Source organism: Natator depressus, chromosome 10, assembly GCF_965152275.1.
Source record: "Natator depressus isolate rNatDep1 chromosome 10, rNatDep2.hap1, whole genome shotgun sequence".
NCBI classification, from domain to species: Eukaryota; Metazoa; Chordata; order Testudines; family Cheloniidae; genus Natator; species Natator depressus.
The window spans coordinates 7,760,445-7,903,087 of NC_134243.1; the positions used below are offsets into that span (position 1 = coordinate 7,760,445).

At 47.9% G+C, this 142,643-nt stretch overlaps 3 protein-coding genes across 7 annotated transcripts; 2 read left to right on the plus strand and 1 right to left on the minus strand.

The window, feature by feature from the left end:
• The first annotated feature begins 2,419 nt into the window (after nucleotides 1-2,419).
• Nucleotides 2,420-94,872, plus strand: PEMT (phosphatidylethanolamine N-methyltransferase). 4 transcript variants are annotated; one of them, XM_074965105.1, is made up of 9 exons: nucleotides 2,420-2,667; nucleotides 4,840-5,000; nucleotides 5,793-5,856; nucleotides 9,411-9,518; nucleotides 43,408-43,523; nucleotides 63,336-63,481; nucleotides 74,211-74,322; nucleotides 89,127-89,201; nucleotides 90,946-94,872. In XM_074965105.1, exons 4-9 carry the CDS (start codon nucleotides 9,426-9,428, stop codon nucleotides 90,998-91,000), a joined length of 597 nt encoding a protein of 198 aa, XP_074821206.1. In that variant the 5' UTR covers nucleotides 2,420-2,667; nucleotides 4,840-5,000; nucleotides 5,793-5,856; nucleotides 9,411-9,425; the 3' UTR covers nucleotides 91,001-94,872. The 4 variants fall into 4 exon arrangements, with proteins under 4 accessions (XP_074821206.1, XP_074821204.1, XP_074821203.1 ...); XM_074965103.1 differs by lacking the exon at nucleotides 5,793-5,856; XM_074965102.1 differs by lacking the exons at nucleotides 4,840-5,000; nucleotides 5,793-5,856.
• A 19,717-nt stretch (nucleotides 94,873-114,589) lies between these two features.
• Nucleotides 114,590-117,266, plus strand: RASD1 (ras related dexamethasone induced 1). 2 transcript variants are annotated; one of them, XM_074964562.1, is made up of 2 exons: nucleotides 114,590-114,947; nucleotides 116,023-117,266. In XM_074964562.1, exons 1-2 carry the CDS (start codon nucleotides 114,662-114,664, stop codon nucleotides 116,574-116,576), a joined length of 840 nt encoding a protein of 279 aa, XP_074820663.1. In that variant the 5' UTR covers nucleotides 114,590-114,661; the 3' UTR covers nucleotides 116,577-117,266. The 2 variants fall into 2 exon arrangements, with proteins under 2 accessions (XP_074820663.1, XP_074820664.1); XM_074964563.1 differs by having other exon boundaries at nucleotides 116,097-116,526.
• A 3,653-nt stretch (nucleotides 117,267-120,919) lies between these two features.
• On the minus strand, nucleotides 120,920-126,737 carry MED9 (mediator complex subunit 9). The gene is made up of 2 exons (XM_074964564.1): nucleotides 126,477-126,737; nucleotides 120,920-121,376 (listed from the first exon to the last, which is right to left on the minus strand). Exons 1-2 carry the CDS (start codon nucleotides 126,683-126,685, stop codon nucleotides 121,160-121,162), a joined length of 426 nt encoding a protein of 141 aa, XP_074820665.1. The 5' UTR covers nucleotides 126,686-126,737; the 3' UTR covers nucleotides 120,920-121,159.
• Nucleotides 126,738-142,643: the final 15,906 nt, after the last annotated feature.

Genomic DNA, 142,643 nt, shown 5'->3' on the forward strand with positions numbered 1-142,643 from the left:
GGTCGTCTTTACATAATGCCCACTGTTGTATATGCCTTTAGAATGCCAAACACGACTTCCTTTTGGCTGGCTATGGATGGGGCACTGATTCATAAACCTCCATTTTTCCTCCTGGTAGAGGATTCCCAGCCTTCCCTAGACTGTTAAGAGCACTGATGCTGCCAGTTCATGTGGTGGTGTGTCCTTCATGGTTTTGGGGGCTTCTTTTCCTACAGTCTTTCCTAACGCTTCCCCGCTTGTGTGCGGGGAGAGGCGCTTCCTTTGTAGCAACCAGTGGAGGGGGATATATTGGTGGGTCTCTACTCAAGCTGCGACCACAACCCTAAATTTCGCTTACAATTCAGAGTAGCTGAATGTTTCTGTTGAAAGAATTCACAGTGAAACAGCTAACAATGTTGACATTCCAATGATCACCATTAGGCTTCAGAGTGAACATCCAATTTAGAGTATATCTATATACGTGTGTATGGTTTCAGCCTGTCACTCTGCAGACTCAGGCAGACAGCAATGATTCTAGTCAAATTCAGGTTTCTTTTTTAACTATAAGGGCTAAACTTTTTATTAAGTAAAAACTTAAATTCTTTAGAAATTGAAGGGGCAACCAGAGACTTTGAGTGCATGAGTCCCACCCGATCTGATCACTGTTGGCGATGTGACTTCTTCAGAAGCAGAACTGGTGGGCTCAGGGAACTATACCCAGCTGTCTTTAGCCAAAATGCCATAGATAGTAGCGGGAATATACAAAAAATGAATGAATCTTCCTTAAAATAGCTGAGACTTGGTGGATCTGAATTTTATCCGTAATAAAATAGGTTTTTGTCACTAGCTCGCATTGTGCCAGATGGAACGCTGTATGTGTTTGCTGATGCTTCTGATTCCGAAGCGAATGCTAAATATAGCTTGTAGGCATTGCCATAAATTAAAGAAAAGGCATCTCTGACTGGCTTGAGCCTGCCTAATGGACACGCAGACTCTGTCTGGAAGTGCAGGGATTATGCTATGGCTGTATATATTGCAGGTCTGAATAGGGCTATTAGTTTGGGGTGGGTCTCCTTGCTTCTGTGTTCAGTGTCGTTAGGAACAGATTGTCTTTATTTTCAGGGAGGAATGTTACATAGCCCAGAGGGGATGAGCTGTAGGACTCTGAGGTAGTGGGGGGGCTGGGCGAGGCTGCCCTCTGTCCCTAGGGGCCCTGGATGTATGAGGTTGGAGCATGGAGTCCCTGGGTATAGAAGGCAGCTCCAGGAGCCGAGCCCAGCCCCCCACTGTCTCAGCTGGGCTCTGCACAGTGCAAGGATCCACTTGCAGGTGTCCAGCTCTGTGCTGTGCCATTTAGCTATGTCTGCAAATTTGGAATTTTGGAGGGCTTCCCCCCGCTGCTCTACAGCCCTGGATGTTTGTCTGGCTTCCCTTGCACGCGAGCTCCAGCCCTTTTGTGGTGGCTTCCCACTCCTGCAGCCTTGGCTCCCTTCAACCCTAGCTTTTCTGCCCTGACTTTCCCCAGCCCATGCAGGAACGTCATGTATAAATACAACTCTTACACAAATCAAAGCTCTTCGGTGTCTTGTTAGGTGCAAGGAAACTGGCATGGCACCACCTATAACAGGTTCCCCCCACCTCAGCCTAAGGATAGTGCGGGGGCTTGGAGGGAGGTTTGTGCTGCTCTGTTGGGAGATGGATAGGACCCTGCTCTTCTCACTGTGCATGGGGTCTTGCAAAACATAACTCTGGCCCTGCCTATAAAACCACCAGATCAGGCCCCGGCCGCAGCCTGGGAGGGGCTGAGAACCAACCACAGCAACCCTTGAAATCAATACCAGAGGAGAGGGGTGGTCCCCTCACAGGATCAACCGTCTTGTGTTGCGGAAGGGCACCAATCAGGATCGGCCCCGTTGGACTAGGGGCCACGCAGGCACGTTCGGAGGCACGGTCCCTGTCCTGAGCTGACACTGATAAAGAGGGATGAAAGGCCCGGCTTGGCTGCAGACTTTGGGAAGGACCTATCGATCTGCCCCCTCCTCCCTGGCACTGGTCGTGACCGCCACGCCACTGGACAACTGCCTAACCACAGGGCGAAGTCCAGCGCAGCCTTGCCTTGCCAGAGCCCCACCGAGTCGGCCCCACCAAACCCCTCCGGCCGGCAGAAGGTGGCACCCCACTAAAAAAGGTCAGTGATTCCCAACTTAATTTCCATCCCGCCCTGGCCTGACTCCCTGGGGCCAGTGGCTCCAACCCAGGGGAGAACTGGCTCGAGCTCAGCTCACTGCAACATGCTGCTCTGAGCCTGGAGGCTTTTGCGAAGCACTCAGCCACCCTGCGTCCTCTGGGCCTTGTAGTTCTCTGCAGAGAAGCCGCTGGGAAGCCTGGGTGGAGGAAACTACACTTCCCAGAATGCCCTGGCAGGGTTTAAAGCGATAACCAGGAAGCAGGGCTGGGTGCTTGCTGGGGGGAAGGGCTGTCACAGCTGATCAGGGGGTGAGGGCGTCCAGAGGTTCCACTGAATGCCCCTCACCCCCAGCCTGGGGATGGCTTGTGTCCACACAGGTTATAAAAGGCTCAGGGGCTGGTCAGTTTAGGAGATAAGCTGAACTTTGAATGCTGGCAGGTGGTGCTTTGCCATCCCACTTGGACTGCTGTGGAGGACTGAGTAATTTGGATTATAGCAAGGTATTGGTTGCAAATTTTGCTGTTCATTTGTGCAGTGGTTTTGTGTGTGTGGTGGGGGAAGCATGAGGCGTGCTTTCATTCGCTAGGATTTAAATCTAGGGCTTAGAGAGCAGCTAATCGTGTGCATTAACTAGCTTCCCTGGTCTGTAACATTGACACACACACCCAGGGGTGGGGTCAGGCAGTTAGTTTGTCAGTGGATTTCAGTTTGTACTTCCTGATTTAGGGATAAATAGGTAAAATCAGGGGCAGTTCTGTGTGAGGCAGCAGTGTTAACCAGACTGTTTTGCACAACAGAATCTGACCGTAGGAATCATAGTTATGACCTGACACTAACATACAAAAATATTGTCATCCATCAGCATTCTTATGTTCTGTGCAGAGCTGCACTGATAAATATCTTCTCCTCCCCCTCTTCCCCCTGCCTGTTATTCCTTTGAAATTGGTGCAGGGCTAGGGACCAGCTCGGGACCAGCTTGGCTTTAGTGGGAGGCGGTGGAGGGAAAGGGCCTTTATCTGTCATTAGCTGCTGCTTTGGGGTTATGTTGACCTCACATCATTTGCTTTTGCTATCAGTGTACTGGCAGTTACAACTAAGCCATTAATAGCCAAGGTATTTTTTGTCTCTTTCAGAAGTCCTTCTGCAGAGTTTAATAACAATTTGTATGGAAGCACTGCTCTTAGTCCCTCACCTCACCCCACTCCTGTGTTATTGCAAATGTCAGTGATTTAGGAGGAGTGAACATTCCTAAAATGATCTGACCACAAGTTGGCAGAGTGTTGTGTCTTGTGTTTACATTGTAATTCTTGCAGCTGCTTTGCTCCGTATTGAGAATCAAAGCAGGGAGGAGGGGGAGGTTGTTTTCTCAGCTGTTATAGGCCATCCTCCTGCTTGTGAGCTGCTGAGCACTCTCCAGTCCTGCTGACTTCGGTGAGTGTTATTTGGGGCTCTCGGTAGTCGGAACCCCGTATTGCTGCAGACGGGCATGCTGTAACGTGGATTGTTGTAAAGATGAGCAAAAATGTGAAAGCAGGAGCGCTGTGTCACACAAACCATATGTTACTTCGTCAAACTATGCTGAAAACAAACCAATGTGCGTCTGGTGAATGCTACACTCCGGCTTTAGAAAACTGTGTGTCTGCTTTCATATTTATTTGCGTTGGAAGAAATCTCCAGGGTATATTTAGTTCTTCCCTGTGCATAGATATATCTGTGAGTAGTTGTGGTATTTTCATTGCCTACAAAGCTAGTGACATACTATTTCACCCTTTATTTCAGTGACCTTTTAGGGTGCTAGTTTCAATATTTACCTGGATATATTCGGTCAGACGAAGCCCTCGTGTAAAGCAGGTGGAACTCCCTTAACTTCAGTGGAGGTACATCCATCTATTCCAGGGCTCAGTGTGGTCCACTGTGTATATTTTAGGTACTATTGTCTTAGACGGTCGAGCCCAATGGGAGTAGAATCAGAGTCTGAGCAAGCCGCTTTAGATGGGCACTGAGAATCCACTCCACTTAGCGTACCTGGTTTTTCCAGCACTCCTATAACTGAAGTGTGACTCCCAGCATAATGTTTACAAAAAATTATCCAGTGGCTTGGCTGAGGAGCAACTGGGGAAAGCTGTTACTTATCTGTGTAATTACTAAACGAAATAAAGAATAGCGCGTGTGCAAAAATGTGATCCTCTTCCCCTATCCTCTCTATGATATTTGCCTTTTTAAATTGTAAATTCATCAAGGCAGGGACCATGTCTACCTCTAGGGCCATGATCCTACAATGGATGGACTACTGAGTCTTCGGGCAGCCTCACTGACATCTATGCAGTGACCCATTGCAAGAGTGCTCCCTCTCTTTGTACAATGCACGGCCTGATGCTGGATCAGGGCCTGTGTCTGTACAGCACCTAACACAACAGGGCCGTGGTCTTGATCCAGGCCTTTGGGCAGAGCCATAGTATAATCTAGGCCCTGTTTCATCTCTTCTATCCCCCGTTTTTAGAGCGCCCCTTTGCAAATCCCGCAGTGACTATGATTTCTGTTGCTATCTTTAGGAGGAAAGTGAACAGCCCTTTTGCTGACATGAGTCTTTCTTGTCTTACCCATACAGTTACTTAGTGACTGATGTGGTGCCGAGTTCAGATTGTGCTGCGTTTGTTTTAATTTCATAACAGTACAACCCCTTGGAGAGACACCGTCCTAATGACTTGAAATTAGACGAAGGTTTCTAACCATCAGAGGAGTGAAGTTCTGGAACAGCCTTCCAAGGGAAGCAGTGGGGGCAAAAGACCTATCTGGCTTCAAGATTAAGCTCAATAAGTTTATGGAGGAGAAGGTATGATGGGGTAACACATGATTTTGGCAATTAATTGATCTTTAACTATTCATGGTAAATAGGCCCAATGGCCTGTGATGGAATGTTAGAAGGGGAGGGATCTGAGTTATGACAGAGAATTCTTTCCTGAGTATCTGGCTCGTGAATCTTGCCCACATGCTCAGGGTTCAGCTGATTGCCATATTTGGGGTCGAGAAGGAATTTTCCTCCAGGGCAGATTGGAAGAGGCCCTGGGGTTTTTTTGCCTTCCTCTGCAGCATGGGGCATGGGTCACTTGCTGGAGGATTCTCTGCTATTTGAAGTCTTTAAACCATGATTTGAGGACTTTAATAGCTCAGACATAGGTGAGAGGTTTATTGCAGGAGTGGGTGGTGAGATTCTGTGGCCTGCATTGTGCAGGAAGTCAGACTAGATGATCATAATGATCCCTTCTGACCTTAATATCTATGAGTCTATGAATGAGTTTCCCCCCTTGGCCTGCAAAAGCACAGCCAAATCTGTTTCATGCTGGCGGCAGTGAATTTGATGGGTTCTGGAGGAGAAAAGAAATTCAGCCTCCTATTAATGATGTTACTGACAATGAGTTAATAGGTCAACAAGCCCGGATGTTGCTTGTCAGGTACTGACGGGGTGCTCAGTGCTGTATGAAATGGGGGGGAGAGGAAGTCCCTGTCCTTGCCCCTCAGGGCTTAGAATTTAAATTAGGTACAGACCATACAGTCCGGACATGTTGTGCACTGGATTATTAGAAGACGGACCATTGGTTAATGCTGAGAATCCTTGTCTTTTAAGGAGACACTTGACTGAAAGGAGGACTGGTCTAGCCTCGTGTCCACAAGTCAAGGACCGCCACAAGGTCAGCCAGCAGGGATCACAGTAATCTAGGGTTGCCAACTTGGTAATATTTAAAAACCGGACACTCCAGCAGGAGTGCTAGAACCTTCCCTGCCCTGCCTTTTCCCCCCGAGGACCCACCCCTTCCCCGCCTCAGGGCCCTACCCCTCTCTGCCCCCATCACTCCCTGCTTTTCCCTTTCCTCCTGCTCTGCCCGGGTCAGGAGGGACTTGCCTGTGGAACCAGGGCTGGGAGCTGCAGCCACCTGATGAAGTGGCCCTGGCTGAGTAGGGGCTGGTGAAGGTGATGACCTGGCGCCTCCCCCCACTCGCAGTAACCGGGCTTTGGGTGTCCGATCAGTAGATCTGACTGGACACTGTCAGGTCCCCTTTTTGACTGGACTTTCAGGTGGAAAACTGGGCACCTGGCCACCGTACAGTAATCCGTAGAGCTAGGATTGATAGGAAAGGGTCTGGGTCCGAGTCAGGCTCGGGTTGGAGATCGGAGGTGTGGAATCCTAGCAAGCTAGACCTCTTCATGGTTACCCAGACAACTTCCTGGGGCTGGCCTCCAGAGTTAAATAGAGAACATGGGCCAATCAGAAGGCCAGAGGGTGCTGTTGCTCTGATCCTTTGGGCAGCACTGCCTGGGGTGCCTAACTTCCACAGTGCTCCTTGGGTGTGGCTCTGCATGGCCTCCGGCGGTGATGCGGGAACGCCAGTTGTCCCAGGCTCTGCAGGTTCTGGTCCTATGGATCCGACCTTTTTGGGGGCAGCAGGGAGGCTTGGAGAGGAGTAGCAGATGGTGGTTGACATGGAGTGCAGCTTGCTGGTAGGAGTTAGGAGGAAGGAAGACGTGTCGGCAGTAATGGAGCAGGCCTGGTGCCTGGAATGTGACCATGAGATGTTGGAACATGGCGTGAAAGGCGAGGCCTAGCTGATATAGGGGAGAGGAATATGGCTGTGCGACCAGAGAGAGGAAGATGGGTTTACTCGCAGCATTTTGTAGAGGCTGGGGGTGTGGAGGGAGACATTAGAGGCACAGAAGCCTGGCGGATGGTGTGAGTCAAGGCACGATAGAAGGGTTGCAGTGGGAATGGAGAATAGGGGATGGATATTAGGTAGGTCTTGGTATCCAGTATAGGCCTGAGCCTCCGTTGGGAGTTCTGTCTGGGCAAGGAAGGGCAGGATCAGGCCTTGTGTGAGCTATTCCTGTAGCTTTGGGTGACCAGATGTCCTGATTTTATAGGGACAGTCCTGATATTCGGGGCTTTGTCTTATATAGGCACTTGTTACCCCCACCCCATGTCGATTTTTCACATTTGATATCTGGTCACCCTACTGTAGCTCTTTCCAAGCACTGTAATTTTCAGAAACACTCTGTAAGTGAACCCTTGCGGCCTCCTTCTGGATTCAGTAATTCCCCATTTGTCTGTGATTGTAAAGCATCTGAAAGACGCCCTGTGAAATAGCTTGTGTAATTCTCGCTTTAAAGCGAAAAGCACGGACAGGTTGCTGCTGAAAGAGCACAATGCGGGAATGGATTCCCGAGGTTTGAGAGAATTCAGTTCTCTGCGGCCCTTTTGCCTTGCAAAAACAGGGTTGAGCTGTAAATAAATTGCATCTGATCTAATGGCCCAGCTCTTCCCGAATCGCACTGCAATTCCAGATAATTCAGAGGACCCACGAGATGGTCGGGAGTGTAAGTGAGCTCCTTTCTCTGTGTGTGCAAGATGAAGCTATTTCATGCTTAGTGCACTGGGTACCCTTCAGGGAAGAGGCCTCTTGCAGTCAGTCATTGCTCTCTTTTAAATATTGGTATTACTTGCACGGTGGGATCTGAGATGTGGGCTCTGAGAATCAGACTGCAGTTGGAGCTCCCATTTAGTCTTTGTGTGGCCCCCTCCTTCACCATAGTATCTGAATGCCTCACCAACAGAGTGGTTCAAAAAGTGAAAACCTTTGACGGCTTGAAGTGGTCTTAGCTTCAGAACTGTTTGAAACTGACCCATTTTGTGGGTTTTTTTTTTTTGTTCTGAACTGTTTTTCAAAGTGGTTTGCAGAATGTTTTGGTTTTGCTAACCCCCAAATTGAGCTGTTTTCAATTAAAAAAAATTGGGAAGGGGGAATAAAGGTAGGAAGAGGTTTTTACAGAAAAATTGACAATATTGACAATTTTCTTTTTCAAAAAAGGCCTCCCCCCCTCCTTTTTTTTTTTTTTTTTTTTTTTTTGATGAAAAATGTCTTGCTCAAAAGATCCTGATCCGCTTCACTCGCAAACATGGATGAATTTATTCTCCAGACACCCGAAGAGGCAGGTAGCCCACTTCACAGAAGGAAAACCTGAGGGCTGGAGTTGGGGTAGTAACTACCAGGTCACACAGGAAGTCTGTGGCAGAACTGGGAACTGAGCCCAAATCTCTGGAGTCTCAGTCCAGCTTTAACCACAAGACCACCTTTCCTCCCTGGTAGTGAGCTGAGGCACTAGGAAATACCATCCCCTTTTATTTAGCTCAGAAACATATATTTGGATTTCCCGCACGACACACCCTTGTGGTGCATAACCAAATACCACCCCTCCCCCTTAAACACGTTTAGTTGTGTCTGAATCACAGATGAGAAATCTACAGTGGGGAGGGATAGCTCAGTGGTTTGAGTATTGGCCTACTAAACCCAGGGTTGTGAGTTCAATCCTTGAGGGGGCCATTTAGGGATCTGGGGCAAAAATTGGAGATTGGCCCTGCTTTGAGCCTGAGCCTCCTGAGGTCCCTTCCAACCCTGATATTCTATGATGCTATGACAGGATGGAAGTGGTTGATGCCCTTGTCTCTGAGCGCTTGCAACTTCTGCTGGTCTGGCTCTCAGAAGCACTCAGTAATCCAGTCAGGGGCAGGAGGCTCGGTATTAGGGTCACACGCGGTCCATATTTAGTACCTAGCATCCTAACACCACAAAGCACTTTGCATACCTTTTCAACATCCCTTGGGGGCAGCAAAAGGATTCGTCCACCAATGCCACTGAAGCCAGTTCTGGGGTTACACATGGCACAGTAATGCTTCGCCACAGTTTAGGACAGGAAGTGAAGAAGAATACGATATCCAGCTGACGCTCGGGAGGGAATCTAGAATGCGACGTCAGAGTCCCGATTTCAGCAGGACACTGGCGATAATGGGCCCCTTTTACCTAAATAAATCAAGCTGTGGGTTCTTCATGATTTCAACTTTATCTCTTTTGTTGGTGCTTCTAACAGCACAGCATCCTTTAGTGCCCCCAGCCTCCCGGAGGTGCCTTCTACTGATCTGTACATTTCCTTCAATGTCCATTGGAGGTCTCCAGTCCAAGTACTGACCCACTGCAACCCTGCTTAGCTTGTGGGAGCTCATGGGACCAGAATGCACAGCGATAGGACTACAGACATTTATATGGCAGGAATATATTGCAGTAGACTCAGTTGCTGGAAGAATCTGATTTACCCTTCCCATGGGCCTGTATTCAGCCTTCTAAAAGACGCAATCTAGAAGATAGCTCGTGACCATGCGAGACGGATGCCCCTGCTGACTTTGTTCCTTTCCCGCAGGTTGATTCCTCAGCCATGACACTGCTGCTCGGCTATGTCAAAATGACCGATTCCACCTTTGCTGCTGCTGTCCTTTGCATTGCTTTTAACCCGCTTTTCTGGAACGTGGTAAGTGTGCTGTCCAATGTTCCCTCTAACTTTTCTCAGGCATGTGTGGGATGAATTTTGTGATGTGCACCAATATGGAGGTCATGTGTGGAGGGGGTGAAGCCGAGGGGTTCGGAATATGGGAGGGGGCTCCAGGCTGGGGCAGAGGGTTGGGGTGTGAGTGGGGGGTGAGGACTCCGGCTGGGGGTGTGGGCTCTGGTGGGGGGGGAGGATGAGGAGTTTGGGGTGTAGGGTGCCCTGGGGCTGCAGCGAGGAGAGAGGACTCCCCCCAGCCCTCTCTCGCCGCAGCAGCACCCGGGGACAGGTGCCTCTCCCTGCCTTGGCAGCTCCACGCCTGGGGAAGAGGTGCTTCTCATTGCCGTGGCCCTTGATAGGCTGCTGCACAGCTTAGAGGGAACTTAGGTGCTATCCATTCCCAAGCCGATAGATATTAACTTGGTTGTTCATTTTGGATGCCATCTGGGGCAGTGACCGTGTTTGGCCTGGTTTCCTGACTGGTCGTATAGTCTCTGATTCCACCTGGCAGTTGGCGTCTTTTTCCCCCTTAGTAGAAGCCTGGAGGATTTTCAGCCCCCGACTCTCTTTTTCTCCCTTAAGGGTGTGAATAAGGGAGAGTGGCTTGAAACTCACTACCTGTCAGACTGGAGGTTGCTGTCCTTACATGGGCCTGTGTGTTGCTTCTGCTTGCACTTGTGCTACAGCCTTACACCCCCTGTAGCAAGTGGCAGGATCTAGGTCTCGCTGTCTGCCCACCTGGCTCTGCTGCAGGCTGCTTAGGCCATGGCGTACACTTCTTCTCCACAGGAGGCCAAACAGAAGAGGAAATGCAGGAAGGATTTATCTTCACTGTGTTCTTGTTACTTCAAAAATGCTTCCTCTCCTAAGCCTGCCGGAGCTAGATTGTGTCTGTTACATTGGTGTGCAACTGGAGAATAACTCCCTGACTTTGGCACAGCCACTCCAGATTGATTGTCTGCAAAACAGAGAACAGAATGTGGCGCCTTTTGACTAAGTGAAATTAACGTCATTGAATGCCATGGAATTTGGAAGCCCAGGGACCGTGTTCTGTTTGCAGCTGCTATGATCCTTTAGCAATTGCGTTTCCTGCTGAATTACTGCGAAAAGGGCTACTTAGGAAGTTGGCACGATCCCTCTTTAGAAAAAGATTAGCACCACTTCTAATACCTTGAGATGCAGATTTGCCATAATGCCTTACAACTCGGAAGTATCTGGCATCTCCTTTTGTCCCTGTTTATTGTACACTGGCTCTATACAAAGAAGACACAGTCCCTGTCTTGAGTTCCTTAAATCAAAGGCCCTGTTCCGTTATTCCTTAAAACTCCTGAATTAACTTCAATGGGATGGCTCACATTAGTAAGGGCTGCAGGATTGGGCCCTGGATCAGATGCAGACCGTTCAGTAGAGGTAGGTATAAGACACGCTGGCCGGAGGATCAGTTGGGAGGTGGTGAAGATCAAGGCTTTTGCAGCAGAGCATTTTCCGAGGGAAATGAAGGGAAGGAAGGCTGCTCACTGCTGAGGAGTGGGAGGCAGTGCCAAGTGTAAAGACAACCCAGAAGGTGTGAAGAGAAGGATGGAGAGGGGAGTTAGGAGTGGGACTTGTGAGGTGCATAGCAGGAGGTGAGCAAGAAGAAATGATAAACATTATTCAGTCCTTTATACAGCACCTATCACCATGGCAGCCAGGCACTAATAGTTACAAATATAAAAACATAAACTGCATTAGCCACCCAGGATGATTTGTTAGATAAGTCACCTGCTGCTGCTGCCAAAAATATGCTGACAATCAAGTCATGGGGCATTAAAGAAACAAAAACAATCAATGAAAGGCTAAACCAAGTAAACACGCTTTCTGTCATCTCCTGAAGTCCAGCAAATCGGTTTTTGCATAGGCCACAACTCAGTGCTTATGGATCCCGGGCATGGCTGAATGCATGAAACCAACATTGGTAGCTGCTGTCGTGTTATGCCCGGTGGCACCCGCGGTGTGATAAGCACTGTCCATCCCAGGATCACAAAGCTCTTAATAGGCATTAATCAATTTTAATTTCACAACACCCTTATCAGATAGGGAGGTATTATTAATATCCCTCATTTAGAAGGTCACAGGGCAAGTCTGTGCAGAGTAGGGACTAGAACCCATGTCTGACTATAAGCCATGTGCCTTGACTACTCTTTCTCCCTGGGTACATCTAGGGGCAAATCCTCAGCTAATACAAATTATTGTAGCTCCATCGAAGTCAGTGGAGGATGCTTCTGTCTTGGAAGCATTAATGGAAATCGGACTCAAAGTGGAATTTTGGCCCAAGGTTTTCAAACGTGACCAGTGATTTTTAGGTGCCCTGATTTTTGGATGCCCAACTTGAGCTGCCCTAAAGGAGCCTTATTTTCAGCATGAAGTTCCCTAATTTTTCAGGTCATTCATTAAAGAGTCTAGTTGTGTCTGTACCTCTAAAATGAAGATGCCAGGTGAATTCCTTATTGGAATCATTATTTAGCATAACTCCCCCCCAAATTCAGACGCTGGTCTGTTCTGAAAACATGAACTCTAGGGGAAAACCTCATTTAAAAAGGAGGGAAAAATACTCCATGCTCTTGTTTTGTTTCTGAGTTTGCGGGCTAGGGTTCCTGAGGGTTTGGATTTCTGACTCTTGGAATGTTTGTGAATGCCTTGAGGGATGGCTAAAGAACTAACCCAGTTTTGTGTCACCAGCTTGTCTGCTCTTAAAGAAAAGAGAGAGGAGATGTACCAGCAGAAACTTCAAAGTGCTTTTTCTGGGTCCGTTCTAACAATTGAAGCACTTTGTCTTCACCAGTAGGTGGTACTGCAGGCAAAATGTGGAGAGTCTCTTTCTGGTGGCAGGGGGAGGGCTGAGGATGGAGCCATAAAAAGGAGCCAGACATAGGTTTGTGTTTATCATTTTTAAAGTGGCATTGGGTATTTCTTCGGGTGCAGAGGATCTGATGGGACTGTTACTATCTACCGCGCTGCTGCAGATGGCCAGCTGATTTACACTTCTCTGCTCGCTGCTAATGCTGCTCTGGAATGTATCATGAGGGATTGCAGGTCTCGAATCCAGCTCTGGGGGGTCCCCAAGTGGTACCCAGACTATCACCGCTAACTGACAGCTCTCTGGCACCAGCAGGGAAGGGGGCTAGCAGAACTCTGGCCCATCAGAGGCTCCAGCCCCACCAATTGGCCCAGAGGCACTAATTAAGCCAGATAGCTGCTCAGACAACTTCCTGTGCCTCTGAGTGGACTCTGGATCTGCTGCTATACTGGCCCCTGACTCCTGGCTCCTGGCTCTGGTTTGACCCTGCTACTGTTCCCTGACTCCTGTTTGACCTCTGGCATTGCTGTCTGACCCAGCACTGCCCTCTGGTTCCTGATTCTGGCTCAACCTTTGGCATGACTCCTGACCCTGACCGCAGCCCTGACTCTTGGCATCAGCCTGACCCTAGCTCAGGTTCTGACTCTGACTTTGTTTCCTGGGTTCCAACCCTGTTCCGTCCGCTAGGCCTGACTGCCCACGCTCCAGTCTCTACATATATCCATGTACTTTCACCTCGCCAGGCACTACATACTCAGTGTTGCCATGAGATGGGGTTTAAGTATTGTGCTTGCTTATTTCTGGGCAATAATATCCAGTAACTAATGCTCCTGTGAGTTATCACAGTGTATTCTGTCTGGGAACGTGACCTGTCTGAGGGTTTTCTGTAGTAGTTGTTGCTATGATAACTGAATGCTTAGGCTGAGATTTTCAATGGAGGCCTAAGGCACCCAACTCCTACTGACTTCCAGGGGGAGTTGGGCCACTAGCTTCCTTAGGCTGCTTTGAAAATCCTAGCCTGGGACGATAGTGCTCAAAAGACTTGCCTGGCAAGTTTAGGAGCACTTTGGACTCAGTTCAGGCCTGCTATAAGTGGGCGCAGTGCTATTGGCTTCAATGGAGTTGCAACTAATGGCTCCACTTCTGGATTCGCCTTTGTGTCGTCTTAGATTAGTAAAACAAATAGGCTTAGCAATGGAACCTGATTCCCATTTGTTTGTCTTGCTGTAGTACCCAGGTGCCCTAGTAATGCACCAGGCCCTCATTGTGCTTGGCTCTATAAAAATACAGAATAAGAAGAGGGTCCCTGCCCCAAAGAGCTTCCAATCTAAGTGTTTGACAAGGGCCAACAGCTGGATACTGTCTCTGCCTTTGCCCTTCCCAGCCCCCTTTCTTTGTATCCTCCCCTGCCAGACTTGTCTTTGTCTTCTTCCATGCTGCCAGTCTCCCCTTCATGCACCAAACCACCTGCCTTTCTTCCTCATTCCTTCCCGAAGGCCACTTCTGCAAAGCCTGTCAATAATGATCTCTTTGATTTCTTTACCAGCACCCAGTGTACTATGTGTCTGAATTGTTTTGTCTGTGTCTGCACTAGATTGCAAGATCCTTGGTGCAAGGCCTGTTTTTCTGTACAGTGCCAAGTACGCAGTCTGCGCTCCGTAAATGACGGGATGCTGGCCAAAGGGCTGCTTGCGTGTTAAAATACGGACTGTGTGGTTAGAAGGTGATTTAGCAATTGGGTGCTCCAATTTATTTTGAGTGACTCACTTTGCCTGTCTCACTGAACTTCTTCCTGTGCAATTTCTTGCAGTGGTTGACCTGGGTTTTCCATCTTTGCTTTGCACTGTGTTAGAATAAAGACTTAGGATGCCATCCTGGCCCCACTGCGATGAATGGCAAAACTCCCACTGACTTTAGTGGGCACAGGATTTCATCCTTGCGCTTGATACTTAGTCCTTCTGTATTTGGGCTTTCATGACAGCAACCAGACGGCAGCTGGCCACCTTCTTTCTGTTCTAAAACCAGGTGTGTTTGATATGCATTTGTTCCTATAAGCACAAGTCTGTGTAAATACAAGGGTTATTTCTTCAGATCGAGATCGATGTGGAAACGAAACAAGAATTTGTGTGTGTGAAAGAGAGAACACACCTCTAACACAGAATCCCCTAAAACTCATAGGGACAAATCTGCTCCTGGCGTATCTCCACTGGAAGTCAAAGGAGATACACTTAAGGATGCATTTGGCCCATATTGTCTAGCCTTTCAGCATCCACAGCTGCTTCTCCCTCTTCTGGTAGCCAGATGGATGAAAACTTAAAAAGCCATCCCAATTAAAAGCCAACTCTGCCCAACAGGTGGCCACAGAGTTATGTTGCTCTTGGACATGTTCTTGCAGTGATTTCCCCCCCCCCCCCCATCCATCACCTCCGGTTTACCCCCTGCTGTTGACCATTATGAAATAAGCTGTTATGTGCTGTGATTCTCTGAGTCAGAATCCAAGAGAAGAATGGGAAGGAAATACGGGACACGCTGGAGCTTCTGCTTCATAAAACTGACTTCCTTGTGCATTTTTATTGGGGGGCCAGCAATGGTATCCAATGGTTAGTACATGGGACTGGGAATTAGTACATGGGACATGGGAGGTGATACGACCTAGGTTTTGTAAAGTGACTAGTCATTTTGGGTGCCTGACTTGAGACACCTTAAAAGGACCCTACTGTCAGAGGGGTGGTTGCTCACTGTTTTGTGAAAATCAGGCCCCTTTAATGTGTCTTGAGTTGGGCACCCAGAACCAATAGTCAACTTGGAAAATTGTGGCCATGGGTTCTAGTCCCACCTTGAGCAAGTCTCTCAAAAGTCACAGACTGGGATTTTCAAAGGGGCCAAAGGAAGTTAGATGCCCAAATCCCATTGAAATGCACTGGAACTCAAGTACCTAACCCTCTTGGGCTACTTTGAAAATCCCCACTTCCTCTGTTTTGTAAAATTCAGGATAATAATGTTCACCCACCTTTAGGAAAGTGCTTTGAGATCCTCTTATGAAAGCTGCTACGCAACTGTGATTATTATGTGCTTGGGCATGTAGAGATTGTCAAATCTAATAAGGGTATGAAAGATACATTTGTGGGCCAATAGAGTGGTGAGGAATTTCTTTATTGGGGGAAATTCGATGATGGAGTCTCAAATGCATGCTGACATCTGCTTTTACGTGACCCAGCGCAAGGTCTGATACATTTTGTCATTCTTTGTGCTGGGAGAGAATTGCATAATCATCGTCCTCAGCCTTTCAAAGCAGGCAGTGATAACTGTCTTCATCTCCTACAACTCATGGCAGGACCAAAGATGTTCAAAGAAAAGTTACTGGTGATTTTTATCTGTGTGGCTAGTCAAACCATAGTGGATTTGTGGTACTTTCTACCCGGTCGGGCAATGTAGGTTCAGACAATGCTGCGTAATGCTTGTTGCAAGTATGTGACAACTATCATCTTGGCTAACTCATAACAAAACACCCCAGGATCTCGATTGTCAGGACTGTAACATTCTTTGTCTGTGCCAGCGCACCTGTTTAGCAGCTAAATTTAGAGTTTCAGCATCTATGCGCTGGCTCTGATACGTACAACAGGCACTAAAATCTGGGTCAGATATCCTACTATATTCAGTGTCACAGCTGGGAGACTTTGTCCTCTTGAGACAAAGCAGTGCCTGTTGTCTGAATACAATTGGCGGAGGGGGAGAGTGTTTCTCTTTGGTATTATTTTCTTTCCTCTGTACATTAAGTATCTTTGTTTTTGTTTTAATCCTCTAGAAACCATGCAGCGTCCGTTAGGGTGACCAGATGTCCTGATTTTATAGGGACAGTCCCGATTTTTGGGTCTTTTTCTTATATAGGCTCCTATTACCTCCCACCCCCGTCCTGATTTTTCACATTTGCTGTCTGGTCACCTTAGCATCCGTTGTTAAATACATCGAATGGCTCGGATTTTTACAGTTGTGTATGAGAGGAGGGATGGCTGGGTGGTCAAGGTGCTAGCTGGGACTTAGGAGACCAGGATTCAGTTTTCTGTACTGCCGCAGGTTCTGTCTACACTCCAAGTGCTTCGGCTGCAACTAGGCTGCTGTAGTGTGGACATTCACAACAGTGACCGAAGGGGGTTTTCTGTCACCATCCCCTCAAAAACTAGCATCAGTACTGGGCCTTAGCTTGGCTTAACTACTCTCTTTCACACCCCTGAGCAAAGTAGCTAGGTCGACCTACGTTTTAGGCGTAGGCAAATGTGACCTTGGGCAAATGTTCCTGTAGCTGTGTTGGTCTCGGGTTATTAAAGAGTCAAGGTGGGCAAGGTACACTAGTATCTTTTACTGGACCAACTTCTGTTGGTGAGAGAGAGACGCTTTCAAGCTACACGGAATTCATTTACCTCACCCACCTTGTGTCTCTAGTGACCTTGGGCGAGTCAGTTAGAGTATGTCTACACTGCAGCTGGGAGCGTGTTTCCTAGCACAGGTAGGTAGACCTGCATGCTATTTTTAGCATGCAGGTCTATGTGGCCTGGGCAGCAGCTCATGCTAGCCACCCATGTACATAACCAGGGAGTACGTGTGATTGCACTCAGGCACCTAGCCCCATCTGCCGCTGCTGCCCTTTTGAGTATGCTGGGGCCTATCTGTCTCCCTGCCCTGGGAAGCATGTTCCCAGCTGCAAAGTAGATGAACCCTAATTAACTCATCTGCTGTCTGGTAGGGCAGTGAGCTGAATCCTGGTTTTCTAGGTCCCAGATTAGCACCCTAACCACGAGTACCATCCTGTCTATCCTACTATTATAAAAATCTGGGCCATTAGAAGCAGTTAACAAAAGATGCTGCAAGTTTTTCTACAGGATTCTATTATTATTATTATTTATTATTATTATTTTTTAAAGAAAATGCTAAGATAATTAGAAGCATGCCCAGAAGAAAGGAAACCATGAAAGGAAGGAGAAACCCCTTTCATTTTGCAATGGAAACGTGTATCGTTTTATGGTCTAGAATCCTGTGGCACCAGCTGAAAGTCTGATTTTGTCCATTTACATGTTTAAGATTTAGAAGCCTGTGGGGGAACATTTACAAAGCAAGTCTGAGAGGTCCACTTTCATTGGCACCCAGGGAAGAGATGCACACTGTACTTTGGGGGTCTCCGGAGGTGTCTAAGGGTCTGAGACGTCCCTGTCCTTACAACAACTCTACAGTGTATTTAAAGAGCAGCATACTGTATCATCCCCCTGACTGTTAATGATGGCGCATATTTTGAATGGACCGGTTGCGTAAGAGCTACTTTGGTACAGGATAAAAGATGGCTTGAAGTACAATAAGTGCTCTTTCCCGTCCAGTCGCCACAAGCTGCTGGTTTTTCAGATTTCATCTTCCGATTTGTAGGCATTTTGTATTCGGCTGTGAGCCTTATGTGCTGCCAGTCACTGGCTCCGTCATTTGCTTAGCAGAAGTTCTAGAATCTCTGATCCCACTTGGTTGGGAAGCGGGCGGTTTCCTTGTTGGAAGAGAAATGCGTGGACCCAAACTCAGGCTATTCTCGTTTAATCTGCTTTTGATTTACAAATGGACGTACACACCACTTATGCTGATTTGCAGAGCCACTGTTCGGCTGCAGCTCCCGTTGGAGTCTTGACAATTCTGCTGTGCTTCAGATCTGGCTGGCAGTTCCATTTCCGCTTTGAGGGAGGGGGCTAACGCAGCAAAAGTAGCCACCACGATTACACCATTGTAGCCTTACAGGTAGAACTGGGGCAAAAGCACTCTGTGATTATGTCTCCAGCCAGACTATAGCTTTTCTGTGCCTTAATTCTGAGACTCCTGAATGCTTTGGCTCATTGGTTTGAGATACTGGCCACCTGGCAGCCTTTACTCCTGTCTTTTGCTATTTTAATGCAGACTCCTACTATTGGACCAGATTCAGACTGGGTTTGAGAGGCAGCAGGTCCGCTGAAGTCAATGGAATTGAACCTGCCTACACCAAGAGGCAGAATTTGGCTCAGTGGGCTCTTCTTAATAAATTGGGAGGCAGGGTGGTCTAGTTTGTTAGCGTAGGGGACTGACCCCATTGAAATCAATGCAGGCTAAAGTCAGTGGCGCAATGGGGCCAGCATTTCACCCCAGGAATCTTGATTTTTATTCCTAGTCTGTGCAAGCGACTTGCTGTGTGACCTTCGGCAACCACTTTGCCACTCTGTGCTGCTTGTGTAAAATGTGAGTAATGACACTGAATGATACAGTGCTTTGAGAGCTGTGTAAGTGTGGAGTGTGCTGACGATGCATTTACTTCTTAAACTTCTGTTGCTAAGGCATAAATTACTTTGACAACACGAGCACTAGACAGTTGCCCAGTAGTCTTTCTCATGCTTCCCTTTAGCTGGTGGGCCTCCTGCCGTTCCTGAGGCATCTCCCTGATTTTACCCTTTCCCCGATTAGGTCTTTCATAGCAGGAGGAATGGACTGGCCTTGTTTTGGAGCCAGCCTGTCATTTCTAAAATTGGTCAGCAGGGGGCGCCGAAGCAACAAGATTCCCCCCCTCCCATTTTGATCTCATAACAGGGTCTGGGTAGAAAAAAATCCTATGTACTGAAATTTATCCCCATTGATGACCCCTGAAGGATGTTTATTACCAAGTTCTTGAGCTCAGTGGAAAAGAGATAACAAAATATACTTGTCTCTACCTTTCTCCGTCTCCTTTTTAGTAATCATTGTTTCACTTACGAAATAGTTAGTTTTAAGATGACACTCGACACAAGTATAGTGTATTCATGTTATATTGTGTGTGAAATAGCTATTTAGTGCTTAGATGCCAATATGGCTCCTGGACATCTGCCATTTGGCTTATGGCTACTTATAAGTCACTTTCTGAGAGTGCCATGCAGTCGGATACTGTGGTGATCGGGACCATGTAAGTACTAGAGAGAGGATGGGGAAAAAAACTTTTAAATTGACGTCTCCAGGTTTCTTTAGACTTACGATACAACACTCATTCCTTTCCAGAACAAGTTTGTTTGTTAGGTCGGTTATGTCATATGCCTGCTTCCCAAGGATGAGCTTCTGATCTGACTGGTATTTTGTGGGCATGGGTTTGCCTATGAGCTGAAGGAGGGGAAGGGACTGGCAAGCAGGGCCAGAAATACCTCTAGAGAGGTTGGACTAGATACTCTTTCCATTCCCTGCAAAGCCAATGTAGTACTGCTTCTCACAACCCATTACTCTTGCTTTGCGCACGGGGTTGTGAATTTCACTCACAATGCATTGCCAGCCCGGTGGCATGTGAAGTATCAGGAATTCAGACTGATCAGTAAAAATATTAAAGACCCCATCAGCAAATGTATGATATAAGCTTTCTCACTTTCCAAGTGTGGTGTCCCTTCCCCCAGAATGGGGCACAGCTCCCATATGCGGGTGGGGTCTCTTTTCCCATCTAGTCATGAAGCCTAAGATCAGATCCACCATGTAACTGTGCTGACTCTGTGCCATAAAAGTACAGAAGTGTTTTTAGAAACAGGAAAGTTCCTCTGGCCCAAGTGCTACTCCTCTTCAAATGATCCTTTAGTGCTACCTTCCTGGTCTTTCCCTGCCCTTTTTCAGAAGTAAATGTATGCATCCCTTGAACTAATCTGTGCTCTTTGCTTTGGTCACCTTCTCCAGCAACTGTGAGGTGAATTCTGCCTTTGATGCACAAACATTAAAGGGTTGGAAAAGATGCCTTGTAGTGAAAGACTCAAGGAACTCAATCGATTTAGGTTATCAAAGAGAAGGGGAAGGTCATGGTCTCCTAGCACCTGCGTGAGGAATGGAAATTTGTTAATTGGCTCTTCAGTCTAGCAGAGCCAGGTATAACAATATCCACTGGCCGGGAGTTGAAGTTAAAGAAATTCAGACAGGAAATCAGGTGCAGCCTTTTAGTGGTGAGAGTAATTCACCATTGGACCAACTTACCAAGGACTGGGTGGTGAATTCTCTCCATCCTGTTCTAACTGGTTTTAATTCAGGGAAGTCCTATGGCCTGTATTATACAGAAGGGCCGAGAAGTTGATCACAATGATCCCTTCTGGCTTTATAATCTATGAATACATGGCTCCTATTCCAAAAAGGATGTGACTGCTGTTTGGAAGGCAAGTTCTTTGCCTTCATAGGTTAAATTAGGAGATATGTGGAGGAACATCAAAGAAAGCTAGAGAAGCAGAAGAGATGGGTAAATGCTTCACCCTACATTTGGGTATAAATACACCTAAGGTTTGTCCTGTTTTTTGCATTGATCACCCTGTGTTCAAGTTGTGCCTGCATTTGCTACTTACTCTTGGCTTCCTATGGCCTGATTCTTATCTATGCTGGGGAAACTATTTAGGGGCCAGGAAACTGAGTTTCTTCCCACTTATTCTGGTGGGCTGAAGACTCCTTGTCCTTGCAGAAAAGGACCCCATGGAGTCTTGATGCCTGCCAGGGCAACGCCGCATCTAGAAGCCAAATTACCATGTGGTCTTCAGCAGCAGACAATAAATCTACAAAATTCAGAACCGGATTCTGAACAGACAAAGTCTTTGGGAGGATGGGAAGTGGGGGGGGGGGGGGGTTGATTTCAGATCTGCAGTTCCCAATGTATCTGTTAAATTCAGGTCTGGCTTTGGATTTCAAATAGCCCTAGAGTTGGGATCGAGGGTTTGGGTTCAGACCCATCTTTGATAATAAAGATGCTCTATCTTAATGTCCAACTATAATGGGGAGAAAATTGCAACATACTCAGAATATATCCAACATAGGAAGAGTACTTTTCTCTCCCATTTCCATTATGAATGTCACACAATAGATGTCCCTGAAAGGGGGCAGAAGTAGGTTAATGCTTGTTCAGATTGCTTTGGGGCTAACATGGCCACTTGTGTTCAAAATGGGCTTACTGCACCTTCCCCAAATTAGATTTCACTCTGAACTGTGAGCTGTTCCTAGTAAGTGACCTTTCTGAGGTGAGTTTTTTGTTGGTTTTTGGTTGCTGTTTTTTGGAATGACTGTATGGCCAGTCATTTAACTCTCAAGGCTGGCAAATTAAATGGAACTAATATTGTTCCAAAACTTTCTCAGGCGTTTCCCTGAGGTGGAATTGCTCAGAAGGTAAAGCGAGCAAATCGCATGTGCCGCAGTAGGCGACAGCATAGACAGGAAGCTTGGACACTGGCATGGATGCTGTGATCTCGTTGAAGGATCCAGGAATTCCTAATCATTAGCAAGCAAGGGTTTGTGCCATGAATTGCTGACTTGATAAATAGTGTGCGCTCCAGAAAAATGTACCAGGTGGCTCTTTAATATTCACTGAACCAATAGCCCATAACAACTCGGGGTGAGCCACTAAAGGTTTTCATGCCAGGAGCTGGTTGGGAACACTTGGTTTCACAAAAAGTTGACTTCTTCGTGTGTTCATTTCCCCTTAAATAGCTTGTCTTTTGGAGTCGTTGTGGTCTTGTATGTCAAGGTCTAGCTACGTAGGCAGCCCTTTATGTGAACTTCTACAGACACACCAGCAACAAACAGTATGTCAGAAGTGCACTAATACTGCTAAAACTCCAGGTTCTGCTTAATGACATCGGTTTACCGGACCCACTACAGAAATACAGTAGCTTTTCATTTGAAATCCTGGATACAGCCAATGACATTTTAGACCGTACCACACTCTGCGATGAGATAAGTTTGGAGGTACACAGACAATGAAATCAGAGTATTGAGTGAGAGGGTCTGATTCTTCTTTCATTTACATTAACATAAATCTATGGACTTCACTGGGGGCTCTGTGAAATCAGCGGTGTTACGCCAGGTTTATACTAGTGTAACCAAAAGCAGAATCTACTTGAATCTTGTCCTCCAAGTTTGACGCTTCTAGCCACAATAGTTTTCTGTGCATAGTGAGTCAACTACATATGTTTGTCAGCTCAGCATTTCTTTATAATGTGCCCACCCTGAGTTTGTCCATTGACTGTGCTCTATCGGCTTTGTGTAGGGTAGTAAATTATGATGTAAATCCTTGCGAAAATCGTTCCACATGTAAAGCTCTCCTATCCATTTGCCAAACATGTTTCTCAGATAAAAATGTGTGAAGACAAAGGCCGTTTCCTGTATAACACTCTTACAAGGGATTTATGTACACTGCTTCCCTTAGCGTGAAACACCCATGCTGTAAAATGAGAATAAACTCCTATGCAAGAAGATCATTATTTCTATTAAAGACTCTAATAGTTTTTTATTTTTGGTTATATCTTTTGCATTGAGCATACACATATAAGTGCGTGCAGGCTAAAACTGGTGTCTGCTATAAATATTCCAGTGATCAAAATATACCTGTTTCTTTATCCCAGTCACTGCTTTTCCAATCTACTTTATGTATTTAGCTCTCTGGATTCTTTCTTGCAGTTGTCTAAAAAGCAACTCTACCCCCCAATATCACTCACATTGCACTGTCTCCATTGGAGTACAGTACTGATTCCATTACTATGAACCATTATGAAAAAAGTAAGGCAAGTCCAATTATTTCTGCAGTCTCTTTGAAAAAGAAGCTTTTAAAAAAAAAAGACCTTTTTCTGAGCTAGTCTCCTGCTTGTTATGTTGTGGAGTTTGAACATCTCATCCCCAAGGACAGAAGAACAGAATGCTGCAGTCCCTGTATTAGATAAAGATCAAATTGTCCTTATCTATTGTTGGCCTTTCAGATGACAGCAAAATCATAAACATTTTTGTCCTCAAAGATCCATGGGAAATGTTCCAAAGTGTAAGTTACCATGGAACATGGAACATGATATTTTGAACGGTGGTTGTACATAGAGAGAATCAGAAGCCCTCTAGCCGAATTTTGTGCTCAGTCGAGTGAAGCCAATGCAATAAGTACTCCTTTCAAATTAACTCTCACTGCTTTGTGAAGGGGTATTGGATTTCTCTCTGGTTTTGTACTCTGAGGGTTTTTTCCCCTTTTCCCCTTAACACCCTTTGGGAGAGCTTACGCTAAGTACAAAGTGTCCATAAGGGTGGACTTATGAGCTCTCATTTCCAATGCAGAGTAGTAGTCTGCAGACTGAAACGAACGGTGGCATAAAATAATTCATTGTTTCCCTTTGAATTTGTTTTTAATCTGATTATTTTGCCCTATTGAAATGTATGCACAGGATTCTAAACATTGTTTTTCCCCTCGTTCTTTCTGCTAGACGTATGCTGCAAATTAAGGCTGTAGTCAGCAAAGGGCTGCACTTCCATAGCTACTGATTGCAGCGGCTCCTGAGGATAGCACCCAAGGAGATGAATGCTGATTTAGCTCCCTGCCTCAAGGAGACTTGATGGCAAGTGTGGTTCTCCCCCCGACCCTTCTTCAGCAGAACGGTGTGACTTGCCGCACATGGGGCCACACTTTGCATATGCTCACAGGCCGATAAGGTACCCCATTCGTCGCTGGGTATGTCCCTTTTATTGTCCTGACCAGGACTTCGGAACAGTCAAAGAAAAGACTGCTCCCTGATCATCCATACCATGTTTTACACTGAGTCCACTGCATGCTGGGGCAGGAGTTTAGTGCTGTGTGGATACACTAAGCCCTTCACAGCCCTTGCGCTTTCTCTAACTGTGTCACTGCAGGCACCTCCACTCTACCAGTGATGTCCGTCCGGATGCCCCATTCGTCTGTTTCTCTGACAGCTGCCTGCATGCTGCCTTCAGTTACTCTCCAGGGTGTTAAATTCCTTTCCCTATCCTCGTTCTCCAGGCCACATTCTGATTCCTCCTAAAGACCCAAGTTCCACTCCTTCCCCCCCCCCCAATGCCCCATAGAAATGAGTCAAAGACTTAATAATATAAGCTTTACAAACACAAAAATCTGAGTTATTCTCTGGGCTTTCCAGTGCATCTAGTCTCCCTTGTGCCTGATTTACTCAGCTTGTGCTTGGGTGCAGGGCAAGTCTGAAATTCATGTCCGCAGCACACTCATCGAGAAGACCATTCTCCTTGTTGCGATCTCATTTCTAGAGACCTGTGCAAAGTGCGCTTTAACACAGTGCAGTTCTTTGTCCCCCTCTAGCAGTTAGGCCGTGTATAGAGATTAATGAGTGGTGCTCTTGCCTCTAAATCAGTGGTTCCCAAACTGAGGTTTGTGAACCCCTGGGGGTTCGCAGAATGTTACAGGGGGTTTGCCAGAAAAATTTCACTAAGGGCAGCCAGAGGACCCTGGGCATTGGAGGCAGCAGGTGGGACTGGTTGCAGGGCAGACAACCCAAGCCCCAGGGAGAGTGAGGCCAGGCAGTTGGGGCTGGCAGCCCAAGCCCTGCCCCCATCAGCAAGGGAGCCGGCCGCCCGAACCCCAGCGCTCCGCACGGGGCTGGCAGCCCGAGCCCCAGGGAGAGCGGGGCCGGGCAGTTGGGGCTGGCAGCCCAAACCCTGCCCCCGTCAGCAGGGGAGCCGGCCGCCCGAACCCCAGCACTCCGCGTGGGGCTGGCAGCCCGAGCCCCAGGGAGAGCGGGGCCAGGCAGTTGGGGCTGGCAGCCCGAGCCCCGGCAGTCAGCGGGACCTGCAGCCTGAGCTCAGTGGAGCTCAGGTGACTGGGGTGGTCAACGGGGTCCAGCAGCAGGAGCCCCGCGGAGTGCAGAGGAAATTTACATTTAAATTCCTGGAAATATTCATTTTTAGGAGGGGGTTCATGAGATTTCAGTTTAGTGAAAGGGGTTCACGGGCTGTTAAAGTTTGGGAACCACTGCTCTAAATTAAGTCTTTATCCTTTGGCACAAGCAGTAGAAATTAACCCTTTTTGATCCAGAGGTCCCAGCTTCAGTCCCAACAAATGATCAAACCAGGGGTGTCATTACATTTAATGAAGATCTGTGATTTGCATAGCATTGAATATACATTGGTGTGTCCTTTTGAGAATGGGACATTTGAAATAAACAATAAAGAGACTGCAAAAGTAATTACAGGCTAATCGTCAATCATTTCCTTTCCGTTGTAGGTTTTTTGTTGTTGTTTTTGGTTTCTATTATGGGGGTGTATTGTGTTTTTATTTTACATGTCAACATTTGACACCACTAGCTTTCTAACTGCTCCATGTATATAACACCTTTAATTGTTTCCTGTCGAATTAACTGTTGTGCCTAATTACAAACTGCTGCAGGACATTCTCTGCATTGAAAAGAGAGATGCTAATGGAGAACATTAGGTACCATATTAAGGGTGAGCAAGGCTCAGGCTTGTTGAGATGTGTACTTGGCATACTAATCATGCCATCCGGGCTGTTTAGGGATAGCAACACAGTTCCTAATGTAATCAGCCACTGGCTGATTATTGTAATTTTTACTTGCTGAGGAGATGATGGACTTCATTAAAGGCCACATGAAACGTTATCAGGACTACACTAACGCGCGCGAGAGAAGAAAACAACCTCTGTCTGCACGGTAGGTAGCAATAGGAATGATCTCGATTTAGTATTGAATTCGACTGTGTGGCTAATGAGGTGGGCAGAGCTGGAATCTAAGCAGAGCAGTTAGGGTAGACAAATTGTAAAGCCCTGTTTAGGTTTGAAAACCAACATGTCAAATTTACAAAGGATGAATATAAACAAATAACACAAATATGTAGGGACAAAATTAGAAAGGCCAAGGCACAAAATGAGATCAAACTAGCTAGAGACATAAAGGGTAACAAGAAAACATTCTACAAATACATTAGAAACAAGAGGAAGACCAAGGATTGGGTAGGACCATTACTTAATGAAGGGGGGAAAACAATAACTGGAAATGTGGAAATGACAGAGGTGCTTAATGACTTCTTTGTTTCAGTTTTCACCAAGAAGGTTGGCAGTGATTGGACGGCTAACGTAGTGAATACCAGTGAAAATGAGGTAGGATCAGAAGCGGCTAAAATAGGGAAAGAACAAGTTAAAAATTACTTGAAGACACTAATTTGTTTAAGTTACCAGGCATGAAATGCATCCTAGAATACTCAAGGAGCTGACTGAGGAGATATCTGAGCCATTAGCAATTATTTCTGAAAAGTCATGGAAGATGGGAGAGATTCCAGACGACTGGAAAAGGGCAAATATAGGGCCCATCTATAAAAAGGGAAATAAGGACAACCCAGGGAATTGCAGACCAGTCAGCTTAACTTCTGTACCCGGAAAGATAATGGAGCAAATAATTAAGCAATTTTCAAACATCTAGAAGATAATAAGGTGATAAGTAACAGCATGGATTTGTCAAGAAAAAATCATGTCAAACCAACCTGATCACCTTCTTTGACAGGGTAACAAGCCTTGTGGCTAGGGGGGAAGCGGTAGATGGGATATATCTTGACTTTAGTAAAGCTTTTGATACTGTCTCACATGACAGTTTCATAAACAAACTAGGGAAATGCAACCTAGATGGAGCTACTGTAAGGTGGGTGCAAAACTGGTTGGAAAACCATTCCCAGAGAGTAGTTATCAGTGGTTCACAGTCATGCTGGAAGGGCATAAGGAGTGGGGTTCTGGGTCCGGTTCTGTTCAATATCTTCATCAATGATTTAGATAATGGCATAGAGAGTACACTTATAAAGTTTGCGGACTATACCAAGCTGGGAGGGGTTGCAAGTGCTTCGGAGGATAGGATTAAAATTCAAAATGATCTGGACAAACTGGAGAAATGGTCTGAAGTCAATAGGATGAAATTCAATAAGGGCAAATGCAAAGTTCTCCACTTAGGAAGGAACAATCAGTTGCACACACACAAAATGGGAAATGACTGCCTAGGAAGGAGTACTGCGGAAAGGGATCTGGGGGTCATAGTGGATCATAAGCTAAATATGAGTCAACAGTGTAACGTGGTTGCAAAAAAAGCTAACATCATTCTGAGATGTATTAGCAGGAGTGTTGTAAGCAAGACACGAGAAGTAATACTTCCGCTCTACTCTGTGCTGATTAGGCCTCAACTGGAGTATTGTGTCCAGTTCGCCACATTTCAGGAAAGATGTAGACAATTGGAGAGAGTCCAGAGAAGAGCAACAAAAATGATTAAAGGTCTAGAAAACATGACCTATGAGGGAAGATTGATTAAGAATTGGGTGTGGTTGGGCTGGAGAAGAGAAGACTGAGAGGGGACATAAGTTTTCAAGTACCTAAAAGGTTGTTACAAGGAGGAGGGAGAGAAATTGTTTTTCTTAACCTCTGAGGATAGGACAAAAAGCAATGGGCTTAAATTGCAGCAAGGAAGGTTTAGGTTGGACATTAGGAAAAACTTTCTAACTGTCGGGGTGGTTAAGCACTGGAATAAATTGCCTAGGGAGGTTATGGAGTCTCCATCATTGGAAGTTTTTAAGAGCAGGTTAGACAAACACCTGTCAGGAATGGTCTAGATCAGAGGTTCTCAAACTTTTGTGCTGGTGATCCCTTTTACATAGCAAGCGTCTGAGTGTGGAAACCCCCCCCCCCCCCTCGCCCCCTGCCATTTAATTTAAAAACTCATTTTTATATTTAACACTATTATAAATGCTGGAGGCAAAGTGGGGTTTGGGGTGGAGGCTGGCAGTTCATGACCCCCCATGTAATAATCTTGTGACCCCCTGAGGGGTGCCAACCCCCAGTTTGAAAACCCCTGGTCTAGATAATACTTAGTCCCATCCCCTGCACTCATGGCAGGACTAGATGACCTCTCAAGGTTCCTTCAGTTCTGTGATTCTATGTCCAGCTGAAGATTTGGTGTGGTTTGGTTTGGTTTTTTTTGTTTGGTCATAATGGGCTGATTGTATGTTGATGTGTTTGCAGTTTGAGAAGCTTATGTTCTAGTTTCTCCCAAACATCCAGATTGTCCCTCCCCTTCACCCCCAACCCATTAGTGGAGCATGTTGGAAGGGCTGTCATCTTCGTCTGAATCTCTAACGATTGTTCTACTTGACGTCTTGGCTGGTCCATCTCCCCACCCTAAATTTTCAGGTGAATGAAGAGAGAAGTCAGAAATTAACCTGATTCCAAGCTACTTGCACAGTGAGGGTACAACTCAGCATGAGCAAAGGTGGCAAGATTGGACCCTTTTACAACCCCTAATGTCATGAAGCGTTAGAGAAACCACTGTGGTATGTTGCAATGTCCTATGGGAGAACAAGAAGCAACTCAAGTTAGCTCTCATACCTTACTAGAGCAATGATCAGAAGATTTAATAAATGTCAGATTCCTCAGATTGCGTCGTTTCTATTACATCTGGAACCACTTGACCTTTCAAAACTGGCTAGGAGTGATTTCAGAGCTCTGTCACTAAAACACTATGACATCTATTGATGATGCGACTTTTGAAAGATTGGCAGATTTGTTAAAATACTTACTGGTTCTGCGGATGCCTCAATGGAGATTTGGCCAGTCAGATAGGTTTGTTAGGTGGGTGCATTTGCCAAGTGCTGTTGACCATTTTTCGTCTAGCCAAATCCCCTAATTATATTTGACCAATATTAATTGTTACTGCAGTGGTGAGTGTGGCCACAGATTTGCATTTATTATTTGACAGCATCCAAAAGTGTGATAGGTGCCTCACAATATAAAAAGACATGAACAAACCCCCAAAAATCTAGGGCCCCATTCCTGCAATCAATTCCACCTGGGCCACACCATTGCCTTCAGAGGGATTCCATCCTGGTGCTCGATTCTGCCCAAGTGGCCCAGATGTCAGGATTAGGGTCTGATTTCAGAAATGTCACAATGGAGATTGGGGGACAGGATAGGAGGGGTGGTCTCTAGAGGAGAGATGTCGTCATAAGTGAATTAACGTGGTTCCTTGGTGACTGCTAATACACAGCATGGTGTAGCAAAGAAACTTGGTTTAGTTTCTATATAGGATCTGTAAATATCATTGTTAAATAACTTTTGTAGATGTCACAGTAGAAGCGGATCTTCAGAATAGAGATAAGGCCTGTTTCAGCAAAGCATGTAGGCATCTCATTAAATCCCATTGAATTCAATAAGACTTAGGCACTTCCTTCGATGAATCATGGCCTAAACCAGGAGAGGGATGTGACTTTGTGCACTGGCTCAGGAAAGATGCTCCGTGCAGAGAAGATGGCATGAAAGCAAACACAGTTAAGCTTAAGAAAGAGGTGGTCAAATAAGCTGCCGAGGGTGATCTCCTTGGTAAACAGGATGAGGTGGGAGGGCAACGTGATGCAATAAGATCTCTGATAACCCGTGTGAAAGTGATTCTAAACATTGTTCTGCAATGTAAACTCTGTGGGCTAGAATGATAGCGTTCACCAACATGGGGAAGGGTGAATTTATATTAAAACAAATAGTTCTGCTGACTTTTGTAATCTAGCCCGAAGCCAGGGGCTTTCAGAGGCTTGGCGAAAGGTGTTCTGCCCTGGTTCCTTGATATTAACATTTGTCAGCAGCACTCAAATGGAAATAGTGATTTTGATATTTTTTTCTCCCCAAAATGTATTCTTCGATTCTAAGTCTGGAAGGGACCATTACTATCATCTAATCTAACCTCTTGTCTAACACAGGCCATAGGACTTCCCCGAATTAATTCCTGTTTGAACTAGAGCATCTCTTTTGGAAAACCATCCAATCTTGATTTAAAAATTGCCATCACGACCCTTGGTAAGTCATTCCAATTCTTTGGAAGGTAAAATGGCTTGTATGAAAGCAAATGCAGGCTGAGACCTCTAAACCACTTGAAAATCCCCTCCCCTCCTTTGACCTTTTGTTATGAATTTGAGCCTGTTCTGTGAATTTCACAAGTTAAAACGGGCCTATATTTGTGGGTGAAAATGGCTTTTGCATCAAAAATGGGAAAATACAGGGTTGGGGGAGTTAGTATGCAGAAGTAACCATTTAATTAGAATTGTAAGTAAAGTGAAGTTCATTTGTGCACACAGTCGCTGAAACTGAAGGCCCCCCCCCCCCCCCCAAAAAAAAAAAAAGTTAAGCAAAATTCCATTAAACAAACATCTGTGACTTTCTGTTCTAGGAATAACTAAAATAAGTAACATCCAGCTAGCCCTTGAGCGAGTATTCTTCCAGGTGGCCTCTGGTACAAACCCCAAATATTGATACGTTCCCTGAACCCCTTCCACCTGCTCCATCTGGGCTCATTCTTTTGCTCTCTCATACTTGTTGAGGAAGGTAACAGTTTCTGCAGCTGGCTTTGTTTTTACACCAAGAGACTCTGCTTGTGGTTGTAGAGGGAGTGAAGTGGGTATTCAGTGTATTTTAGCAATGTGGTCTGGTGACTTAAACACAGGACTGGGAGCCCGGAACTCCTCCATTATATCCTGTACTCTGTCTCCGCCGCATAATATGATCTTGGCCAAGGAACTTTGCCTGTCTGTGCCACACCTTAAAGTGGGAGTTCAAATCGCTTTCCACCTCCCCTGGGGTGTTGTGGATAAATTAGTATTTTTGTAGCATTTTTTTGTGTGTAAATTCCAAAGCCAGAAGGGACCATTGCAATCATCTAGTCTGACCGCCTGCCTGGCACAGGCCAGAGACCCTCACCCAGTACTTCTTCCATTGAGTCCAACAACATCTAGCTAGACTATATCTGTGTGTAGAAAGACACACAGTCTGGATTTAAAGACTCCACCACCTCTGTTGGGAAGCTGTTCCAATGGTTAATTACCTGCAATGTTGGTTTTTTAAATTATGCCTTATTTACAATTTGAATTTGTCTATCTTCAGCTTGGATCCTGTTATGCAAACAATGGGCTCTCTGCTCCGAAGAGCCACTGTTCAGATTTTTGTGATGGAAATTGCTAGTGAGTGTGAGATTATATTCTGCGTCATTTGTTTTTGCTAAAGCGGAAGAGGATTCATCTCATGGAACATTTACAAACTTACGCTGCTTTAGAGAACATTGAGCGGGGCTTGTTTTTATTGCAACGGGCTGATGAGATGGGACTTCCATCACCAGAAATCACATAAGCACTATTAGATAAATGAAATTATTATCAGGCTATTTATCATGGATGGATTTAAGGTAAAAGGCGTGTGTGGAAGTAATCTCAAAAGACTACTCCGAGGTAAACTGCACTCTAGTCCTTATGAAACCCTTCTCTGTTTACCTGAGGAACTGTTTTGTTTCCCCAGCTCAAGGCCATTAAACCGAGGTGACCTATGTCGTTTCAGTCCAATTACATTAGCTGGAGATAGTTTCTTTAGGTTACACTCCTGCATTGTTTAATTAACCCAGCTTTCTTTAGTATTGATTTTACCCCTTTTAAATAACGAGAGTAGTCTTACTCTTGTCTCTGTTGTTGAAGATCTGACACCAGCCCCAAATGACCTCTCTAGTATCTAACATGCACCGAGCTCTTTGCAGAAGAGACACCAGAGAAAACCATTTAATTTCTGGTGCTTAAATTGCTGTTTTCAGCATGGGATATTGTATTAACAGTAGCTGGTGCTTATGTTGTCATACTAAACCCTTTCAACACCGAGAGATGTGCTAGTATCTTCAACTGGAAAAATGAGACCCAAAACCCTGCTCAAAGTTCCACCAGAGTTAGGGCCAGAGCTGCTCCGGCTGCTAGGCCAAGCATCTCTCCCAACAAGACACATACACAATCTTGATTTTGTATAAAAAAACCCTTGATCAGTCTGCTGTTTACTGGTGTTTCTCTTCTTCAGTTTTCTCAAGTGCTAGTGTCTCTCATGTCCTTCCTTGAATTTCTCGCCTTCTGCTCTCACAGGAATTCTGCAGATCCTTATTTTCTCTGTGAAACTCATGCTCAAATAAATTGGTTAGTCTCTAAGGTGCCACAAGTCCTCCTTTTCTTTCTGTGAAACTGTTTCTTCACCTGCTGGTATAATTCTAGTGGAGACAAGAGTTGGCACATGAACGATCAGTTTACTATTTTACCAGGCTAGGAAATGCTACCTCATGTGTGAACTGTCCACTGCTGTTTCTTTTGGCTGAAAAAAAATAACAAAAACTCAAGGCCTGATCCAAAGACCAATAAAGCCAGTGGAATAACCTCCCTTGACTTCAGTGGCAATTGGACCAGCACCTTCCACCTGAGGATCTCAAAACCGTTTACAAATATTAATGAGTTAAGCCTCTCATCATTCATACAAGGGGAATCTGAAAAACAGAGGGGTTGATTGGGTTAGCCTTCTTGTGTAACCTTGGACATGGCGGAGTCAGGAACAAAGCCCAGATCGTCCATGATCTAGTCTGAAGCTGTAATGAGAAGGCCAACCACCTTCCTGAACAGAATCGTATATATGTTTGCATTACTGTTAGGACCTAGAAGTAAAAACAAACAAAAACAGTAGACTAATTCCATAATGAAAGTTGATTACTCCAATTTGTTGCTGGATAATGTCATGAATGGAAAATAAGAAGGGATGGTCCTATGTCCTATCAAGCTACTGGGAATTACACTTTTCACTGTGAAACATGACCTCGTGGATTTTGCTATGGTACATTTTATATCTAATTATTAGTATTATTGGCATAGCACTGTAAACGGACTTGGCTCTTTACAGTATGTGTAGAAAGACGAGCTCTCCAGTCTAGAGGTCCTGACACTCTCTAAATCAGACCATTCATTTAATACCTTGGGAAATGTTTTAATTTGCTTTTTTAAGTTGTATGGATTGGAAGCTGGTGGTCCACTAGCTGATAGTGGAAGATTCTTGACTAAAATTGCTGCATAGGTTGGTTTGTTCTTTTATTTTTAAAAAGCTCTTTTAGAAATCCATTGCCAGCTCATTGCTGTCTGTAATTGACCACCTTCCTGCTACAGAAACAACTTGCAGTACAGAGCTGCTGTTTCCCTCCGTGCAGGAGGGAAGCAATCAAATAGCTTTTAGCAGCTGAAGACAGGAGCAGAACCTATTAGTCTGAGATCAGCTGGTGGTGGCTTCCTCAAGAGTGCTGGAAAACAGGATGGATCATCCTGTGTTTATCTGATCGATACTGGGAGTGGAGAAGCACTTTGTCTGAGTGGCCTCTGTGAGCTGGCATTTCTGGGAATGGCCTTGGCATGGCAGCACTCAGAGCCAATGCAGCAGTAAAACACCAGCTCTCCAGAGTTAGGTTGTCAAAGGGTGATGCCCGGAGTATTGGGAATGGCCAGTGGAAACAAAACACCTAACCCTTTCCATGGCCCCCCGTTTATGGAGAGTGCATTTTCTAGATTTGGTTTGGCTCTTCCACTTCCCTGGCCCACCCACACCTGGACTTCGCAGTGTCCTCATTGTGATGACGACTCCCAGGGTTCACTTCGTTTACCATGTGTACATTTCCCCTCAACAAACTCTTGTTTGCTTGGGGCCAGATTCTGATCCCCTTAATTGCATGGAGTAGTACCTGACTCCTCAGGCCCCTTGATTGCAAGAAGGGTAAGGTTCTACTCAGCGGAGGCCTCTGCCCACGCAGTTCAAGGCATGGACATATTTGGCAGCCAGTGAAACTGAGTAAATTCAGGTTTACTGCTGTACCGCTACCCATTTGCAGCAGGAGCCATTACGGGACTGGGGTCATAGTTTGCCCATTTCCCCTGTGCTTTGTGTGGCAAAAATAGTTGAAAACTTTTGTGCCTTTGCAACTACATTTTCTTTATCTGGGGTGGGCAGAACTGAGGGGCAGTTGCGTCACCTGAAAGTACTTTTAATTCTTAATTTTTCAATAGCATTATTAGTCATGATTTGCATTAGCAGCCCCAGTCACGGAGGAGAGTCCCATTGAGCTAGGCACGGTACACGCACAATGAAATGACCCCAGGATCTTAGAATCTAAGGCTAATACAAGAGACAACAGGTGCGTTCAACGAACCTGTGAGGCCCACAAGGTAACCGTGAGATGACTGTGATCAATGTCATAACCAGCATTACAGAACACCTGCTGCCTAGCTGTCATTCAGTGTTTATGTAGGCATCACAGCAGAGGTGAGCTCTAATAAGAGACTTGGAGGGTGATACTGTAGTGGCGTTGCAGATGTTTATGGGGAGCACTGCTGTGGATAAGGGGTAGCACGGGAGAAAGGATGCAGGCGGTGGAGGAAGCATGGGACTGCTGAATGGTAAAGACTAGCATTGTGGGTGGGGAGTTGATGCTCAGCAGTGCACAAGGGTCGATGGGGGCCAAGGAAGAGGTGAAGACTGGTCATTTGTATCTGATGTGCTGGAAAAGCTGATGTCCCTTTAGAAAGTCAGAGGGACATGAACGCACTCCTTCATTCAAGGCAATCCTGCTCTCTTTTCCTCTTGCGTCTGTTCTTTCAATGGCACCGGGGGAGGCAGACGTGCACCTCAAGGGGAATGGTCTTAATCTGAAAGATTAATTCAGAAAACCAGACCCTCAGATGGATTCTTGATATCTATTCTTCTACTATACTATGGAATACTATCAAGGTGAGATGATGGCTAATTGTAACAGCAAGTCAATTACTGTTTAAGCAGCTAATTAATGTCTCCTAATCAGCACTTGGTCTGTCGAAGACTGCATGGCAATATCTCATCTGCAGAAATACCTTGATAATTCCTGTATGATCTGCACGGAGAACATATTTAAATAAACTCATTAGAGATTTCATACAGATAGCAGCTACAATTACCAGCTTGTACAAATTAATTTGCGGTTTCTGTTCTGTTCTTTTTTTTTTTTTTTTTTCTTGCCTCTACTGCCAGAGCTTCTGCTGATCACGTTCTGGCTGACAGTGGAACATGAGTCCTGATGGCAGTGTAGTAAATGCCTTCAGAACTCTTGCTGATGGATGAGAACACCCCCTGTTGTGAGGGTGCAGGTGATGGTCGTAGGTACAAACTGTGATGAATGTAGATAGAGACTTAGAAGAGCTCCTGCTGGTTGAGTCTCCCGCTGCCAAGGATGTCTAGTTGAAGCGTTGCTAATACTTTCATTCCCTCACGGCAGACGGCTGTCGCTTTGACAACACACAAGGAGTAGTAATGTCCAATCCTGGCTGAGCATCCGTTTCATTCTCAAGTCCTTCTTCAGTTATGTGGAAGTGTGCCTGCTGGGCCTTGTCAGTAGCTGAACTGACAAGTCAGAGGGGAGGGAATTGGTGTCAGGTCAGTTAAGTGATACAACTTGGGGTGATTTATTAATGCAGTCCCCAGTGACAGCCACAGCTAAATATAATCCGACCAACTGCGGACATCTGCTTACCACTGTTTGTTGCTGGGTGCTTATGGGTTATACACCCCGTCTCCAATCTTAGTCCAGCAGCCATTTGAGAAAAGCATATGCTGGTTCATTGGATCCTCTAGTCTTAGGGGGAAAATGAATGATTCAAGGAAACCATCCAGCAGCAATCAGTGTTTGTTGTCATAGCACATATGCAATTCGGGGGTTCAGAACGGCCAGATGTAGGCATCCTCTAGGCCACAAAAAGCAGAAGCACAGACAGGTGGCTTGAAAGGTGATTCCTTTCCCCAGATTTGCACTGAAGTCTTGTGTTCGACTTATGAGCAAGATAATGCCAGATACTCAAGAGCTTTGTGCAGGTGATGTACAGGTGAGCAAACCGTGCATTGCTAGGGGTCTTCTGGTAGAGTGGCAAGGATTTTATTAATTTACAAGGATCAACTCAGATGCTATACTGCCCTTTACTCCCGCGAGGTGTAGGTAGCAGGGCCCAGCAGATTGAGTCCATAAAGAGATGTTTCTGCCTTCCCCTCTAACCATATGGAAGTCAGTGTGGACTTAGTCTGCCTTGACTCTTTTGTGGGCTCCCTTGCCTCAGACTAAATCCATCCATGAATGGCATCTGCCAGCGGACAGCATGATTTCTGGGATTGTGCTCCCCTACAGCTTGGGGACTTGGAGGTAGGGTGGCTCTGATCTTTGGCAGATCCCCTAGGATCCATGAGATCAGCAGGACACTCTGCTCCGCCCCAGACTTCCTCCTTTGCCTCCCTTTGGGGCTAACCCAACTAGGAGCAGCTAGCCCTCAGTAGCTTTCATTATATTTTTAACTCAGTTGCACTGACTACAGCTTAGGAACCTAGGAGTTGCCAAACTGGATCAGAACCAAGGTCCATCTATCCCAATGTCCTGTCTCCAACAATGGCAGCACCAGATGCTTCGAAGGAAGGTGTAAGAACCCTGTAGCTGGCAGATGTGGGGTGATTTGCTCCCCTGCCCCTCTAGGTCTCATCCTGGTGTCTACTAGTTAGAGAATGGCCTGAAACATGAAGTTTAATAACCCTTCACAAGCTTTTGTTATCATGAATTATGTTAATGACACATCACGCTAATTATGCTTGTTTTACCTGCCTGTCAGCTGGATGGCCCCTCTGCCAGTGTGAAGAGTTCACGGTGTATCGTTTCCTAAACACTGCATAGGTAGAATTCCTTGTGCGGTGAATGAGGCAATATACGCTAGGTCTAGGCACAAATCCTCCCCCCTTCACTCTTCCTCCCTAAACCCAGGGAAAGGGGCAGAATGAATTGGAGACCAGCTCAAGAGCACCCACAGATCCCGGTACCCCTTTCCTTACATGTGCCGTGTGCTGGAGCACACCTCTGCAAGCGGGAGACGGTGCTTGCTAGACACCAAGGGCGAACACGTTAAAACACACAGGCCATCCTGTCTGTCCCTTATGGGCATCAGGGTGGCTTGGTAGTGAAAGCACCAAACTTCGGTCTCGGGAGATCTGGGTTTATTTTCCAGCTCTGGCATGTGCTCCCTGTGCGGCTTTGGACAAGTCACTTGGGCCTCGTCTACAAGTCACCGCAGTCCAGACTATGGGGATGTGAACTGTAGAGCGCTGTACTGTGTTGCATTCTGGTTGCCCCGTGTAAACCCTCCTGGTGTGAACTTAAAGGTAGTTTACATTGATGTTGTCCTGTTTCTACACAATGCTAATCCTTCCTTACCTCATTGCAAGGGTGAAAGTAAGTTGAGTAACTTACTGATACGTTGGGGCCAGCTCTGGCCCCCAGAAGGGGTGGGGCCTAGGGCAAAAGGGGCGGGGCTGAGGGGGTCAGAGCCATCCCCAGCCCACCCTGTAAGGTAAGTGCCGCCCCTCCTTCTCCCTCCCCCCCCCCACCAGGGTAGCCGCAGCAGCCTGGAGCTCCGGGGGCTATTTAAAGGGCCCAGGGCTCCCCTGCTTCTACTGTCCCGTCCTTTAATTAGTCGCTGGAGCCATGGAGTAGCGGGGCTCTGGAAGCAATTTAAAGGGCCTGGGGCTCCAGCCACTGCTGGGAGCCCCAGGCCCTTTAAATTGCCCCTGGGGACAGGGCCGGCTTTAGGATGTTTGCCACCCCAAGCAAAAAAATTTTTGGCTGCCCCTGTTTTTTTTTCGTGCCCCCAGCTCTGCCCCAATTTTTGCCCTTCCCCAAATCCCTGGCCCCGCCTCCTCCCCCAGGCGTGCAGCATTTCTGCCCCCGCCATTGCTTCCTGCGGCTCCCCCCCCCCCCCCCCAGCTCACCTCCGCCCCGCCTGCTCCCCTGAACACGCCGCCGCTCCACTTCTCCCCCCTCCCTCTCAGGCAAGCAGGGGAGCAGGCAGAGCAGAGGGGAGCAAGGGTGGGGGGAGAGTGCAGGAAGTAACGGGGGGGGTAGACGAACTGCTGCCCGCCCCAGCTCACCTCCGCTCCACCACCGCCGCCTCCCCTGAGCATGCCGCCGCTCGGCTTCTCCCTCCCTCCCTCCCAGGTTTGCCGTGCCAAACAGAAGTGGAGTGGCGGCAGCGTGCTCCGGGGAGCGGGCGGAGGCGGAGCGGAGGCAAGCTGGGGCAGCGGGGGCACATTTCTAGGGGCGGCATGGCCGGCGCTGGAATGCTGCCCCTAGAAATGTACCGCCCCGAGCACCTGCTTGTGTTGCTGGTGCCTAGAGCTGGCCCTGCCTGGGGAAGGCGGGCTGCCCCAGTATGGGCTCTTGCCGGTACGCCGTACCGGGTGTACCGGCTTACTTTCACCTCTGCCTCATTGGTGCATTGTAAGGCGACATTCACTAATGATTGTGAGGGGCTCCGATACTGTGGAAATGGGGGTCAGATAAGGACCTAGACGGTTGGATTAGCATAGCGATGGCAAAGATATCTCGGGCTCAGAGGCATCTGGTTTCATGCTGTACATCTGTGGTAAACCGAATATAAAAATGGAGTCCCATGAAATAGAACCAAGCCTCTATTTCAAAGCCGGAGCAAATTAAAATGTAACACATTTAAAAGTCACCTCGCTTGGATGATGGAATAAAATCCATTTCCCTGGAACAAACACTACATATTAATGAAAGGCTATTGTCAGTGCCTTAACAGAGCAATAAATAGCATTTCCAGTTGATTAAATGTTTAAGCAAATTTGAGAGCCAAAGCTGCTTTTGAAGTGGATGTCACGTTTGTAATCTGATTTTTACAGTCCTGCTCAAATTAAATGATTTAGTTGGGGATTGGTCCTGTTTTGAGCAGGGGGTTGGACTAGATGACCTCCTGAGGTCCCTTCCAACCCTGATATTCTGTGATTCTATGATTCTATGAAATAAATGCTATAAGATTTTTGCACCTATAAAAGACCAGGCAATCCAAATCAATTTCTTGTTTGCTTCAGTGGCAGCCATTTGAGGTGTGTTTTGTTTTTTTTCCTTTACTTGTGTTCTGAGCATTTGTACAAATCGCTGGGAAAGGGCTCAAATCGAGTATGAATCATGGTTTGTGGGGAAACATTGGATCACTTGGAATGTTGCCAGGCTGTTCGAGTCAATGTAAAAAAGTTTAACAAGAAATGAGACCGAGTACATTGGACCCTAGAGCATGTTTTCAAGAGGCTCCTACTGCATTACTTCTATTCTGAGTGTTGGAAAATGTTACACACTACTGCATTACTTCTATTCTGAGTGTTGGAAAATGTTACACAGATAACTTTCAGTCATCACTGGACTTATCAAGAGTGGGGGAAGCACGACCAGGTAGTGAAAGTCTTGGGCTATGTCCCCACTAGAAGCTCTGCAGTTGTGCTGCTATAGGTTAGATCGGGAGCAGTGGAAATGCCCTAAAACTGGGGGGACAGATGCCCAAACCGTGCCACTGCCACGCTGCCCTGAGGCCCCGCCTCCACTGCACCACCCGTTGCCTCCCAGGCCCCGCCCCCACTGTGCTGCCCCCAAGGCCCTGCCCTCACACCACCTCTTCTCCCCGAGCCCCCGCTCTCGCATGGCTCCTCTCCCCAAGGCCCTGCCCTCGTGCCACCTATTCCCCCAAGACCCCACACTCCACTCACTCTTCTTCACCCTCTCCCCGCGTCGCTTGCCCTTATGGCTGGTAAAAAGTGGGTTGGCCCTGGCCCCCTGACCTCCCCTGTTCTGGCGCCCCTGGTTTAGATACATCACTGTGATGGAAGAGGTTCTTCCATTGCGGTAATAAATCCACCTCTTTGAGAGGCAGTAGCTAAATTCTTCCATTGACCTAGTACTGTCTACAGTGGGGCTTAGGTTGGCTTAAATATGGCTCTCAGGGGTGTGAATTTTTTTCTCACACCCCCATTGTGACGTAGCAAGGTCAACCTAAATTTTAGGAGACCTGGATTTTACTGTTGTCTACACCCAGACTTTTGTTGTGTGACCTTTGGGCAAGTCACAAAACCCCTTATTCAATCTGCAAGACTTAGCTACCTCCCTCACACGGGCACTGTGATACTATAGATGTAGGGTCAGATTCTCTGTGGTTGTGACTGCAGCTAAGTAAAAGAGGACATGGTAGCAGAGAATTTGTGTGACTATTGCACTTTTGAGATCCTTCTAGCCACTCCGTACTCATGTATCGCTGAGGTATCTGGACAGCAGGAGGAGGTGCTGTAGAAGTAATAGTCATCTAGTATACCCCAAATCACTTAACGTTCATTTTTGTGGTTTGTATCATTTATTATTTGGAGTGGGGTAGCACCTAGAGACCCCCAACACACTGGGGTGGGGCCCCGTTGTGCTACGTGCTGTGCAAACACATAGCAAGAGACAATCTCTACCTTGAAGCATTTGAAATCTACCTGTCAGGTGTTCGTTCTCAGCTGAAATTAATTGAAAATTTATCAGAGATGCAGAGGGTTTTTTGTTTTGTTTTGTAAAGGCCAGAAGGGACCACCATGGTCGTCTAGGTAGACCTACAAAGATTTGTGTTTCAGGAGAGACTAACTGATGCACTCCACTCTGATCCAGCAGGGGCAGCCTTGCCAATCTAGGCGCCGTAGGAAGTGTGTGTGTGTCCTGATTTGCATTTGACGTACTCCCCGAGCGAAGTACTCTCTGGATGTGTTAAAAGCTTCCAAAATAAGCCTCAAGTCACAATCCAACTGAGTGCAGCCGGAATAATTCCCATTGAAAGCATCAGTATTAGGAAGTTTGCATAAATTACCAGCATATGGCTACATTCCCCCCCATGACTCAATCACCTGTTGTGGTCCCTTTTTTAAAAAAAATTCAAAAGGCGGTAACTCATCCGACCTGGTTTCTTCCTTTGACTGATTCAAATAGCAGGTCCCTTTTTAGCAGCAGCGTGACGCACTGAGCTTTAAATTCAATTTAAAATACAAACTATTTATACCAGCAAGCAAGAGACTATAAATCTGATTTCTCTGTCCTGAAATTACAGATCCACTAATGACTATCGTTGTATAACTAATTAAATCAACTCTTGGCATGCAAAACCGGTGCCCTGCTTATCTGAGTGTTGCATCTCTTCACCTGGCGAAGCCTGCCTCGCTCGCAAGAGGTCGCACTTTGTGCTTTTGGACCAGCATTGCCTTTCAAATTCCCTCCTCTCTGCTTCAATGAATTGATCATTTATCAAATACACCTAGAATATATACATAGATGGAGTTGCAAGACGCATGCAAGGCGGGCCATGTTCAGTCCTGGTGTAAATAGGTGAAACTTCGTTGAAATCAAAGGCGCGGCATTCACTTCTTACAGGTGAATTTGGTCCTAAATATGCCACTGACATAGCTGCAGCCACTTCCCAAACATGTTACATGTTATCTGTATGTTAGTGAACTTGGGCTGGTGCCAGTCCTGTGTGTGGGCCTGATCCAAATTCTGTTGAAGTCACTGGAAAAAATTCCCATTGGTGATCCGTTGATGAATTCCCAGATGATTGAGGGGCAATGCTCTTTAGATCATAAGATCTTTGGGGTAGGGGTTCTGCTGTTTGTTTGTCTATACAGCCTCATTGCATCTGTGCTGCCTCAGAAATCAATGGAAATTGAAAACAGCATTGCTATACTGCGTGTTAATTCATTGTCCAGGGATACACTATGCATGTGTGGGTGCGCGTGAATGAATACAGAACCATTACTAACAAAAAACATATAATAGAATCTTAGACCTGTAGGGCTGCAAGGGTCATCTAGGGTCAAGAGGTCCTTTACTCCATCCCTGTGTGCGGAGTCAAGATTAAGGGCTGATCTATGCTGAAAACTTACATCGGCATAATTACGTCTCTCAGCACTGTGAAAAATTCATACCCCGAGAGATGTAGCTGTGCCAACCTAACCCCAGCTGTAGACAGTGCCAGGTCAATGGAAGAATTCTTCTGCCGACCCAGGAGGTGGATTGTGACGGGAGAACCCCTCCCGTCGCTGTAGTGTCTACACTGAAGCACTACAGTGAAGCAGCAGTCCTGCTGTATCGTTTTAAGTGTAGACAGACACTAAATATGTCTAATTTATCCCTGACAAATGTTTGTCTAACCTGTTCTTAAAAGCTTCCAGTGACGGGGATTCCACAACCTCCCACGTAACATATTCTATTGCTTAACTATCCTTATAGTCAGAGAGTTTTTCCTAATATCCAACCTAAATCTCCCTGGCTGTAAGCTAAGCTGTTTCCTTCTTGTCTTACCCTTGGAGGACATGGAGAACACTTGATCACCATCCTCTTCACAACAATCTTTTACCTATTCGGAGACTGTTATCATGTCCCCCCTCAGCCTTCTCTGGCCTAAACGTGCCCAAGTCTTTCAGCCTTTTCCCATAGATCATGTTTTCTAAACCTCTTCTCTTATATGTAATGGTTCTAGATAGCAATGGACAAAGATGACACAGGAGAATAGAGAGGACCCCAGTGATTAAAACTGGGAATCACTAACAAGCAAAGGCACAATGGACATGCAGAGATAAACCAGTGGGTTTATCTGAAGTGTGTATCTGTCATTTAAGGAATATATTGGTTCACAGGAGTTTGAGATAAAATGTACATCTGGCATCAGATCCCTGAACTCCGCCTCAAATTACCCTGCAGAGGATCAGCCTGGGGGAGCAATACCTCAGCGGGGTTGGGGCCCAATCCAAAGCCTTTGAAGTCAGAGGAAAAATTCCCATTGACTTCAGTGGGCTTTAGAACAGGGTCTTAGTGAGGTGCCAGAACTGGGAGGGGAAACTGTACAACCTGAATTTCCCCCTCTTGGCCACTTGTGTTTGCCTTTGCACAGCCCAAGCCCAGACGTACAAGCTCATTTAGTGTGACCTAACTCAGTCACTCAGCACCACTTCTCTCCTCTAGTGACAAGAGTTTTAGCTTGTGAGGCCTGGAGTTTATATTTTTGAATGGCTTCAAAAGCCAAAATAAAGTATGGGAGCAGGCAAGGAATTGCCGTAAATTGGGCCATGGCTTATCTGATCCAGGGCAATAGAATTGGGAAAGTATGGAAGGATTGGCATGAACAAGGAGAATAAATTGAGCGGCAGAAAAAGAAAATACCACCTTAATATTTTCCCCTCTCTACACAGTAGCAACAGTCCTGGCTAGTGTGTTTTTAGACTCTCCAGGCTTCCCTGTGAACAAGTCATTGAGGTTCTAACCTGATGGAAAAATGTATGCACTACTGGGGTTTAACGGAGGCTTCCAAGAGGGTTACAGAATTTAGAAAGGGGTGTTCTCTAATGTGTTCTTTTTAAGCCAAGTCAGTTCAATATCTTCTGCTCCTTTCTAATCAAGTATTAAATGATCATTTGGCTCCTGGTACTTTTTAGTTCTTATAAAAAGCCTGTGTCTAGTACGGGGATAGCATCGTCAGCACTAAAATAAAAGCAACATGTGTCTCACTGCCTCAAACGCCCTTTGTTTTTTGTCCGTTTAGGTAGCAAGATGGGAACACAAAACCCGAGTTCTCAGTAGAGTCTGTGGCTCTCCATATACTGCATGTTACTGCCTGGGCGCTGTCATCCTGCTGCTTAACTTTATACGGAGCCATTGGTAAGGACCCTATTCTATCACTTCAAGTTAAAGCAGGGATCAGGGATAGTGACTATGGAAACTGGGCTGGCAATATCATGCTCCACTTCTCTTTGAAAAGCCATCTTCCTATTATGCCAAACCCAGACCCCCCCCCTTTTTTTGCCCCCCGCAACTGAGGAAAAAATAAAATCAAAGAAGGAAACAAAAATATTTCTATTTCCAAGGCAGGAAGGGTGGGGAGTAAACAGGAAAATCAGAAATATTTCAAGGTGGCCTCATTTAACTGTATTAGTCACTGAGGTTCAAACTTTCTTGCTTTGTATCCCTGTTCTACAGAGAAAAAGGGTGGCTCAGTAGTTTGGGTGCAAACCTGGGATCTGGGCCTTTGGATCTCAGTTCCCCATTTGTACACGTGGGCCAGTAGTCCTGCCCTGCCTCCCAGAGGGCATGTGAGGGTAAATACTTTGAAGATTGTGTTCAGATACTACGATAAGGGGACCCTAACCCTATACAAATGTAAGAGCAATAGATTTCTTATGTCTTTCCACTGACCTGATCATGATTGATAACTAGCAGATTTTTTTAAAAAGAGCATTATACAATTCCTTGTAAGTTTTATTTTCTATATTACTATTTCATGAACTGGATGCTGGCCAAAGGTGCTGGACTGTTGGTGTTTGGAGAGTAAAGTCTCACAGGGGCAGAACAGGTGTGGCATAGGCATTGCCTGGACAAGGCTTTCCCATGCTGCCCCGGCAAGACCTTCATTCTCCCTGCTCCAAACAAACGTGGGTCTTTCTGTGGAGACTCCCAACAAAGGTGCTTCTGGCTCTGTGATCTGGATGCCTGTCGGCTAGGCGCTGCTGGCTGAGATTGCCAACTTGTTTCACATGAGTCACCACATATAGCCCTTAGGTTGTATCAGCTTTGGGGGACCAGCAGCCTGGGCTAGATTTGAAATGGCAGAATTGGGGATATGACACCAGCTGGGTCCTAGTGTCCCCAGAGTGTGCGTGTGTGGGGAGGAGTTTCTCCCCTGCACAGTGTTGGGTCCAAGGGGATGTTGCGGGGAGAGGTGGCCCAATTTTATCCCCTCCCCTCCCGGTGGAGCGGCATAAAAAGGCAATGCAACGGAAAATTGAGCCCACAAAGTTTACATCACGGTCCTAGTGGCTCTGTGTGTATTTAAATCTGAAGTTGCTTCTTATAGTACATCTGCTACTGCAGCTGACTGAACAGCCCCAGATACATGGAGTATGTGCCGGTGCAATGCTTCCTTTCCTACTAGGATTGTTGAGGCATTTTTAGCTCCCTCTATTTCTCAGCTGCCTCCAATTAAAAGATTTCATGATCTAATCACATAGAGTCTGAATGCTGAAATATTTCAACAAATGTGCCTATGATTGAAATGCTTAACTGGAGAAACATAAGGATTTTGTGAGAGCTTAGATGCCTAATGGGAAACAATAACTCACCCATGCTAGGCCAAAAGGAATAATTTCATACCATGTTAGATGATGATAATTTGGGAGGTGTGTCCATGGACCAGGCATTTAGCAATATGGAGCTTTTTGCCTTTCGCTCACTGGTTGGAATAGAGCCCAAGTTACGAACAAGTGCTTACGTGAAGTGGTGTTGAGACGGAGCAGTGGATTGGGTGGCAGGAGAGCTGTGCGCTTTCCCAAACCCTGCCACTGACACGCTGTTTCATCCTTGACAGGTTGCTTAACTTCTCAATGTATCCATCTGTTTTTAAAAAAAAAAAAAAAAAAAAAAAAAAACAATCCCAAAAATAAAACACCAGCTCTCCGGGGCGGGGGCTTCCTTGATGTTCGAAAAACACATGGTGCACTTTGCATGTTTCAGCGGTGTAAAGAATAATTCACCCTTGGGTCCTTTGCAGGTTATGCACAGAGCCGTCCCTGGGGTATGGCGAATCTGGGCGACCGCCCCAGGCCCCACACTTGGGAGGGGGCTGCGCTTTGAAAAAATCATGAGGAAGCAGGTGGGGAGGTGAGGTGGGAGGGGAGTGAAAGGGTGGGCGGGGCAGGTGAGGAAGAGCCCCCCCCCAGCACCTCCTGCCCGCTGTTGGGCCCTGCCGATCAGCGCCTCCCTCTCAGCGCCTACCACCTGCTGCAAATCAAATATTTCGTGGCATCAGAAGGCAGTGCCGGGGAGGGAAGAGGAACGGGGGCACAGCGTGCTTTGGGGAGGGGAAGGAACTGGGCAGGGGCAGGAAGAGGCGGGAAGAAGCAGGGTAGGGAGGGGCCTCGGGGGAAGGGGTGGAGTGGGGGGGAGCCCCCAGGCAGATTAAAAACTCTGCGCCTATGTCCCGGGCCCCGCCACCACCCAGGGACACCCCTGGGTATGCAGCACCTTTCATCCAACTGCAGAGCGTTAAGTGAGTTGACGGCCTCTCTCTCAGTGGACAAGAGTCCTTGTGGCAAAGATCCCTGGTGCAATGGACATTAAGGCTGGGACGTTTGAAGGAACCTATGGGAGTGAAGTGCCTAAATCCCACTGCCGCTTCAGCCTTTGAAAACCTCCCCTCAGCTATTTAAGTACTTATGTGGTCTCTGTTACCACAGTATTTGAGCACTTCACAACACCCCTGTGAGGTAGGGTGGTGCTGTTATCCCCCTTGCAGCACTGGAACCCGGGTCTGAGGCGCCTAGGGCAGCTGATGTTCCCATGTTGCCACCAGGAGGCCGTGTAGAGCCACATCCAAGGAACACCATGGAGATTGGGCGCTGCAGGAAGTACCACCCAAAGGGGCCAGAGCAACAACAGCCTGCGGCCCTCTGAGGGTATGTCTACGCTACAGTTAAACACCTGTGGCTGGCCCGTGTCAGCTGACTCGGGCTCGTGGAGCTCGGGCTATGGGGCGGTGTAGATGTTCAGGCTTGGGCTGAAGTCTGGGCTCTGGGACCTTCGCCCCTTATGGGGTCCCAGAGCCTGGGAACCAGCCTGAGTCGGAATGTCTACCCTGCAGTTAAACAGCCCCTTCGCCTGAGCCCCATGAGCTTGAGTCGGCTGACGTGGGCCAGTTGCAGGTGTTTAATTGCAGTGTGACCCAGGGTTACTATTTAACCCTGGAGGGTTCCCCAGGAAGTTGTCTGGGCAACCACGCAGACATTCTGGCTTGCTGCAGCTCTCGACTTTGCGTTGTCTTTGCTTTCTGATTTCCAGTCTCTGACCCCGACTTTTGCCTCCTCACTTCAGCCTGATATAGTCCTGATCTCTGGTCTCTGACCCTGGTCTTTTGATCCTGGCGTTAGCGGTTACTATGATCCCTGTTCACCTACTGCCTCATGGCCATTCTTGATTCAGTGACACCAGCCCAGCAGTGACCGCTAGGCCAGACTGCCTCTGCCCCAGTCCTATACACCCATTTTACTGATGGGAAACTGAGGCACAGCGAGACTAAGCAAATTGCCCAAGGGCACAGCAGGGAACTGAACCCATGTCTCCTAAATCTGCAGCTAGCCCTTTAACCATTGGGTCATCCTTCCTCTCTGGTAATGTCACCTGAAAAGTCAAAGAGTGGCATGGGAAATGAGAGACGATCTCGCTCTGAGAGACGATCCCTCTAAGTTAAGACTGAGGTGCACTGGAAAGGCAGGATGATTAGGGAAGCTCACACTGTTGTGGTCTGTCTTGTCCCTGTTGCATGTCTAGAGGATATCCATCTAGCTCTAGCATCTTTCACCAGTGGGTTGGGGTGCGTATGTGGAGGGTAAGTTTTGAATTCTGTATTGAAACAAACGGGGGAAAGCAGAATCGCTTTGTGTTTAGTTACTAGAATCAAATGATCTCTGTTAGCAGCCTTTAAGCATCATGTTTTCTTGTTCTGCTCTCTCTTAAGGTTATTTACCCTAACTGATTTCGTACTGGAATAATTGGAGGGTCTTCATAATAATCTGTTTGCAAAGTACAGTGCATGTACAGCTGCTGCTGTAGGCATTTTTTAATCTTCAGGACCAGAAGAAACAAATCTATGCATACTCATTAAAAGTTAGAGTATTTCCTGTGTAGAAGAGCAGGGATTACCTGTGCATTTAGCAAGCAGGCTGTTTAAACTTTTATCTGAGATCTGCCTTGATAATACCTATGTTAGCTAATGATATAGAATAGATGAGACACTGTACATTATGGTAATATGTCCTTAACTGTTAGTTCAGTGAAGGTAACACACAGATTCTTACAGACTTCCCCCTTGCCACATTTTGTCTAGGAGTTGATAGGCTAGAGTGACTCTAGCTGCACTGCAGTAATTAAAGATGGGTCTGAACTAAATTCCCAGATCCAATTATGCCAGGGTCAGAGCTAATGGATTGTTAGTACTTCAGATAATTTCCATGGCATAAAAATATGAGTGGAATTCGTATATGGATTCGACAGATTTTGCTTCTTAGAAATGACACTGCCCGCTGCCCCCCACTCTCCTGTATTCCTCAAGGCCACCGCATGTTGCTGAAACTCATGTAGGGAAGCTCGTAATTAGTTTAGACCATAATTGAATTTAAGGCAATAAAAAGTGTCTTGTGTGTATTCAGCTTATGTATTCCGGAGAGAAGTCTGTTTGGATTGCACAGGGGAACGGTCTCACCAACCAGTTTCACAGCTGAGCTGGTTGCTAGCTTTCTGGGATACAGCACAAAGCCTTCTATCTGGTTTTTGACACATACAACAGCCAGTTCACAGGTGGAGTACCCACATTTTCAGAGGCTGTGCCAGCTACTACTAAACTTGTTGGCATGGCTTGACCGTTGGCATGCACAGCCCTGGTAGAGCTCCCTTTGTGGACACTCCCCAGGCTGTTGTTCGGGTCCCCTATGCTAGAACAGCATGGTCCTAACCTTCCCTTAGACTGCAGCACTGTCTTTCCCCTGGCTTCTCTGGCACAGGCTTTCAGTCTGTTACCCCTTCAAGGAAATTGGGTTCCACAGCCCAGCTGCTCTAGGCCCCCAGGCAGGCCCATTGTACCTCATGTTCACAGGGCCTCCCTTCCCATTTCGCTGTATTTACACAGACATTACAGACCTGGTTGGGAACCTGAACTCGGGGGTTTTAACCTCTGCCTTTAGTTGGTACCAGAGTAGGTTCAAAAGGTGCTCTAGTCCAAACATATGTCTCTGCCAGGTAATCTTGAGTGGAGAGAGCTATGGTGTCAGAATGGTGGTGATACGTGCGGATGAGTTTTGTTAAGAGCCATCACCTCTCCAAAATGAGCCTGCTTTCAGTATTGCAAGGCCCCTAGTGTAAATGCTGACCTTTGTTTGTTTGCTCAAGATTTGATAAGTTATGATGGCTTTCAATCCTCATTCCTGGACCCTGCACTTCCATAAAGACATCAGCAGGCTCAAAAGACTACAGAGCACAGATGGCAAAAGAGCAACCAACATGTAACGTGAAAACATAAGCAGTGCCCCGTTGCCTAATGGAGATGCTGTAATCTCAACGGCTGATTATGTCAGGAAAGTGAGTGCAAAACACTGTCTTGCTGTTCCATTCTCTGTTCCTTTCTTTTCTTTTTCTGAGTCATGTCTGCTTCAGTGTGGCAGAGCCAATCTAACTAGTAAAGAGCAAGCTGTGCTTCATGCATTAAATAAGTTACCGGGCAGGTTCCTAGTCCAGAATCTTTGGGGATGCACGGTGGTTAGTGAAGCAAAAAAGAGAACATCTTGTGGTTTGGGTTTTTTTGGTGGTTGTTTCAGATGCCAGCTTGAGACTGTAATGCTGGCCATTTAAAAAACAAATCCATCGAATGTCTTATGTGGGCAAGTGGTGTCTGTGAGCAAGAACGAACTGTGGACTCCACCAGATGTTAGTTTTTTCAATAGCTGCATTTTTTTATTTTAACTGCAATTGTAAAAGACTCAAAGTCATGGGGAGGGAACAGAGCATCCCTGGAGAAAGCACAAGAGGTTAAAATAAAGCTTTGCAGCGTGTTAGCTTTTCCTCCAGTCGTGGAAATAAATCTTGCTGCACTGGACAGAGAGGACAGTGAAAAGCAACGACAGCCTTGTGTGTCTTCAGTGTAGTTGGAAATGAATATCTTGGGTCTAACTATATTGTGCACCTTAGACAGTAGGTGCTTCCTATTTGGAACCTTCTTTATCAAACTCAGCTAATTTCTTGGAAATGGCTCCAGGATGGCCTCTGACCAAGGGAACTGTTCAGCAAACTGCGTAAGAGAATTAATTGCTTTTGTGCAATTGTTACTGCCGTTAGATTAAAATTCTCCATGATCAAAGTTCTTTGTTCTCGCAGGGCCTCTCTTATCTGTAAAAACCTTTTCTGATCTTCTGTTGTTTGGCCGCCCCAGAGGTTTGCGACTTTTATCCTAAGAGTGCCTGACTTGACGAGCCTTTATTCTCCCCTTAATTTATGTCCAAAATGACTCTCCAATGCATTAGCCTAATTGTTGGTATCTTTCCCCTGTGTGGACTCAATACAGTCTCCCTCCAGTGCTGTCACCTGATCCCTCTAGTTTCTCTTTTTGCAGTGCTTTCTGAATATGTATGCTAAAGTCCCAGTTACTTTCCCCTCTCTCTTGGTTTCTATGTCTTGCCCCTCACCATGGTATCTGAACACCTCCCAAAGTTATGAAGTGAACATTCACACCTAAAGAGAGAGACTTCTTCGGCTATCAGAGGCTGGATTTTGGTTGGTTTTGTTATGATTTTATTTTTAGATGGAGTGTTATGGTGTGTGGGCTGGGCAAAGTAAGTGGGGTTTACATTTTGCTCTGCTGGCACTAAGGTTCCTGGCCATCCTGGTGTCTTCTGGGAAGGAGTTCCAGATCTGTGAGCCAATCGCTGAGCTCTGTCTCCTGCACGCTCCTGAAGTTTCTCACCTAAACTTGACAATTCCAGGAGAATGAAGCCATCCCAATGGGATCTTGCCAACCCCTGCCATGTCTTTCAGGCAGGACAGCGGGATTGCATAACTGACCATCTCAAATGCTGCTGAGAGGTCTAGCAATGAGCATTGGATGCCCATGGCCAGAGGAGAAATCCCGTGCCAGCTCAGCTCCATGCCCTGGGCTGATCAGGAGAAGTCCAGGATATTGGCCGTGTCCAGATGGAGCTGGAGGTGAGCCTTGGTGAGCTGCTCAATTAGCTCGCTCAGGAATGGGAGGTTAGACACTAGGAGAGGATGGTTGCAGTGGGTGATCGTTTCTTAAGCACGGGTTGGATTGTAAGGGGGATGGTATATCTCCCTCCTCAAAGGGGACACTGACAGTCTCGGTAGGCAGGTGCCCCAGCTGCTCTCTGCTCTCTCATTGCCCAAGAAGGGCATGGAAGGGAGGCCTCTCTTTTCCTGAGCTGCTTTTAGGACTTCCTGTTGTGAGCGGGCTGAATTCAAAGAGATGTGTTATTGGGCCGACGTCTCATACGCGGTTCCTGCTTTCCTGAGATGCCGTCTCCAATGCAGGTGATTTTCTCTGAGAAGTAGGATGATAATTTGTCATCGCTGGAAGTGCTGATGATTCATGATCCACACTGGGTGTGAATGAATAACCTGGGGGTGAATCAGATGATCTAACATAGGGCCCTGTGGTATCATTTAAACGGACACTGTCAACTTGAATTTCTTTTAAATGGGCTACTTTTTGAAAATGCATGTCCCTTTAAAGAGTGTTGGGCAGGAGAATTTAAAATTCCTCTTACAAACACATTTGATAAGGCTTTCTCTCCTCCCCTGCTGCCGTTGCTGGTAAAATACAGTCCTGCAGGGTTTGGGGGAACCGTATCCATGAGCACTGCATGTACCTCCTAGAGTAGGACATGAGAGAGTGATGTCTGCCACAGTTCAGGGTATCTGCACCTGTATTCCCTCTTCGTGGTCCCTCAAAGGCACCCACTTAAGGTTTCTATCTCCCAGCCATAGGCGCCGACTCCGTGTCGGAGAAAAATTAGCAGGTGCTTAGCACCCACTGGCAGCCATGCTCCCCTCACCAGCGCCTCCCATCCGCTGGCAGCCCGTGCCGATCAACTCCTCCCCCTCCCTCCCCGCACCTCCTGCACGCTGTGGAACAGCTGTTCAGTGGCGTGCAGGAGGTGCTGGGAGGGAGGGGGAGGAGCAGGGATAAAGTGAGCTCAGGGGAGGGGTGGGAAGAGGCAGGGCGGGGGTGGGGCCTTGGGGGAAGGAGTGGAGTGGAGGTGGGACCTGGGGCTGAGTGGGGGTTGAGTCCCGTCCCATCCCCACCCGGGGGAAAATTTAGAAGTTGGCGCCTCTGCTTCCAGCCATCACCTCTCTTGGGTGGAGACTCTCATCTCTCTCCTTTCTGACTGTGGGGGTTTAAGGCTGCCTGGCTCCCTGGATTACACTGCGGGATTCCCAGCAAGCCAGACTACCTAACAACCAGCGTCTGTGCTTTGCTTTCTCTCTGAGTGCTATGAACAGTGTATCGCCAGCAGTTACAAGTTACCCCACAGCCCATTCTAAGCCAGCATCTTTGTTCTTAAGGTAAACGCATCACAGAGAAAACATTTTTTTTTTTTTTTTTTAAGTTCCTAGATGCATGGTACATGCTTACCAGAGGTGTCTTATGGAACTCGAGGAAGCCAGAATGTTTCCAGTCCTTTGGCATGGGTTGGGACAACTCTTTAACTGGAGGTCCTGTCCGTTGGCTGGATCAGGAAAAAGGCCCTGGGTCAATTTAAATACAGTCCTTTTATGCTGAAAGCCCTCTCTTTGGCCGCTGGTCTCCGGAAAGCCCAGTTTGAACCAGCCTATGCAAGTCTTCCCAGGGTGAGGTACCTCCTGGGAGGCATTTACAACCTGCATGATTCACCTTAATCACCCCCCACTGTTTTGAGTTCCTGGAGGAGCTAAACGCAACCCTTTTCCCCGCTGTCGCTGTGTACAATCCCTGGCCCACAGTGATACATAAACCATTCATAACCTTAATACAATATCTTTGGGGAATATATTGTATGCGGGTTGCAATATCTGTCCCAAATTTGTTGTGCTAGGGCAAGAGATAGGAAGTGCACCTGACCATCAGCAAAACAGAGAAGCTGTCCATATACACAGTGCTGTCAAACAAACAAGGGGAGCAAACCTAACGAAAAGATTTCAGAGTAGCAGCCGTGTTAGTCTGTATCCGCAAAAAGAACAGGAGTACTTGTGGCACCTTAGAAACTAACAAATTTATTAGAGCATAAGCTTTCGTGGGCTACAGCCCACTTCATCGGATGCATAGAATGGAACATATAGTAAGAAGATCTATATATATACACATACATACAGATAAGTTGGAAGTTACCATACAAACTGTGAGAGGCTAATTAGTTAATTGTAGTGATGATCAAGATGGCCCATTTAGACAGTGGACAAGAAGGTGTGAGGATACTTAGCTTAAGGAAATAGATTCAATCTGTGTAATGACCCAGCCTCTCCCAGTCTCTATTCAAACCCAAGTTAATGGTATCTAGTTTGCATATTAATTCAAGCTCAGCAGTTTCTCGTTGGAGTCTGTTTTTGAAGCTTTTCTGTTGCAGAATTGCTACCCTTAAATCTTTTACTGAGAGGCCCGAGAGGCTGAAGTGTTCTCCTACCGGTTTTTGAATGTTATGATTCCTGATGTCAGATTTGTGTCCATTTATTCTTTTGCGTAGAGACTGTCCGGTTTAGCCAATGTACATGGCAGAGGGGCATTGCTGGCACATGAAGGCACATATCACATTGGTAGATGTGCAGTTGAACGAGCCCCTGATGGCGTGGCTTGATTATCACTAGAAAAGTTTTTTTTCTCCTGCTGATAATAGCTCATCTTAACTAATTAGCCTCTCACAGTTCGTATGGTAACTTCCAACTTATCTGTATGTGTGTGTGTATATAATAGATATCTATCTATCTGTCTGTCTTACTATATGTTCCATTCTATGCATCCGATGAAGTGAGCTGTAGCTCACGAAAGCTTATGCTCAAATAAATTTGTGAGTCTCTAAGGAGCCACAAGTCCTCCTGTTCTTTTTCTAACGAAAAGAGATGCCTTCTTCTTTTTTTTTTTTTTTGAGGGTTCCTTGTAGATATGAATGGGATTGTGGGCTGTGATTGTCAACATACTGACCTAAATGACATGCAGGCAGGTGCAGTTAGAAAGGTTAAGTGGTTATCAGGGAGAAGAAGCTGTGAAGAAAATGATGGGGAAAAGGAGTTGTTGATGGTAAAGGCAGGAAGAAACCATCTGCTATTGTGACGCTGCTGGTTGCAGCATTCGCTGCTAGTGAATTATTGGATCTTCTACCACAATCAGCCCCCGTTGATTGAGAGGTGCGCTCGCTGCCAGTCTAATTATTCCTCTGTAGTAGGACTGCTCTGTGAATAGCAGACTCGCTGCCAGCATCATTACAGCCGCTTCCATATTTGCTGCACCTGAAATCTCTGCCAGGGAAGAGAGACGCTTGCATAATTCTCACTGTGATCTCCGTAAATAACCTCCCACCTCTGCCTCGACTTTCCAGTTATTAAAAATCTTGCTCGGTCGTGCAGAGACATCCTCTGGCGATGCTCTCTGCCTTCCTATTTCCAGGTCTTTCATGACCATTATTAGCTCTCTGTTTTGAGAGGGTGGCTAAAATTTGTGGGGCAGATAGCAGGGAGCGCTCATTCTCACAGCAGCAACCCAACCTTCTTGACCAGGCCCTGGAGATCTTCCGAAGGAAGGTGCTTGCACAGGGCTATTACTGCAGCTCCACGGGGTCAGACCTGAAGCCAGCGTGGGAGATTCAACTAATGCAGATTTCAGTGCCCAGTTAGCTGGTGGAGATTCACACACCCGGAGCATCAGGTTGCAGTTCTGCTCTGGAGACCTGACAGGCTTCCAGATTGTTTCTGAGTGCAGTTCAAGGTGCTGGCCTGATCAACCAGGAGTGCTGAGCCCTTTTGAAAATCAGCTCACTGATTTCACTAGCCTAAATATGGATTTAGGAGCTTAGCTTCAGGCTTCTATTCTTGATAACCTTGTTGTTTGTTCCCTCTGTACCTGGTTGGATTCCCTTCTGCAACCTGTAGGAGAGACCTTCCTTTCTCATAAGCCCAAACAAGCTTTATTCTTGCTTTCTGTGTCTTTATACCCCTGTTAGGGCACAAGTTTGAAAATCATTCCCATCTTTATGGGCTTTATTCTCTGCAATTGCACACCTCATTCGTTAGTTTTTCTAGTCCAAAGTTAGCGTTGCATGCATAGCAACAGAGCTGTAGCTCACGAAAGCTTATGCGCAAATAAATTTATTAGTCTCTAAGGTGCCACAAGTCCTCCTGTTCTTTTTGCGGATACAGACTAACACGGCTGCTACTCTGAAACCTGTCAAAGAGCTTCTCTCTCTTACGGGAACAGGTGGGGAGAACAGGGCCTGTTACTTTGGGTTCTTAATTTAAAACCCCCTATCCATCACAACCTACAGAAATGTGTTGTGCAACACTATTTCTTTGGACTCTGTGCGGCCTCTCCAGACTGAAGCTTATTGGAGAGTGCCTTAAGGTTTATAGACTCACAGACTTTAAGGTCAGAAGGGACCATCATGACCATCTGGTCTGACCACCTGCACATTGCAACCACAGAACCTCGCCCGCCCACTCCTGTACTAGACCCTCTAACCTATGGCTGAGTTACTGAAGCCCTCAAATCATGGTTTAAGGAGGTAAAGTTACAGAGTATCCACCATTTAAACTAGTTTAAAACTGCAACTGATCCGTGCCCCATGCTGCAGAGGAAGGTATAAAACGCCCAGGGTCTCTGCCAATCTACCCCAGGGGGGAAATTCCTTCCCGACCCCAAATTCTTTTTTCTGTTTATTGAAACAGTCAAATAATCCTTCTCTAGCATATCTGCTTATGTGACAGCCACCAGCTTGGCTGACACATCAGGGATTGAACTAGAACTAAAAGGAGGAGCTGCTGTAGCCTGAGCTGATGAGCCAATGCTCGTTAGCTGTGGCTATCACCGACTCCTATCCTGTGCTGATCAGGTGCGGGGGGGCGGGGCTGTAACACACACTCATCAGTTGGTTGCACATGTTGCTTTCATTTGTAAGGACATCTGTGGGCTAGGGAAGGGGTTCCTGAAACCTTTCCCACCACGGTGACCACATCTTCTGCGACTGACTCATGGACACCTCGCCTCCCACTTGCAATTGTGCAACCTGACAACGATCGAGCCGTGGGCAGTCTTGCCTAATGGTTGGAGCAAGCGTCGGGCCTCTGAGTTAGAGCTGAATTCAAGGGTCAGTCCTGAAGTGGAGCCAAGGGTCGGAGCTGGGAATCAGAAGCCAGGACAGAGGTGGGGGCTGGTGCTGGGATGGGACTTATAAACCAGGCTGCTAACCTTGCAGCCAGTCAGGTGCTGCGATTAATCAGGCAGTTCCAGATCAGTGCTGCTGTGCCTATTAGTTGCCTAGCAGCAGAGTTAGCAGGGAAGTAGGCCAATAGCTGGTCCTAGTTGGCCAGACCCCTGATACAATCCATCTCCCCTCCTCACCTGCAGCAATTCTTTGTATGGAAAAATTAATATTGGGGAAGTATTTAATGTCTCAGTCTTGGCTTTTGGAAATGCAGTCTGACAGGTGTAAACAGGAAGAAGCCGGAACCAGGAGACCTGCCAGCACTTTTTACGCCCCCAGTGAGTGCATCACTGCTCCACGAACTACTAGCTTGCGATCCACTGGGACAGTCCAGACAGTCTCTTGTATTAGGCTGCACCGAGTGTGCTCTGATCTACAAGCAGGCTGCAGCTGGCAGAGCCCAGGATGGATCTTCTTGGGGCTGAGGCAGGGCATTCTTTATGGAGGCCCCTTAGCTGTGTGCTACCCTTCTGCCAGCGGTCGAGTCACCTCAGCACTTCCAGAGTGCAATGCAAAACTCACCTCTGTACACAGACCTTCCCTTGATAAGAGTTGCTGAAAAGTGGCCCAGGGATGCGAATTCCTCTCCCGTGCCATTCAAGCAGTGCCACAGAACATGGTCTTCCGTCAAAAAGCAGTAGTGACTTCTTAATCTTTCTGATCGGTCAGGTGCTTGGATCCCACAGTGATCCGTGCTTTAGAAATGCATACAGTAGATAGGTAGACGGCCGTTAGGTCAGTGGATCTGGGCCTCCATGCATGTGTTTTGGGGTCCCCTTTGATGGTGGTCCACCCTCCTTCCCTGCCCTGATGGCATGAAACAGAGGGAAGTTCTCTGGTCGTGGGGTTTACAGCAAGAAGGGTCATTAGGTTTGAAATCCATTGCAAATAGGAACCTTATGTGGACACAGCGTGAAATTAATTGTCTCCTCCTCGTAACAGATTACATGGCACTTTGGTAGGACACGGGGCTGGTACAGTACAGATGACCTGTCCAAGACAAATGGTGCAAGGAGCATAACAAGACCTATGTTAAAAGGGTCGTTTTAATGATACACCTACTATGTTTTTCATTCAAATTAAGGGCGGTTGGCTGGTGCCTTACTCACACAACAAGGGTACCGTCCAGTGCGATAAAGATTGTCTTGCAGCTGCCAACGCCATGTTATAAATGCAAAAATGATTAGAGTTGTTGAAGACTTTGTGTCGATTGTCATGGCACAAGTTAATAAATGCTTAAAAGGTTTATTTACCAATTCTGAAAAGTCCTGCAGTCATCATGTATAATGCAAATACAGATTCTGTGCAGGAAGATATAAAACTTTACTACAGGGGAAGACAGTCCATTATCTCAGTGCAAACACGTCCCTCTTAGCTGTAAGCTAAACACCAGGGGACCAAGCAGACATGCTGATTAGAGGAACTGATGTTTGCATGAGTGTCCACGCATGAAAAGAATGGTTGAGATCATTTGGAGATAACGGTAAGGGAGGGGAAGACCCTGCCAAAACAAACCACATCACATGCTGGCTGTGGCTGGAAAGGCCTGAGATCTGATTCTCAGTTACCTCATCCTTGCGCTTTAAGCCACCTTTGTGCTCCTTGTACTCTGGGGTCATGCAGGGGGTCCCCAGTGTAAGTTAGAGCAGACTTGTGGTTGCTGTAACATAAGGTTTAGGAAGCAGAGAATAGCCTTAGTGCAGTGTGCTCTAGCCATGCTTCTGCTATGCTCCCAATGCACCTTTTATGCTGGGGACTGGGAGTAAGACATGCAGAGCCTTGACACTAGCTCTGCACTGGCCAGAGAGGCCCCCTGCACAGAGAGTATCCTTGTGGGGGTCTTTCCTACCCACTTCGAGACCTCTTTGCCTGCCAGAGCAGTGTAGACAGGCCCTAGCACAGCGAAGGGGAAGGCCCTTAAAGCTGTGCAAAGACATTAGCGACCTAATCTGCAAACATCTGCATGACTGAAGAGTCCTGAAGCATCCCTAGAGGGTTGCTTTAATAGACTGTGTATTGCTTTGCTTAAGCAAACGTGATTTTATTTTGAGGCGAGCAGCATCTGAGCCTGAGCCAGCAAAATGACAAGAGGTTGCTCTTTGCTATGGGCAGTGTCCCTTTCTTGCTGTCATCCTCCTTGTTTCACTCTGAGGTTTGTGCAGATCATTTAAAAAAAACTGGCCACACCTGCCTACCCTAACCTGCTTTGACCCAGCTGCCCCTGGAGCCATGATCAGCCTGCTCAGCCATATCCTGGTGCTGTTGAAGTCAGTGGCAGTTTTTGCATTGCCTTTGGTAGGAGCAGTTCTTGGATCTATGCACACAAATATTCCACCAGGGTTGTAAGTGGAAAGAGGTGCTGGATATAATGTTTTCTGTCAGGCCTATTTCCTTTATATGCCATGGGCAAAATATTTGATCTGGCGGATGAAAAACCTGGTTGAGATGTTCTGTTTGATGTAACTTGCTGACGTCCTCCTGCTAATACTGCTCCTTCCGGCTTGTCAGATAATTGCAACCAGAGAGTTTTGGAGTGACCTTGAGCTGGGCGGAACAGCGGGAAGTAGATGAAAGCAGCAGAAGACGGAAGAGATGATAAGATGCAATATGTGACTGTACAAGTGTTCGCCTGTAATGTTAGAAGATACCCACACGACCACTTTGTGTGTTCCATCTGCAGCAGTATACCTGATTCTTTTGCACAGGAGAGTAGATCTGAATCCTAATTCAGGGCTCTTTAAATCACAGCATGATAGTAAATGGGCACCTTGCCTCCCTCTTTCCTCTTAACACAAATGTATAGTTAGGGGGCCACATACCCTCAGACTCTCCATATAGCAGTATGTCTACACTACGAAATTAGGTCTATTTTATAGAAGTTGATTTTTAGAAACTGATTTTATACAGTCGATTGTGTATGTCCACACTAAGCGTATTAAGTCGGCGGAGTGCATCCTCACTACCGTGGCTAGCATCAACTTACAGAGCGGTGCACTGTGGGTAGCTATCCCACAGTTTCCGCAGTCTCCGCTGCCCTTTGGAATTCTGGGTTAAGCTCCCAATACCTGATGGGGCAAAAACATTGTCGCGGGTGGTTTTGGGTACATGTCGTCAGGCCCCCCTCCCTTCCTCCATGAAAGCAACAGCAGACAATTGTTTTGTGCCTTTTTTCCTGGGTTACCTGTGCAGACGCCATACCACGGCAAGCATGGAGCCCGCTCAGCCCACTGTACGTCTCCTAGGTGTTGCTGGCAGATGCGGTACTGCACTGCTACACAGCAGCAGCTCCCTGCCTTCGTGGCAGACAGTGCAGTAGGACTGATAGCCATCGTAGATCTCCTGGGTGCTCCTGGCAGACCTCGGTGAGGTCAATCAGGGGCACCTGGACAAACATGGCTATTCTCCTCTTAGAGCACCAAATGGGAGCCAGAGACTCCAGGTCATTTTCTTCTTTAAGTTTTGTCTCATGGAGATTCAGTCCTGCCTGGAATATCATGCAAACTGGAGGCTTCTGCCTCAGGCTGCTCTCCCAGCCGGCAGCACCGCGCGGTCGCACCTACCCCAGCCTACCCCTTGCTCCCAGGGCTCATGAAGCCTGGACCAGTAGTAAGGAGCAGTTCAACTATAGGCTGAGCAAGTGCAGAATGGCGGTAGAATGTGCCTTTGGATGTTTAAAAGCTCGCTGGCGCTGTTTGCTGATTAGGTCAGACCTCAGCACAGCCAACGTTCCCATTGTTATTGCTGCTTGCTGTGTGGTCCATAATATCTGTGAGAGTAAGGGGGAGACGTGTATGGCGGGGTGGGAGGTTGAGGCAAATCGCCTGGTGTCCGATTTTGAGCAGCCAGACACCAGGGCGATTAGAAGAGCACAGCAAGGTGTGCTGCGCATCAGAGAGGCTTTGAAAACCAGTTTCATGACTGGCCAGGCTTCAGTGTGACAGTTGTGTGCGTTTCTCCTTGATGCAAACCTGCCCCCTTTGTTGATTTTAATTCCCTCTAAGCCAGCCACCCTGTCCCCTTCGAAATAAAGTAACTATTGTTTTGAAACCATGCATTCTTTCTTAATTTTTTTTAAAAAAAGAGATAACGGACAAGGTAGCCTGGGTTGGGTGGGGGAGGAGGATAGGACAAGGCCACATTTCTTATTGTAGCCACACTAAAAATCAAACTGAATGACAGCCTTCTGTTGCTTGGGCCATCCTCTGGAGTGGAGTGGCTGGGTGCCAGGAGCCTCCTCCCGCTGCGTTCTTGGGCGTCTGGGTGAGGAGGCTATGGAACATGGGGAGGAGGTTAAGCGGTTGTACAGTGGATGCAGCGGGAGTCTGTGCTCTTGTTGGCTTTCCTGCAGCTCCAACAGATGCTTCATCATGTCCGTTTGCTCCCCCAACAGACGCTTCATCGTGTCAGTTGGCTCTCCCATTACCCTCAGCATCGCCTCTTGCCTCTGCTCTTCACGCTCACTTAATTCTTTCCTGGCCTCTGCCACTGAATGCCTCCATGCATTAAGCTGTGCCCTATCAGTGCGGGAGGACTGCATGAGCTCGGAAAACATGTCATCACGAGTGCGTTTTTTTTCACCTTCTAATCTGCCATAACCTCAGGGATAAAGATGATAGGGGGAGCTTAGAAATATTCTGTACTCTATGATTCTGGGGGGACTGCATGGTCACCTGTGCTGCTGAGTTCGCCACACTGACCAAACAGGAAATTAAATTCAAAAGTTCCCGGGGCTTTTCCTGTGTACCTGGGCTAGTGCATCGGAGTTCAAAGTGCTGTCCAGAGCAGTCACAATGGAGCACTCTGGGATAGCTCCTGGAGGCCAATACCATTGATTTGCATCCGCACTACCCCAAATTCGACTCAGCAAGGTTGATTTTAGCGCTACTCCCCTCGTTGGGGAGGAGTACAGAAGTTGATTTTAAGAGCCCTTTAGGTTGACGGTACGGGGTTGGTTGTGTGGACGCAGTCATTTTTAAATCGACCTAACCCCGTAGTGTAGACTAGGCCTGAGTTGGTTCTGAGCTCAGTTCCTCACTTCTGAACCAGCTACTTCCCAGCAGGGCTGGGAAGTCAGGTTGATTGGTCCCTGTAGGAAGAGTACCTCCGTCTGGCTGGCACAAGGAGCACTGTTAGCAGGAGCCTGACGGAGCCATGCCTAGGAGCCAGTCTAGATGAGAATGTTGCATTGGATTAACTTCAGGTGTGGTGTTGAACTGATGCAAAACGCTGTGTGGATACTATTGTTTCAGTTTAAACCAGTCTTTTTTCAGTTTGGCTTAAACTAGCAATTACAAATCAGTTTAAACTAAACCAAAATAAGCCTGGTTTAAGCCAAAATGACAGTGTCCACACAGCCTTTTGCACGGACTAATTTAAATCAGTTTAAAAAATGATTGGTGTAACATCTGTATGTAGACATGGTCTTGTGCCTCTTTACCAAATGGAGGGAAAAGGGGGAAAGAGGGACAAAAATAGCTTGGAGAAGGGGTCAGAGGTTCAGGACACACTTTCTGAGGCTGGCCTACTTACCTTTCGTGCACGTTTGCAATTGAAGAGAAACCCTGTGTTGTGCAGGCTAGATTATGGCATGTACAGCCCCAGGTGCTTTTGGGGCACCACATGGGCTGAACAGACTCTCACCATGGATATTCAATCTGTAGACAGCTGAAGTGGGCTGAATGCATCTGTGCACACCCAAGAGTGGTAACTATTGACCTTTCAAAATGATGTGGTGAATGCTTTACCTCCTAGCTGTGGGATTGCTCTCATGACCCCTGTGCAGGTTGGTTTATTTGTGTCAAGAAAGAGGTATGTTTAGGAGGGTTAAGAGAGTGGGGAATGTATGTAGGTATGTAAATGATAGGAGATGTTGTTCCGTGCCTTTAACATAGAGAATCCCCCAAGGCCTTCGGTAGTGTCAGCTACCAGTTTGAATAGCAGAATGTTACAGTTAGATATTGTGAGCTTGCTGTCTCATGAAGACTTTACCTTTGTTCTTTCTTTGGTGGTTTTCCTTCGTCTGAAGTAAAAAATAAATATATAAAGACAGAAGAATGCACAGTTTGCTCTTGGTGCAAAGGAAAACAACAGCCATAGTTAATTTAAATGGTACTGCCAAACTCAAGAGTTCAAAAACCATCATTTTGGTCCCCAAAAGTCATATGATCAGTTTAAAAATCATGAGACTTAAAAAATTCCCAATAAATGTTTGGGTTCTTTTTATTTGCCTTCTGGTTTTTCAAGTTTTCACATTTTCAAGTATGAAGACTTAGAACCTTTCAGCTTTCATTTGAATAAAAAAAAATGAGTCATGTACTCACCTGGCTCCAGGAGCCGAGGCTTTAAGAAACACGCCACTGTCAAAAGATTCACAATAAAATCGTGGGAGTTGGCAACACTGTTTAAGAGCCACGTCAGAATGAATGGGAAGAATAAAGTTGCACTCAGTCCGCTCACAGAAATTGGGGCCGTAAGGAAATGTAGCTAAGATATGTCAGTGAAGGGAGTTACCCAGAAAAGGTACAGTGTCACATGCACAGCTCATGGGGACCACTTTGTAAAAATCCTTACTTGGGACTCTACAGCAGCCAGGGTGACCACTTAAGAAAACTCAAATTTTGTGCCTTATGTGGCAACAATTTTCATAGAAATAATGTGCATAAACTTGCAAGTCCTCTTACCTTTTCTCCATTTCTTAATAGTAGCACTATCTCATGTTGAAATGTAAATTTATTCTATCAGTACCACTTGGGAGACTGGTCCTGCCAACCCCCACTCCTGGGCATAGTTTTTAAGTCAATAGGGCCATAAGTATTTTACTCGGTAATAAGTCAATAGAGGATCGGGCCCTAAATGTCAAAGTCAACATGTAATTGTAAACCGGGCTTGCTTGAAGTTATTGTAGACTACATGTATCAAGTATATTCTGGGAAGAATTTCCCCACTGTCTTTTCACCAGTCCAGACCCACCCTCCCTCCCTCTTGAATTTTCTAATCTCACGTTCCAGCTGCGAACCATTCCTGAGTATGTGTCTAACTCTGCAAAATGTTTTGTTGAGGACATACAGGGAAGGATGGACAAGATAACCCTGCAGGTCTTTCACAGCTCTTAATTCTTGTGTAAGTCCTGCCTTCCCATCAGGCTTTACAGCCCAAAGCAATAAATGTGATTTTTCCCCAGAAGCTCACGGGCGTGGGACAAAATGCTTTTAAGCACGCTACTATTTTTAGCCCTGTATTGGGTTCCAAGTAAAAATGACTGTCAACCACTGCTCATAAAACTCTGGCATTTGGCTTTTCTCAGGAAGTAATCAGCATGTCCGATGAGCTGTATTCAGAGCTTAGCTCCAGATGGGAAAAAAAGAGTCTTTCTACCAAATTTCTTTTCCATGTTCTATTCCCTACAGATGCCAGGAAAGCTGTTAAAGAGATGCTGCAACTAAAGGTCTCCCTTTTATTTTCCCCCCCCCCACAGCTTCACGGAAGCCATGAGGAGCCAGCCGAAGCTGGAAGGTCTGGATTGCCTTTCTGTCTACTGCGCAGGCTTGGCTGTTCTGGGAATAGGGTTCTTGTTTGTCATCTCCAGTTTTTTAGCACTGGGATTCATCGGGACATTTTTGGGTAAGGCTGCCATTGGGCACTCCTGGTGCAGTTTTCACAAACCGTGTCTACGCTATGAACTAGGGGTGGTGTTCCCAGTGTGCCGACTCCAAAGTATCCTGAACCCTGTAGGTAGGTAGTTGGCAGGGCTAAGCTGGGCTCCCGCTGCCTGTACGACTGCAGCTCTACTGCCGTTTATATTCGTGCTAGCTCTCATTGAGCTACTGCGGGTCTGGGAGTTGAAAACCCCACCCCTAAATCGTGGTGTAGATGTAGCCACAGAAAGTGGTCCTAGGGGCATCTAGCCTATATTTTTCAAAGGTGATTAGATACTTTGGATGGCTCGGTTGTTTGGTTTTTGGGTTTTTTTGGTTGTCCAGCTTGAGATGCCATGAAGGGACAAGTGATTCTGAAATTCAGGCTCCTTTCAGGTGCCTCAACTGAGAAGCACGCCACCCAAAACTACTTGCTACCTTGGCTATCTGACCCAGGGAGAGCAGACAGGAGACCAGTTTTTAAGATCTTGGGTAAAATTTTCAAATGTGCAGAAAGAAATTAAGTCCCATTGACTTCCAAGGAGACTTCAGTTCCTAAGTGCCTTGGGCACTTCTGGGGAAAAAAAAGGGACGTAGGTGCCTAAGTGACTTAGTCATTTTGAAAAATGTTATCAACCCCTCTACTCCCATCAGAAGGGGGGGAGGTAAAGATCATTCCCACTTTGCAAAGGGGGAAGCCGGGGCACAGAGCGATGTATTGACTCGCCTGAGGTCTTGCAAGTAGGAATAGAACCCAGGGCTCCAGAATGCACAGTCTGGCCACTAGTCAGTGCTTCCTCATTCCTTAATAGATTGCACTCCATGTTTGCTGCTCACCCAGCACTCACTGGCTTCCCACCGGCATTTGTCTGACAGCCACCTTGTGAATAGTTCCTCCATCACAATTTCCTCTTCCAGTTGGTGGGAACCTGATTGGCTCCTGATATCTAGAGCCTTGAAACCAGAGAGCCAGAGTCCTGGGGGCCTTATTTCCCCTCCTCCCTGTGTCCTGGCGCTGTGTAAATATGGTTATTTGGTCAGGAAATATGAGCCCATTAATAGTTTGCAGTGTTGTTGTAGCCGTGTCGGTCCCAGGATATTAGAGAGACATGGTGTGTGAGGGAATATCTTTTATTGGACCAACTTCTGTTGGTGAGAGAGCCAAGCTTTTGAGCTTACACGGAGCTCTTCTTCAGGTCCCTAGATGAACAGGACTCTGAAGAAGAGATATTATTACCTCCCCCATCGTGTCTCTCTAAAACCCATAGTACTCAGCCAGCAGGTGTCACTCTAGAATGAAAATGGGTTTAACACTCCCCACATTTAGCCAGGTCCCAAATTAGTTCCATCAAACCTGAGCCATGGCTGACTCGACGGATCCTCTGGACTTGAATTTCTACTGAAAAATAAACAAACAGGAGTCAGATTCAGCGGAAATGGAAAGAGTGACTCTGTTCTGCTCAGCTCTGGGAAGAGTACTCTCTCTGCATAGCTCCAATTTTCCCCTTAGACCATTTCTTCTGTGTGTAAAAGAGTATGGAAGAAGGAAGATCTTGGATTTATTAACATTAGTGGCTAGCCTAGTTCAAATATTGCATATTCACCTCTACCCTCTGAAGCTCCCTCTGTCGTGAAATTGGATTATAGCTGAGATTCCATGGTTTAGAGGCTATCACGGCTCAGCAGGGGAAAAAAATCCCACTCCCCTAATTGTGCAGAATAAGATTTCTAGGCTTGGTGTAATGCTCTCCTGACCTGGATGAGACCGTAAGCCCTTTGCCTAGCCATGACTATGGAGGGAACGTCGCTTGTGCTGGTGATCTCAGATGGACAAAGCTGAGAAATCCAAGGAGAAGAATTGACGGTCGTTCAAGGGGAGAATTGGGTAGGGATGAGCAGTGTCACTGAAACAGAGCATCCCAGAAGGGAAATGGACTTGAGTCTGGTTTATGTAGGGCCCTGGACTCACCCCACTGTTCCTCAGACTTTCTTGTCAACTGCTGGAAATGGCCCACCTTGATTATCACTACAAAAGGTTCCCCCCCCCGCTGGTAATAGCTCACCTTACCTGATCACTCTCGTTACAGTGTGTATGGTAACACCCATTGTTTCATGTTCTCTGTGTATGTAAATCTCCCCACTGTATTTTCCACTGAATGCATCTGATGAAGTGAGCTGTAGCTTACGAAAGCTTATGCTCAAATAAATTGGTTAGTCTCTAAGGTGCCACAAGTCCTCCTTTTCTCTCTGCAGTAGAGTTACTGATATGTGCCATGAACTTGAACTTTACTGCAGACCCAGCTATTGCAAGTGCAGTGCTGGAGCCCTGCTGTTCTCTTTTGAGACTCATAGACTTTAGGGACCATCATGATCATCTAGTCATAGAATCATAGAGGATAGAGAGGTTATCATGTGGTAGGGAATCATAGAATATCAGAGTTGGAAGGGACCTCAGGAGATCATCTAGTCCAACCTCCTGCTCAAAGCAGGCACAATCCCCAATTTTTTTTTTTTTTTTTCCCCAGATCCCTAAATGGCCCCTTCAAGGATTGAACTCACAACCCTGGGTTTAGCAGGCTAATGCTCAAACCACTGAGCAGGCCACAGAACCTATCCACCCACTCCTGTTATAGACCCCTAGCCTCTGGCTGAGTTACTGAAGTCCTCAAATCATGATTTAAGGACTTCAAGTTACAGAGAATCCACCATTTACACTTGTTTAAACCCACCAGTGACCCTTGCTCCCATACTGCAGAGGAAGGCGAAAACCCCCCAGAGTCTCTGCCAGTCTCCCAGGGGAAAATTCCTTCCCGACTCAAAATATGGCACTCCAGGACAGCAAGGAAATATTTTTCCTCTCAGTTATGGAGCTCTCTTTTGATTGTGCATTTTTACTTGTTCCTTGAAACTCTGGGCACCTGTATCTTTGAGAGAGAAGCAGGGTGAATTCTCTAGCACTGTTGGGATCTACATTTTGCTTTGGGTAAGGAAGGCTGTGTTTGATCAGCAGGAATGAGGTCATTGCATTACATCCGAGGGAGAGGGAAGCTTTGGTATAACCTGAAACACCAACGGCCTCGAAAACGTGTGGGAATAGGATTCAACCCTTCAGCAAAATCAAGGTCCCTTTTGTCTTCTGTTACAATGATGGGGGCCATATAAGTATCTGGCTAGGCAGATAGCTTCTGAACTGGCCTCTTTAAATAATATGTTTTAAATTGCTTAGAAATGGCTAAATTGTGGGAGCCTATGGATGACAATGAGTCACTCTTCCTAAACAAGTTTTTCTGTGCCACTCAATTTTCCACCCAGCAGTGTTGGTTCAAGGCTCTATTTTGCGGCTGTTGAGCTTGTTCATTTTGGTTCATGCAGCTTCATTTTCTTTCTCGCCCGCAAAATAATTCTTCTCAGCGGTCACTGGGGCCAGCTCACCAGCATTTCCTTTCCTCATTGTGCCTTCACAATTGGAACAATTTGCAGAGCTATAAACACTTGCTGGAATTCTAGTTTAATGTTTGCTTCCGGTGCGGCTTGCCCTATTTTCTGACATGCATAGTGGTGAATAGTTGTCTTAAATGAGTAATGGGGTTTTTTGCATGCAGGAAGGAGTGTATTTTTCAGTCCCTCTGTCTCCCATCTATGCATTATTCCTTCCAGCAAGGAAAGCATTGACCGTGGTTTCAAGTAAACCCAACCTGACCAAACGCTGTCAATTGGGTTACATTGAAACTTATTAGTCTCTACAGAGAAGCCGTGGTGGTGGGGCTTTATAGCCAGCTAACGCAGAGGTGGTTTCCAGAGGAGGCTGTATAAAGCCTGACATATATACATTAAACTGCTCTTGAATCACAGAGATACAAAATAACCCCTACAGAGTGGATGGGCACCTTGAATTCTTTCCTACAAACATAGGAGCTGAAAGCCCCAACCAAGACTGCAGATCCCAACCTTCCACTTCCTGAGAAAGGGCTGCTCCCTATTTGGGAGGCTTTCTTGAGTCTCAAGTGGGGCCCAAGGCTTGTGCGGACGCTCAGCACGGGGGTAAATTTCACCCTCAGAGAAAGAGACGCTCCAGTGGACAGTCCACCAGAGGTTTCAGGGCTTGGAGAGCCAGAGTTCCCTAGTGGTTAGAGAACTGGACTGGGACGCAGGAGACCGACCTGGGTTTTAGTCCCAGCTTGGCCAGTGGCCAAGCTTGGGTGGTCTTGGAGAAGTCACTTCTGTATCTTAGTTTGCCCACCTGTAACATGGTGCCTACCTCCTTTATAATGTGCTTTGATCTCTACTGAAGAAAAGTGCTTTATAAGAGCTAGGGTTATTTATTGTTATGTAAAGCTTCTCCACTCCCCGTTGTCTAGAAATCTTACCAGATCTGTCCCTGAGATGACCAGGCAATACTGGCATTGTTCCAGCTGAAAATGCCACGAGAAGTTCAGTCTGAGATTGGGAAAAGGTTCAGTCAAGTTCTTCGTCAATCCAGATCGGTGCCCCCAGGCCTCGTAATCTCTACCATCCTATTATTGTTCATTAAAGGGAGAAACCTGGAGTGAAACCTGAGATCTGAGCCCCATTGAACATTGGCACAGCCCTAGCAGAAGGCTTCCTATGGACTTGGAGGCAATGCAACTGATTTCCAGCTTGGGGAGATATAATTTTATTAGAGATTTTAGAAATGACATTTACCTAGAACCTGGGAAGTATCTGAGCTAGAGATCAGTCGAGCCGCACATTCAGCTCCCAAACACCCCACAGTCTGAGTCTAAATTTCTGGGGTTTAAATATAGCTCATTAGCAAGACCCAGGGCCATTTACAAAATTGAGATCCATAAGAATGGCCATACTGGGTCAGATCAATGGTCCACCTAGCCCAGTACCCTGTTTTCTGACAGTGGCCAATGCCGGTTGTCCCAGAGGGAATGAACAGAACAGGTAATCATCAAATAATCCATCCCCTGTCACCCATTCCCAGCTTCTGACAAGAGGCTAGGGACACCACCCCTACCCATCCTGGCTAATAGCCATCGATGGACCTATCCTCCAGGAACTTATCGAGTTCTTTTTTAACCCTGTTATAATCTTGGCCTTCACAACATCCTCTGGCAAGCAGGTCCACAAGTTGACTGTGTTGTGTGAAAAAATACTTCCTTTTGTTTGTTTTAAACCTGCTGTCTATTAATGTCATTTGGTTCATTAATTTCATTTGCCATCCAGGTTAATCTTTCCCATATATATTTTTTGGGGGGAAGATGTTTGGGATAGAAGATTTTAGCCCCTGATCCCCCTTTTGTAAAGTGTAGCTGGGCTGAGGGAGGACAGTATTTTGTCAGGAAAGGCTATTTTGGGCTGCAGAGATTGCTACATCGCTGATATTGACTAAAAGCTTCTTAGCTGAAATGGTCCATTCAGTGTTCTTGGGTTTGTTTTTCATTTCTGCACAGCGCACATTCTATCTTTGGTTTGTTACTTGTTTCAAGGGTTGGCAGATGCTCTCTCTTCCCATTATCAGCACTGCCATTGATTTAGCCTCCATACTCAGACTTCATCTCCATTGTGATTTGTCCCTGCCAAAGATAAAACATATCCGTGCAGCAAAAGCATTTACCTTCTCCAGAAGCTCCCAGTAAAAGCAGCGTGGCATTGCCAGAAGCTTTCTTTGCCTTTGCCTTCCTCTGTATGAGGTATTCAGCTGTAGATCAGAGGCTTTTCTCCACAAAACTTCAAGCCTCTTGCAGTAAGAATTAGTTTGAAAGCAGGGCAATGGAATTGATTCGCTGTGGCCCGATGACAAATAACATGCTTTGCTTAGCAGAGTTGTGCAAGGGATGGACATATGTTGTTGCCTCCATTAATAGAAGCCCAAATGTACTTTAATAGTCAACAGTAAACAAATGTATTGCAGGAGCAAATAGATGCGAGTGCCAGTGTTGACTGAGAGCGAGATCCCTGATTCAAGGCACGTTCACAGAGCTAGGATGTCTAGTTCCCCTTATTTGTATGTGTGGGTATTTGCAGGCAATTTATTACTTATCTGTACTATGATAGTGTCTAGAGGTCCCATCTGTGATCACGGCCCCATTGTGGTAGGCGCTGTACGTACACATAGTAAGACAGCCCTTGCTGTCTGACCAGACAAAAGATGGATATAATTTTGCAGGCCCTAAAAGGAGGCAGGTTTAGAAAAGAGATGACTAAGGGGGGAATATGACAGCGGTCTAGACAATCATGAATGGTGTGGAGAAAGTGATTAGGGAAGTGTTATTTACCCCTTCACATAACACAAGAACCAGGGGTCACCTGATGAAATTAATAGGCAGCAGGTTTAAAATAAACAAAAGGAAGTACTTTATACAATGCACAGTCAACCTGTGGAACTCATTGCCAGGCGATGTTGTGAAGGCCAAAAGTATAACCAGGTTCAAAAAAGAATTAGATAAACTCCTGGAGAATAGGTCCATCAATGGCTATTAGCCAACGTAGTCAGGGACACAATCCCATGTTCTGGGTGTCCCTAAATCTCCAATGTCCAGATGCTGGGACTAGATGACGGGATAGATCACTTGATAATTGCCCTGTTCTGTTCATTCCCTCTGAAGTCTCTAGCACTAGCCACTGTGAGAGACAGGATATTGGGCTACATGGACCATTGGTCTGATCCAGTATGGCCATTCTTATGTTCTTATATTTTAAAAGCCACACCTGTGGTATTTTTTGCTGCAGGATGTCAGCATTCAGGCTGGCCAAAGTGAATGCCAGTTTGTTTTTCCTAGGACTTGGCTTGCTTTTGAAGAAAGGTATTCAAGATGATTTAGTGTAGTGTTCCTTTTGTTTTTTAACTGTGATGATTTAGGTCAGAGATCCCACTGAGTAGTGGTGATGGCCTGAGGAATGTTAATAACAGGCTCCACAAACTCATGGGGCTGCTGCGTGTGTGTTTGTTTGGAACAGGGATTCGCTAATTAATGGAGCATTTGCCTCCCTGGAGATCTATGCACTGAAGCCCCAACAAGGCATAACTCCACCAATAAGCCAATGCCAGCAAGATAGGTGAATTTTTTTGCCGTTGAGCCTTAGAGGAGCTAACATTGTGCAATGAATGGTGGCATTGACAGACAAACACAAAGACAGGAGGATAAAAAAATATTTGGCACATGGATACACCCTGAAGAAGGTGCAGGAATTGGCTGTGAGACTGAGTCCATGGCATATATGTAGCAGGACATACGGTGTCAGTGGTATTTGTGGTGAAGCCTGGAGCATTTCAACACAGTCTATAGAAGTGACTCAGAAGAAGATTGCCAAGCAACTAAGAGAACAGCTCAAATGTATAACATTTGTACCAGGCAATTATTACACTTAGTCGCATATAACCAAAGCCAGCAAGCCTGGTCTAATTGGACAGGAGCTATATAATCTTGGAAGCAAATGTTTTGCACTGTGTGAGGCCAAGGAAAATGCAGGATGATCCATGTAATAACAATAATAATAATGATAATGGCTTGCCCTCCTATAGTGCTTTTTATCTGCAGATCTCCAAGCACTTTACAAACGTACATTAAGCCCACTGCACTCTTGGGAGGTATGGAAGCATGTATAAAGCACAGAGATTAAGCGCCTTGCCAAAGGTCTCAGAGCAAGTTGATGACAGCACTGGGAATAATGACAGGTTTCAGAGTAGCAGCCGTGTTAGTCTGTATTCGCAAAAAGAAAAGGAGTACTTTTGGCACCTTAGAGACTAATAAATTTATGCATCCGATGAAGTGAGCTGTAGCTCACGAAAGCTTATGCTCAAATAAATTTGTTATTCTCTAAGGTGCCACAAGTACTCCTTTTCTTTTCTTTTCTTTTCACTGGGAATAAGACACAGGAGTCCTGACTCCCAGGTCTAATCATGCTCTGGCCTGTTTTATTCTGATTAACAATGTTGCTTTTCTGCCCTGATGACCAGCCTCCGAAGCTTAATTGTGCCTTAATATGCTTATTTTGTTTTGCAAATTAAGCCATGTAGGAGTGACATCTCCTCCTATATCAGGGCCCTGAATGAGGAGAGATGTGTTGGAGGTAGAACCACCAAAGCATTTCAGATACCTGTTCTAAAATCTGACTGATTCCTACATTAAAGCTTCTGGGATATGCCCGAGGTCAATGTATGATTAGACAGGCTGCCATGTACTGTCCAGCCCTCTTAGGCCTTCTCTACATGGGGAAATTGACCAGAATAGCTATAGTGGAATAGCTTCCCACCTGGAGTCTTGGCAGTGTGCTAATCCAGAAAAAAGTAGTTTTTATTCTGAAATAGGGTCCACATGGGAAGCTATTCTGCAATAACTATTCCAGTCAATTTCCTGGGGGGAGACAAGCCCCTTACCCTGAAATCATTTTTTCATTTAGTCCTTCATTCACTCCAAGCAGAGATCTTGCTATAACCCATATTGCAGTCTGCACTTGATGCAAGTTGAAACTTTTGATTCTACTTCACTGTTGGTGGATTATCTCTCTGTCCCACTTCTCTGGAGCCAAGTAACAATGGATTTCTTTCTAGGAGATTATGTTCTTCAGAGCTTCCATATATACAACAAATATTCCCCCCCCCACCCCCCCACACACACTTTAAGGTCCGACAACCCTGCATTCCCTTCTGTATCCCAAAATAAAATTTAAAAGCAGTTCAAGCTTTGCTTTGCATGCCATTTTCTTTCCAGTCTGTTTTCAAAGCGATATGAATGAGTCACCATAAGATAGCGGTGTAAGATCGATATATCAGCGCTCACCTGCTGCTGACTGGATCGGGAGGTGCTGCAGTTCGGGTTTGAGGCGCTTTCATGGAGTTACATCCAGCATGATTTGGCCCAATGCATCCGTTGTGCAATGGCATTGAAAAGCGTATGGTAGATGCTTGCAAGGAAAGCCCTAAGAACGCTGTATTACAGCTCTGATCAAGGACAAAATGGAACGTAGAGCGTTGAGTTTTCTTTGTGAACTTCATGAATTGTAGTGGCTTATGAAAGTAAGAGCCTGCTAAGCCCTAAGTAGGACAGGTACATTGTAGGCTTCCCTGCACTCATGCATAGTCAATACACATCAGGTATTCCAGTGATGAGTGGCAATATAAAACCCTAAGATGGAGCCTGAGCCACAGAATTCTCTCTTGTCCTGCCCCCCACCATGATAGTCACCAATGTACCTAAAAACTGACCTGCAGTTCCAGTACTGTTCCCGTTCAGGTGACCCTCATGAGCAAATGCAGTCACATTGTGTGATGACATTGTGGGGTGGCTAAATATCCAGACAGGACTCATCTGAGACCATTGTAACCAAGTCTTCAGAGGAGAAAAGTTAGTCCATTAATTTTCTGGCATATAAACAGCAGGAAATAAAATACATCGCTGAGGGTTGTTAATGCACTTTTATAATGATTAATTTCTAGATGTTATGAAGATGTGATGTTTAGTGATATAAAAACCACAGATATTGCCATATCAGAAGAGTTCAGTGGTTCATCTGGACTTGTTCTTTCTGTCTATCTATTCATCACATTTCTAAGGTATTTTACCATCATTCTGTCTAAGCACTGACCATGTCTCTGGCAGTGACTAATACCACATCCTTCATAGGAACTGACAATTCTCGTAAAACATTCTATTCTGCGTTGTTGTGTCAAGGGGATCAAGTTCTTCCTGACCTGGAGCTGGTGATTCCTTGAAGCCTAAATATTAGTTGCTCTTGTGGTTTTCATCCCACATAGTGTCACTGCAGATGCTATTCTTAAACCTATAAATGTTGGGAATATATATATAATATAAAAAACAACCTAGAGGGCTTGGACATAAGAACAGCAATACTGGGTCAGACCAAAGATCCATCTAGCTTAGTATCCTGTCTTCCAACAGTAGCCAATGCCAGGTGCCCCAGAGGGAGTGACCAGAACAGGTAATCATCAAGTGATCGATCCCCTGTCGCCCATTCCCAGCTTCTGGCAAACACAGGCTAGGGACACCATTCCTGCCCATCCTGGCTAATAGTCATCGATGGACCTATCCTCCAGGAACTTATCTAGTTCTTTTTTTAACCCTGTTATAATCTTGGCCTTCACAACATCCTCTGGCAAGGAGTTCCCACAAGTTGATTATGTGTTGTGTGAAAAAATACTTCCTTTTGTTTGTTTTAAACCTGCTGCCTATTAATTTAATTTGGTGACCCCTAGTTCGTGTGTTATGAGGAGGAGTAAATAACACTTCCTTATCTACTTTCTCCAAACCAGTCATGATTTTATAGTCATGATTTTATCTCCCCTTAGTCATCTCTTTTCCAAGCTGAAAAGTCCCAGTCTTACTAATCTCTCCTCATACGGAAGCTGTTCCATACCCCTAATTATTTTTGTTGCCCTTTTCTGACCCTTTTCCAATTCCAACCCTCTTTGGCCTGACAAGGACAAAAAAGGGATTGCAGAGGAAACCCCAGTGCCTCTTTCCCCTATCAAAAAAAAAAATACCAGCTCAGTGCATTGTGATGTTAGAGTGGAGATGAAAAACTGAGCAGCATGTGTGCTGAGTAAGGGCTGTACAGAGAAGGCAGCAGAGTGGAAAGGAGAGATCCCAGGTAGCTTAGACTAGTGAGGTATGTAATGACCCAGCTGTCCTTGAGCCCCTGCTGCGTCCCAGTGACCCTCCGGGGTGCTTGATCAGTATTTAACACTAAACTCTTTTTATTGTTCACAGGCGATTACTTCGGCATCCTGAAGGAGGAGAAAGTGACAAGCTTCCCTTTTAATGTAATGGACAATCCCATGTACTGGGGAAGCACTGCCTGCTACCTCGGCTGGTCCATCATGTGAGTACAGCTCTGGGCAGTCGTGGGCCACAGCCTCTTCACCCTGTTCTTTCGTCATTCTCTAGAGTCAGTGGCAGTGTTCACTGGGTCTAATTTAGGGCTGAGCTTGTGATGTGCTGGCCAGGTTAGCTGGGGAGGGCATTTGCCGCTTTGCGGGAGTTGGCTCATAAGTGCCACTTGGTTATTACACTCTCCTCGGTGTGTAAGTGAAATCCTGCCTTGTCCTGTTGCTGATACTCAGGGAGGAGTAGGGAAGGATGTGAGGACTCTTTCACTCATGTAAGAAGCAGGGAAGGATCTCTCCGGAGAGGGCTAGGAGGTCCACTGAGACAATGCCCCACACACCACGTCCTTGGAGTTCCTAGCTGTTGAGCATGTATGATGCAGGAGGCAGCAAACATTAGCTAGGCCTGCATTGTGCTCCTCAGAAAAACCATGAGAAGTGTGAGGAGGCCCGCCTGGAGCCATCCTGCCTTGCAATTCTGGATTGCTTTTGTGCCAGCTGCAGTCTTGTGGGGCTGGAACTGACAGCAGTATTCCTACCAGGAGCACAATGGACTATCTCTGGAGACAGAGGAGAACTCCTTCAGGGTGGGATTGTCCCAGGACCCCGTAGGCGGCTCTAGGCATCGTGGCCAGCCACTAGGGGGAGACATGAGCGCCCACGCCGGGCGGGTGTATTACACGTGAAGGTGGTGGAACTATTTCCTGAGTCGTTTCTGGGGAGTGACGATGTGGAGGTGGCTCATTAAAGTTACTCAGAACCTCCTGGAGAGGTGGCAAAGGTAAAAGCTCGCGACAGGGAAGTTCTCTAAATGTTCTGAACTGTGGGGACAATCTGGTAGTGTAGGGAAAGTGCCATGCATTCTGGATTTTAATTTGCCGAGTATTATCCCACAATCACGTAAATCACTCGTCACCTGCGGATATGTTTAGCACTAATTTGAACAAAATAAATACTCTCCACATTCTAGAAAGACAATTCTGATCTTGGCATATGATCTTCTGCAGCGTGGAGTCCTTGGCCAGCTCTGCAGAATGGAAAAATCAACATCCAGGGCCAAATGTATTCCTGGTGTAACTCTACAGAAACTAAGAAATGGACACTGAGAATCAGTATGGTCCAATAATTACCTTTAAAAAGGAAAAAGACTGGAGGACTATGGGAACCTTGCAAGAACACTCCTTGGGTAGCATAACAAAGTTTAATAGACTGATTGGGAGAAAAATGAATAGTATGTGGTCTGGCAACTAATGAACAATATGCTCTGTGCTGTATTCTAAGTTTGAAGTGGTTTTTGTGTAATATTGTGTTTAATTTTACTTGCCCAGTAGCAAACAACAATCACCACAAGTTATATTGGGAACTCAGATCCATACAACATCACAAGCTATTTATTATTTGTTACTGTACCTGCCACGCAGGAGTACGACAAAATAGAAACTAATTTGGTGATTTTATGACTATATAAAGCCCTGTTTCTTCATTTTCTGCCTTTAATGAATATTGTACTGGTGTAACTCAGTTACAAGTCTTCTCTCCTGGGTGCTTCCCTACTGTACATTTTGCACCTGGACTGCCCACTGAGGTCGGGGAGAGCTCTGCCCAGAAGGGGCTAATCCAACTCCTGTTGAAATTGATGGGACATGGTTTGGGTCTCAAAAGAGTGAAGACTGTGTCCTGGAGATGGTGTCAGAGAGAGCGCTCTCCACAGGTGATGCAGTGAGGATGTTGTTGGTGAGAGTTCCGCGTACGGGATCAGTGCACGCAATGCAATGGAAATTAGGTTGGCGGGAGCTTGCAAGGGGGACCAGGTGCAGAAGATACAACAGAGCCAGCGCTGGTAGGAGCTCCAACAGCAAGACGCAGCCCAGATGCCGCTGGTGGGAGCAGCCCATGCAAAGGATGCAGGGGAGAGCCACATGACAGAGTCCAGAGGAGAGCTCAGCTGTAAAGAGGCTTTTTAAAATCAACATAAACATTTCCGGGTCTCTTAAGAAACGAATCAGACTTTGCAGAGCTACTGAAGCCCCGGCTCCATCTCTAGGGTCGTCCTCTGTCAGAAGCAGAGAGCAGTCTCTGATTTTTTTGTATGTTACCGAGCTTGATTCTCAGCAGTACAGGCCTCGATTCTCCAGTTACGCACATGCTTTACTTACGCAGTGAGAGCAGTCCCATTGCTAAGTGGTCGCAGTAGTTTGCTTGAGGGCTATCTGAAAAGGCTGCCCCTATAAATGATTTACTAGGGGAGGAAGGAATTTAAAACCAGTTGCTTTTAGTGCATACAAGGCCTTCGAAATCTCTGAGTGTTAAACAGAGGTGTAGGGAGATGCCTCACCTTCCCAAAAATATTTTGTAGTGGTTAATTATCCTATCGTCTGTTCTTTAAAAGGTGGCCCACTGGATCCTGAAGACTAAGGGCTTGATCATACATGCAGTGTTTGTCACATAAAACAGACTGTATTTATGAGTGCCTGAGTTGTAGATGATTTTTCGAGGTGTGTCGTGGATGATTGGCAGCATATCTTCCAGCGAGTTCAGGCCCTTAATTCTGAGAAAGCGACAGTATCCAGTCGTATGACGCATCCCCTTCTCCCCCACAAACTCACACAAGCCTTCTTTCTCGGTTACAGTTTCTGCTCTTTTAATTAGCTGCTAAATGGGAAGTATGATGAGCTGCTGATGCTTCTTAATGACTCCATAAAATAAAGATGGATAAGGCACCAACAGAGCCATGCAGCGTATCCTGGAGGAGTAAATGGAAGCAGGCACAGGACAGAGCTGTGTGGGTGGAGGCTTTCACGGCTGGTACAAGGAATCTCTCTGAAGGCTGGAGAAATGGCAGGCATTATCTGTGTGGATCCAAAGAGGAGCCTAGAGACATAGCAGCAGTTAACAGGCCTGTTGGCGTGAGGCCTGTTGGCGTGACACCAGTTGGGCACACACTAAATTATGTCTCCCAGTCCATCCATTGAAATGGAAATCATTTCAGAGGGACTTGGAAGCCAAGGCCCTCAGTTAACCCAGTGGCTTCTCAGAGCGTTTGGGAGAGACGGGGAGTGAAAAGTCTAAATAGAATTAACACTCCAAAAAGGCAGCATGACAGGCCCAGAGGCCTTTTCTAGGTTTTTTTAGGTTTTTTGGGATGCCAGCTTTCAAAGCAGCCTCAGAGGGCGACTGTAGCGATCTGTGTAAGCAAAATGCACATGCCCATCAGGTAGAGTGACCAGATAGCAAGTGTGAAAAATCGGGACAGGGGGTGGGGGGTAATAGACGCCTATATAAGACGGAGCCCCAAACATCAGGACCATTCCTATAAAATCGGGACATCTGGTCACCCTACCGTCAGGCTTTTTGAAATACAGGTATCTGATTTGCACAGCCCATGAAGATTTGCACACACAAATGGGAACATGCAGATAACCTGTGTGCAGAAGGGGAGGCCCTTGGAAGATTTGGCCCTTTGAGTAGAAGGCTCTGCAGAAAACTGAAGGATGAGGGCAAAAAGCCCTGTACAAATGTCCCCTCCGTTTTGTGCTGATTATGGTGTCTCTGAAGATGTGCAAACCCATTGCATGAAATACAATCATCTTCGCCATGGGAAGGGTCTACGTTACCCTCTGTCCTTGTTACATACACAGACCTGGCCATCTTTGGATTGTTGTCTTCTCCTAGGACCTCCTTTCAAGTTTTTGAGGTATCTGTAGCAAAGGGTTGCTGTGCAAGAGACCTTCATTATTATTCTCATGACAGGGGTGCTTAGCGGCCAAACTCTGAGCAGGCCTCCATTGTGCTAGGTACTGTAGAGAGGCACAGGAATCAAATTGAGTCCATATCCCAAAAGCTTTCAGTCTAAACCGATGCAACGCACAAAGGAAAACGGGCAAAGGGAAGACAGGTGACTTCCCCAAGATCCTGCAGCAGAGCTGGAAATAGACCCCAGCCTCCTGATTCCCAGTTGAGAGCCCCAGTCACTGCCTCTCAGAGCTAGCTCTTCGATTGCAATGCAAACTGACCTTCCCTTGGGAGTTGGCATGGGGCTCTCTGGCTTTGAGCTGGGCAGGAGCTGACTTCCCCTCCTGCAAAATACTTTTGTTATTTCTAAACTTATTCCTGTTCTACACTGGGATAAAACTGAGACCTCCTGATATTTTCCATGGAGAGAGAGAGACCCCCAGAACAGCCCATTGCTCCGGGCACTCACCTGGGTGATAGGAGACTGGGGGATTAAGTCCCAATCGCCTACATACCAGGGGAGTGCCCTAACTCTGGGCAAGTGGCTGTTCTAGGGTTTTGACCAGAAATACTGTCTTGGACCCAAGAAACTCCTACAGTCCTGCATAAAGTTTTGGTTTGGACAAACTGGCCTTTTCCAACCGTTTTGTTGAAAAATTCCCACCAGCTCTATTTCGACTCCTCAGCCTGGCCTGCCTAGATAGGTGGATGCTGGCATTTTGTGCCCACTCTCTCAGGTAGAGGCTTGGGATGAGGATAGATACTGGCCATGTTTTTCTAAGAACATCCTCTTGCCAGCCAGGCTATCTGCAATACATTAAAACACTGGTATTGGCTCTGGTTCTTCTCCCAGCTAGGAGGGTTATGGACACTTAGATTCATAGATATTAAGGTCAGAAGGGACCATTACGATCATCTAGTCGAACCTTCTGCACAACGCAGGCCACAGAATCTCACCCACCCACCCACTCCTGTGAAAAACCTCTCACCTATGTCTGAGCTATTGAAGTCCTCAAATCGTGGTTTAAAGACTTCAAGGAGCAGAGAATTCTCCAGCAAGTGACCCATGCCTCATGCTACAGAGAAAGGCGAAAAACCTCCAGGGCCTCTTCCAATCTGCCCTGGAGGAAAATTCCTTCCCGACCCCAAATATGGCAATCAGCTAAACCCTGAGCATATGGGCACGATTCACCAGCCAGATACCCAGGAAAGAATTTTCTATAGTAACTCAGATCCCATCCCATCACAGGCCATTGGGCCTATTTACCATGAATATTTAAAGATCAATTAATTGCGAAAATCATGTTATCCCATCATACTATCTCCTCCATAAACTTATCGAGTCTAATCTTAAAGCCAGATAGGTTTTGCCCCACTGCTTCCCTTGGAAGGCTGTTCCAGAACTTCACTCCTCTGATGGTTAGAAACCTTCGTCTAATTTGAAGTCTAAACTTCCCAATGACCAGTTTATATCCATTTGTTCTTGTGTCCACATTGGTACTGAGCTTAAATAATTCCTCTCCCTCTCCGGTATTTATCCCTCTGATATATTTATAGAGAGCAATCCTATCTCCCCTCAACCTTCTTTTAGTTAGGCTAAACAAGCCAAGCTCCTTGAGTCTCCTTTCATAGGACAGGTTTTCCATTCCTTGGATCATCCTAGTAGCCCTTCTCTGTACCTGTTCCAGTTTGAATTCATCCTTCTTAAACATGGGAGACCAGAACTGCACACAGTATTCCAGGTGAGGTCTCACCAGTGCCTTGTATAATGGACACTGGCAGCATGTGCGGAAGGACCCAGACAAGATTAGCTGTCTAATGCTGCTGTAGCAGAGTCCTGCAATGGAAGAGGTAGAGGCTGATTTTACCTGCGTCCTGAAGTACACATGACGGGAATAGGGCTGAAATAGTCTGTTTTCACAGGAACGTTGACTCAGACGCCTGGAGGAGTCAGTGGGACTCAGTGAGATTGCCATGAAATTTGAGGCCAGGCAGCAGTTGCTCTTCCCCGTGTGCAAAATCATTTAAAGAAAACTGTTGGCAGCCAGCCACTTCCCCATAAGAAGGGCAGTCGGTGTCTTTGTAGCCTTTCTTTGGGGTGCACTTGTTCTATCGGGGGCGGGGGGGGGGCGGGGAGTTGTACTCCAAACAAAAAAAGATAATTTTTTCCCTGCAAACTGGAAAAAAAAAATTGTGTGTCAAACAAATCATTTTGTCCAACCAAGTTTCTTTTTTTCTAAAACGAAAGGAAATTTTGAAACAAAAAGGTGAAAAATTGAAACGTTTGGTTTCCAAAAGTCAGAATGAAAAGTCATTTAGATTTTTGGAGGATTTTTGCTTGTTTGGTTCGTTAGTTTTTTTTTTTTGTATTGAAACAATTTGACACAAATTTGCAAAATCTTTCAGTTGACCTGACTCTGCATTTTTCTGGGGGGAAAAAGTTTAATCTGAAAAGTTTTGCCCAGCTGTACAATACACTGATTAGCAGAGTCTGCTTAGAATCATAGAATATCAGGGTTGGAAGGGACCTCAGGAGGTCATCTAGTCCCACCCCCTGCTCAAAGCAGGACCAATCCCCAGCTAAATCATCCCAGCCAGGGCTTTGTCAAGCCTGACCTTAAAAACTTCTAAGGAAGGAGATTCCACTACCTCCCTACCCATTCCAGTGCTTCACCACCCTCCTAGCGAAAAAGTTTTTCCTAATATCCAACCTAAACCTCCCCCACTGCAACTTGAGACCATTACTCCTTGTTCTGTCATCTGCTACCACTGAGAACAGACTAGAGCCATCCTCTTTGGAACCCCCTTTCAGGTAGTTGAAAACAGCTATCAAATCCCCCCTCATTCTTCTCTTCCGCAGACTAAACAATCCCAGTTCCCTCAGCCTCTCCTCATAAGTCATGTGTTCCAGTCCCCTAATCATTTTTGTTGCCCTCTGCTGGACTCTTTCCAATTTTTCCACATCCTTCTTGTAGTGTGGGGCCCAAAACTGGACACAGTACTCCAGATGAGGCCTCACCAATGTCGAATAGAGGGGAACGATCACGTCCCTCGATCTGCTGGCAATGCCCCTACTTATACATCCCAAAATGCCATTGGCCTTCTTGGCAACAAGGGCACACTGTTGACTCATATCCAGCTTCTCGTCCACGGTAACCCCTAGGTCCTTTTCTGCAGAACTGCTGCCTAGCCATTCGGTCCCTAGTCTGTAGCGGTGCATGGGATTCTTCAGTCCTAAGTGCAGGACTCTGCACTTGTCCTTGTTGAACCTCATCAGATTTCTTTTGGCCCAGTCCTCTAATTTGTCTAGGTCCCTCTGTATCCAGGCCCTACCCTCCAGCGTATCTGCCTCTCCTCCCAGTTTAGTGTCATCTGCAAACTTGCTGAGGGTGCAATCCACACCATCCTCCAGATCATTTATGAAGATATTGAACAAAACTGGCCCAAGGACCAACCCTTGGGGCACTCCACTTGATACCGGCTGCCAACTAGACATGGAGCCATTGATCACTACCAGTTGAGCCCGACAATCTTGCCAACTTTCTATCCACCTTATAGTCCATTCATCCAACCCATACTTCTTTAACTTGCTCGCAAGAATACTGTGGGAGACCATGTCAAAAGCTTTGCTAAAGTCAAGGAACAACACGTCCACTGGTTTTCCCTCATCCACAGAGCCAGTTATCTCGTCATAGAAGGCAATTAGATTAGTCAGGCATGACTTGCCCTTGATGAATCCATGCTGACTGTTCCTGATCACTTTCCTCTCCTCTAAGTGCTTCAGAATTGATTCCTTGAGGACCTGCTCCGTGATTTTTCCAGGGACTGAGGTGAGACTGACTGACTTGATTTGATTTTTTTTTTTTAAGTATTGTCAATTAGCTTTCTTTCTAAAGTTGCTCAAACCAACAAGTCTTGTTACTGCTGATAATCAGTGGCTCGAAAAGTATCCTAAGTACATTAGCAAAAAGAAAAGGAGTACTTGTGGCACCTTAGAGACTAACACATTTATTTGAGCATAAGCTTTCGTGAGCTACACAGCTCACAAGCTGTAGCTCACGAAAACTTATGCTCAAATAAATGTGTTAGTCTTTAAGGTGCCACAAGTACTCCTTTTTTTTTTTGCGAATACAGACTAACATGGCTGCTACTCTAAGTACATTAGGTTGGTACAGTCCAGCGTAGGGACTCAAGTGACAATCCCTACATTACAGAAGCCATGGTCATGCTAAAGCCAAAACATACTACCTATATTTATAGGTTCTCACCCTTCTGTTACCACTAAATCTGTTAACGCTTTCAATAGGAAATGTGTAACTTCCACATTGTAGCTTTTCCATGCCTGAGTCAAGCAGCCACCTAAATGAAGTGTTAATTATTTAGGGAATGTTTTGTGTATCCTTTAAAGGGAAATGTTTTAACACCTGGTAACAAGCCTTGTAAATCAGTGCTGGAACTGCGGCCAAATGATACAATTAGAGCTCTCACTGTCAACAAATGATCATGTAAATTTGTTCTCTCTGATATGAATCAATAAGGAGACCTGAACAAGCATGTGTTAATATGGGGTTGAGGGGTGGGGAAGCTGCCACATAATCATCATCGGATGAAGTGAGCTGTAGCTCACGAAAGCTCATGCTCAAATAAATTGGTTAGTCTCTAAGGTGCCACAAGTACTCCTTTTCTTTTTGCGAATACAGACTAACACGGCTGCTACTCTGAAACCGGAAATCAATCTGTATCTCTAGCAATCAAGAATGGGCTAGACCTGGTTACAGCCCAGTGCATTAGCAGGGTTTGCAGTCAGAATTGCAAGATCCTCTTCATTCCCCCAGGGCATTATTAGAGAGGAGGTGATTCTGGGCATGGGGCTAGAGACAGAGAGCTTGTCTACAGGAACAAGTAGGTCGCGGCAAGATGGGGAGTGAATCTACCCCACACTAGCCTGCTGCTCACTAACTATCCACGTGAACCCTGCTAAAGTGCATTAAGAGTTTGTTAATGTGCTTTGATTTTGTTTTCTTTGAAACAGGACTAGATCAAAGCACATTAACAAACTCTTAATGTGCGTCAGCAGAGTGCCCACAGACAGTTAGTGCATGGCTGGCTAGAGCAGGGTCAATTCACGCCCCAGCTTACCACCACCTAAATGTTCCTGTAGACAAGCCCAGAGCCTCCTGTGGCTGCAGCTGACCAATCTGGATGCAGCATTGGGGTGTCTGTCCAACCTGCTGGAGAACTACCCTTCCCGCCACTAGAACTTCGGGCCACCATTGTAAATTCAGTCCTGAATCTGTCTGACTGCTGAGTCTGCAGCTGTGCTCCCAGGCAGGCGGTCAGATGCCATGGTGATGGGCATGGTATGAATGCCCAGATAGACGGTTAGCGAGGTCTTGGGAAGCCCCGTATTTTGGATGTGTGTCTGCTTTCTGCACTTCACTCCCCAACTTTCCTCCTAACCTCACTCTCCCCAATCACCTCTCTAACTGCTGTCTTCATCTCATCTCTTCTCCGGGCCTTACAAGATGGCCCCTGGGGCTGGAGCCACCTCCCTCTTCTCAGATGCCAAAAGCTCTCCTTTCCCTCTTCATACCGTACTGTGTTTGGGGTGGTGTCCAGCATGTGTCTCAGTCATAGTTCAATAAATGAACTCGTGGCTTTGCTGGGGCTGAGACTTGAGCCCCGAGACTCGTGCTTTTCATAGATTTTTAAGGCCAGAAGGGACCGTTGTGATCATGGGGGCCCTGTCTACACTAGGACACTTGACCAGTAGAGGAGTACCACCATACTAGCCTGGCAAAGCACTCCTAGGGTGGATGCAGGTATCCTGGCAGTCCCGCCCCCACCCCCTCCAAACGAAACAAGCTACACCGGCAAAGTTTGCTAGTATAACTACATGTGCCCATGGGACTTCTGCCAGCACAGTGATATCGGTCAGAGCTCACAGCTCTTCATGCCCCTGAGCGACCCAGCAGGACTCAGTAGTGTAGACATGGCCTACGTCTGACCTCCTCCATAAGACAGGCCTTTCTGGAAAGGCAGGCGTGTTTCTAGGCATGACAAGGAAAGCGTGCACACCTCGCCCATTGGTGAGTGTGTGTTACCGGCCCCCCATTGTGCCCGATCTGCAGAGGATACAAGTCTGTGAAGCCTGGCCTCTTAAACTCTAGCTGCAGCAGCTCGTGCTTTTAGCTCTGGAAGTCCCCGGTTCAATCCCTGGTTTGTTAGCCAAGAAGGCAGCTGTCATGCTGACATCCTGTGCGATCCTGGTTTGCCCACCGTCCCTGTCAGTCTCTCTGAGAACAGTCTTTCTGCAGATTCTATGCACGAACACTTGCCAGGCAAATTGCTTTCGTGACCCTTTTTTTTTTTTCTTTAATTAACAAGAAGGGAGCAATTGCCACTTGTCTGCACAGTCAACAAGGAGGAAAATATATTCAAGGCTGGAGATGAGTAAATTACACTTGTAGTGCCTTGTCTCTTCAGCCCTGAACAGCAAGTGGGGTGCAGAGGCTGTTTGACTATTCATAACTCTGGTTTTATAGACTGCCCCGGGCAGCCATTGGACAGTCTCTAACGTGAGATGGAGAAGTGGTGGGAGCTCTTCCCCACCTTGCTTTTGATTCTTCTTCTCCCTGACGTCTGCCGTGCTCTCAGATACAAAAATAGCGCCTCGTACACGCAGTCGAGTGTGGCGTCTTTCCCGACGGAGAAGAGACGGGACCTCGCTCTGACAACCATGAAGAATAGTTTTGGTGGACGCAGCAGCTGTCTTACTCCCAAACTGATTGACACCGAGGCTGTGATTTTTCAAAAGTGGGGGGCCAGAATTTAGCCCCCTAAATCCCTCTTTCAGCACCTAAATCTGTGGCTTGATCATTAATAGGGCCACGCACCCAGCAGCTGCCACTTGTTAACTGATTTAGGTGCCTAAATGTGGACTTGGGAGCCTAACGTTAGCCACCCTATTTTGAACACCTCAGCCAGCCTACAGTGTTGAGTGTTACCACGCTGAGGGCGTGTCGACACTGCAGTCAGAACTGTGACTGCATCTATAGGCGCCAACTTCTCATGGCGCCAGTGGGTGCTCGTGCCCTGCCCCCGTGCCAACCCCTTCCCCCAAAGTCCCCACCCCAACTCCCCTCCCTGCCCCTATTGGACCCCCTCCCCAAATCCCCAGCCCCGCCTCCTCTCCTGAGCAGGCCGCGTTCCCCCTCCTGCCCCCTCCCGCCCAGCGCTTGCGCTGTTTCGCGGCAGCAAGCATTGGGAGGGAGGGGGGAAAAGCAGGCACGCGGTGCCCTTGCGGAGAAGGTGGAGGCGCTGGGGAGCACCCACTAATTTTTCCCCATGGGTGCTCCAGCCCCGGAGCACCCATGGAGTCGGCGCCTATGAGCACAGCACATGTAGGCAGCCCCAAGCTAGTTTCAATCTAGCTCGCTCAAATGACAATAGCAGTGAAAACGTGGCAGCACGGGTTGTACAAGCCCCCCCAGGGCCCTGGGTTTGTACTTGAGTGGCTAGCCCATTGTAGCACCTGTGTTCCCAAGGCTTCCCATCGATGGTTATTCAAGCTTGATCGCTCACAGTTAGCTTGGATATATCTACACATGCTGCAGTCACGCCTTGATTGTAGCGTAGACATACCTATAGGTGAAATCCTGCCCACCCTGGAAGTCAGCAGCAAAACTCCCATTGATTCAAAGGGCCTGGCCTTTCATCCGTTGTCTCATTTAAGTCCTGGGTTCAAGTAACCAGTCACAGATTAGACTGCTGCCGTTCACTACGTGCAGTGAAATCTTTTTTGGATCAGGAGGTGACTGGAATAGTTCAGTTCCAACTCTCTTGCCTCACTGTCTATGATCCCAATATTTAAAAAAAAAAAATCCCGCACCTCCTTTCATGGGCTGGGTGTCTGCTGTACCCAGCTTTGCTTGTTTGAATTGAATGTGCATCTCTACAATCTAATATTACAATAACTGGATACTATCAGGTGCTGCTATGAACGTCATTCATTCATTTATCTCTGCATGGTGACCCACTTCTGAAGGACAAAGCTCAGCTCGAGCCGGAAGGGGGAAATTGGCCATGTTCACCTTTAACTAAAACATTTCTAAATGGATTTAAACACAAACACAATCATTTCTTGGTCCCCGTTCACTAAATGTACCTCACTATAAGAAACCAAAGCTCACAACACCCTTGAACGGTAGAATCCGCAGCATGCCGGCCGGAGCTGAGCTGTCTAGAAGAACAGGCTCCCCACTGGTAAACTGAGGGTAAACAAAAAGTTCCGAACACCTGTGTTTAAATTCAAGCGGTGTTGGAGGAGAACCAGATGGATGAGCCATTCTCCTTTAACTAAAACATTTCTAAATGGATTTAAACACAAACACAATCATTTCTTGGTCCCCGTTCACTAAATGTACCTCACTACAAGAAACCAAAGCTCACAACACCCTTGAACGGTAGAATGCACAGCATGCCGGCCGGAGCTGAGCTGTCTAGAAGAACAGGCTCCCCACTGGTAAACTGAGGGTAAACAAAAAGTTCCGAACACCCGTGTTTAAATTCAAGCGGTGTTGGAGGAGAACCAGACGGATGAGCCATTTACTTTGGGAAGCATTGTTGGATGACTCAGGTTGAGCTTTGGGGCAGATCCCCAGGGGCTATAAAGCACCAGAGTGATGCTATGCTGATGTACACCAGCTGATGATCTGGCCTTTTTCATGCCCACCACTGGACTTTCCCAGCAGTTAGTCACAGCTTTCCGGTCCCTGATGGAACTGCAGAATATTGCATGTGAAACGTTACTTCGTCATTACGGTAGTACCAAAAACAGCTAGGAGCTTTACAGACAAGTCAGAAGCTAAGCTCCCAACCCCAAAGAGCTCACCATCTATCCAGATCAGGTCTCACATCCTTTAAGAATACTCGTGCAATTTATGTGGGTGGTGGCAGTGTGCCTCTAATCTGCCCTCATACACATGTGATTTAGCTGCTAGAAAGAATCCCATGATTCACTGCTGTCTCTTCTGTAATACACATCAGCCTTTATTTGATGGGGGACCAATAGGATTTTTGCTTGTTTGGTTCGTTAGTTTTCAATAGGTTGAAACTCTTGGGTGGGCGGATTTGGAGGTGAGGTTCATCTGGCTGTACAGTACCTACATGATCCATTTTGATGGGCATAAGAAAGAAGTAAGTGGCAGTAGGGGGATCTATCAAAGCCAGCTGGTCCCCTTGTGAAGCCTACTTTGCTCCTTCAATTTAATGGAACAAAGTTGGTTGACTGATCTGTCTCCACTTAAATGGATTTTGAAATAGCCTGTTTACAACTCCCTGGCCTGTGATCACCTCTGTCAGTTATCCTAATAAGATTGCTAGTTGCCAGGAGATGTGAAGTTTCATGATGCAGCAATTGTAATGAAAGAAGAGATGAATCCCAAACAGTAATGTTGGAACCCAGCAGAATATGATCATCCATTTCGTTAGGGCAGATAGGAGCAGCTAGAATCTAACCTTGTTGGGCTTTCTTTGATCAGGGGTTTTGTGGCAAGCTGGCTGATTGAAATTCCTCAGAACTACAGCATCTTTAAACACGCTCTCCCCCTCCTCCCCCCCCCCGCCCCACTCAGACAAGATATGACCGTAGAACCCTTATTTGACTCACTGGGGAGTGAGGCGCTCATCAAATCAAAAAGGTTGTAACATGTAACATCTCAAAATTACAGCTGCCAGCTGTAGCGTGATTGCAATGCTGTATGAGTGGTGAACAGCTTTTCAAGAGCAGAGGATAAAATACTTAAAGACAATCTGAGTCCCAGTGGAGAGGGTTTTTTGAATTACTGCACCATGGAATTACAGTATGTACGGTGCATAGCATCAGTTTCTCCTTGTCCTTCATACCACTGCAAAGCGATTTCCAATAAGGCATCAGGACGTGAAAGGATTTTGACTTGTTCTTCATCAGCATCACATTCGTGATGTGATTTCTTTTTTCTTTTTCAGGAAAAATGGCCCAGACAACTAGTCATTTGTAAGACTGGTTTTCGTAAAATCGAGGTTCTGCTTTTATTATTATTTAAGTGTTTTGCTGTAGCATCTAGACTCAGATCAGAACCCCTTTGTGCTGGGGTTGTATGGACACATAATGAGAGACGGTCCCTGCCCTGAAGAGCTTACAATCTAAACGGGCAAGGCTGAGGCACAGAGAGGTTAGGGATGGGAATTTCAAATGTGCCTAAGTGGTTTAGGAACACACATGCCTTTGTTCCTTTCAGTGGGACTTGAGCACCTAAGTCACATAGGTGCTTTGGAAAATCCCATTCTAAGTGACTGAATGGGACCTTCCTAATTCATGACCGTTTATTGTAACTGCTTGAATAGAGCCACACAATAGAGTGTTTAGAAAGGCCCTGGGTGTCCTATGTTACGCTTGTGCCATCAGCCTGTGTCCTAACCATTTCAGTTAGGTATTTCAATCCCATCAAAGCAGAAGTCACCATCCTTGGGAGCAAATGTCCTTAGGTTGGTCTGGCCGTCATTGTACTAACAAGTATTTCATCTCCCAGGAGCTTCTTCCCTCATGGGTCTGTGCGCGTCAGCCATTTCCTTTATTTTTCCGGGGCTCCATGCCACAGTCTTATGTAACGGAGTTTTCAGCTCTTACATGGCCTTATAATCTCAGGATTTATCTTCCAAGTAGCAGCGCTGTCAGCACAGACATAGTTAGCTTACCTGAAAGAAGCTGGTCAGGAAATAACCTTTGCCAAGTGACATCCGATGCATCCAATGAAGTGAGCTGTAGCCCACGAAAGCTTATGCTCTAATAAATGTTAGTCTCTGAGGTGCCACAAGGACTCCTGTTCTTTTTGCGGATACAGACTAACACGGCTGCTACTCGGAAATCTGTCGAAGTTTGCATTCAATACAAAACAATAACGCTTGCCCATTGTTTATTTAAGACGGGCATGCTCTCATGGAGTACATCATCCCATTTCACTTACTAACCCATGTTACATAAGGCCATTGACTTACCTGATCTTTCGCTTCTCTCTTTTGAAAACAGGCATGCGAGCCCAGCTGGCCTTTTACTGACAGCTGTAGTGGCGGTTTCTTATATGATTGCAGTGCTGTATGAGGGGTGAGTAGCTTTTCAAGAGCACACGATAAAATAATTAGAGACAAAGCCAGAGTCCCAGTGGAGCAGTTATTCCAGTTAGCCCATCATGGAGAAAAAGAATGTTTGTTTATTTTTTTCCCAATCCCCTTGGTAATGGACAGATTTAGGTTTTAAGACGGCGCCTAAGGAAAAAGGAGACTAGGTATTTTTAATGGCTGTCTCTGTCTTGAATTTACATGGCAACGACAATAAAGAAGTCCACAGGCGGAGAGTGGGTATCCTGACGGTGCACTGCAAACCCTAGTTTGCATTCTGTAATTCCTTTTATGGGTTCTTCTGGTCTTTTGCACTGCACTCTCCAGGCACATGCTGAATGTGGCTGCCTGGGATATCCACCAGAGACATCAATTGTACTTTAGCAGTGACACGTATTTCAAATGCCCTTAAAGATGATCTGCAAAGGATGAAAGTGGGAGGTTGGGCGTTTGCTTCTGAGGAATAAAAGAGAGCCTGAAAAGTGAGGGGCTTAGTGCCCTGAAGTTTTGTTTCTCACTTGATTGTTCATTTTTCTTTACTTTCATGTTTGTCTTGAAGGGGAGCAAGGATAGATTTTAAGGGCTGGATCCTCCTTTGGCCATATTGCCCACAGCTTGAGCCAGAGCACGTGCACACAAAGGAGGCTTAGAGCTCACCTCTGTGCGGCCCTCATCCTGCTGCGGCTCTGGGCAGAGCCAGTCCGCCTGCACCAGGTTAGAGCAGCCTTGAGGACTGCTCTCATTTATGTCAGCAGCTAGTGTTCCAAAGAGGCTGAAAAGCCCAGGGTTTGCATAGCCCATGATCGTATTTTGGCCACACCCTGCTTCCCAAGCTACACTAGCAGTCAGGAGAGGGTTGCGCAGGAGCCCTTGTGCCCACTCTGTGCCACCAGAGGATCACCATTCCCCTGGGGTGATCCTTCTGGGACTGGACAGCAGGCTTTAGGGCAGGAATATGCCTGCAGTGCAATGCAGTGCCCCTGAGAACTTAGCCCAGGCTCTGCACTTGGAACCAGTCTCATTTGTCTCCCTACGGGGTGAGCCTCTTGCCTCCCCGCAGTCAGGGATTCTGGGTATTTCCCAGGGTGGGTGGTCCTAGGAGCTGTCATTAAAGCTGGATGGATTTTGAAGACCTCCAAGTCTCGTCTCTAGCTGTCATTGTCCATTCCCCCTTTGCACACATCAGCGGTAGCTGTAGCAGGACATTATTGAGCCTGCTGCAGAGGGAGCTGGCAGCCTCCCCGGAGGCAGCGAGGGGCACCTTTGCAAAGCACCGGCGGGGGGTGCCGGGGGCGTAAAGCTGCATTCACACCCTGGGCCTTGTTTTGTCACAGACTTGCACGCTGCAGGCAACAGTCACCATCACTAGATGAATCACACACTCTCACGTGGGGAGAAGGGGCTGGAACCTTGCTCCTAAAACAAAGGCTAAAGGAGAACTTTGTTAGCTGATGCTAGTAGCAGGTCCCATACTCTCTCTGTAGGCCCGGCCCCTAAGGGTTAGTAGTACATATACCTACAAAGCCAGTGCATTAGAGAGAGCCGCACACTGTGCTGCCTTCCAGCCGACAGGTATGGGAATTACCGGGACTGCTGTATTGTTTCTTGCTCCAAAGCAGAATCTCCCTGATCTCTAGGTGTTAGGAGGGGACAGGAGCAGAGATCGTGGTATCAGTTTAATGGCACACAGTTGTCTTTAATTTTTTTCTACCTTTCCCCACCCCCAACAGACCCTTCACAGAAGAAATCTATCAGCAGAAACAGAAGGCGGCAAAGAACAAATAGCAGCAGCAGGTGTGTTTGCAGAGAACTGAGGAGAGAACAGGAGCTGGGAGATTTCAATGAGGGGAGTCGGTCTGCTGGGCCATTCACCTGTGCGAGATAATTTGACGGGAAAAGAGAACTCAGCCTGCTGTCTAATTATGCCCTTCCCCAAGCTTTGCATTCGCTGACTCTTTCTAATCCCTCACTCTAGTTCTCAAGAGATTTTCAACTTCAAACCCCCACAAAATCCAGCTAGGAGGGTTTCTTCACAATGAGTTTTGTTCCCACTTCCTAGTTGGTTCCAAAACAGCCAAGGCTAAAGTGTTTTGATTATAGGCTTGAACGTGAAAGAAAGGCAAAACCGGCAGGGAACCTTGAAGTTAAACGTTTAACCTCTATAAATCCGCAAGAAAAACCCAGCTACTGCATGAGGCCGGGCTTCAAACGTAACAGGTAAAGCCATGCCTGACTGCTCCTTTGCAAGTGGAGATCAGGTCATTCCAGACACACATTTGCACATGCTTGTGTTATGAAAATTTAGCCCAAGCGGCCTGATTTTTAGACTTGCATGTGTAACGGCCTGTTCCAAAAGGCTTGTGCAAGTACCTGGCTGGTCTGCATGTGCAGTTACTGCCATTGCACCTTTTGCTAGTCTTAAATTCACCAAAATTTGCTCGAGATTTTCAAAAGTGACTACTGATTTTGGAGGCCACCATTTTTGGATGCCCAGAGTGAGACATCTTAAAGGGCTTGAGGGTCAGGAAGTGCTGAGTGGCCACCCGGCCCCCTCAACGTGCCTCAAGTTGGGCACTCAAAATCACTAGTCATTTTTGCTAGTCTTGGCCAAAGTTCACTTAAGCTTCCAGCCTACTCTCTAGCATCAATGCGTATCAGATTAGACCTGCCGCTGGTCCCCCAAAGCATGCATCGCAGCCAAAGGGAGCCATGCGAAAAACGGTTCTCCAAAGAATTGTCCCTTTTTCACTTGCAAACACCGGAAGTCGGAGAATCCCAGGATCTTGGTGTGGATCTGAGAGGTGCTCAGATGGTGGTGATGTAACAGTCGTTTTTATTTTTCTCTCTTTCTCCTTTGTGAGACAAGTTTCTCGGGTTGCTCCACACACAGCTTGGTTTGCTGGTCCTCTGGGTGTGTGATTTGCCCGTTTTCCCTTTGAAATGTATCTTGCTAATTAGCCAAACAAACCCTGTCCTTCCAATGAATTATACCACGACAGTTGTAACAATCAGAGAAACAGCCAGAATAAGAGAGCTAAAAGCACTCATGGGGACCCACAGTGTAGCTCAGTCTGCCCCTTATGTCTCCTCCTTTTGTCCTGGCTCACAAAATCTGCAGCAGATACACAAAGAAAGTAGCCAAGAAGAAGGAGATTATCTTGGAGGACTATCATGCAGCAGCTTTCAACCTTTCTCCCCCGCATCTTGGGAGGAAGCAAAACCAGATTTTAGAGACCAGCAAAACAAAACAAAAAACTCCCAGCAAAACACAAGCCAGCTGTATTTTCTAACTAAAGGGCCCATGAAATAGTAAACAGGGCCTTGGGGGGACATTTGTAAATAGTTTCTCAGGACAGCAGTCGCCTGTTCCAGCTAATCTTTCATGCAGATATCCCTGGAATGAGACTGTTAAGTAGAGTGACTTTCAAAAGGCTGTACAGTATTGATGTCCGAAGTATTCAGCTGACACTGTGCACTTTTAATACGGTGCATTTAATCTAGGCATGAGCTGTAATTGCATTGCTTGAAAAGTCGCCACCTCTGAATTTGGCAGGCATCCCGGTTTCTCTAAATCCTGTGGTGACTTTGCAAATAGCCTCTATTGTGAAGGAGCGTGAAACACATCATGACTCCGCCAGTCAGTTGGGGCAGAAGTTCCACCCTCGCGGATCAGCCAGTGTCCCACAGAAGGTGGCGCTCTGCTGTGTTTGAACAAACTCGCCCAACAACGGAGGAGGAAGGGGAGGGGTCTGCAAAGCACTGGGATCATGTGACACATCCCAGGGGAGAAGGGTGAGAGAGAGCACCGTGCGATGAGCGTATTTCACCAGGGGGAAATAATGCAGGCACCTCCGAAAAGGGAAGATGGCAGTGTTGGCGGGGGAGTAGTGCAAGAGGCTGGCAATCGGGGCTCCTGAGTGCCTGAACTCTGCCACTCGCTCAGTGGAAGTTAGGCATCTAAATACCTTTGAAGATCTGGGCCTTAGGGCTCAGTTAGAACTGTTGAGCCCCGGTAACTCCAGTTGCAATCTAGGGGAGCTGCAGGTGCTCAGCCCCCCGACCAATCATGGCCTGTGCCTCCCGTCGGTAACGCTGACCCTTCCCTCACAGGGCTTTTGTGAGGCTTAATTTAAATTAATGTTCGGAAAGCGTTTTGAGATGTTGGGCTGGAAGGTGTCATGGAAGGGCACTGTGTCAATCTGGAAAAGGGTTCATGCAGAGAATAGAGCCCTGGTTCATTGTAGTCTCTGTTGAGCTGCCTTTTGGTTGTCTCATGCCCTGTATTTTTGTTCCACTCATCGACTTGCTACATCTTTATTGACGGGAGTGATTGATGGCAGTGTAGGGACAGTGTCTACTTGTTTGGTGCTTGATCAAAGGGCAGGCAGGGTTCACTGTGCAGAGTGAAAGCTCATCAGACCCCCTCATCTCTCTCTCTCTCATTCACTCACACTCCCACAAACACACACATACACACATTCTCTTTCTCTGCTACAAAATGTTGTACCCTGGATGAAGCAAATGACCTCAGACAGTGTTGCCGAAGCATGGCGCCCCAAGAGGAATGTTCCACTTTTCCTCCAGTCTTTTCTGCAGAGAGGCTGCATTCCTGACTGCCTTTCCCACTGCACACTGCCGATGCTAATGATCTTTTCATCTCTGTCCCGCTGAGGGTTTTTTAGGTTATCTTTCTTCTTCCCTGTTGTTTTCATTAGCACTGAGCCATTCAGCCATCCCCTCTGCACACCAGGGATTGAAATCTTAGCACTGGTGTCTAGTTATTCAAAAGATACTAGGGTTCGAATTCATTCTGAATGGGAATGGCGAAGGGTTAAAGCTCCCAGCCTGAGTGAATGATGTTTATGGACTCCTGTGATGGTTAGAGGCACTTTGAGAAGAAAGCCATGTGAAGAGTCAGTTATAGTGAGAGAATCGAACGCAGCGCGAAGGGGAGCTTGCGTTGTTATTGAGGGGAATTGGGGTTAAAACTAGAGATTGGGAGTTAGGGCTCCTGGGTTCCTAGGACACCACTGACCTACTCCATGATCTCAGGAAAGTCACTTAATCTCTCCATACCTTCGCACCCCCATTTGTGCAGTAGAAGTAATAATAAACCCACTGCCCAGCATTGTTGTGAGTGTTAAGTAATGTTTGTAAAGCACTGAGATCGTTGGCTGGAAAGAACTTCAACACTTGGTATAACTGAGCATGATAATATCCTTAGTAAATTACAGTCATCCTCTTGCTCCCTGTATTGTCTGTCATTGTGAGTCTGCTGCCACCCTGGGTTCCTCCTGGATTTCTTCTCTCAGTCGCATCCAAACAGTCTAACATTCACCTGATTTATTTCCTCTGCACATTTCACTTCAAGTCTCTGAAACGCCTCACCTCTCTTTGCTTTTCCTTTCTGAACTTACTCCAGCCTCCAGGAACCTTTGCGCGGGTGCCAGGAAGGAGGGGGGAAATTGCCATGGCACAAATGCTGTTTTTTCTGCAAATAAAATGAAACCCCCAAACTGTGCCAGACAATGTGTCGCCTACTGGTGGTCCTGTTTCCTCCTCTTGAGTTCACCCCTGTAAACCAGTGGAACGTGCTGTAGCTTTTGCATGGTTGTGATTTGCTCCATTCCCTTTATAAGTCACTGCCCTGATGGTACCAAAAGAGAATTAAATCCGTTTTTGAATCAAAACGTCGTTTGCATCCAATCTGTCCTGCAGATACTGCTTTTCTGTTTCAGAACCATTAAGTCGGGGGGGATTCTGCTTTGTCAGCAACCTTCTTTATAAAGACTTTTGCATAGTCTTTTATTTTTAGCAAAGTTTCCACATCCCCTTCACAGCTAATGTTTACAGTCAGATGTTAAAGTGGCCCTGTACCCATAGCAACCAGTGAGGAGAAGATACATTATATTCTGCAGACAATTTATGTCAGAGCTGCTTATTGTGGCTTCAAGTAATTGATATAAACAATCCCACGTATGCGGATGGATAGTTAGGAAAGAATCTTTTCATTTGAAAATACTAAGAAGTAAACATCTAACTAGAATAAAGATAGGGCCTGGTTATTATTTATTGGTATCACCATGGGCCTAGATCCTCAAAGGTTATTTAGCCACCTATTGAAACCAATGGAGCGAGGAGCCTAAATACCTTTGAGGATCTAGGCCATTGTGCCTGGGAGCCTTAGTCATGAACCAGGACCGCAGAGTGTTCAGTGCTGTATTGTCCTCTTGTCACTTCGTCCCTGTTAAGGGTTCGATCAGGGGTCCCCAACGCGGTGCCCACAGGACACCGCGCCGCCGAAATGCCACCGCCGAGCGCGGCCACCTGAGAACCCCAGCCAAAGCGCCGCTGAGAAGTGTTGCCGTTTCTTGGCGGCATTTTGGCGGCGAGGCTTCTTTCCGCTGCCGCTTCTCGGCGGCATTTCGGCAACGGGGTGTTTGGCGCCCGCCACAGTCTGTTGGGAATAGGAATGTGCTATTCCCACAGAAAGGTTGGGGACCACTGGGTTAGATCATGTAACCCTTATTCTTGCCGATCGGCACTCAGCAACTAGACATCTGTGGCTGGCCTGGGTCAGCCAACTCGGGCTATGGGGCTGGTTTTATTCCTGTGTAGACTTTGGGCCTCGAGCTAGAGTCCAAGCTCTGGGACCCTCCCACCTCCCAGGGTGCCTGGAAGTCTACAGGGCAATGAAACAGCCCCACAGCCCAAACCCCGCGAGCCCCAGTCGGCTGCCACGGGCCAGCCACAGGTGTCTAGTTGCTGTGTAGAAATACCCTGATCGCCCTGGTCACGTCAGTGAGGCCAGTCGTGTCAGTGCTCACCGTTGGGAGACAGGGTTGCACAATCTCCTCGTGAGCTGGTACAATCACTGGGGCAGGAGCAGCCCTTGCTTGTGTATTTGTGCAGCATGCCACACAGTGGGACCCCGAGCCTGATTTGGGCCTCAGGGCAGCATCTCAATACAGAAAAATCTCTTCCACAGCCCCCTGCAGCAGTCAGGGGAGAGACTCTGGGGAGAACAGGGGTAAGCTCAGGATGAAACCACTGGAGCTTAGTCTTAAGCAATCATAATTCAGAGTTTTCTTTAGATGAAAACAAAGAGCGGGGGGGCAAGCAGAGGCTAAGGACGCTTCAGAGCATGGTTTTGCATCCCTGCCCATCCTGGCTAATAGCAGAGTCCTGCACTTAGGACGGAAGAATCCCATGCACCGCTACAGACTAGGGACCGAATGGCTCGGCAGCAGTTCTGCAGAAAAGGACCTAGGGGTTACAGTGGACGAGAAGCTGGATATGAGTCAACAGTGTGCCCTTGTTGCCAAGAAGGCCAATGGCATTTTGGGATGTATATGTAGGGGCACTGCCAGCAGATCGAGGGACGTGATCGTTCCCCTCTATTTGACGTTGGTGAGGCCTCATCTGGAGTACTGTGTCCAGTTTTGGGCCCCACACTACAAGAAGGATGTGGAAAAATTGGAAAGAGTCCAGTAGAGGGCAACAAAAATGGTTAGGGGACTGGAACACGTGAGTTATGAGGAGAGGCTGAGGGAACTGGGATTGTTTAGTCTGCAGAAGAGAAGAATGAGGGGGGATTTGATAGCTGCTTTCAACTACCTGAAAGGGGGTTCCAAAGAGGATGGATCTAGATTGTTCTCAGTGGTAGCAGATGACAGAACAAAGAGTAATGGTCTCAAGTTGCAGTGGGGGAGGTTTAGGTTGGATATTAGGAAAAAAATTTTCACTAGGAGGGTGGTGAAACACTGGAATGCGTCACCTAGGGAGGTGGTGGAATCTCCTTCCTTAGATTTTTTTAAGGTCAGGCTTGACAGAGCCCTGGCTGGGATGATTTAGTTGGGGATTGGTCCTGCTTTGAGCAGGGGGTGGGACTAGGTCCCTGAGGTCCCTTCCAACCCTGATATTCTATGATTCTATTCTACGATTCTATGACCTATCCTCCAGGAACTTATCTGGTTACTTTTTGAACCCTGTTATAGTCTTGGTCTTCACAACATCCTCTGGCAAGGAGTTCCACAGGTTGACTGTGTGTTGTGTGGAAGAAAAAAACCTTCCTTTTGTTTTAAACCTGCTGCCTATTAATTTAATTGAGTGACTCCTAGTTCTTGTGTTATGAGAAGGAGTAAATAACACTTCCTTATTTACTTTCTCCACTCATGATTTTATAGACCTCTATCATATCCCACCACTTAGTCATCTCTTTTCCAAGCTGAAAAGTCACAGTCTTATTAATCTCTCCTCATACAGAAGCCGGTCCACACCCCTAATAATTTTTGTTGCCCTTTTCCAATGCCAATATCTCTTTTTTTGAGAAGGAATGACCAGATCTGCACGCAGCATTCAAGATGTGGGTGTACCATGGATTTATAGAGAGGCGGAAGAGGAATGCTAGGGAGTGGCCCTCAAGGAAAGCCAAAGAGCAGTGCGCTGGGCTCAGTGCTGTTTTGGGGGAAGGAAGTGGAACTGGGCCAATGCACCAAGCTTGCTAACTCTTGTGAGGCAGCTGGCAGTGTGATAGGTACAAGAGCAATCAGCAGCGGGGCTGGCCTTGATTAACTCTCCACCTGTCACTGTGGGGCTGAGCTGATAGACCCCACCGGTGCTGCAGGCAGGTGTGGTCCATTGCTCTGAGGAGAGGCTGTCCCTCTCACTGAGCCAATCCCTCCAGCCTTCCCTTAATTAACTGCCCTGCCCCTTGACTGTGTGCTGCACACCTGCCGGCTATAAAGAGAGGAGGCTTGGCCCTGCTCTGTGTTTAACTCCATAGAGATGTGCAAGCCAGGGAGGGACTAGGTGGGAAAATGAGGCCTAGTTTGTTACATATAAGAACAGGGAACTCCGTGAAGAGGGACAGTTTGGTGAGTGAGTGAGTGAGTGAGTGAGAGAAAGAAAGAAAGAAAGAAAGAAAGAGCCGTGCTGGTCAGCTTAGAGCCCAAGGAGCAGAGCAGGGGCCCTGTGTCCGCACGCTGTGGAGGGCTTTGCCTGACATTCGGCAGAGCAAAGGGATTGCCCCGCCTGGGTGCATAATGGCAAATGGGGGAAGGGAGCAGCCAGTGCCTGAGAGGTGGAGACGGAGCCCTGTGGATTGTGGACCCCTTCCCATGATCTGGGGCTTGTGCCGGAGGGGCGGGGGGGTGGCTGAGCAACCCCCATCAGGATAAAGAGCCTGGACCTTCCCCAGGGCAGCCGAGGGGACGGTTGCTCCTGTCTTGCTGGGAATACTTGTAGGGCTGGCTCAGGGACATCGCTGGGATGCTGGGTCTGGGTGGGAAAAGGTCCTGAAGGAGAAGGGCCCCTGGACTGTGTGCATAATTAGTCAGCTTCTGGTTACTCATTTACAGGGATGCTGATGACACCTGACAGCTCTGATCTTCTGGCCTATTCAAGACCCAGAGCCAAATCTTACAGCTTGAGACCAGTGCTACCGTTGGGTCAGTTAAAATTGGAGTCTTTGCACTAATCTGTGAAACTTCTTTCCCAGTTGGACAGCCCAAGGGCTAAGTCTGATCTCGTAGGAGCTGTTTAACTTCAGTGGCATGACTCTGAGCTCACACTGGAGTCAGTGTGGGGAGAATCAGGGCCCTAGTTGCTCAGATTGCTTTGCACAACTAAGATCTTCAAGCCCTCACCTCATCCCACCACTAAAAAAAACCAAACCCAACCCCATACCCCACCCAACGTGTAAATGTACTGCTCCTGCCACTCTCCACCACGGCTGTTATTACATTTAACGTTCAGCTTCTTGCCATGATCTTTCCCATCCCTGGCTATACCTGATGTCTTACACCAATTTATCCAGTACTTCCCTTCTTGACCTTTAAATATATGGTAGACATTTTGTTTTTTCACTTACAAATCCTGTCTGGAGTCCTTACCATTCCTTCTCTGTATTTTTTTTTTCTTTCGTTGCTTTAGCCATTTGTGGTGTCACCCCCATGCAGCAGTCAGATGGGGAAAGTACGCTGACGCTAGCTACAAAGGACCCGATTCTCCCATCAGTTTCAGCAGAATCTAAGCTTACTTCTCTCCTTTTCCACCCTTAAATTATTTACAAATCCTACTGGTTGCAAAGGCTACTATGCTAATATCACCTATTGCCGTGCTGTCTTCCTGAATCTGTCAATGAACTGTCTGAAACACTAGTTCTGAGAGAGCTGAGCTGCCCTATTTGTCTCTTTGGGGGTGTTGACTCTGAAACCTAACAATGTCACCTTACCTTTTCATTTTTTTCTTTTTTGCTGACCACTTTAAGAGAAATATTCAGCTACTCTAGGCTCATGGGAGGATCATGGGTTTGTGGGCAGAGTGTGACTAGTGTACACCACCCTGCCCTCCCCCGCTCTGACCATTATCCCCCCCCCCTTCATGGAAAAGGTTCTTAACTACAGTGCAAAGCCATAGCCATTCTCACTTTAGTTTTGCTTGAAAATACAAACAGATCTGCTTATGATTTAAAATCAGAATATTCTAAAAGTTGGGGGTGGGGGGTTGGACCTCAGTCATAACCAGCCCTGTTTGAGGTTTTGCAAAACAACTTCCATCCTTCAGTTAGCCCGTTTTAAATCAAATTCCAGCTACTTTGATGATTCCCCATTTTTACATATCAGTCATGCACCAATTTTGTCCAAAAACAGGGACATAAGATTTGTCTGGTTTATGCTAAACGTGTCCTGTTTTTTACTACCTCTTCTAATGGCAGTTGGCATTTACTAATATACTCTGCTGTATATTTGGAACTAGTTTTGCCTGCTGTGAATCTGGGTTTTGCAAAAGTCCTTGGGTAATTCATAGCCATTGGCTTTACTCCTTTAAAAAAGAAAAGGAGGCTTAAGGTTGTGTTATAACAAAATTCTGATTGGGATCCAAGGTTTGTCTTTTTTTCCAGGCAGGTTATCGCTTAGATTCCACGGGTACCTGCATGGTAAACTCAGGTGTGACTTGGGCGGAATATTCTTTACTTCGAAGGCCACAGTGGAAAAACAAAACAAAAAAAAGGCTCCATTTAGAATTTGTGGACAATGTTTGACTTTCAGGGAAGGATTATGAGACTACCCTTGCCATTTCGAAGGAAAGGTTTAACTCCTCTCTGATGACCTAGCACAGTGTTTCTGAATGGAAAGTACTGGTTTGATGTCATCTCTGTGTCTGGCAGCCTAGTTCTCACCATTAAAACCACCCAGTAGGAGCCAGTAGTTATTTCCTCCATCAGCACGGAAACCTACTTAGAACTAGATTGGATAAAGTGCTAGAAAACAAAACTGGAAGGGAACAATCTTTCAATAACTTGGGGATGGACTAGATGACCTAATAGACTTGGTGCTTTGGGGTAATACAGCATGTCTGAGAGAATGAAATAGTATTGAATTGCTCCTGGGTGACTGAAAGTTCCAGTCTGGCTACTCACACAATAAGACACGTCTTCTCAAGTCTTTAATCCCACGGTGGGAACTTCCACTTTGTTTTGATTTGAGCAACCAAAGCAGCTGATCATACCACTCAAAGGTAAGTGTCATGTGGGCTCCCGTCCCTTCCATGACCTCAAAGGCCAGGACTTAGGGGGATGCTGTGTGGTTGACCTTAAACTGCACGGGAGATATTTGTTTAGTAAGTCTTGGAGAACACCCAGGGTTGGGTTGTATCCAGCAGCCTCAACGCAAGCCTCCCCATTAGAGTTAGTGAGGTTGAGTCTCCTGTCTCTCCCCTACAAGAAACAGCAAGAGAGGAGAGGTGAGCCACGACGTTTCATTCCTGGACCAAATGTCCCCAGAGTTCAGGAGGATTGAACGGGCCCAGCTATGTTACAGAGTGACTGTTCAGGGACTGGAGGCACCTGGCCTTTGCTGAGACACTAACCTACAGTTCTTTCACATCAGGTGACTGCAGCCCAAGCTGGGCACTGCATATTGTCCTGAAAACCAAAGACAAACCCCCAAGCCCTTCCTAACAGCTCTGGGGCACGTGTGATCAGTTGCTAATGTTTGCTTTGGCCCCGCAAGCTGCATTTCGTAGACTGCGATGGCACTGGGAGGAAGGGCTATCAGGCATTCACCACCTTAAACAAACACTGTTAGCCAGTGCAGCCCTTTGAAGAATAAACATGGGCTGCCAGGTAAATAAACCCTGATCTTCTCATCTGAGCTGGCACGAGTGGAAAATGGTTTAAAAAGAACTAGCATTTACTCTGCAGCGCACCGAGTGCTGCTGTACAGTAATAGTATTTGAAAGGCCAGAGGGAAATGAATGCTTCCCGCTGTTTGCCCAGCTCGACTGCATTTCAGCTCCAAGACTCTGCACCAACATTAGCTAATTCATCCTTATAGCTCCCCTAGAAGTCAGGTTGTGGTTCTGAATCTTGGGGAAACTGAGGCACAACAAAGGGACCGGTCTTGCCAACGGTCAGACAGTGAGTCCGTGGCAGATGAGCAATGAGGAGTCCCTGAGAGTGACCCGTGTTTCAGTCCACTAGATCACGCTGCTTCCAAGCTCAGGGGGGTGCAGCCGTAACAGCTTTATTAAGAGAGGAGGAATCCTCCTGTGTAGGCAAAAGCATTGGAGTGTTCTCTGCGTCAGGAGGGATCAGTTCTGAACAGTTCTACCCACAAGCAGGGCAGGGAGTGACAGTGCACTCAACTAAGGAAACACAAGGTAAAGTCCTTATCAGAGATGGGCCCAAACCAAAACCCTGGGTCCTGAGCCGAGCTCGGATCTGAGTTTGCCGCCTGGGAAATCCGGGGAGGTTCAGACTGAGATCCAGTTTTTGAATCTGCGAGTCCCAGAGTGCAGGGATCTGGGATTCTGGTTCTGCTCATTATGGAGAGATCCAGATCCTGGATCTGCAGTTTTGTTTTGGACCCCTCACTGACCATTCCATTGTCAATGCAACTTCCATTGGCTGACTAATGATCTCCTAACCAGGCCAGTGCCACTTAAGCTCCTTTGTACATAAACCTTTTCCTGGGCCCCAGATCACAACCACAGGGGAAATTTCTTACACAAACACCAATAAAGAAATGTGGATAAAGGAAAGAGGCTCTTGTGAAAACACACCTGGCCACATTATGTGTCTTTCTGCCACCTTTTAAAGTGTTGCACCGGAAGTGCTTTGTGGCCAGGAATCTCAGGCTTGTTTGCTTGTGGGAACTTTCAGAACCTCCTAATTAAAACCCTGGGTTAACCAGCACCTCCTAATCAATGCCAGAGAACACCATTTTCATAGTCTCCCTGATCTATAGGAAACTATCACTCCCACATCTGATTCCAATCAGGCTTGCCCTGCTATGCCCTGTTCCTTGGTTTCCATCCGTTCTTCCCAGTCCATTAAATCTTCTCATAAGAACTAATATACCAGCCTGGGAAAATTATTGAAAAAGAGCAATAACTACAGACCATGGGTTCCTGGAGACCATTTTCCTGTTGTTCACAGGTGCTGTGGTTGTTGTAGGCTGATTAGCACAATGGGTTCATATTTGAATCCCTATTAAGAAACTAAACGGACAGCAGCAAATTGCTGGGCAGTGATGGGATTTCACCTAGGGTATAATCCAGTGCTTCTCAACCTGTTTACCATTGTGGGCTGCATATGCAGCTCTCTATGTGTCATATGGGCTGCAGCCACACAATATAAATAAATGTGTTAGTCTCTAAGGTGCCACAAATACTCCTTTTCTTTTTGCGAATACAGACTAACACGGCTGCTACTCTGAAATCTGACAATGTATATATCACCTGTATGGCCCTGAGGATGTTACATGGGCTGCAGCTGTGTGCTGATTGGCAAGTGGCCTGGGGGTAGAGAACCACTGGTATAATCAGTAATGAAACAGTCAAGTGTGCGTGTCTATTCCTTTTCTCTGCTGGCTGGCATAAGAACTGCTCAGTCATGCATCATCAGCCTTATATTGCTCACAGGTTACTGCAGATTCTGCTTTGGCCAGTGCTTCTGGAGCATGAGGATCTGATTCCACCTTGATTGTGGCGTGAAGTTCCAAGCCGCCCGGGTAGCGCTGCTGAGTGGTTGTGTTGCAGCCATGCCACCAGCTGTGAGTTACGGGCGGGTCCCGGGTCACAGGACTACCAGCCCAGGTGGTTCCTGGTGGCAGTGCCATGCGCCAGAGGGACCTGCCACACTCAGCAAGAGACTTTCAGAAAGTCCCTGCTGTTCGAAGTGCCCCAAGCACAGAGGCTGCAGATACGTCAGCTCTACGCACTGTTCTGTGCTAAATATTAGAGGCCACTAAGGATCTCTGCCCGAGACCCTCTTCAGCCATCCCACTCAGCCGAGCGCAGCCAGTACATTATCAGGGAAAGAATCGAAGTGACAGGCTTAGCTCCAGCCATTTCGCTTCCCTTTAATTCCCTGAGTCCCCGGTCAAGAACAGGCACTGGTGTAAATCAGGGAGGGAATATCTGGGAGAGGAAGGAAATTCATCTTCAATGTAGCATTCATTGGCACAACACCAGCTGCCTGGATGTTTGCCTCTTGCCGATGAATTTCACGGGGGTCAGAGGGTTGGTAGCAACACTGAGACGCAGTTAACTACATGCAGCGATATTGTTTTGTGACTGTAAGTAAACAGCAAAAGTTGGGAACCTCAACTGCTTTGGAGGGAATTCTCCCCAGGACACGATAATCCCATTTCGCCAAGGTGTCTGCAAGGCCACTCCACAGACTGCAAGAATTGTACAGGCGTACTTGAATTACTCCTCACTAGCCAGCACAGGCGTTGGGCTCGTGGAAATCTAAGGGCCGTCACCCCAACCTACCTTGGTGTCATAAGGGACCTACAAAAAGAGGACATTTTCAGGAAGAAAACTGACCCTCCACATTTCCTCCTTGGTACTGTTCCATCGGCTTTGCATTGGAGCAAAGGGGCCAGTAGCACCAGCTGTGTTCTTACAAGATGACGCCCCCTTGCGGAAAGCTCAGCCGGGTGAAGAAAATGCGGCCATTCCCCCAATCCAGTACAGGTCAACCCACGGATGTGGGGCGTGCCCTATTATCCTATCACAACTGGATGGTCTCGGTGGGGCACGGCGGACTCGGTCTGATGGCAGCCTAAGAGTGGGAAGGACCAGATTGTTCCCCTCATATCCCCTGTTCTTGTTCTCTGTACCCTCCAGAGAATCAGCTGATTGCCTGGAAGGCACCTGATAAATCCCAGAATCACCCCAGCTCGAGCGGAAAGTTCCGTTTGAGTAACCAAATCCACAGCCCCATTTGCTTTGATCTCACCAGCCAAGCTATGTAGGGACAGGCTAGGTCAGTACTTGGATGGGAAGTGCCCTGCTCCACCCCACAACCCTGCCTTGTGTTCTGTCTTGGCTCCAAACGTTACCTCCTCAGCTATCTCCAGGCAGTCGGGGCCGAAGCGAAGGACGTGGGGCGGACAAGTGACATCTCTAAGTCTGTAATATAGTCTTCCAAGAGCCTGGCCTGTCTCGTAGTGGTCCGGTTGATGCTCCCTAGTATGCTACATCTGCCCTTTGAAGGGCTTTGTTTCCGAGATATTCTATTGGTAACAGCTGATATTTCCGCAGGAACCTGCTTGGATCCTGCAGTGACTTGGCAGCTGGCTCCCTGCTCTCCATGTCCTATATTTCAGGGAGGGCTGTGCTTTGCTTAGGGTGTCTCTGGTTACAGGTGACATTTTCTCCCTAATCCCAGGTAGGCTGCCATGCTTTCAAAGCAAACAGAAGGTACGTTTCCGGGTACAGCTCTGGTACATGTTAATGCCTCCCACCCCACTGGCAGACGGACACTGAGCCATTCTTCTAATCACAGCAGCACAATAGCGAATGCTATTTCTAAACAATCGGTCCTTCATAACCACTGTCCCAGCAGTCTAACTAGATGAGGCTCATGTGAACTGGTTTCACTCAGTGCATAGCTTATAACCAGGTAGGTATAAAGCCTCTGGGTATGGGAGACAGAACAAATTAAGGTACATTGCATCTGCTATCCATGTGCCATGCAAACAGCTGTGTTGTTGCTTCTCTATGACTTTAATACCAGCCTGTGGCCCATGTTGGTGAGCTCTCCTGCACCAGCTGGCCTCTGTACCTTCAATTTCATGGGACAGGGCCGTGAGTGACAATGCCGTGCACGAGCAGATTCCTAGGGCACGGTAACATACTGGGGAAAGTGCTAAGTGCATCTGAGCCTTGTCTACGCTAGAGCTCCCAGCAGCTGGCCTTGCACCCTTTGGGAGTCCCAGTTCCGAGAAGGCCTGGGGCAGTCAGAGAATTAGATACGTTCATGGCAAAGGTCCATCAATAGCTATTGCCAAGATGGTCAAACAATACACCCCCATGCTTGGGGAGACTCTGAATCTCTGACTGCCGAGAGGGGAAGACAGGAGTGGATCTCTCCAGAACTGCCCCATTCTGCACACTCCCCCTGAAGTGCTGGGAGTGGCCACTGTCAGAGACAGGATGCTGGGCTAGATGGACCATTGGGCTGACCCAGTGTGGCCGTTCTTATATTTCAGCATCAAAGAGCTTTAATGTTCCGTCTGTTATGGAACCAGCTCCTGCCCCACACTGTACTACCTGGTGTCCCTTCAATATCCCAGCCTCCTCCAAGGGCCACCACTTGCAAACCAACAGTGGTGAGTCACACTGCGTGTGTCTCATTTGCACCCATCTCGCCCGCACTCCTGAAAAACTCTTCAGTCAACAGAGGCTCTACACCCAGGACACGTGGGCCGCGTGTTTCCTCCCAATACACACGGTAGGGAGGCAGCGCTGATAAACAGGGGCTGGGGAGGAGGATGCCAGACGATTATCAGCTGTCCCTTCCCAGCTAAGAAGATGACTGGGCTAAAGGAAAAATCCACCGCCTTACACGAAGGCCATTACACCCAAGTGCTAAGCACCCAGGAGGGCTCCTCCTACTTGCCAGTGTTTCTGGAGGACTGATGATTAGAGTGAGGAAATAATTGATTTTTCCATTTGGGGGCCAAATGGGAAAAAGAAAATCGCTTCGTTTCGAGCCAAAACTGACATTTTTTCCTGCCAAAACAAAATGGAAAAAAAAATTTCATTTGAGTCAAACAAAAGGTTTCAAACGTCGATTCGAATCAACATTTGCTAAGTGAAATCCTGAAGCGTTTTGGTTTGAAAATGTCTGAATGAGAGATTTCAATGTTTCCAGGTTCATTTTTCCAGGTTTTTTGTTTTTGTTTTGGAGGGGGGGAGTTATGGCTAAAACTATTGGCTACATTTAACCCAAATTCAAGAATAGTTTCACTGCCCCAAAACAATTATTTGGGGGCAAATTCACCAGAAAAATCCAGCAAACTCTGCTGCTGCTGATAGAGGTCAATTTTTGTTAAGACTTACACAGCAAGAAGAGGTAGATCTCGCCCCATCTCCCTGGCTCCGTCACAACTCCCAGCCTCTGCAGTATCCCGCCCGGCCACGGGGTAGCGTGACCAGATAGCAAGTGTGAAAAATTGGGACACTTTTTTTTTCTGGGGGTGGGGCGGGGGTGGGATAATTGCACATATAGGACAAAGCCCCTAATATTGGGACCTCTGGTCACCCTCGGCAACGGGTAGAGCAGAGGTGGGCAAACTACGGCCCGCGGGCCCATCCTGCCCGGCCCCTGAGCTCCCGGTCGGGGCCCTCCCCCGCAGCCTCAGTGCGCCACCAGCGCTCTGGCCCGCCTCTCCTGCCGGGCAGCGCGGGTGGCATGGCTGGCTCCGGCCAGGCGGCGGGGCTGCAAGCTCCTGCTGCTCTGAGCAGCATGGTAAGGGGGCGGGCGATTGGATAAGGGGCAGGGGATCCCGGGGGGCAGAGAGGAGGGGGCAGTTGGATGGGGTGGAGGTTCTGGGGGGGCAGTCAGGGGACAGGGAACAGGGGGCATTGGATAGGCGTGGGAGTCCCGGGAGCCCTGTCTGGGGGGGCGGGAGTGTGGATAGGGGTCGGGGCAGTCAGGGGACAGGGAGCAGGGGGGTTGGATAGGGGGTGGGGTCCTGGGGCAGTCAGGGGACAAGGAGCGGGGGGGGGTTGGATGGGTCGGGGGTTTTGAGGGGGGCAGTCAGGGGGTGGGAAGTGGGAGGGGGCAGATAGGGGACGGGGGCCAGGCTGTTTGGGGAGGCACAGCCTTCCATACCCGGCCCTCCACACAGTTTCTCAACGCCGATGTGGCCCTCGGGCCAAAAGGTTTGCCTACCCCTGAGCTAGAAGAACAGCCCAAAGGAGGAAATGAGGTGCAACGTCTTGCCTCCATGTGCAATCAGGCAGAGGATGACCTCCATCGGCTGCCGAACATGCGGACGCTTTGTGCAAGCTGTGGATTGCTGGCAACATGCACGGCTTGCAAGAGGCCTATCCATGAAATTGTGATGGGGAATTCAAAATGTAACAGGAACTTATCGGAGGTGGTGGAAGGGAGTTTTGTGGAAGAAGCTATGAATTGCCTTGGAAGGCTATTGGAAGGGATGCTGCATGTCCAATGCTCTCTTCCTAGCCACCTTTCTAGCAGACAACTTATCTTTACAATACTGTGACTGTGCTAGTGTAAAGACAGTGCACTTCTGCTTTTGATATCACGCTGAAGCTTCTTTGCAGAGTGATTGTGCATCCATCTCCATCCATGGTATCTTCCAGAGTACTTCCACTGTGGCTGCCACAGGCCTTCCTTGCCTAGCCTTGTGTTCTTCAAGGCTCTTTGATTATATCATAATGTAGCTCCTTGCATCAAAGAAGGGACTATCCTTCACTGTCACCCACCAAAGAGCAAAGGGCCCCACAGTCAGTAGAGGAAGGGCCTAGAAAGAAAACAGCATTTCCATGTCTGAGCGGTCTAAGATGGGTTTGAGTTTCTGGAGAGGGCTAATTCTTTGCTGGGAGGAAATGCAATGGACCCAGACTGCATGGAATCTGGAGGGGGAGGCATGAATTGCAGTAGGGAAGAGTTTGGAGGAGATGTCAGGAAGTCAGTCTGAGTACACATGGCTGGAATGTTAAGCAGCAGCTGGAACAGCTTTGCAAATAGTTGCCAATGAAGAGCCGAGCCAATGCTTAACCCCTCAAAATAGAACTTGCCACACATGGGTGAACGGCATCTACACATCTCCCATCCACCTTGTAAATCCTGTTCCTCACAGCTGGGTTCCACTCAGACTATCTCAACCCCACCCCTAGCCACTTCTGTGTTAGAGGTGCCACCCTTGAACCCACTGTCTCAGTATTACCAACCCCAAGCGTTCAAAAATCAAGAGATTGCCTTACAAAAATCATGAGATTTTTTTTAAAAAATGCGGGTTGCTTTATTTACTTTCTGGTTTTTGCCCCTTTAGGCTGAACTCTGGTCTTGTTAAGATTTTCTCCCTAACCATCAGGACTAGAAACTTTTTTTTTTTTTAATGAAAGCTGAGAGTCTCATAATTTCACATGACTTGAGCGGCTGGAGCTGTAAGAAATAGACCACGTCTCATGAGAATCAGCAGCACTGCTCCCTCAGCCAGTCAGAACCAGTGCCCAATCTGTGACACCTTGTCTTGAATGTGCCAAAGTGGAGAACCAATCTCTTTTCTGTTCTTATTTGCAGTGGCCCTGCCCCCTCCTCCGCAAACAAAAAGCCCAGCAAAATTACAATATCTTGGGAATAAATGCAGTATGTCTGGAGACAATGTCATGCCATGGGTCTGATCCAAAGCCCGTTGAAAGAGTCTCATTGTCTTCAATTTGCATTGGCTCAAGATCTGTTTTCAAGATGATTAGTGATTTCCCTGCTTTGATGACTCAAGAAATTAGGGAATTTAGAGATATCTCAGGCTTTCAAGGTGGTTCTGTACCAAATCCCAAGTACTGGAAAAAATGGAGATACACAGACAATCATTGCCAGAGAAACGGGCAAAAACCCCCACAATCCACTAATGAACTACTTAGGGTTCTGTATTGCATCCCAGCTGGGAGAAATTATATGCTGCAAACTACATACAGCTGTGGAAAAGTCTTAGAGGTGATTTAATAAAATGAGGCAGGCGAATAATATATGGAATTAATAGAACCAATGGATGTTGCATCTTGATTTAATCAGATGCTTTCCCCCAATGGATTTATCTGTAGTGCCACAGCTGGGCCTCCCCTTCCCTAATCAGCGTCTCTCCTCTTCGTTTTAAACCTCTCTCATTCTTCTAGCCATGGGTCAGTCCTGCAGCGCTGACTTTAGGCTAAATCCGGGCCTCACGTATGGAAAGCCAGTAGGAACTGCATGTAGCCGAACGCCAAATTTTGACCTTTAGTCTGCACTCATGGAAACTGATGGGGCTCAATTAGGGCAGCAAGATCCAACCCTATTAGATTTTCCCCAATTGTATCTTTGGGAAAGAGGAGGCGCATGGGTGGGGACAGGGGAATGAAATATACAGCAACCCCTCCCATGGATTTATAGAGCCCTTCCAGGGTCCAGCTTTTGACAGAGATGACCCGTAACGCCCGCCAGTGCAGGGCGGGGCGCAGAGTGAGGGCAGCGGCTTCAGCAGATTTAACTGAGCATGCTCACTCCGTGTTAGCCTGTGCAGTACAAGCCAAGCAACAAATCATGCTCCCCACATGCTCCCCTCCCTCCCCCTCCCCCCCGATGCATTGCTGCTGGCTTTTGATGACCAGTTACTGCTCCTGGGAAACACCATTGTGTTATTAATGATTATTATTTAGTATTCATATTGCAGTAGCGTGTGGGGCCTCAATCACGGACCCCCATTGTGCTAGGCGCTCCACAAATGCAGACCCAAAAGACAGCCCCTGCCCTGAGCAATTCACCCACTCCCCGCCAAGGAGATGCACAGCCCTGTCGTCGCCCCCCACCCAGAGAAAGGACAGACGGGCAGAAAGTTGGGAACATTTCTGGAACGCAAGTGACAGCAGCAGCGGCCTTGGGGAGAAGAGCAGAAGGAAGAAAGAGAGAGCTCTCCCATTAAGAGGGCTCTGTGGAGCCATAGCTCATCACTGGCTCCACGCTGACGTCAAAAGATTGGCGAGAAAAAGCCCAGTGTAATATTTACCAATTGCTTTCCAAGCCCCCTCTGTTCCAGCAGGGCGAGATGTTATTACAGCGGTTTGGACGGAGCATAACAGAGGGCCCTTAATCAAGAGAGATGAAAAAACCCTATGACACAATGCATGTGGGGCTCTTTATTAAGCTAAGTGAAGAGGGATAATAGAATCAATGCACTCCTGGTAACTGTATGCTCTGATGAAAGGAGCGCCTTTTAGAGAGTCGTGGTGAGTCAGCAGCACAGCCCCAGTGGGGAGACATCAGGAATGAAGTCCCTCCCGTTTGGGGTTGTCTCTAGAGGCTACAGCAAGGGACTGGAAATCCGGACTCCGGGGTTCTGCTCCCAGCTCTGGGAGGAAAAGTGCCGTGGACTGGTATGGTCAGAGCAAGCAGACTGGGAGCCAGGATTCCGTTCCCAGCTCGAGGGGAGTTTGATCTAGTGGTTAGACCAAAGGGGGCCTGGGAGTCAGGACTCCTGGGTTCTGTATGTGTCCTGTCATTGACGCTCATGTGTGATCTTAGGCAAATTGCATAAGCCCATTTGTTCCCCCATCCACCCATCTGTAAAATGTGCAAAAGACACAATACTATCCTCCCCATGCGGCATGAGCCCAAGCAGAGCCAAACTGGACAGCTGTGTACTAACAGCCATGTGATGCTGATCAGTGTTACCGTCTGCCAGCAAGGGGCTGTGTGTCTTAGATCCAAAGACAATCACAAACCTTGTTAAACCCAATGGCTGTGTCACATGCTCGCTGTCTGGCCACCCTATGTTCATCTGACATGTGTGTTTGTAGGGACTCAGCAAGCTCACAGCTACCACCCCCAACCCCCATGATCGAATTCTGCTTTGAACACTGTTTAAGCTTCATAAACTCCCACCAACTTTTGATCCCGCAGGGTAGCAATCTCACAAAATCATCTCTACACCTGCACTTTCTGCTGACTTGGGTCCTGCGAGAATGGCTGCTCCACCATCTTGGGGTGTGTGCAGCCAACCGCGGATGGGAAAACAGGGTTGCCGGAAAACAGATGAGCCTGGCACTGTACCCTGAAAAACAATACAGTTGGGATTTGTCTGACCAGAAAGGTCAGTGGGTCAGATGGCCCTGCATTGAGAGCTCCCTGGCCCTGAATGGTTCCACCTGGGCATGGTTAGCAGACATTACCTAGGTGTCCTCAGTCATTTCAGTCATAAGACAGGGCATCTCAACTAGCTGCAGACTCATGGAGGGCCTCAAGAGGTCATCTAGTCCACCCGCCCTGCACTGAGACGGCTTAAATATAGTGAGACCATCCCTGACAGGTGTTTGTCTAACCTGTTCTTAAAACCGTCCAGTGATGTGGATTCCGCAACTGCCCTGGGTCACCTGTTCCAGAGCTTAACTAGCCTTAGCGTTAGAACGTTTTTCCGAATAGCCCACTTAAATCTCCCTTGCTGCAGATTAAGCCCATTACTTCTTGCTCTACCTTCAGCGAATACAGAGAATAATTGATCACTGTCCGATTTATAAACAACCTTTTACATCTTGGAAGTCTGTTATCATCAGCCTTCTCATCTCTAGACTGAACTCGCCCAATTCTTTCCTTGTAGATCATGTTGTCTAAACCTCTTATTGTTTTTGTTGCTCTTCTCTGGACTCTCTCCAGTTTGGTCACATCCTGCTTGCAGCTTGCATCCGAATGAAAAACCCAGGCTCATTCCTGATCCTAGCTGGAATTGTCCAGATTTCTGTGCACCTGGTTTTGCTGTTCAGCATGTGTCGATGGCCTGGAGCTGCCTCTGGATGAAGAACACGCTGCCTTTCCTATCACAGAGGAGCCTCACAAAGGGAGCAAATGGATTTTCCACATACTGAGAAGAGCCAACTTGAGAGGAGGCTTTGAACAAGCTATTTTTACTCCCTCTGGGCATGATTATTAAGTGTGTGGTTAGCAATAAATTCTGATGGAGATGTTCGATTTGTCTATCCCCGAGGAACAGGCACTTCCTAACTCCCTTGCTGTTTTCAGTCAACCACTTCTATTAAGTGATCTTTGTTATTTTGGGGATTGATCAACTTGTGCTTTAGGACTGTCTAATAAACCTCCTGACCTCGCACTCTCATTTATAGAGCAATAACATTCCCATTTTGGGAATCATATGCTCTCTGCCTAAAATCCCCCTGGCGGCTTCAACTGGCTATGATGTTTCCCAACAACTGCGTTTCTGTGGGCTGTTTAAATGACTGCTGCATTCCACCCCAGAGGCAGCTGCATTTTATAGCTGTAGGGATGTTTACATTCGCTTCTGGATTAGGATTCGGCTAGAGTCCAGATTTATGGCCAAAGCGGGTTAGGTTCAATGGCATCAGATTTTCATGAGCTGTTCTTGTGAAATGTCCATCATCTTAAATCTTACAAGGCCAAATATTTGGGGGGGGGGGGGGGGGGATTTCTCTCCAGCCACATCTGAAAATAAACCCTTCCAATACAGGGTCTGCTCTACAATCAAAGCCACATGGCATTTTAATCCAAGCCATCTCATCTCCGTGCCCCAGCTAGGGTGATCCTGGCCTGCACCATAGTGGCAAAACACCCATAAGGCACCAGTTCAACAAGGGTCATACATTCCCATGGGGTACCAATGGGGTACGTAAGCAAGCAAGTAGGTTCTATCTCTTTCTCCTCTGTCTTGTCTGTTTAGATTATAAACTCACCTGGCAATGAATGTGGCTCACTTTTTGAGCAGCTTGTGGTTCCATCCTGGCCCAGGGAAACTTTGTTTCAAGCACTTTTTCATTTCCTGCTAACGCTGTCTTTTGGCAACTGATGCAACGGATTGTCTGCAGTCACCTGCGTGGATGACTGAGTTTGTGGGGATCCATCTGCTCACCTCACAGCTGTTTTCTCAGGTGCTTTTTGACCTGTGCACCCTTAATAAAATCCAACATAGCGCCCAGGAAAAGGGATAAGCAAACCGCACCCTCTGCTGTCCTCTAGCGGAGACACTCCGCATTACAAGGCACTTCAGTTTGGCCACATTCTGATCTCGGAATCTCTTCTTTTAGGGCTTTGTTTTTCGAGGCATCATTGTTGTCTTAGCATATTTAAAAAAATGTTTTTAATGGTCAGAATAAGAGCCCTGCGGCAGCAGGCCATAACTACCAGCGCACGAGGCCTAATTCGCCAGCGGAGTGGCCCCTTCTCGTTTGCTGATGCTTGTCGAAGACAAGGGGGGGGGCTTTTGGGCTGCGAAAAGCAGCAGGCAGGAAGAAGAGCCAGACTCCAACAGGGCACCGCCAGAGCTTCCACCAGCCAGCACCGGGAGGACTGGAAAGTGTCCTAGGCGCGCACCCGCAAAACCCGTTCCATGAGCCCTCTTACCTGCAAACTGTTTATTCCCGGGGGGGGGGGGGGGTACACAGGAACTGAAACCACAGCGGGAAACCAAAGGAAACTCGAGCCCCCATCCCCCCACAGCCTGGATAGCAACTTGGGGCTAAACTGAAACGGGGAAATCGCGGTGGGAGGGGGGGGATAAATGGCAATCATCATAATAGCTAGGACCCGTCCGGGCGCCCACCGGGCTCTGTGTGTGGGGCGTGGGAGGCTAACTTTGGCACCTAGAGAAAGGGGTGGTGGGGGAATAGACGAGGCCAAATCAGTCGCTCTTCAGTGTAAGTGACAAAGGGATGAAAGAGACACTAGATCCGCATGTGCGCAAACAACAAGTCCACGTCTCCCGCTCAATCGACGGCCCCTTTTCAGCCACTGTGAACGGGAAATCTTCCCCCCGTTCCCCCGGCTGCCGTGCTCACAAAGCCTGACCAGGCACCGTTGTATGTAATTGACCGACAATATCCATCGATTCTTCCCGCTTCCCCCCCTCCCCCACCGGGGCGCCCCTTCTTCCCGCAGGCAGCCCCCTTCCCTGCCCGGGCGCGCTCTGCGCTGAAACAAACCAGCCCGGAGCTGGATGGCTTCTGGCGTAGCTGGGGCGGGGATCGTGTAGCCAAGAGGAGGGTGGCACCGAATCCAGCTGGGAGGGCGGGAGGGTGGCACCGAATCCACCTGGGAGGGGTGGGGTGGGGGGGGGCTAATTGCAAAGTGCCCAGGACCATTGCACGACGCCCCGTCTCCTCCGGGGGCGGGGGGGGCTCTGCAGCCCCGGGGACCGGGCTCCAGCAATGCACCAGGATGGTCCCCCCCCCCCCGGGTCCCCAGCGCAGGCAGAGACAGCCTGCCGTGCGCCAAGCCGCGACCCCGCCCAGCCGGCTGCAAGCCACCTCCCCGGGCTGTGACGCCGCCGAGGGGCGGGCGCGCCCGGCGCTGTATAAAGCCAGCGGCGCCCGGGGGCCGCTCACACCGGACTCGCGGGCTGCTCGAGGAGGCGGGCGCCCCGTGGCCAGCCGTTCCCCAGACCCCCGCCGCCCGCTCCCATGAGACCCGCCGCCATGATCAAGAAGCTGTGCCAGAGCGAGTCCGAGCTGAGCATCCCGGCCAAGAACTGCTACCGCATGGTGGTGCTGGGCTCCTCCAAGGTGGGCAAGACGGCCATCGTCTCCCGCTTCCTGACGGGCCGCTTCGAGGAGCAGTACACGCCCACCATCGAGGACTTCCACCGCAAATTCTACAGCATCCGCGGCGATGTCTATCAGCTGGACATCCTGGACACGTCGGGCAACCACCCCTTCCCCGCCATGCGGCGCCTCTCCATCCTGACAGGTACGGGGCGCCGGGTCCCACCTCCCAGGGCTGGGGCGGGGGGAGGCTGCAGCGTCCCTCTGGGTAGGGAAGGGAGCTGGGGGGTGAGTCCCAGCTGGGAATGCTCCTTGTGCCAGGGGACACTCCGCTCTCTGCGTGCAACGTCTCCGGCTCCCTCGGGAAGATTTTGTGAGTGCCAAGGCGCTCGTGCTGCCAGGCGGGATCGAACCTGGCACCGCTGGAGCTTAGTGCAAGAGCCTCTACCCCATGAGCTAAAAGCCAGCGGCCCGTTAGCTAAGGCTGTAGAGCAGACTCGTTAATCTCTCGCTCTCAAAGTGGTCTTGGTGTCACTAGTCGGGACACAACACCACGCCTAGAAGGTGTGTGGGTTGCACTAGGAAAGTGAACCAAGCAAGGGCCGGGCGGGTGTGTTTACCCAACACCCATGCAGGGGGGCTGGAACAATTTGTCTAGTGGGGGTGCTGAAAGCCATTGAACCAAACTGTAAACCCTGTACAGGATGGAAACCACTTCAAGCCAGGAAGTGCGGCAGCCCCCCTACTTCCAGTACCTATGCCCCCAACTGTCCAGGGTGGCTTGGATGGGATGTGTGAGCCGCTCACACACAGCACACCTTGCAATGTAAATCTGAAAGTGCAGCAAAGCCTGGAGCTCGCTGGCTGCTTCTCTCCGCAGCTGCACCCTCACAAGCGAGCCGAGCCCCTCCACAGAGGCTGGCATTTGCATGCAAGCTCAGCAAACTGCCTAGGGAAATAAAGTTTGCTAACTCCCTGCACCAGGCGAAGGTGGGAGCAAATAGGGAAATGCAGAGCACTGCTTCTGGTTCGTGCCAGGGCTAATTAGGGGCTGTCCATAAATTACCAAAGGCATATTTTGGTGGTTTTGTTTTTCAAGAAGACCCCCTCCCCACCCGTAACCCTGAAACAAACACACAATTCCACCCTGCGGTGCGGTAGTTTATGGTCAGCCCTTAGGGCAGCGCTGAGGTTGGGTGAGCTGATTATGGACAGGGCGCTGCCTCCATCCAGGACCGGGTCCTAACGTGTCCCCTCTCTGTGCCCCCTTTCTCCTGCAGGAGATGTCTTCATCTTGGTGTTCAGCTTGGACAACCGGGACTCCTTTGAGGAGGTGCAGCGGCTGAAGCAGCAGATCCTGGAGACCAAGTCCTGCCTGAAGAACAAGACCAAGGAGAACATGGAGGTGCCCCTGGTCATCTGTGGCAACAAGGGGGACCGAGACTTCTACCGGGAGGTAGCGCCCCGGGAGATCGAGCAGCTGGTCGGGGCAGACCCTCAGAAATGTGCCTACTTCGAGATCTCCGCCAAGAAGAACAGCAGCCTGGACCAGATGTTCCAAGCACTCTTTGCCATGGCCAAGCTGCCCAGCGAGATGAGCCCGGACCTGCACCGCAAGATCTCGGTGCAGTACTGTGACATGCTGCACAAGAAGGCGCTCAAGGGCAAGAAGCTGCTGAAGGAAGGGGCCGAGGGCAGCAGCAGCAGGGAAGCCTATGGCATCGTGGCCCCCTTTGCCCGCCGGCCCAGCGTGCACAGTGACCTCATGTACATCCGGGAGAAGGCCATCGGCGGCGGGCAAGCCAAGGACAAGGAGCGCTGTGTGATCAGCTAGGAGCATCCTGCCGCCCCCCCTCCCCTTCCCAAAAAGGGAGGGAGATACAGGGCGGGGAAGCTTGTTTCATAATAAACTCTGGCTGCCCAGGGGTGGTATGTGCCCTGGCCAGGGTGGCATCTGCCCAGGGGGCAGGTTACCTCCCACCCTCTGCCCAAGGGGATGATTTGCATCTGCTGTCCTCTGCACCCACTTTTGGGGTGCAATGGGGGGCTCCTGATGATGCTGGGGACACCCTCCCCCCCCCAATGATGAGAGACTGAGGACTTTGTGAGCACAGATGAGGAGCCTGGTAGTGGAAAGACATTGACTCTAAGGCACCTCCCCACCTTCGCCAGCATAGGCCAGTGCACTGCCTTACAGAAGAGACTTGGGGTGGGAAGATACGGTTTGGACTTGAGAAACCAGCCAACACTGAGCTCTGGAAAGGGGCTTTGTGTGTGTACATTTCTCTGAGCCAGGAGAGCTGCAGGAGGACACTTCCCGCTGTTGCAATCATCTGGCAGGCCCCTCCACTGGCCTCTCTTACAGAAGCAGAGATGGGTGTGTGTCAAAACCTGACTTTTGTTTACATTTGTCTTGCCTGATTTGGAGGGAAAAAAAAGCTTTTTTTTGTTTTTTGTTTTTTTTAAATAGGCACTTTATGTAGGGTAGTGTGTGTCCTGGACATGAACAAAATTGTATGCAAGTGTTTTCTACGCTCCATGTTTTAAGTTTACTATTTTTTTCTACAAAAATAAAACCCTTTTTTAAATTAATCTGTTCCAGGTTTGTCTTTGATTCATGGTGTTTCTCAGCATTTTCAAAGCCTCCCCCTATGTGGTATGGAACATCTATACTGAAGCTGAGCAACTGTGTTTACTTATGATAGCCCCCTCCAATCAAAACCTTCCCTCTACTTACTTCCCTTCTTCCCCAGTGCAAAGGTTCCCGTTATTGAAAGTGCTTGACAGGATTTATTTCAACACAACAGAGTAATTCGAGGGAGAGGTCACATGAACTGTGCTGCCAAAACAGAGCACTGATTGGGCTAAAACTTTTTCTAATTACAAAAAGAAAAGGAGGACTTGTGGCACCTTAGAGACTAACCAATTTATTTGAGCATAAATTGCTCAAATAAATAAATAAAAGCATAAATTGGTTAGTCTCTAAGGTGCCACAAGTACTCCTTTTTCTTTTTGCGAATACAGACTAACACGGCTGTTACTCTGAAACCTGTCATTTTTCTAATTACAGTACCTTGCATTGAACCATAGGGTGACATCTAGAGGGCAGATGGAAAAGTGAAATATTTCTGCTCCTAGCCTATAAGTGCATGTGATCATAAATACTAGCAGGACATCTGTCATAGGAAATGTGGGTAAAATGAGATGTGACACAACTTCATAATCAATTAAAATCGCTCCCAGGACCAGGCACTACGGTAATAGAACTAATAATCTCCTGGCCTGTTTTTTCGCACTTGAAACACACATGCAATTCTATCATAAAAGGCTTTTTACGAATACTAACTTGCACTCAAATCAGAGAGACCTTTTTCCCTTTGCAACACACCTAAAGGAAACATTCCACTTAAAAAGCCCCATACTTGCCTTTGAAAGAACTACTGTTCCAAGTAGCCAAGACTGCCAGAACTGAAAGAAAATGGGGAAGGAATAAATTCTCATTTTTTTTCTAGTTTGCTTACTTGGTGATTCTGAAAACACGTTAGGACTGGTTTCTCAGGGCTGCTGGATACCACCAACTCCCACTGATCTCAATTGCTCAGATCCTCTGGAAAAATTAGGCCTTTTGTGTTTAGCCAGTCTCCTTGTTTCACTAGTCAGTTCCCCCTGTTATTTCCCTTGCCTCCTACCCCAGCAATCGGGGCCAGAAATATATCTTTAATTTAAAGATAAGGAAAATGTGCTTCTGAAACAGCTTTTAGTACATTTAAAAAAACCCAAACCAATCTGACTGGATTTTAAGTTGAAGGGGTGAGTTTCACCTGCAACTGCACATTTCTCTGGGCTTACACTTGATTCTTCCATCTCTAGTACATGCACAGTTCATGGAATGTACATTGAAAACTAAATGGATTATTTCTCCATGTGAAATAGATGCCAAATTTACTGATCTTAGACAATGGCTGGCAGAAATGCACTGCCCACGTTCATTTTCTATTGCGTATTTTAGGGTTCGGTTTCACTGAAACAAGAAAGGTTTATCCCAGGCCACCTTTGCGTCTTCCCAAAGAAACGAGAGCGTAGCGCTATTTTAAATGGGGTGCAGAGTGGCATATAATAAGCAAGCTGCTGGTAATTTGGACTGTCCCAGCATGGGGTCCCTGCCCTTAGCAGAAACACTTTCCTTCTGGCTGGCAAAGGGAAAGCAATTTCAAAACAGAATTTGTTGCTGCTCTTGACAGGAATGAGCTTTCTCTCTCTTCCAGGGACTCTACCGGCTTCTCTGTGTCCTTGTGTTATATGCAAATAACCTGCATTCTAGTGACTGGCACAGTATTTCATCATAATTTATAAGAGCACTTCACAAGAAAGGCTGGGACCCAGCCAACCCTGGGCACACATGCTTGAAACTGTACACATAATACTTTTATTAGCCAGTGAGGTACAGTGAGATCTCCTATGATAACCGTGTTTACCTCCATTTCCCATGGAAGGGGCAGGCAGGCAGCAGGAAATTCCGAGGTAGGACTCAGCAAGCTGTTCCTTGCTCTATTTGAACATGATCCAACGTTCAGCAATTTTCATTGGTTGTAACCGGAGGTGCCCTCAGTTACTGCCCTGGAAACCCACTTTCTCATCTCTGCGCGCCCCTGCACTGAAGACCGGGTGTTTACATCAGGGGTGAATCAGACCCATCCAACTCTGCTATTTCACGTGGGTACAAATAAGGTGCAGAATTGGCTCGCACCACCTCGCTGCATTGATGGACTAGCCGATGGCCCAACCCACCACCGCCCATCTCCTCAATCTGAGCACTTGCTGCACTCTTCCCCGTCAAGTCGTCTTCTCCTCCTGCCTCTAGTTTATACAGTTGAAATATTGGGGGGTGAATTTGCTTCTTGTGAAAGCGAAGGCAACAAAGGCCTGGCTAGCACTACTGCAAATACCGGCAGGCACTGCACAAACTTCCCCCTGCCCAGCCAATACATCCCAGTCCTGGTCAAGTCCCAGGCTCCCCTTGAGCAGAGACCAGGTGTTGTGCTGTAGTGTGTGGTGGCCGCAGTGTCCGTGGGGCGAGGGAAATGAACCCACCACTGTTTTTACACTGGTGACCAAGGCCCGGATCCTGCAAACCTCACTCCCGTGGCAGGGCGGTGCTCTTAAACAGGAGTTGCACCCAGGTCTCAAGAAATGAAATGCTAGAGGCCTTAATCCAGAGTCACCAGCCTATCTATGGGCCAAATTCTTCCCTGGTGCAACTCCACTGACTTGAATGGCCCAGTTGCTGCTAGCTGGCTATAGGCCAATCTCCCTTCCCATCTCCATGGGGCTGTTTACTAGATACTTGCCTGGGCTCCTGTGTCCTGTGCTGGAGCTGCACAAAGCACTTCATCTCCACCCGCAGCGCGGGGGCAGGGGTTAACACAGCACAGGACAAGTGTCCCAAATGCAGGAAGAGGCCGATGTAGGCAGGCAGTGGATTCTCCCCTTGAGTAAAGTATTCTGGGGCATGCAGCTGGCCTCTGAGAGATTCTGCGGTCAGCCCCGCTGGTGGAAAGTGTAATAACCACTACAGTCAATAGGGTTACTCAGACTGACCCCAGGGCAACCGGGAGTGACACTGCCTCTGTGAGTTGGGAATCGAGGTACCTAAATCCCTGTGACATTCACTCAGAGCTGAGCACTGACTACTCTTTTAAAAATTCCCAGCCTACATCTACCAGGCTATTTGGCCCCAGCCCTGCTTTTAGAAAAGCAATGGAAGGATAAAGCACCCAGAGCAGCTCTGTGGTCTCCTGTGCTTTCCGAATGATAGCCCTGTGCCGTCCGCGCATGCTCGGTACAGATGCAAGAAGTGCCACTCAGGGTTTTCAAATCTTTACTCGGATCATCTCAGATACAAGCATCACTTATGCAAAAAAAAAAAAAAAAATCAAGGTGATAAATACAAAAGCAGTTGTAACCAATCCTTTCTCTCCAGACACACACTCTGCAACCAGAGCAGGAGGGACCGCATCCGCTGCCTCCCGGGGGCAGGGCAGGGAGCTCCATTCTGCTGATTTCCACAAAAGGGAAGAAAATACCCCCTCTTTCTGGCTGCAGGCAGTAATGTTGCCACCAGATCCTTTACTCCTCATAGCAAGGTGGGGAGCGTAATCCCTCCTGCGTGCTTGCATTAAAAAAAAAAAAAAGAGACGCACTCCAGAACAGAGAGATATATAAATACACGCAGTCCCACAGCAGATCAAAGCAAACGAACCGCTGCAATCATCATACGTCAGGTACACAATGTTCTCCCGGGTTAATGTCACATGGCTGCGATCCACACAGCAGCAACCTTGTAGGAAGAAGACAGAAAAGAAGGGGAGGGGATGTCTTGCTTTCCCCTGGGGCCCGGCTCGTCCTGTCCCTTCCCTCCTACTCCTTGGGGATTTCAAACATGCAAAGGCTCTTGTATTTCTGCAGCAGTTCGTTCTTGGTCCTGACTTGCTCCCTCAGGCTGCGCAGCTGCTCTTGCTGCTGCTCGGGGCTCACGCCGACGCCGGGCATGGCGCTGATCATCTTTCTCATCTCCTGGAATTTGGTCTTGAGTTCGTTCAGCACCTGGTGGACATCCTGGCTGTCCTTGTCCATGCTGCAGGGAGGCAGAGAGCAGATACGACAGCTCACACCTTGCATCAGACGGACTCAGGGGGCTACGTCCCTCCCGACACAGACTCCTCCGCAGCCACCCACCGGAAGCCAGCAGGGATGAGAAGAGGGGCGTGGCCACGGGCGCTTAACTACATATGCCCAACTCTGACGTGACTGCTGATATTCTGGGCAGCCCCAGTCAAGTGACATTAGCCCTACAGCCACATGACGGCTCTGGATCACTGTGTCTTGTTGAATGCACGCACCCACAGGATAGTCACACGGGTCAGGAGACGGCTTGAGGCTCTAACGTTGACCACGAATCAGGCCCACTTTCCCCCCTGTTAAGCGCCCATCCCCCTCCCTATAAAGAAGTCCCATATCACCACCACGTTCCTCTGGCTAGAAAGGCTGCATGGGATCCCTTCTGGAACCTCTCAACGGCATTCGTTGACCAGCCAGGGTGTGTCAACTGTAATGAGCAGGAGAGGAGGAGGGACCGAGAGAGCTGACAGGAGCCGGACTCGGGGCAGGGAAGCTGCGGGAGCACGTCCCCAAACGCAGCTCTGCTAATGCCCCTCACTCCAGACCCGCAGCCCCAACATGCCTCCGCCTCGACCTGCAACACACCTTGCTGCCTTCAGCCTGCCATCCCCACCCACTCCACAGCTCTGCCAATGCCACTCTGCACCCGCTCCTGCTATCCCAGTCCATGGTTCCCTATGTCCAGCTTTGCCTGCAGCATCCTGTTAGTCCAGCCCTGCGTAGCACAGAATCAAATCTGGTTTGAGGCAGCACTGTCCAGCGGATAAGGACTCAGGAGATTTGGGCTCTATTCTATAACCTGCTAGGGGACCTTGGGCGAGTCACCCCCTTCTATGCCTCAGTTTCCCCTCCCACCTTTTGCCCGTCTCCTCTACTTAGACTGTGCCCTGTTCAGAGCAGGGACTGGCTCTTACTACATGTACGTACAGTGCCTAGCACGATGGGGATCCGATTTTGGTTTGGGGCCTGTAATACAAATAATTAATAAACAGCAGCATCACTGGCAGCTGATAGGAATCAGATGCATTCTGCCATTCAAGCTACAAACAAGTTCCTTGAACTAAACCATAAGGAACGCCAGAGAAAATAACGCTCCACAGACTCAGAAGGACTCTCTCTCTCTCTGAGGGGACATTAACACCCCCAGAAAGGAGAGAGGGTGCCCTGTTTTAAAACCAGCTGCTTCCTCAGCATGCTCCATTTTTAAAAATAGCTTAGCATCTGCGATGCCATTGCTAACACTTAGAAAAGTCTCACCTGGCTCAGAGGATTTGCTTCCCGGCTTTGGAAACCCATTGCTAATGGGTAGAGTGGGATTGTAAAGGCCCTTGAAAACCACAAGCCTGCTCAATAGCCAGCTCTAAAAACAAGACGGGCTTGGCATTGCAGGGGCAGAGAGGGATTCAGTTATAACTTTGGGGAATAATGACACAGCCCAAAGGGAAATGTTTAAGCAGATGGTTTGAATATTCATTCTTTCCAAGCTTACTCAGGTAGGACATTTTACCGCCAAAATATTCATCACTCCCTTCCTACGTAAAACTGCAGCTGGATGCTGGAATGGGCTGTCAGTGAGCATGCATCTAAATCACAATCAATCATGAACACCCAGGTAGAACTGAATGACTGCGGGTAGGGCCCTTCGGAGAGAATCAAGTTCATCTGATCATTGACTGGCTTCCTCGCTCTCACGCTGGTGTAACTCTAACTTCAGTGGGATCACTCCTGATTTACACCACTACAAGAGTTTAGAAATAAGACCCTACACTTCTGCGAGGGCCTGCTCCACGAGTGGAAAGACTTCCACTAACTCAATGACATTTGGATCAAGCCCCGAGAGCAGTGGAGCTTTTTAGACAGAGGGCAAAGAGCTGGCAGAAATTCCAGGGACTGAAACAATAGGCAAGGGTGTGTGTCCTTGAATGTCTGTTAGTTTACAACACACATCCCCAGTGACACTGCAGATGAGAGACATGCTATCTTACGTTCAAGTCCTGCCTTTGTGATAAGCGATCATTTGAAAAGAAGATTCATTTGCAACCTGCCAGGGTTATGAACAAACACACCCTAGCACAGGAAAGCTCGGCTCCCCAGCTGTCAGCTGGATGAAGCATCACTCTCTAATGCTAGCAGTTACAGAGAGGCTGGGCAATGGGACACCTGGGGCCTTTCATCTCTTGCTCGCAAGGTCATTGGCTGATGGCTGTTTGGTGACCTCTGTGAAATGAGTTGGGCGAGTCTCAGCCCAGGTGCCAGCAGACAAACCTTCTAATTGAAAAAAAAACCCACCACCACCGCTGGCACTAAGTAGCTGCAATGCTGATAGTCTCCAGGGGTGGGGGCAAAGGTGACACCTTGTTTCCTTTTCCCACCGCCTTCTCTGTGCCATGATGCCCCACGCATAGAAACATGCACAGCCTCCCCATCCCGCCTTCCACAGCCACCAGCGAGATCCTTCCTGAAACTCCTCTCTCCCATGACACCCACCAGCCTGTGAGTTCAAAATGATCACTTCAGTTATTCCTCCTCCTGTGTTCCCCAGTGTGTCCTGCTTTCCCTGGGCCTGCCTGTCAGGCTGCAAAGTCTCTGGACATGTCTACGCTGCAATTAGATACCTGCGGCTGGCCCGTGCCGGCTGACTCGGGCTAAGGGGCTGTTTAATTGCAGTGTAGACGTTCATGCTGGGGCCTGGGCTCTGGGACCTTCCCCTCTTTACTAGCCCCTCCAAGTGCTCCCTGCAGAACAGGGTTAAGGCACAAGGGTGGGGCAGCGTGGCAGGAGCTGGCACCGGCACCCTCTGTGCTGACCCTGTTTTGTGTGTACATGGCAGTCTTCAGTGCCCAGGGCTGTTAAGCCAGCCCTGACTTCACACAAACAAAACATGTGAAAGGGGGGTTATCAGAATGTCAGGGCTAGAACTCCTCAGGTGGCCTCAGATCTACTCCGGACCAATATAGTTGTCCAAACACTGATCCTGAATCAGAAAGACAAAATTCCAATCGCTACCATGAGATGATCCACCACCCTCTTTTTAAGGGGCTAGAGCAGGAAAACGTTCCTGAACTGGCCTGCGCTGACCAGGCCCTTTGCCAGTAGGACTGTGTGTTTGTCTGACACAGTTAGATGCAACTTAAACACTAAACTGGGAGGAGTGGTAGATATGCTGGAGGGTAGGGATAGGATACAGAGGGACCTAGACAAATTGGAGGATTGGGCCAAAAGAAATCTGATGAGGTTCAACAAGGACAAGTGTAGAGTCCTGCACTTAGGACGGAAGAATCCAATGCACCGCTACAGACTAGGGACCGAATGGCTTGGCAGCAGTTCTGCAGAAAAGGACCTAGGGGTTACAGTGGACGAGAAGCTGGATATGAGTCAACAGTGTGCCCTTGTTGCCAAGAAGGCCAATGGCATTTTGGGATGTATAAGTAGAGGCATTGCCAGCAGAACGAGGGACGTGATCGTTCCCCTCTATTCGACATTGGTGAGGCCTCACTGGAGTACTGTGTCCAGTTTTGGGCCCCACACTACAAGAAGATGTGGAAAAATTGGAGAGAGTCCAGCGGAGAGCAACAAAAATTATTAGGGGACTGGAACACATGACTTATGAGGAGAGGCTGAGGGAACTGGGATTGTTTAGTCTGCGGAAGAGAAGAATGAGGGGGGATTTGATAGCTGCTTTCAACTACCTGAAAGGGGGTTCCAAAGAGGATGGATCTAGACTATTCTCAGTGGGAGCGGATGACAGGACAAGGAGTAATGGTCTCAAGTTGCAGTGGGGGAGATTTAGGTTGGATATTAGGAAAAACTTTTTCACTAGGAGGGTGGTGAAACACTGGAATGCGTTACCTGGGGAGGTGGTGGAATCTCCTTCCTTAGAAGTTTTTCAGGTCAGGCTTGACAAAGCCCTGGCTGGGATGATTTAATTGGGGATCGGTCCTGCTTTGAGCAGGGGGTGGGACTAGATGACCTCCTGAGGTCCCTTCCAACCCTGATATTCTATGATTCTATGAAATCCAAAAATGGACAATGATTTTTAGATACTAGGTTTACACTGCAGGCACAGTTCAGCTACTGAATCCGACTGACCTATGCTCACGAGGGAAACAATGCCTGATTTAAAAAAGCATTTCTTGAACGCCAGAGATCAGCCAACTTGAGACAAACTTTCTCAGAAACTCTGGGCCAGATTGTCAGCAGGTGTAAACTCCATGGCACCTGCCCTGATTTACCCCAGCGGAGGCTCTGGCCCACAGGGTCAATGCCAGAAAGGTACAACTAGATCAAGATGCATCAAACTGTAATGAAAATAACTTAAAACTAATCAAGCCTGGAGTTAAGCAGCCTCATGAAATCAAAGCAGCAGGGAGAACTGAAGGCGTTGCAGAAGGAATTCCATCACCCTCAATGCAGGGCCGTTCCTTACGTTTTACCACCCATGCCAGGGGACTCCCATCACCTTCCTGGATCCAAGTGACTTATGGTACCCACCCGATGCGTGGCCCCAGAATGCCATGCTGCTTGGCTCCAGATAGCAGGCCGCATGCTAGAAACACTCATCTCTGCCAGGGATGCCCCTCCCTGCTGAAGAGAAGGGCAGTCCAAGCCTTCGCTCTGAATGGCTCCACAAGCAGAGCTTTGGCCATCCTCTGCAGTGCAGCTGGTGGCCTGGGGCAAGCAGGGGACCTGGGATGGAGGGGATCCCTGGAACCCTAGTGATCTCGGCCCTCTGGAAAGCAAGGTGGATCGTCCACTAGTTCTCTGCTTGTGAGATGGGGGGATATGGAGAGATACCCCACGATCTCTGGGACAGCAGGGGGGAATCCCTAGTGATCTCTCTGCTCCTTGTGGGGTGAAAAGATCCCCAGATCTCTGAAGGACAAGGGGAACCCCAGCGAGATCTCTGGTGCAGTCCCATGGGATATCCCCAGTGATCTCTTTGCAGAACGGGGCGCTGGAGGGACCCCCGCGATCTCTCCCCGGAGTGGGGCGCTGGGGGGGGGAGAACCCCAAGGCAGCGGCGCCGGGGGTGGGGTGGGGCGGGGAAGCACGTTACCATTTGATGATATCATGGACCAGGGGCAGGAAGGAGAAATCCTCCTGGCCCTGCTGCTGGGGCGGCGGCGGCTGGGGCGGCGGCTGGAGCTGGGGCTTCTGCTCTCCCTGCTGCTCTGGGGGCTGCGGGGCTTGGAGCGGGGCCGGCGGCTGCGGCTGCTGCTGCTCCTCCGCCGGCCGCACCCCCACACCGGCCCCGCCAGTAGCCATGGTCCCCGGGCTCCCCTCCGGCTGCAGCCCGTCGCGGCTAATGCGCGTCCCCCAGGCCCGGCCCCCTTGCAGCCAGAGATAGGCCGATTGCAGCCGCGGCTCCTCTCTAACACGTCAGCTGCGCTGGGGGTGTGGACGGGGCTGGCTCGCCCTGCCTGCCTGGCGCGCCGGGGCTCTCTGCAGCCTGCCGCCCCGGGGGGCTGCGCGCCAGCCGGGCAGCAGGCGGCTCCAGCCCGGGCGTGCAGGAGCGTGGTTGCGGTGTCTTGCCCCGCTGCATGCATGCATGAGGCCCGGGGAGTTGGGGGCGGCTGGGGTATGGAGCTGCCGCCTGCCCGGCCCCTTAGCGGAGCTCGCTGCCCACTGCCCGAAACGTGGGGCCCCCTTGGAGCGTCACGCAGCCCTGCGCAGTTCTCTAGGTCAGGGGTTCTCAAACGTTTGGCCTGGTGACCCCTTTCACACAGCAAGCCTCCGAGTGCGAGCCCCCTTATAAAGTACAAACACTTTAAAATATATTTAACGCCATGATAAATGCTGGAAGCAAAGCGAGGAGTGGGGTGGAGGCTGACAGCGCGGGACCCCGCATGTAATAACCTCGCAACCCCCCCAGTTTGAGAGCCCCTGCTCTGTGGGCAGACATCCTCTAACTCAGGTTGGGTTAATTTGAAGTCGTTTTCAAAGGCCTTCCCTTGAGGGAGGGTTTTTTGCCCTTCCCAGGGATCAGTTTTAAAGGTCACTCACTGGCGACCCTATTTTTATGGGTAAAAATTAAAGGGCCCAGTTCGGCAACAGCGTTAACCAGCCCCTCTAGCTGGGGTAGTATCAGCCTTGGGGTCAAGTGTGTAGTCCCTGATTTGTGTGTTAGAGGTTTGGGTTCAACGCTGCAGAAGACCGCTCTGTGTGTGTGTGTGTGTGTGTGTGTCCCCGCATATCACACCCGCAAACTGTGAACAGAGAGCTGTTTATAAACAGTTCAGTTAGGAACCCGCAAGGAAAAATCAAATGCGCCGACACAGAATGGGGAATAGTAGGGGAGGCTCTGGTACTGCAGAAGAGGATCTGGAGGTTATAGTGGATTATGTAATGAATATGAGTCAACAACATGATGGTGTTGTGAAAAAGGCAAATATCATGCGGGGGTGTATTAACAGGAGTGTGGTGCGTAAGACATGGGGGGTCATCATTCTGCTCTGCTTGGCTCGGGTGAGGCATCAGCTGGAGTATTGTGTCCAGTTTTGGGTACCACATAAAGTTGTGGGCAAATTGGAGAGAGTCCAGAGGCGAGCGACAGAAATAATAAAAGGTTTAGAAAATGCGATTTATGATAAAAGGTAGGGGTTTTTTTTAAGAAAAGGGCATGTTTAGTCTAGAGAACAGAATGCTGAGGGGGAACCTGGTAACAGGTTCTAATATGTTCAGGGCTGTTATAAAGAGGTTGATGATTGATTGTTCTCCATGTCCAGTGAAGGTGGGACAAGAAATAATTAGCTTAAACTGCAGCAAGGGAGATTTAGTTTATTTATTAGGGAAAACTTTCTGACTACAAAGGGGGTTAAGCAGTGGAACAGGTACCTACGGAAGTGGAATCCTGGAAGTTAGACGAAGAGGGAAATGCAACCTAGATGGAGCTACTGTAAGGTGGGTGCATAACTGGTTGGAAAATCGTTCCCAGAGAGTAGTTATCAGTGGTTCACAGTCATGCTGGAAGGGCATAAGGAGTGGGGTCCCGCAGGGATTGGTTCTGTTCAATATCTTCATCAATGATTTAGATAATGGCATAGAGAGTACACTTATAAAGTTTGCGGACTATACCAAGCTGGGAGGGGTTGCAAGTGCTTTGGAGGGTGGGATTAAAATTCAAAATGATCTGGACAAACTGGAGAAATGGTCTGAAGTCAATAGGATGAAATTCAATAAGGACAAATGCAAAGTACTCCACTTAGGAAGGAACAATCAGTTGCACACATACAAAATGGGAAATGACTGCCTAGGAAGGAGTACTGCAGAAAGGGATCTGGGGGTCATAGTGGATCACAAGCTAAATATGAGTCAACAGTGTAACGCTGTTGCAAAAAAAGCAAACATCATTCTGGGATGTATTAGCAGGAGTATTGTCAGCAAGACACGAGAAGTAATTCTTCTGCTCTACTCCACGCTGATTAGGCCTCAGCTGGAGTATTGTGTCCAGTTCTGGGCACCACATTTGAGGAAAGATATGGACAAATTGGAGAAAGTCCAGAGAGGACCAACAAAAATGATAAAGGGCTAGAAAACATGACCTATGCACTGCCCACCCCACATTGGGTCAGGTGGGTGGCTCAACATGGGACCTCTGCCCCCATAGTCATCAGTCTGGAACTTTTCCCAAACATTGGATTCATCAACAAAAAGGGATCTATGGTGTGCTACAACAGTGCATAACAAAGCTTTCAGACAAAGACAAGAGTATGTAATAGTGTGGACAAAAGGCGCTTCTTAGCATGACTAGGGGAGGATAATTTCACCTTTGATTTGGTAATACAATTGACCTGCAATCCAGTATGTCCTATTTTTCCTCTATATAGTTTTGATTGTCATTTTTAATATAATTCAGTTGGCCGGCGCTCAATTCCTGGAATTTTCAAATGTCTCAAAATTGCCTGATCCCTTATGTCTTAAAACCATCTCATAAATTCATTTCTTGTTCAAATGGTTACTTAACCTATTTTCCTGGAGACCAGCTGAATAAATGAACCTTATCTATATTACTAATATAACATCCCTTTCTGTCATCCCATTATAAACTGCTTCCCCGCCTCCAAATTCGATCTAGTTTCAAAGGTTGCTTTCTGTCTCTTTGGATTTATTATCAATCATTTCATGCAACATCATCCAGTTCTTTTTGCAGGTCCCCTCTATTAGATTTTATTTGTTAATAGCCTCATATTTCAACTTGATCTTTGTGTTGCCATCATGGTTTTACTCTGGCTATCATTATCAGTACCATTATGATTTTTACACTATGGCCAATACCATTTGCAGCTTTATCTCATCCCACTGCAGCAGACTCACACCTTTGACCTTCTGGAAATCTCACTGGGTGTTCTATTTAAAGCTTGCAAGTCTCAAAGATTCCTCAGAGGTTGTGTTCATTTAAGTACCACAAAGTCTTCAAATGTTCACCAGATTCTGGAGCTGATTCTGGTGCCATTGAATTCTATGGCAAAACTCCTACTGGCTTTGACAAGCACAGAATTCAGCTTCTTTAGACTCTAACCATCAGCTTGCAATGCCACAGGAACTGGAATTTGCACGAGATTTGTGGTATCCCCAGCTCCTGATGGGTCCAGAATTACCCTGAGAAGTAATATTTTGACTTCCAGATCCAAGAAACACAACTGTGAAAAAGCAGGGATAATAGGGGAATAAACCCTTTTTGTTTGGTTCCTGAAAGGTTTACCTTAAAATTCAGTGCAAGATGGGGCCCTGTCTTTAGGAGTAGAGCTGCTTGAAAAACATTTGATGGGACAGTTTTCCATCGGAACATGCAGCTGAGTTGAAATGGAAACATTTCGCAGAGCATGAATCTTTCAACACAAATGTACCTGGAAGAAAGTTGAAATGAGTCTGTCACAGCGTAGCTGACCTTGGAGGGGGTCAGCCCCCAGCCTACCTATGACAGGCTCCAGTAAGGAGAACAAGCCAACCCAGATCCACTTGTGAGTTGTTAAATTGCCCAGATGGCTGGGTGGCAATTAGTAAGTGAAGGAACACCTGGGCCTTTTAAAGGGTTATGAGGTCTCAGGCAGGGCACCTAGAGCATACAGAGGAAGCCTCAGGAGTGGGATTTCTCAGGGGAGCTGTGTAGAGAGCTCGACAGAAAAGGGGACCTGGGAACAGCGATCCTAGGTGAAGCCGGTTCCAAAAGGTTAACGAGTGGCAAAGCCCCGAGGGAGACCGAGTCCCACTGAAAGGACCTTCCCCACAGCAGCAAGAGGTCCAGGTTGTTGGGGAACCAGTCCAGAGAAGAGATTCAGTGGTTTGAACTCTGCAGGGCTCTGAGGTTAGAGAAGGAACCCTTCCCCAGGTGAGGGCAGGAGGTCTGACTCCAGAGTCAGGAGTCAGGCCAAGGATCCAGCGAAGTCAGGGGTTGGGTGTAGGAGAAGGGATCTGGAGCGAGGCAGCAAAGCAGGAACCAGGGGCGGAGGAGGAGCCCGGGCAAGGAGGATAGGAACAAAGTGGCCAGTAAGTTTCAAAGGAAAATAGCGATTGGTCTAAAAAAGCTGCCCAACATGTCCCAGAACAGCGGGGGGGGGGGGAGGGGGGGGGGCTGTGCGATATGCATCCCTGTGTCCTCACACTGGGTGGGGTTTGCATCCCTGTGTCATCACACTGAGCCTAGGGTGGGGCGCAGTCCAAGAAAAATAAAAGCCCACAGAAAAAGCAGCCCCAGAGATAAAGCGAAAAGCCCCGCAGGCCACAACCAAGTAAAAAATGCCACCAACCTTTAAAAGATAAGCCCAAAAGTCACTTGGAACAGGGGGGAGCACAAGGCTCAGGACTCAGGTGACAAAGTAGAGCCCTGAATGGGACTATTTTTTAATGCCACGCCTGCTGTTATAGCACCGGGTCCTGCGGGATCCCAGTCCTGCTGCAGGGCTCTATGCTAGTACCGTGCAAGAATCTGTCCATAGTGGCACCAGCCAGCCAGGGGTCCACACTCTCAGACTGGCGCAGGGCACGTTCCCTTGTCACTGAGTATGATAGTCAACGGGGAGAGTTTGATGTTTCCCAGCTCATGCTCGCTTGTTTTGCATGTCTGTGTTTTTTTCCATTCCACTGAGAGAAGGGAAGGGGAAAGTCTGGATTTGCAGGGGGCTTCCCGGGGAGAAGAGGGAGCAGATACAGCCACCAAACCAGGGGACTGTCAGGAGAAATGGGCATGTAGGTCATGTCAGCAAAGGGAAGTGAATATCCATCATCAGAGTCCCCTTGCGAAGGATCGCACAGCTGTAAACACATGGCACTTCCCCTTTCACAATGACAAACGAGCCTTGTAACCTGTACAAACCTGACAGCTCAACCCTTCAAAGGGTGGCATTTTGCCAGAGGGTCAGACAGATGAATGCCTATGCAAATGTCGGTACAGTGTAGTCCTTTTCTCCAGAGTGTTTGGCATCTGGACAATGTAGGCAGCTTGGGGGCTATTTTTTGGGTAGGGCTCTTGTTCCGCAGGTTGGTGCAGTTAAGGCTGTGATGTTTTGTTTGCTTGCATATGTATAACCAGTAGGCAGCAGCTGTACACTTAGGAATGATATTTAGAGAAATTTAGGCAGGGGAGATAGACATGTTCAGCTTCTTCAAAGAACCTGCACCACAGCTGACAAATGACATTCTCCAAGATCTAACTGCTTATTCATTCAGATAAACAGAACTTACAACACTATGTTTAATCATGCTGTCTGGTGACTTCCAATATAGTTACATACTCTCTGTGATATTCCCTGGGTTCTTTAATAACCAGAGTATGAGAAAAACAACACAACAAATTTAAAGGCCAGCAGGAATTAGAACGGCATGAGCAAGCCAGCTATACTCTTCCAAAACACTATGGGCCACTCTCAGGACTGTCTCCAAATTCACATATTGAAAGTATGAACATGCTAAGGGAGCATTTATAAACTCTAATCCTTTAACACATATCCCTTCAGGCTGTCCATGCTGGGGAGCTGGTGTATGACCACCATACAGACAATTCCTGCATGCCGGTGAGTATGGAGGTGGTAGGCGTGTCAGCTGAGATGCCCATCCTCTGGCAAGGTGGATGAATGCTATGTTCAGAGACGTTTGCAAAGGATCACGCCAGTTTTTTGCTGCTCTGGTGGGAGCCGACCAGCTATCCATCCTCCCCAGGGAATGCTTTGAGGGAGTGGGGAAGGGATTGCTGGTCCATAGAACAAAGGGGTGGGGTGCTCCAAGATCCCCTACTCAGACATAGAACAACTCTGTCCAATACTTGGCAGAGCAAGTAACGAGCACATGCTCCAGCAGGCATGAGAGTGGGGAGCTGCTGAGCATTCCTTATCTCCTTAGGGTAGCTGGGAGTGGCAAGGGAGGGTAGGGATGAGAGGCAGCTACTGCAGTGAGGACAAGTGAGGGTAGATAGAGGGCACTGGGAGCCAGTACATCTACTATTTTAGGCGGCCCCAGGCCTGCAAATCTGGTACTGGTACTGGATGTAAAGTGCCAGCAGAATCTATACAGGTGGAGGGTGTGGAGACCCCACCTTGTCCAGTTCCTGGCAGGTGTAGGTGTCCCTTAAGCTGCAAAAACAAACCATCAGCACTCAACATGCCAAATTCCTTCTTGGTGAGACTACACTGAGGTCTGTGGGGTTCCACCAGCGATGGACTTGGCCCATTGTCCGATGCTCACTGCCAGGTATTTACATCTGCCGCTTGTCCTTCCACTCAGCAGACCGGCTTCTTAGTCTCTGCAACAGTCTCCACTGCAGCGCTCCCTGGGCTAAGGTGCCCCACGCTGGTTGCCTTCCCCGCTATGCATGTTTAGCACCTCTTGAGCATGCTCATTGCCTTGGTTAGGCGTGATCCTGCTGACTGGGAGGGGGTGACGCTCACAGCTCAGGGGTGAATGGAAGTGCTGGTGATCCAGACCTTTCGCAGCAGCACCGTAGCTGGGACAACAGCTGGGAGGCTGGGGCGGGAGTGGAAAGCTTGGCCTGGCTCTGGGGGCACCCTCTGAGCCCCCCCAAGCTGGTCACATGATCTTGCAGGCAGTGGTACTGACCATACGAGCTGACAGTGAAGGCCAGCCCACCCATGCTGCCAGTCACTAAATACTGCAGAGGGGATTCGGCCGAGGGCACAGCAGTGTCTAGAGGTCTCAAGCTGGTTGCTGATGCCAGCCTGTAGCTGCACAGACACAGCCAGACCACGTGGCTTCCATCCATCCCCGTGATGCAGTTATTACTTACTGGGCTGTGCCCGGTGTGTGTTGGAATGTTTGTGATGTGCTGCTCAATGCAAAGGGAGGCAGATAGCGGCTGCCAGCAGCTTGGGATCATGGCTCTGGAGACGTGTGTAATAAGAGAGGGGGTTGTGATATAGCCATCTGAGCACTGATCCAGGACCCAGGAACTACTGGCTCTGTCTCCTGTTGCCTTGGTCAAGTCACTTATCTTTTCCACCTCCGTTTCTCCACCTGGAGGAGAGGGTCAGGAATACCTGCCTAGCTCCTGGGCATGAGGCAGTCATGAGGATCAGTTAGTGTTTGGGAAGCACTTGGAAGGGGAAAAGTGCGACCGGAAGTGTCACTGTTACAGTCATTTCTGATTGTCAACCCCGGGCACCAACACAGGGCGTCCTGGCGATACCACCCATGGACCCTCTTCTGTGATCTGCTAAGCCTCTGGGAGGATCCCTTAGGCAACAGTATCTGTGATCACACTGCCCTGGTATCTTGGAGCAAGTCACTGTCCCTCTCTGTGCCTCAGTTTACTCATTGGTAAAATGGGGTTTATGAAATTTACCATCCGGGCGGGCGTGTTGCAAGGCGTAATTAATTCACACTTGTGAACTTTGGGAGTCTCAGAAGAAACCTGCTATAGCAGTGCAAAGTAGTGCTACTGTGGGGGCAAATTCACCCCGATGTAACTCCCATTGGCTTACTCCAGGAATGGATTTGACCCGTTATTCTTATTTGGCAAAATCAGTCTTTAATTGAGAACTAATTGATTCAAGCATTTGTAAAACGGGCCACAGTCAAACAGCAGCCATTAGGTGATTGTAATAGAGAACCCTGTATAATCCCTAATACGCAGACAAGGGCCTTCCTTCCTTGTGTGAGGAATGCATACAGTACATGTGGCAGATTCTGTATTATTCCCCCAACATGTACCTGTGAGAACTGTTCTGATTGCACTTTATGCACATGGAGAGTGTATTGTAATGTGCTGACCGATGTGCGTGTGTGTGCATGTGCTGCCCACTACTGGATGGGCACATAACAGCGCACCTGTGTTTCATAGGCAACGACACACCTAGCATATATTTCTTTTCAGCTGAGTTGGTGGTAGCCTGGGCTTTTGGAGCTGCAAGTCCTGACACATTGCACAGTGCCATCTTGGAGTGGCTTGATGCCTGTGGGTTTGTTCGAATGTTTTCATGATCCACCCGTTGGGTTTGGCCTCTCTGCGCTCTGTCAGTCAGGCAGGTGCCAGCCCACGCTTCACTGGCGTTTGCACAAGTCTGCTCCTGCTCTGACTTTCCTCCCGTAAGATCCATTGCTGCAAAGGCGTGTGGTGGTCCTAGCCCAGGTGTACTCCTAGAATCGAGTCGAACAGCTCTCTGGGCCTCGCCTGGTGGTCACCTTTTATTCTCACTAGTGGCTGCAGAGTGAGGAGGAATGCTGGAGGCAGTCCCTTCTCTCGCTGAAAGGTAATGGCAGGGCAGGGAGTCCCCAGGCTGGTCAGAACTGGAACTGAGCAAAATCAACACTGGCCTGGACACTGTCCTCCTTCTCGTTATTTATGGCCCTTTTGTTTTGCAAACCAAACGGCCTTGCACAAAAGCCTCTGGCTGGCTATGCCCCCGGGCGTGTCTCCCAACACGGAGCACGGCAGACAAGAAATTTCCTGTGGACAGTGAGGGTGGAGCTTTGCTGCCTGGCTCATCCACCGTGTCCCAGCAGAAGCGATATCAGGGTCAAGCCAGGATTTGCAGTGACTTAGATGAGCTTTGCTTATTCTTGTCTCTGCTAGAATCTCCATCCTCTCTCCAGAGCCAACCCTGGTGTTCCTCCCAGGGATCAGCATGGGCTCATTGCAGTTATGATGACACAACCTTGCTGGGTAGTTTTTAAGCCTTGGGGAAGTTCTCCCAAATGGGAGGAGACAGCAGATGTAGCAAACGAATGGGCCAGTGTTGGCTTCACCTTGACGCCTAGCAGAGTGTTTCCAGTCCTGGTGGGGCATGTACAGACGGAGTATTGCCGGCTACTGCTATTTGTGTAAATGAGCCTGGCATGCCTGATGGAATGGGTTCGGCCAGTCAGGACGCAATGAGGCTCAGTCTAATGCCTATGCTCTGGAGTGGAGATTGCTCTCCTAGGCTGCATGCGCCCAAGTGTGGGGCTTTCAAACCAATGCTGGTTTGACACAGAAGCTGGGAGGTGGAACCAGAGACGTGTGGGGCATGCCTCCCTGTGCAAGATTGGGGCCCAAATCAGTTGCAAAACAAGATTTCAGAGTAACAGCCGTGTTAGTCTGTATTCGCAAAAAGAAAAGGAGTACTTGTGGCACCTTAGAGACTAACCAATTTATCTGAGCATAAGCTTTCGTGAGCTACAGCTCACTTCATCGGATGCATACTGTGGAAAGTACAGAAGATCTTTTTATACACACAAACCATGAAAAAATGGGTGTTTACCACTACAAAAGGTTTTCTCTCCCCCCACCCCACTCAAGCTATTACCAACAGGAGAGTGGGTTTGTGGGGGGGGTGGGGAGAAAACCTGGATTTGTGCTGGAAATGGCCCAACTTGATTATCATACACATTGTAAGGAGAGTGATCACTTTAGATAAGCTGTTACCAGCAGGAGAGTGCGGTGGGGGGAGAGAATACCTTTTGTAGTGGTAAACACCCATTTTTTCATGGTTTGTGTGTATAAAAAGATCTTCTGTACTTTCCACAGTATGCATCCGATGAAGTGAGCTGTAGCTCACGAAAGCTTATGCTCAAATAAATTGGTTAGTCTCTAAGGTGCCACAAGTACTCCTTTCCTTTTTGCGAAAACCAGATTTGTAACTCAGGCATTCCCGGCTCCCAGGAACACATTCATTCCACTAGACCACATTGCTTCTCAGTAACCCACAATGTAATGCAAACTGATGTATTCACAGCAGCCTGGACCCAGTAAACCCTTCTAATGAAAGCAACCTGGAAATGAAGTTGGATTTATGATACCATAAAATTACTTCTTACCCTGTGTGAATTCCCTCTGCTTTCACACCGTGTTTTTTTCAGGCAACGGCACTGTACAGAGACATGTTTGTCTAGATCTACGCGGCAGGGACTTGATAATGGGGCTCTGTTATTTTCCAGGGTGCTGTTGAAATCCCACATGCTTCTTGCTATTGTCCTTATTTTGCTGATCTGGGTCAGGTTGAGTGGGAGTGTTGGTTTTCTCTCAAGTCCCACAGGCAAAGTAATCTCAAAAATCCATTTTCACAGAGCGAACCCTGGGCATTCCATTTCTCAGTGAGCAGGGCAGGAGACGGGTTTTGTTTAGACTTTTCGTGGCCATTGTTGAAATGGGGGCAGGTGATATTTCATCCGGAGCTAGGCACACAGCCTTTCATTGCGAATATTGTGCTTCGATAATTGGCCTAATTACTGCAAATAGACTAATATTATGTACTCTTTGTAGGATGAATCAGGCCTCTTTGGAGAATATGTTTTATGTGCCAGGGCAGGGGGTTTCTAGGACAGCGAGGCGTCTGGTAGCCGACATAGGCAGAGCCACCTCTCCGCACTCTGTTTTATGCAAGGACGTCTCTCATTTTTCACCCACTTTTCTCTCCATTCCACACAAGCCTGGTGCCCTTGCGGTTCTGCTAGTCTGCAGATTATTTACATCAGAGACGCTGAATGGTCGAACTGGAGTTAGGCTGGAGATGGAGCCTAGAAGTTCCCCACTTCCTGTGAGAGAGAGAAAGGGATAGATAATAAGACAGAAAATATCATGTTGCCTCTATATAAACGCATGGTATGCCCACATCTTGAATACTGTGGGCAGATGTGGTCGCCCCATCTCAAAAAAGGTATATTGGAATTGGAAAAGGATCAGAAAAGGGCAACAAAAATGATTAAGGGTATGGAACGGCTGCCGTATGAGGAGAGATTAATAAGACTGGGACTTTTCAGCTTGGAAAAGAGACAACTCAGGCAGGACATGATAGAGGTCTATAAAATCATGACTGGTGCGGAGAAAGTAAATAAGGAAGTGTTATTTCCTCCTTCTCATAACATAAGAACTAGGGGCCACCAAATGAAATGAATAGGCAGCAGGTTTAAGACAAACAAAAGGAAGTATTTTTTCACACTGCACACAGTCAACCTGTGGAACTCCTTGTCAGAGGATGTTGTGAAGGCCAAAACTATAACAGCATTCAAAAAAGAGCTAGATAAGTTCATGGCAGATAGGTCCATCAATGGCTATTAGCCAGGATGGGGAGGGGTGGTGTCCCTAGACTCTGTTTGCCAGAAACTGGGAATGGGTGACAGGGGTTGGATCATTTGATGACTATCTGTTCTGTTCATTCCCCATGGGGCACCTGGCATTGGCCACTGTCAGAAGACAGGATACTGGGCTAGATGGACCTTTGGTCTGACCCAAGTATGGCCGTTCTTATGTTCTTATTTAACCTCTTGTTAAACTCACATGCTAACTCACCACTGGGCCCTTTGTGACTCCAAACCAGCTCTAATGAACACATGGGGATGGATTCTCTGCTCTGCCAAGGCCACATCTGCTCCCGTCACCCCCACCCCCACCAATCATGGTGTGAGGGGGACATAAGGGGCATTCCAGGGCAGGGAATGGAGGGGATATGGTGGAGCAGAAGCAGAACCTCGGCAACTCCAACCTGTGCTGGGGTTGAGACACAATCAGCTCCTTACAGCCCTCCTCTCCCCTCTGTCCAAACCCACAGTGTTTTGAATGGGCTAGCTAGTGGGGTAGCTCTCTTTACAGTGCTGCGTAAGGGAATGCTTTTTGGGATGAGCTACCCAGAATCCGTAACAGGACATTAGGTGCGTCTGCCTTGGGAGCTGACTTCAGTTGCGTTGCTCAGGTGATCAGAGCCACGTTGGGCTCCCAGAAATGGAGGCACCCAAAACCAGCAGCCACTTTCGAAAGGCGGAGCCTTCGCCTCTCTGGGCCAGTGTCCCCATCCATCAAACGGGTTTGATAACGGTAGCGTCCAACCTCTGAGCAGTGCTTTGAGATCCTCGGATGAGAACGCGCCAGGCACCGTCAATGCAGAACTTACACGCGGGAGCCAGATGGCGCACATCTGCCTGTCCGATTTGCAGGCTAACTGGGCTCTGCAGATGTTCCTTTCTCCAGCGGGCTTCGCCAGCATCCCCCACTGGCAGCCCTGACCCCTCTTTGCCTCTTACATTCCTTGGGTTACATTTATTAATGATGCGACGGGTCCCTGCCCTCGGTAAGCGGCTTTCACGTGGCTCTGAACTGAAACGTGACTTTGTGCTGGCCGTAATCTCTCTCCACAATGGGGCGTCCATCCACCAATTACAGTTGCTTGCCTTGGAACAGGATTTACTTTTAATTAAGCCTGGATGAGTGCAAGCAGTGCAGAGAGGAAAGGGCAGCTTTGTCAAGGGAACGCTCTTCTGTTTCAGTGGAGATCTGAGTCTCCTAGTGATCCTTGCCCAACACCCAAGGTCTAGCCTATAGCCCCAGCTGGGTCAGCTAGCCTGGGTTGAAAGCACCACCAAACTCAGATAAGTGGGTTTTGTGTGTGGACAGAATTGGGGCTGGAGCAACACCCAGGAAAGAGCTGGGTTAACACCGCAGTGGAGACATATGCTGTGTGGAATGGGGTACTTCCAGGCTCTCAGGAAGTGACGAAATCAGCTGCTAAAATGAATGATGCAGGGAATGGGTGGGCTCCCATCTTAGGATCCCCAGCCACACTTTGGACTGGCTAAGCTGTGCCCTCCACTCACACAACCCACACTTCTCCCAAAGTTGTGGTGCTTCTGGGACAATTTTTGCATCTGTCCAGTTTATGAGTTGCGTCCTTCCCCCCTCCCCCCCCCCCACACAGATACACACTATCCCATGATCTCCACAGACAGTTCAAAGGTGTCTTTGTTCCACCATTCAGTGTAAACGTTCTACATTTCCCTTAGTGTGTGTCACTGGAGCAGAGGTGTTTTGGGATGGCAAAGAATTTGCCTGTAGGAGGCAGGGTCCAGCCCCAATCAATACCTGCCCTCGCTGCTTCTGCAATTTGTGCACTTTTCGAGCTGCATTTGTGACCCCTTGAATTTTTTATTCTTTGCAAGTCTGGCTGGCAGCTGTACTGCATTGCAGACAGGTGCAAAACTCTTTGTCTGTCTGGGGAGCTGCTGCAGACCCAGTCATGGACCACTAGTTCAGCAGTGATGGCAAATAGAGGTCTGGCAGATGCTGCCTCAGGCAAGCTCCATTCCCAGGATCCTCCCAGCAACAGTGTGTGACTTCCTAATCTTGCACTGGCTGCCCTTAGTGAGAGGCCAAGCTGGGACAAGAAGAAGAGTAAGTTGCAAAAGCAGGGGTCCAGGTAATGGCTTCCAATTGGTCTTGGGCGAGCCCCAAAAAGAGCATGGATTGGCTAAGCAGTTTGGATGCAGAACTGTATCCGAACCTGTATAATAGGCAAAACTGCAATTGCCCTAAAGCCTCCTCCCAATCCAGTCACCCTCAGATCTTTTAGGAGGGACTGAAATCCAAGTGTGGATCCAGAGCAGCGTGTTGGGTCCAGCCCCCTGCTTGACTGAACCCCTCCACATCCGGTCACACGCCCCTCCCACCGTCCTCAGGCTAGGGAGTGAAGTACCGATCCCGTTGATGGGTCTCAGGCCTGTCTGTAGGGGGAACAGGCTCTCTGGTGAGATTTGAGCCCTGCCAGACCCAAGGAGAGCAGTGGCCATGGAATAGGGAGGGGAGCTGAACTTTTCCAGCCCTCACAGAAGGTCTGGTCCAATTCCTGAGGGACACTGTGGGTCACTTCCTACTTTAGCCTTTCCCAGTGTGTATCCCTGGGCTGGTGGGGAGGCATTTTCCCATCGTTTGCCAGCCTCACACATTCCCACCCCGCCAACGGGGCTGGCCCAGTGAAGGGGGGGTTCACTCCAGACACTGCCCAGCAGGGGCACTCCATCCTGCTTCTCCTGAGTGCTGAGCTCAGGGTGTTTAGCAAACACAGGGAGCCGCCCTCCTCCAGCGCAGGCTGGAAAGGGCCCATCTCTAATTTGTCGCAGCTTCCAGACCTAAGGCTGAGCCAGGGCACCCTACCAGAGAGTTTGCTGCCAGAGCCAGGCCACCGCTTCCTGAAAGCCCTCTGCCCTACCAGGCATGGGGTCTGGCTGTTCGCCAAGGGTACTCTCCCTGAGGAGGGGATTGGCAGGAGAGAGAGATGTTGGGGGAGGAGGAATGATGGAGGGAGAAGAGCGGAATGCAAGAGGGAAGATGGGGAGGGGGTGTGAGGGGAAAGGAAAGGGCCAGATCCACCATTTCTCATTCAGGCAAATTCCCATTGCTGATCGGTTCCAGAAAGGGGGAGGGGAAAGAGAAGAAGAGATGGCGGCACAGAGTGAGAAGGAAAGAAAAAAATAGAGAGGAGGAGGAGAAGCAGGAAAAGAGGTCACCTCTGCAGCATTCTGCTCTCAGTCCCACTGGTGTAAGTCAGGAGTGACTCCACCAACTGCAGCCGAGTGACTCTGGAGTGATGCTGGTGTCTGTGTTGTTGGGTGATGCCCATTGCGACAGTTCAAAGCAAACACTGCATTTGGGAAACGCAAGGCTTGACTGGTGAATATACTTTCCGTTTCGGTATCATCCTCCACTGAAGATCTTTGCAGATATTAGTGACTGAAGCAAAAATCACTCCGGGTATGTCTACACGGCATTGCAGACTTGGGCCCAGAGTGAGGTTTGAGACCAAACCGTCCTACCATCCGCACACTAATCTGTCCGCACACCTCCATGTCCGCACACTAATCTTGGGTCAGCAAGCACCCAGGACCTGGCTCCTAGGACCCATCCAGAAGGAGGGGGAGGTCTGAGTCCAAGCCCTGTAATTTTGCAGTATGGACACAACTCAAGCCACTGACCTGAGTCAGAAGGTCTGTGCGGTGCAGTATGGATGGTTAGAATGGCTGTGAGACCCGGGTCCAGCAATTGTAAACCCAGGGTTACATGCAATGTGGACACTCAAGCATGTGTCAGGATCCTGACACAGGGAAGAAAGGTAAGCAGCAGGATACGGACCCTGGACTTCAGGAAAGCAGACTTCGACTCCCTCAGGGAGCGGATGGGTAGGATCCCCGGGGGACTAACATGAAGGGGAAAGGAGTCCAGGAGAGCTGGCTGTATTTCAAGGAATCCCTGTTGAGGTTACAGGGACAAACCATTCCGATGAGTCGAAAGAATAGTAAATATGGCAGGCGACCAGCTTGGCTTAATGGTGAAATCCTAGCGGATCTTAAACATAAAAAAGAAGCTTACAAGAAGTGGAAGGTTGGACATATGACCAGGGAAGAGTATAAAAATATTGCTCGGGCATGTAGGAATGAAATCAGGAGGGCCAAATCGCACCTGGAGCTGCAGCTAGCAAGAGATGTCAAGAGTAACAAGAAGGGTTTCTTCAGGTATGTTGGCAACAAGAAGAAAGCCAAGGAAAGTGTGGGCCCCTTACTGAATGAGGGAGGCAACCTAGTGACAGAGGATGTGGAAAAAGCTAATGTGCTCAATGCTTTTTTTGCCTCTGTCTTCACTAACAAGGACAGCTCCCAGACTGCTGCGCTGGGCATCGCAACATGGGGAGTAGATGGCCAGCCCTCTGTGGAGAAAGAGGTGGTTAGGGACTATTTAGAAAAGCTGAACGTGCACAAGTCCATGGGGCCGGACGAGTTGCATCCGAGAGTGCTAAAGGAATTGGCGGATGTGATTGCAGAGCCATTGGCCATTATCTTTGAAAACTCGTGGCGAACGGGGGAAGTCCCGGATGACTGGAAAAAGGCTAATGTAGTGCCAATCTTTAAAAAAGGGAAGAAGGAGGATCCTGCGAACTACAGGCCAGTCAGCCTCACCTCAGTCCCCGGAAAAATCATGGAGCAGGTCCTCAAGGAATCAATCCTGAAGCACTTACACGAGAGGAAAGTGATCAGGAAT

Coding starts and splice junctions, on each gene's coding strand:
- MED9 (XM_074964564.1), bottom strand. CDS start 126,685: ATGGCTACTGGCGGGGCCGGTGTGGGGGTGCGGCCGGCGGAGGAGCAG. Junction 121,377..126,476: donor GTCCATGATATCATCAAATG/GTAACGTGCTTC, acceptor GCCTCCCTGCAG/CATGGACAAGGACAGCCAGG.
- PEMT (XM_074965102.1), top strand. CDS start 2,596: ATGCTGGCAGGTGGTGCTTTGCCATCCCACTTGGACTGCTGTGGAGGA. Junction 2,668..9,410: donor GTAATTTGGATTATAGCAAG/GTATTGGTTGCA, acceptor CCTTTCCCGCAG/GTTGATTCCTCAGCCATGAC. Junction 9,519..43,407: donor ACCCGCTTTTCTGGAACGTG/GTAAGTGTGCTG, acceptor TTGTCCGTTTAG/GTAGCAAGATGGGAACACAA.
- RASD1 (XM_074964562.1), top strand. CDS start 114,662: ATGAGACCCGCCGCCATGATCAAGAAGCTGTGCCAGAGCGAGTCCGAG. Junction 114,948..116,022: donor GCGCCTCTCCATCCTGACAG/GTACGGGGCGCC, acceptor TTTCTCCTGCAG/GAGATGTCTTCATCTTGGTG.